Here is a 144,179-nt window from a genome sequence, read left to right as displayed (position 1 = left end):
TGTTGCTGTGTGGTATCCCCTTGTATAAATATGCCACAGGGTTCTTAGCCATTCTCCTGTAGGTAGACATTGTGATCACTTCTAGTTTGAAGCTAACAGAGTAGTAGTGCTATGAGGATTCTAGTACATGTCGACACCTTTGTGTTGCCTATATGCCTAGGAGTGGAATTGCTGGGCCTCAGGGTATAGGGCTTATATGTGTTTAGCTTTAGTAGGTGTTCCCAGTTTTCCAAAGTGGCTGTACTACTTTATACTCCTACCAGAGTATAAAGAGGAGGAGTATAAAGTATGGTCATTCCAGTGGCTCCGCATGCTCACCGACTCTTGATATTATATACCTTTCTCATTTTAGCCATTCTCCCCCTGAACATTTTAAGAAGAGAAAAAATAAGGGATCTTATGAATGATGACATTGCGGAGGGCTAAGCCTGTCCTCACCCGGGGCCAGGTCGGTCAGTGTGCAGTAGAAGTGAGAAAGGAACTAGCATGGCATAATGGCCACCACAGGCCCCACGCATTCCCGGCTGAGCTCCTCCGGCAATGGGAAGAAGAGAAGATTATGGGAAGGGCCCTAGTTCTCACTGAGGATGCTCCCTTGGTGTCATGCACTCTAATCCCTGGAACAGTTCACAAATATTTGCTTAGCGGCTCCCATGTTGGAGCCTTGTCAGGAACCCAGGACCTGCCCTCACACAGTTTACAGTAAGCAACCTTGATGCCTTGGAAGGGCGTCTTTGGCAGCCGGCCGTGCTGGGCACAGCCAACTGGATCAGGGAGGAAGTGAAACAGGGCGGTGCTACGTGTCTAGGCGTAGAGGCGCAGGTGCTAGAAACAGTGAGGCGAACTTTCCAATGGTTTCACCTACTCACTTTCCACCTCCTTAAAAGTGAGTTTCCTTTCTTTGAAAATTCAGACTCTCACTTAAAGTGAGTTTACTTTTTGGCTTTGTATTTTGAATGCTAAATACTAAGTTTCTGCTGAAGACTTCCTTGGGGGTCTTGGGCCAGCCCTACATTGCTGGGCCTATCTGTTGCCTTCATGGCTTTCTCTACATTTCTAGGGTACTGCTCCTCAGTAACTCTGAATGCTTACAGACTTTTGCCACAAGAACTCATTAAACACAAATCTACATTCCTGACACTCCTGGCCATCCTTACCTGGTATAACACCTATGAGAACACGGGTTTTAGAGTTCAACAGACTAAATTTTTGAAACTTCTATCTGCAAAATCACAGCTCCCTGAGCTTTAGTGTCATCAATTGGTTCTCTAAGGATTAAATTAGATAACTTGTGTAAAATATTTAGTACTGCGCCTGGCAAACATTGGACATACATACAATAAGTGATAGATAAATATCATTAGCTATTATTTAACATCTCACCTGTTGTATTAATCTGGGTTATCCAAAAAATAGAACCAATAGGATATATACAGAGAGAGAGACAGAGACAGAGGTGGAAAGATGGCGGGGTGGGGGGAGGAGCATGGAGATTCGTCATAACTAATTGGCTCACACAATTATGAAGGTTGAAAAGTCCCAAGACCCGCAGTCTGCAAGCAGGGTGCCCAGGAGAGCCAATGGTGTAGTTCCAGTCTGATTCCAAATCTGAAGGCAGGAAAAGACCAATGTCCCAGCTCAAGGACAGCCAGTCAATGTCTGTCATACATTCTTTCTTCCCCTGCCTTTTTGTTCTATTCAGGCCTTCAGTGGATTGGATGAGGCCCACTCACACTGGGGAAGGCCATTTTCTTTACTCAGTCTACAGATTCAAATGCTAATCTAGAAACACCCTCATAGACACACGCAAACTAATGTTTAACCAAATATCTGGGCACCCCATGGCCCAGTCAAGTTGATACATAAAATTAACCATCATACTTATCAAATCATAAGGCAGTTTGAATTAGATGCCTCATTTCTGATGAGGTTGCACTGATACCATGGATGAGGCCACATCAGGGAAATACTCCTTTATGGCCAGAGAAAGTCAGGCAGACAGCCGTGGGCTGGGGGCAGGGAGTTCAAGGAGTGGTCTGGCTGTATTTTTAGCTCTGAAAATTCTGTCTTCCAGAACCTCAGGTGTTTTGACTTAATCTCAGTGTTCCAGAAATTTTCATCCATGGGTTGTTAATTTCTCCACTTGTCCTGAAGCAAGACTGAATGAATAGTGAAGCCCAAGCCGCAGCAACCTTTCTGGTTGGTTTGTCATTTTCCAAATTTAGATCACTTTTTCTCAAGCTTGACCTTGGTCTTTGGCATCATTCCTTTCCCCACTTTTTCTTTGTGTAGTTTTATACCTCCAGCTGTGTTCTCAAATATTTTTCTTAAGTGGTTATTGGATAATCGTACGTAGTCAAACCCAAAGGTAAGCTTGGGAAATGTGGGCAAAGAAACTTCAGCTCCGGGCCTAAGGAGGTTATGGCTATACAACTCTGACACTTGAATGATTTGCTGAGATTATCTAAGAAATATTTATTAAACATCCACTTGGGTCAAGAAATCATGAAGGCCCCAAAGACTAATGAAAGACTATTCTTGAGAGGCTCACAATCTTGAGGAGAAAATAAATAAAGAGAGCACAAGGGGAAAGAGTATAAACCAGGGTAACCAATACTCATCTCCCTGCTCCCCTGCTTACAAGTTCTGTGACCTTGGACAAGTTTCTTATCTTCTCTGAGCCCTACTTACCTCATCTGTAAAGTGGAAATAGTAAAATTGTTCTTGACTGTTGATTGGGAGGAGTAAATGAAACCACATCTGAAAAGTACTTAGCATGTTAGCTGTCATAGTAGACTTTCAATAAAGGTTGGTTCTTATGCTCCATCCCTACTTCCAGTTATTCAGCAACACTCAGACACACCTTTAAAAATATCTCAAGATACATATTTTTAATTAAACAGAAATATTTTAATTAAATTTTTATATATAACATTGCTATTATCAATTAAATGTACACATTCAATGACCCCTCATCCTCAGATTACGTTGGGCAAGTCTGACAAAAGAAAATACAAGTTTTGATACATAATCTTTAAATTTTAGAAGATATCGGGGCTCCTGGGTGGCTCAGTCGTTAAGCGTCTGCCTTCGGCTCAGGTCATGATCACAGGGCCCTGGGATGGAGCCCAGCATCGGGCTCCCCGCTTGGAGGAGAGCCTGCTTCTCCCTCTCCCAATCCCCCTGCTTGTGTTCCCTCTCTCGCTGTCTCTCTCTCTGTCAAATAAATAAAAAAATCTTTAAAAATAAATAAATAAATTTTAGAAGATATTTATCATAAAAAAATCTAAGGCAATGTTAAGTTGAAGATACAGATGATAAAATATTCTAAGTAAACAATATTGTACAAACTGATTAAACGAAGTTTATGTTTTTTCAAAAGCGCTGCTCATATGAGTATCACCAGGCCTTGTTTAACCACAGCGATAAGCACCCTTGGAAACTCACTGTTTAACTCATGGAACTTTGGACTTTGTGGAAGTGAACAAACTTCAAAATCTACTTATTGCTAATGTTGTTGGTGACTCTGCTTAGAAAACATTTTCCAAATTTGCTTGGCAACTAAAAACTGTCTGCAACTGGTAATAATATTAAAATACTTTAGCTTATTAGTTGATAGATTTGGCTAATTACCACTATAGATAGCCCTTTGAAAAAATGTGTGTTTCTACAAATTGGCTAGAAGAGTGAATTTCTAAATATAAAGACTCTATTTTCTAATTGGTTTTATGTATTTTTTAATTTTTAATTTTTTAAAGATTTGTTTATTTATTTGAAAGGGGTAGGGAAGGGGAAGAGCAAGAGGGAGCGAGAATCTTAAGCAGACTCCCGCTGAGCACAGAGCCCGATGTAGGGCTCAATCTTACAACCCACGAGATCAGGACCTGAGTCAAAACCAAGGATCAGATGCTTAACTGACTGAGATACCCAGGTGCCCCTTATATTTTGTTAAATAAAGAAGTTCCTTTGGAAAATATTCTAGCACAAATAAATAATAAAGCCACACATGTGCACGCATTAAATTTTAAAACTGTTCACATCGAGATGAGAAATAATCATTTTAATTCTGTGGCTCAGTCGGTTAAGCATCTGACTCTTGATTCCAGCTCAGGTTAGGGGCTCCTCACTCCATGCTTAGCGCCGAGTCCAGTTGAGATTCTCTCTGCCCCTCGCCTGGCTCTCTAAATAAATAAACAAATAAATAAATAAATAAAATCTTTTAAAATAAATAAATAAATAAAATAGTTATTGTACCATAAAATGTGAATGTGAAACATAAGGTTTTAAAAAACTTTCTATTAGGGGCGCCTGGGTGGCTCAGTCGTTAAGCGTCTGCCTTCGGCTCAGGTCATGATCCCAGGGTCCTGGAATCGAGCCCCGCATCGGGCTCCCTGTTATGCAGGAAGCCTGCTTCTCCCTCTTCCACTCCCCCTGTTTGTGTTCCCTCTCTCGCTGTCACTTTCTCTGTGTCAAACAAATAAAATCTTTAAAAATAAATAAATAAAAAATAAAAAACTTTCTATTATTTGTAAACAATGCAATAAAAATTTCAAGCATACATAAAAATATGTATATGGTGATTCTTTCTGTGCCCATTGCTCAGCCTCCGCAACCACCAACCCCATGGCCAGCCCTGCCCCATTCACACTGTCATCCACTTTCTCCCACCTATAATATTTTGAAGCAATTCCAGACATTATATAATCTCACCTATAAACATTTCAGTACTTATCTCTAAAGTATAGTCTACTCTCTTTCCAAATAAACACAACACTATTCTCACATCTAAAACAATTAATAATCAGCCCTTAAAGTCATCAAATATCTAGTCAATGATCAAATTTCCAAAGTCTCATACATGTCATAATTTAATATTTTAAAAAATCAAGATCCAAATAAAGCCCATGCTTTGCAATTGACTGACAGATCTTCTAAGTCTCTTTTAAATTATCGGTCCTCCTCCATCTCTCTTGCCCCCCTACCCTTGCAACTTATTTTTCAAAAAATTGGGTCGTTTGTCCTAAAGTTTCCTCTCTCAGGATTTTGCTGATGGTATCCTCGGGTGGCATTTAGCATCTTTTTTTGTACTCTGTTTTCTGTAATTGGCAGTTGGGAGCTTGATCCATAAGTATAATTTTTTAAGTGTTTTCTTTGGCTTTCATCCCCTTTTATTCATTCAAGTGTTACTGAATACCTACTATGTGTCTGCCATTGGGGGCTGCTATGGAAACAAAGATGCCTCAGGAATTCAGATAAGAGTGAAGGAAATGCATGCAAACAGAATTTTAATCAATGTGTTCAGCGTTTTTAAAAAGTGTAAAATAGCTGCTAAAGAAGCCCCGAAGAGGTAGCAACTAGCTTACCCAGGGAGGCTTCTCTGAGGAGGTGACTTTTGAACTAGGTTTTGAAAGATGAGTAGGAGTTTTCCAGATAAGAACATAGGAACAGAGGAAGCAGAGGCAATTTCTAATCTAAGAGATCAGCACAGGTGAAGGCAGAAGATTGTATAAGAAAATAAGTACAGCTCAAAAATCTACCCTCCAAGGTAGGAACACTGATGGCAGTGTTCCAGAACTACATAAAATATCTTTAACTCACTCTCCCCTATTTCTACTTCAGGAAAACCAGCTGCTAGTTCCTTCCTTCTCAGTGTCTAGAGAAGTTTGTGGCTTTTACAGAGTTGATGGTCTTTCCCCAGGGGAGAAGGAGCAGTGTATGGAGAAAGTTCCAAGAGCAGCAGAGAAGGAGTAAGAGGAGATAAGAGGTCAGGAGATCTGAGCACTTGTGACAAACTCTGGGCAGTGCCCAGCTAGCCTGGCCTGTGGCTGGGGCCTTTGGCTGGTTCAGTGATGGGCATAATATTTTACACAAGTATTCTAAGGCAGCCTTTGGGAAGAGGGTCACGAGAGTGAAGTTTATTCTTGTCATTTCCTCAGCCCCCTTAGCACTCTTCTCATCTCCTCTCATCTCTCTCATCTCCCCCTGCTCCCTCCTTCACCCCTGCCCCCATTAACATAAGGGCAGAGTCTGATTCTGCCAATTTGAGAAGATGCCTGGGAGAGAAAGAACTGGAGGCAAATGTAGGGGGTAGGGGTGAGAGAAGCAGAAGCTCCCAGGGCAGCCTTCCTGGCACAATGTTCCTGATGATCCCAGGGTGCCCTCTCTGACATGGTGTCAATCCCCACCCCCATTCCTGTGCTAACCACATAGGCTCCCCCATCCTCAACCCTTGCTGGACCACCTGACACTTATTTATTTTTTTCTCATCATTTTATTTATTTTCATTTTTTAAATTATTTTTTTCTTCTAAGATTTTATTTAAATTCAAGTTAGTTAACATATAGTGTAGTATTAGTTTCAGGAGTAGAATTTAGTAATTCATCACTTACGTATAACACCCAGTGCTCATCACAAGTGCCCTCCTTAATGCCCATCCCCCATTTAGCACATCCCCCCCCACCCCCCGCCTTCCTCCCCTCTAGCAACCCTCAATTTGTTCTCTATAGTTAAGAGTCTCTTATGGTTTGCCTCCTTCTCTGTTTTTATTTTATTTTGACACATTGTGACCATTTCCACCTTTGGTCATGCTGATCCCTCTCATATGATGCTCTCATCTCTCCCCTCTCTGACTGGCCAACTCCTACTTATCCTTTAAGGCCAGCTCAGGGGCCACTGCCCCTCGTCCTTATGGAGGCTTCCACTGTGTCCAGGCTGGAAGAACTGCTCCCATCTCAGTGCTCACGCAGCACATGCATAGATCCTGTTCCTCTGTATTTTGAGCATCTGCTTAGAACCTCCATTTCTGTTCCATTTGCCTCTTTCTGTATAGGGACCGTGTTCCATTCACCTGTTAGTCACCATGCCTAGTCTAGGCACACAAAGATATTCAGTAAACATTTGCTATGTGACTAATTGAAAGTATTAACTAGAAAGGTGTGGCCTGCATCCTTTGCCTCACTCTATCTTTTTTTCTCCCAGTTATCAGAGGGTATTACAGACAGTGATCTAGAAATAATGTCCTGACTTTACTATTGTGGCATAAGGTTTAAAAGTAAGGCCCAATCTTATTTATGTCTTGACATCTAGGGAAAACTGGGAAATTGTGAATGGCCTAAATGCAAGTTCCCTTCCCTACTCTGCTCCAGAGGATAAGGTCCTTTGGCCAAACAACCCTCCCTATCAAACAGATCAGGTGCCACTCCTGTTTATCCCTGAGTAGTGGGTTTCAGTTCCCTCCCAGCCCTCGAAATTCAGACAAGCCAAAAACCTCCTCCCATGGGAACCAGGGGCACCCCACCCTCTTGATACTACAAATAACTTTGCCCTCAGCAGCTCCTGGTTGTTCATTCTGTTCCCCAGTGCAGACTGGCCCTGTATGTGGTGCCCTTCTCCCCCCCGGCTGTCAGTATAGATCATGAATAAATTGCTTTCAATCTCATCTCTCCAATGTCAGATGTGTGTTTGGCGTTCCCCAAAACTCTAGGGTGGTAATCCCTCCCTCACCAATGGTATGAATAGGAGGCAATTAAAACAACCATCAATTCCAGAAGGACAGCAGTGGTGGTGGGAAGTGAGAGTCAGGTTGGCAGGGATGTAGACCTAAAAGTCCTGGTTCATCCTTCTCGTGAGTTTAATGTCATGTTGGGTTTCTGAGTTCCTGAGGTAGTACCGGAAGTCTGTTCGGGCTTCCCAATGCTACTGATAAAAACTTAAGAAAATGGGTGCCACATATCTGAGTAAAGGCTACAAAGGTTATGAATAATAAATACTACATGTTGTGTAGTCCAGATATTTCAAAACATGGCAGCCATGGAATGGAAATGTAACTTTTTTTTTAAAGATTTTATTTATTTATTTGAGAAAGAGACAGAGAGAGCACAAGCAGGGGAGAGGGGCAGAGAGAGAGGGAGAAGCAGGTTCCCTGCAGCAGGGAGCCCAATGCGGGCCTGGATCACAGGACACCGGGATCATGACCTGAGCCAAAGGCAGACGTTTAACCGACTAAGCCACCCTGGCGCCCCTGGAAATGTAACTTTTAAAAAGGTTTTTGGTTAAGAATATCTGGCCAAGGTAAGTTTCATAGGATTGCTGAAGGTTAAACTCTAAGAGACCCTGGGCTAATTTCCTTATATCCCATTGCTTTGCCCTCTTTAACCCAACTTAATCCAAGGGGAATCAATTCAGAACCGAAGCACTGCCCAGCTGAGGTAATCCAAACAAGAGTAGATTTCTTTGGTTTGAATTGTTTGCATAAATGCCTCACTTTCCACCTGGCATTAGTGTTGGGCCAGGAGAGTTATTCTGAAACTGCATTTCAAGTTTGCAAAAGAACAGGCTCCTTCCAATCAGCAGCTTTGAGACAGAAACCGCAATTTCAAGACACAAAGCAGTGTCCCTTTATTTAATAAAATGCTTACCATATAGTAATTTTTAAGACATAGGTATTAGAAAACATTGATGAAAGAAATTGAAGAAGACACAAAGAAATGGAAAGGCATTCCATGCTCATGGAATATGTGTGTGTGTGTGTGTGTGTGTGTGTGTGTGTGTGTGTGTATGATGGAATATTATTCAGTCACAAAAAAAGAATGAAATCTTGCCATTTGCAACAACATGGATGGAGCTAGAGATGGATGGAGCTAGAGAATATAATGCTAAGCAAAATACACCAGTCAGAGAAAGACAAATACCATATGATTTCACTCATATGTGGAATTTAAGAAACAAAACAGAGAACAAAGGTGGGAAAAAAGGGAGACAAACCAAAAAACAGATTCTTAACTATAAAGAACAAACAGATGGTTAACCAGAGGGGAGGTGGGTGGGGGGATGGGTGAAATAGGTGAAGGGGATTAAGAGTAAACTTATCTTGATGAGCACTGGGTGATGTATGATGATGAATCACTATATTGTACACTTGAAACTAATATAACACTGTATGCAAACTACACTGGAATTAAAATAAAATAAAAAAATAAAACACCTAAAAAAAGATACAGGTATTAGAAAATTGGGGAAATAACAACCATCCAAAACTAAAATGAAGAAAAACCCAAGCTTCAGAAATCTATCAGAGTGATGTTTTGAAAAAAAAACTTTTGTTGTTGAATCATTCATTTTTTTAGTATTTTGGTAACTAATTTCAAAAGTGACTTTATGTTAGCAAAAAGTCCAGACCCCATCCATAGTTGAAGTCCATAGTTCTCTGCGTAATTGCCCGAAATCAGCAGGTTATTACTTAATAATATAGGGCATTATCAGATGAACACATCTGATAAATGTCTGGGACACTTTGGACAAGGTTCAAATTCATTTTTTTCTGGGTAAAGACAGTATACTAAAGATAGAGAATGGACTATATTCACTTTTCAAATTTTCTAAATATATTTTGATGTTTGCATATTACTATAGGTTGCAATACTATGTATTATTATTTCAACTCTATCTTCCTCTATGGAGCACTTTATGAAAGCTAGCAATAATTATTACTTCAGCCTGAAAGGTGAGCTTGTTAATTTAGAAAAACCTAAGTAAATAATAATGTTTCAATAGTTCCATAGCTCTCCTTGTCCTTTCCCACCAATATCCTCTTAGATAACCCAAAGATAGCACCGCAGACAACAGGTGCTGTGACATAGTCTCCCCCCCTACCCCACAGTGTTCAGTTCTATTTATAAATGTTGCTCCATCCACCTTTATTTTAGCCAGTGACTTAAGGAATAGCTACAGGAACTAGTCTCTCAGAACTAGAAACAGAGCCCAGAACCCTTGCTCTGGACTTTTCACGCTGACTACTGGACCCTAGAAACTTCTAGAGCACTAAGGGATACTGACAGCTCTCGTGGTCCAGCCCTCATTTCCAGATATACCCACATGTAAGTGAATCTCAGGAAAACACAGGCCCAGGGCATCCTTTTCCCCAACCTTCTAAGAGGCTGTGGGGGAAGTGACAGAAAGCCTGTGGTCAGAGTCTGGGTTCCAATCCTGGTTTTGTCACTAACCAGCGGAGTATCCTTCGGCAAGTTCCTCTTTCTGGGCCTCACTTTCCTTTATCTGTAAAATGAAGACACTGGACCAGATGATCTTCAAAGGTTCTTTCAGATCTAAGTTTTTATGTACAGTAGATTATTTCTGAGGATAATCACAACAGTCCCTTCTACTTCCTATTTTCTGCCCTTTAAAAAATAATTTACCTAATAATTATAATAAAATGCACACATTTTGACAACTGTATACACCTATGTGTACACCACCACAATCAAGTTACGGAACATATCTATCACCCCAACAGGTTCCCTCATGCCCTTTTGCTGTCAATCTCCACCCTCCAGCCCCAGGCAACCAGTGATGTGCTGTTTTATGTCACTCCAAATTACTTTACCTTTTCTAGAATTTCATATAAAAAGAATCACACAGGATGTACTCTTTTGTGTCAGCCTTCTTTAACTCAGCATAACCACATCTATTTTGCGATATGCCTGTACCATTCTCCCATCAAGAATGGGATCTCTTTCTCAATCTCTTGAATTCATGCTGGTCCTCTGACTTGCTTTGACTAACAGAATATAGGGAGAGTAATGTTTGTATGATCCCTTTCAGCCCCTTGGAAGACAGCCACCATGTGAAAATGCTTGAGTTAGGCTACTGAATTATGTGAGACCACAAGGAGGGGGAGAGAGAGAAAGAGAAAGAGGCATGTGGAGGGGAACCAGACATGCGATTGAGGCCACTTTGGATCTCCAGCACCAGTTGAGGTACCCCAGTCAAGAATGGAGCAGAGAAGAGCCATCCTCATTGAGCCCGGACTGAATTCCCAACCCAAAGAATTGTGAGCAAATAAAATGGTCATTGTTTAAGCCACTAAATTTGGGGGTGGCTTGTAACTTCAGTAACTTAGTTAACTGAAACAATGAGTCTTCTGCCCTATCTTCTTTAAAGGTCCATCAGATTTCTTTCAGACCCCAGGACTATTTCCTAACTATACAAATGTTTTACCTTAAATTGCTTCTATTTCTCCTACTCCCTTTTCTTCTTATTTTAAATTGAGGTATAACTGATATACATTACATTAGTTGCAGGTGTAGAACATAATGATTCAATATTGATATACTGTAAAATAAAATGACCGCCATAATAAGTCTAGTTAACATCCATCACCACACACAGTCACAGATTTGTGTGTGTGATGAAAACTTCTAAGATTTACTCTCTTAGCAAGTTTCAAATATGCAATATAGTATGATTAACTATAGTTGTCATGCTGTATATTACATCCCCAGGACTTATTTATTTTATAGCTGGAAGTTTATACTCTCTGACCCCCTTCATCTATTTTGGCCCCTAACCCCAACCTCTGGCAACTACCACTTTGTTCTCTATTTATGAGCTTGGTTATTTGTTTCTCTTTTTGTTTTTAGATTCCATATGTAGGTGAGATCTCACAATATTTGTCTTTCTCTGCATGAACTATTTCACTAAGCATAATGCCCTTGAGGTCTGTCCATGTTGTCTTGCTACCTTTTCATATTATTCTTCCCTCAAGTTTCATAAATTGCACTAAATGCTAACTACATGATAACCCTGTTACTTACACGGGCTTGAAAATTGTAAGGTGTTTTGGTTTTGTCGTTGTTGTTTTGGGTTTTTTTTAGATTTCACTTCTGCAGGGTTAAAAAAAAAAACAACAAAACTCAAATTCCTTCCCTCTTCCCTTCAGATCCACTGTCTGGCATTTGATTTACAGCATGTTCTAGAGAAAAGAATGCTGAGTTTGGGAGCCAAGAGCACTCACTTCACACCTAACGAGCTCTATGGTTCGGGGCTAGTTTGAAAGCTTCCTGCACCTGACTTTCTCCATGTACGCTATCTTATGGGCTGGTAGAGGGAAGATAAACTGCCAAAACAGATGGGAAAGTTATTTGAAAGCAAAAGTATTTTTCATTTCCATAACTCTGACAGTCCCTCTGCAATGATATTTGTATGCCCTCCATGTGTCAAGTTCTCTGTCATAGGATTAAACATGCAAGATACATTCACCTACCACCTGGAAAACAAGATAAACACTATTTCTGCCTTACAGCTTGTTGTTGGGAGAAATGAGAGATGTGCGTGTGTATGTATGGGTGTGTGTGTGTTTTACTTTACTTTTCTCTATATAATGTTTTGTTGTGGGCCATTATGACATGTGATGATCGGGCAAAATCTGGTAAAGGAAATGTTCTCATGGAAGGATGAAAGCTGAGGTTTACAAGAAGAGATGCATTGGTTTGTGGGGGACTTAACTACAAGGCTTAAGATTTTTAGAAGCTACCCCTAGCAATGAAAAAACAATGGGAGTCCCATCTCTCTCCCCAAATACAATTCTAAATAAAAAATCTTATAAATCATAAAATAAAGGTAAAGAAGCCCAAGAGTTTCTGATTTACACCATGCTAGTTAACTTTGAAGCTTTGTTTGAAATAAAAAATACAATCTTTCTGATTTTTTTTTCTCTCTTTTTTTTATGGTGCCCTTGTTTTGGGGGCTATATCATGATAGCAGCAGTAGCGTCATCTGTGAACTTGTTAGAAGTGTTAATTCTTGGGCCCTAATCTACTGAATCGGAAACTCAGGATATAGAACCTAGCAATCTATGTTTTAACAAGCCCTTTCAGGTGATTCAGAAGTACTGAAGTTTGAGAAACACTGACTTAGATATTTGAGCTGCCCACTGCACTATTTCTCAGACTGGCTTTCAATCAAGTTTCCTGAGAGCTTTATAACAATGCAAGTGTTGGGACTCTACCTCCACTGATTATAATTCATTGATCAGGGGCAGGCCCAAGAAGCCAGTATTTTTTAAAGTCTTCCAGGTGATTCTAACATGCTAACCAGGGTTGAGAAAAACGAGCATGTTGGGGAGTACAACTCTACCTCCTAGGCTTGAGCAACTGGTGGGGAGGAATATGAGGAAAGATGGGAAGGAGAGAGAGGAGGTCTGCTTCCTCGGTTTAGGCTGAAGAGAATGAGCAGGAATATAAGATAGTTCAGAAGAGGGATGCCTGGGTGGCTCAGGCGTTAGGTGTCTGCCTTCAGCTCAGGTCATGATCCCCAGGGTCCTGGGATCAAGCCCCACATCGGGCTCCCTGCTTCTCCCTCTCTCACTCCCCCTGCTTGTGTTCCCTCTCTCTCTGTGTCTCTCTCTGTCAAATAAATAAATAAAATCTTAAAAAAAAAAAAAGGCAGTTCAGAAGAACATTTAAGCAAATTTGAACTAGAACATATTTAAATGTGAAATGGGGAAGGCCATAGTTAGTAGTTAAACCATAGTTTTATGTGAGCATTTTAGACTGAATGAAAGGAAGAAAATTTAGAGAAAATTGGTGAAAAAGAGCAGAGTTAGTACAACTATGATAATATAGGCTTGAAATTCCTTCTGGTACTATGTTTGCACTAGAACCTAGTTCTTCATTTATTTTCTGAGTCTCTACAACAGCATTTAGTTTACTCCTTAAAAAAAAATTTTGAGAAAGGAACACCTCTGTTTTTAAAATTTTGCTTAATATTGCTATTCTCCAGATTACATTTTATTGCATGCTACTATAAGATTGGTATGGTCAAGTAAAGTCTAAACGAAGGAAACATTCTCATGGAAGGGTGAAAGCTGATTGGATAGTAATTATCTTCACTTATATCACAGCCAACTGAAGGAATCCAGGAAAGTCATTTTTAAACTTTTAAAAATTACAGCCATAAAAAGAAAATTTGAAAAATAGATTTTTTTTGGCCAAAAGTTAGGTTTTTAAAAGGACTTGATTTTTAAAAGATGTAGTGAAAGGATGAAAGGAAGGGTCTGGAAGTAGAACAATATAAAACAAGGGAGACATTTTCATTGGGTTTTTTGTTTTGTTTTGTTTTGTTTTGTTTTGTTTTGTTTTTCTGCTATCTCTACAGCATCTGGAATAATGCCTGACACATAATATTCAATAAATATGGTATATTTGTTGAATGAATGAATGATCTCCCAGGATACCTCCAGTTTTGCATGCCAGGATGCCATGATTCCTGGATGATTGAAGCATTAATATAAGATCTTAAACTTATATTTTATGAAGAACTTTCCAACCTGTCAGGTATACTCTGACAGGTATTCTAAACTATCCTAGCCAAGGTGAGGTTATGGTCCTTTCTTAACCAAAGTTCCAAAGAAAAGGAGGTTGAGACAGGGATAATTCCTCAAGGGAGCTGGCTATACTGATTCTCTTCACTCTCAAACACTCCATTTTCACTTCCTTCAAAACTAATCCAGGGTGCCTGGATGGCTCAGTCGGTTAAATGTGGGACTCTTGGTTTTGGCTCAGGTCATGATCTCAGGGTGGTGAGATCCAGCCTTGCACTGGCTCCCTGTCAGCACTGAGTCTGTTTGTCCCTCTCACTGTTCCCCTACCCTCCCCCCTCACGTGAGCGCATGCACGCTCTCACTCTCAATCTCTAAAATAAATAAAATCTTTTTTAAAAAAAGCTAATCCATCATTTATTAATCATCATCCTTTGGGGCCATTTTTGAAAGGGTATTCAGGTAGTAAAAAGGATTTAGCCAGCTAACTTTCCTGTGAAACACACCCCCCCCAGATGTGTACTGTACATGACATAGAGATTGCAGAACAGAAAAATATTTATGGAACATTGACAAAAGTCTTGTATTCTGAATGTCTGGAAGTGCCATGTCTTGCTCATCAGACAGACCACCTAAACTCCCAGAGGTGAACATGTGCCGAGGGTTACGTAGGAACAGTAAGAAAGGACCTCATTTTCCTCACGGATTTTTGGTAGGCTCACCTCAGAAAATCAATCCCTAGAATGAAGGGAAAGCAACCTAGAAGTGTGAGCTCATTTATTTTCTTATTCTTCTTTGGAAAATGGAATGGTGGTGTGACTATCTTTTGTCTATTCCTTGTCAATTATTGCTCCACAATGAAAAGAGCAGGTTTGAAAAGATCAGTTTTCCTTGTGTCATGTGGCTTTTGGTTTTGTGTTTCTCTCACAATGCCTTTAAATCACATGTCATGTCTGTTTGGTAATCACTGATTTCAGTAAATATTTACAAAGCCCCAAGTACTTTGCCAGGTACTGTACTAGGCTCCAGGGAACAACAGTAAACAAACAACTCCCAGCTCTCAATAGGTTTATATCAAGTGGGGAGAGATGCCAATAAATGCATAAAATACACATTATCAGGTGGTTATAAATGCTATGAAGAGAAATAAAAGAGGAGTATGGGAGATAAGCAGGAACGAGTTGTAAATCCAAACTTTACTTTGGTGCTATCAAAAAATATTCTGCTTCCCTCTTCTGTCATTGCAGGTTGTTGTGTGATCACACAATAGATGTCTTCTCAGCTGACTGCAAGCCCCTTTCTTAGCTCCAGCTGCCTCTCACCTTCTCCCACCAGGCACTTTCATTGGATATTCATAAAAGTCACACAATTATGGGATCCCCAAATAACTTTAACCTCCAACCGCCCTGTCGACCGCCCCCCCCCCGCCCCTCCCGCGTCCCCTCTGTCCTCACCCTCACCCCCAGCCCAGCTGTTTCTGTCAGGGCCTGCGTCTGAGGCACCAGGGTAGATTTAAAAACAACAACAACAAATGCAGGCTATCCCTGTGTGTGAGCATCGTCCACCTCCACAGTTTTCTAATTATTTCTGAGAGAGCAAAGGAAGTGTTAGGGGTCCAAAAAGCACTCGGTTACGTGAAAAAAATTAGAGCAGCTGAAGACTAAAATATTAAAGGAGATGAAGTAAGTCAAGGCGGATGGTAGCCCTGTACGGCGGCAGACACTAGGGCTCAAATCTGAAGGAAAACGTGGCGAAGAAAATGCAGATTTGTCCTTTCTTTAATTGATATGGAAAAAATTGCCAGGGTCCCCCGCGCGGTCCCCGCTGAAGGCGGCCCGGCGGCCATTCAGGAGAGGCCGTTTCGCAACAGCTCTTTTACTGCAGACAAAGCCTCCTTGTAAGTCCCTCTGCTGCCCCCGAATCACCACGTTCGGAGTAAGAAAAATAGCGCTGCTGCTCCCGTCAGGCAGCCAGACAATAGGGGCGGGCGGGCCCCTCACGCCACAGGGCAAAACACCATCATGTTTCCACTGCATCCCTAAAATGAAGTCTCCAGATACTGTCGTAGCGAGGAGGACGTGGAGGAGCCGAAAACGACTCCGGACCACCGTCCTCATTCGCTCCTTTCTGGGAACAGGGACGTGGCGGCCAGCCCTGGAAGTGGCGGACGCTGCGTGCCGCCCGCGAGCTTCGCCGGCTCCCCCCGGGGCGCAGGAGGCAGCGCGGCGGCGACGGTTGACGCCGCGCCCACGCCGACGACTCGGCGCCCCTCCGCCCCGCCACCTCCCGGGCCCCGTGGCCGTGGCGGGAAGTAGCGCCGTCCGCGCGCGGAGGGAAACGCCCGGGCGGCGCGGGGTGAAACGCCCAGGCACGCGGCACGATCGGACGCCCGCGCCGTGACGCGTCCGCAGAGACGCGGCGGTGCCGGCCCTCGGCTCCTGGAGTCCAGGCCTCCGTGGCTCCGGAACTCCGCGGCCGCCCCGCCTCCGCTCCTGGAAGTGGCCGCTCGGCGGGAGCAGGCAGCCGGGGAGGCCGGCGGCTGGGCCCGGGGCGGCCGAGGGGGCGGTGGCTCCGACACCGGGGAGTCTCCGCGGGGCCTACGTCCCGAGCTGTCTGGCCCGAGCCTGGGCAAGGCCAGGCCCCATCTGCCCCGTCGAACTGGACAGCAGGTGCCACAGGTCGGGCTCCGGAGCACGGTGTGCGGAGCCGCCAGGCTGCCTGACTGGCGGGAGTCGGCCTGGGGCCCCTCCCCAAACTCCACTGCTGGGCCCCCTGAGCCTTGGGTCCTTCCACTGTGAAGTAGGATGGTTGTGAGGATTGCAGGGGAGATAATGCAGGTAAAGATGCCCCACGTTCAGCATACATAGTAAGTTCTCCGAAATAGGAATAAAGAGGGACACACTCTTCATACGTGGATGGACCTGAAAAACTTCGTGCTATGGGGGAAAAGGTAAACACAAAAGGCCTTAGTCTGTATGATTCCATGTATATGATATTCTAGAAGAGGCAAAACTATGGTGACGGAAAGCAGTTGGCCTGGGATGGGATGCAAAGGAGCAGGAGAGAACTTTTTGAGGGTGATGGAACAATTCCATATCTTGATAAGAATGGTGGCTATAAGACATGTAGTTGACAAAACTTATCTCACCGTCGTCTCCACATGGGTGAATTGTAGTATATCCAGATTACACCTCAAAAAAGGGGGGGGAGAAAAGAGTTAAAGTAGTTGCTAGGGGTAGTTGAGGAATAAGGGACGTGATGGTTTACAACATCTGAGACCTGAATGTGTGCTCTGAATTGAGGGGCTCCTCCTCCCCTAAGAATCAGTGAACACCACCACTAGGAATAGCTCAAGTCCTGGAGGGATACACTCTACCAGACCCAGTTTATGTGCCTCCCCAGATTTGCTCAGTCCCACCCCCAGGCCCCCCCTTAACTTCGTGCTCAGGGCAGAGGCCTGGCCTCTGCTTCCATGGCTTCCTCTTGGGACAGCCTACCCGCCCTGTTGGGGGTCAGGCCTCAGCACTGCCTCTCATACCATGGTTCTGGGGTAGAAGCCTCTGGCTCCTTCCATCAGCCCCAGACTCGGGTGAAAAACCTTGAGGTTCAGCATGCTCTTGCTTCCCAGGCAATAGCGTGGACAGGTCATGTGGCAAACCCAGAAGAGCGGAGCATTAGAGCCCCAAGATGCAAATTTGCACCAAAAAGGACAGGAAGTAAGAAGTAGCCAGCATATAAATTCCTCTCCTTTTTCTCCATAGACAGGTCTCAAGACAAGATGGTTTTGTATGGTTTGTCTGGAAGCGTTCCTTTGGGACTGAGCAATCAGCTCTACTTTCTAGTGAAGTTGTTTTCAGCTCGGTGATGTACTGCTTTGTATTTGCTTCCTTTGCATTTCCCTTTACCCTGCCCTGGGATTTTACCTCCTAATAAAGTCTTAGCACTTAAACTTGGCCTCAGGCTCTGCTTTCTAAGGTAATCCTTTAGCAGCATTTGGACTTTAGGTCTGTGCTTTACTGAAAATTTCACAGCCACGATAACAAACAATTAAGGTTATTTTTGGCTCTGGCTTACTGTCTTGTTAACCCTAAACTACTTTAAAAGGCAACCAGTTAAGACCAATACTGAATACATAAATTTATATATACATGCCTCTGTTTAAAGCTGGTAGAGATAAAAGTTTGCTTTTCCATTTATTGGTTCCTAATGTCTCAAAGAAAATTCCTAGAGCACAGAAACTTAACATGTTTTAAACATTTGGAAGCTTAAAAAACTTGAAATGCATGTAGGTGCAAAAGAAATATATGTATATTTCAAATATATTCACAAAATGTTTTCCATCATGATCATGAAGTTACTAGTTGGGGGGTGTCTAGTTATGTTTTTGGTTTATTCATAAAGCCATGTTCTGTCTTCCCTAAAATTTTATGTAAAAGCCTTTTGAAACAACTTTTTCTGGAATGCTTTGCAAAACAATTTTTCTTTGCATTATTTTAATTATTGAAGATTTAAGTAAGTTTGTATTTTTAATGATAACAGCCACTTGCTTTGTGGCCTGTGTTTTGCAACTTTGTCAGACGTTTCTCTTCCCTCCCACCTGGCTTGCCAACCATCTGTAACTTGATCAACAGTTACTTGAGATGGGACTGGTCAGGGTCATATGTTAAAAAGGACATTTCCACTTTCTTGACCACAAAATCTTTCCTTTCCTGGCCACTTAAATACTGTTACATAGTCTACAAACACGTGGATCTGATGATCTTCTGCTACATATGTTGGCAAAGGTCACACTTGCAAATCTGCCTTTCTCTTGGCACAGTATTTATTCTTTTTATTGCTTATAATGTGGCCTATCAGAGTGTTAAAAATTATTTATTTTTTTAAGAAAGATTTTATTTATTTGACACAGAGTGAGAGAGGGAACACGAGCAGGGGGAGTGGGAGAGGGAGAAGCAGGCTGCCCGCTGAGCAGAGATCCCAATGTGGGGCTCGATCCCAGAACCCTGAGATCATGGCCTGAGCCGAAGGCAGACGTTTAGCTGACTGAGCCACCCAGGTGCCCTAAAAAATTATTTTAGAAAAAATGTTCTGCCTTCATGTACATCATCATAGTGAATTGATTTTTGCAGAGAAAACTTTGTCATCCTATCATATGAACAATTTTTAATCTTTGCCTTTGAAAAATCTGCATTTCTATTTGGGATTAATTTCAATTACAAGCAAATATGAAGCCAGGCTGTACACAGAAGGTATGTAAACACATTTTCACAAAACAAAAAATTATTTAAACATATCTTCAGTTATAGTATTCAGTATCAGAGGACATCCCATTAAGCAAATGTGAGCTACTCTTTAAGTCCTAGCACTTGATTCTTTTCAAATATGTAAAGGCAGATGATGTTCTAGCAAATGCACAGACTTTATATATACAAATAGATGTTGCCCCCTTCAGAATAGGTCATAAGCTTGCTGCAATTGTATTTCCATTACTCAAACATTTAAAAATTTCTTTAGAAATTTGCCACAAGAGACTGAGTAACATTTCTTTAAATGACATCATCCCATCAGTGATAGAAAATCTTCCTCCTCTGAGATTAGATTTAATTTTTAGAAATACCCAAAAGTCATTTGAAACCAGGCCAACCTTAGTAACATTGTTTAGCAGGAGAAAATTCAACAAGAAAGAATAAAAATAAGTGAACTGAGTAATGCTTAAATTAACTTTGAGAAAAGGAGAATTAAGGAAAGATTGAAGCAGAAATCAGTGAATTAGAAAACAAACCAAAAACACAATTATTGATCAATTCCAAAAGTAATTTTTTTTGGAAAAAATGGAAAGAAAGTAGAGAAATATCTGGCAAACCTATTTCATAAAAAAGAGAAAGTATAAATTAAAAAGGAGAAAGACATAATGGCTATGGAAAAGCTTTTGGGTTTTTTTTTTTAATTATATGAGAATACTATGTGTAGTTAACTACATGCTGTTAGATTTTTTTTTTCTGGAAAAACATAAATCACCCACATTGAATCAAGAAATAGAAAAAAATAAGTAAATCAAAACCAGAGAAGAAATCAAAAAAGGCTCAGCCCTGTAGGCAAATCTTTGCAAATTTTTAAGGACATATAATTCTCTTTCTAAATACATAAAGATATAACAATTTAACCCATTTTATGAAGCAAATAAAATTATTATAAAGCCTGTCAAAAATATTACAAAAGTACACTCAGAAAATACAAACTCATAAGAAATTCAATGTCAAAATTCCCCTTGAAAATATGACAAAATCAGGGGCATCTGACTGGCTCCATTGATGGAGCGTGTGACTCTTGATCTCGGGGTTGGGAGCTCGAGCCCCACATTGAGTGCAGAGATTACTTAAAAAAATAAAATCTTGGGGGCGCCTGGGTGGCTCAGTTGGTTTAGTGTCCAACTCTTGGTTTCAGCTCAGGTCATGATCTCAAGGTCATGGAATTGAGCCTGTGTTGGGCTCCACACTCAGCAGAGTGTCTGCTTGAAGATTCTCTCTTCCTCTCCGTCTGCCCCTCCCCACCATGCTCTCTCTGTCTCGAATCTTTAAAAATAAATAAATAAAATCTTTTTTAAAAAAAAGAAAATAGCAAATTATTTTCAATGAAGCTAAGTAATTTTTAACATGATCAGGTAGATTTTGTCCTAGAAATGCCAGGAATTTTAATAATACAATAACTGAAGTAACAAATCATACATTTAGGTCACATATGAAAACCCCTATCATGTTAATAGGTGATAAAAATCTAACATTCCTGATGAAAACAACAAAATTTTTAAAAACTTCTTGGTAAATACTAAACCAATAGCTAACATCTTATCCTTTAAGAAAGTTTTGTAAAAATAATAATGCTAAGGGTTTGGAAGAATCATTTATCCCATTTTTAGAATGCTAGGTTTTTGTTGTTTTTATGTTTTGTTTGTTTCCACGTCATTTCATGTGATGATAGTTGGATTACAAATGCTTTTTGCCCACTTTCTTTTTCAAAAGCACCCCTAGAATATTGTGCTTCCTGTCTCCTCTGAAGGAGGTTCACTTGATTTATCTCATTACAAACCCAGGAGCAGATACTTACTCTCCCCATTTTCCAGATTAGGAAGGGTTTATCTTTGTGATGTATGTTCAAATAGGCAGCAAACTAAAATATCAAGATAAACATCATTCAAAACAAAGTCACTGGAGAAGAAGCCAAGGCAAGTGGACAAGACTTAAGAAAGAGGCAGGTGTTAAAGGTACCTGCCAGTTTATACGTGTGCTCAGCCAGGATTCTTAGATCCTGCTCCAACCTTAGCTGTCACAGACCATGCCCAAGGGATAGAGCCTAGCATTCCATAGTTACTAAATGAGGACAGGTCCCCGAAGGCCCAGACCTGGGGGGAGATGAAGTTGTGGACGTGAACTGATGCCTACACTTGTGCTAACACTCACTGGGGCTTAAAACGGGGACTGTTCCAGGCATGTTCTTACCTCGTAATATGCATGAATTGTCTCATGTAACCACCACCAAACAACCCCACGATTTAGGTACTTTTATAATGTCCATTTTCCACATTAGGAAACTGGAGTCCAGAAAAGTTAAGTAGCTTGCTCAAGTTGTCACAGCTAGAAAACAGTATTTGAACCGGGCAGTCGGAGCTGGAGCCCAAGCTCTGTGGCCACATGTAACCATGTATGAAGTCCTTTCATCCACAGGAGCTCATTTGACCCTCACAATTTTGTGACGTCAGGAAAAATTCTCCCCAGTTTACACTGAGGCAGTGGGAACCCAGAAATAAATGGGTTATTGGAATTAGTGATCTTTTTTTAATGATCTGAAAGAAGCTGACAGAGCATGGATGAGCATGTGATAAGAAATGACTGCAGGGAAAACAAGCCTTCGAAGGCTTGGATCAGAGAAAGAAGTGCCCTAAACTTCAAGTAGATTAAGCATAAGCTGCATGGACGGGAAAGGAGCTGGGAACAGCTCTCCTTTTTATCAAGGGGAGGTTATCCTGAGCACAGCTAGCTCCAGACCCATCAGCTTTATAACGATATAGATATAACGATGCTAGATGATAAACAGCGAAAGAAATCCCATCCATCATGTTGAACTCGTCTACCTTCCTGAAATACTAGCTGCTACTCCATGTCACTGTTGGTCTAAGAAGCCTGTTGTTAATTTATGTCTCTGTTTATGTACCTGGCCTTTGCTAGTTCAGATAACAAGGCTAGCAGTTGTGTAAACCACCAAAACAAAGCTCCCATTGCACAATAGGATTTTCACCTAGTTTTTAAATACAATCATGATAATAAAGTTTAGACGAATACTTTTAGAATTTCTTTACCTATAACCAAAATAGTATTAGTTAACTTCTGAACTCGTTGCTTGCTTTTTGATTACATTATTTTTTATTCTGCAATGTTGCAAATACAAAGGAACTTCACAAGAAGCATACATGTTCTGAGAAACTTTTATAAAATAATCCATGTTAAATGCACTGCAACTGTATTTAAAAGTAGGAAAATAAAGAATTCTTTTGCTATATGACTCTCACCTTATCTGATTTTGTTCAAGTTTTAATTGATAGGTATCAAAAAAGATCAATATATCCTAAACTCATTTCAAAATATTCTTAAAGTCAATATGCGCCATCAATTACAAGGGAAATTTTTTACCTACTATAAATTACAGTATTAACCTCAAGTTTTATGTAATGTTATATCAGTATCATAAGATTTGTCTTAACATTATCTCTTTATATATTTTCATAAATAAATTTCCGTCTAAATCATCTCTCAAAAGTGAGTAAATTCAGGGGTGCCTGGGTGGTTCAGTCTTTTAAGCATCTGCCTTCAGCTCAGGTCATGATCCCAGAGTCTTGGGATCGAGCCCCGCATTGGGCTCCCTGCTCTGTGGGAAGTCTGCCTCTCCCTCTCCCTCTCCCTCTCCCCTTGCTTGTGTTCCCTCTCTCACTGTCTCTCTCTGTCAAAAAATAAATAAAAAATCTTTTTTAAAAAAAGTGAGTAAATTCCATATAATAAGTCCTTCCTAACTTCCCTTTCCTGCTCCAAACACACATTCTTCTATAATTTTGGGCCATCAAAATCTTTCAGTGACCTGTAGCAACCAAACAGGTTTCCAGTATTTGATCTCAAATAGTTAAAAAAAAAAAAAATGGGGGGATTGTTCAGACTAAAATATTTGGCTATGCCTCAGGGGGAAAAAATAAAAGGCACCCTTAATCCATGGTTCTAACAACATTGTTCTGATTTTTTTTCTTTTTTTTATTGCTGGTGCTGGCATGAATGAAATGTAGGATGATTCATCTCATGAGAATTTGAATGCTGGTGGAAAACTGTACAGAAAATCCAGGTGAGCTGAAGGAGAAAGAGATCAGGGATTTGTGAGAAAATTCAGTCAGAACTGAAGAGAGGCTCTGTGAATGCAGGAAAACAAACATAGCCGGCTGGAGCTCTAATATTTGAAGCCTGCTAAAGGCCAGTGACATGGGACACCAGGATGGCAGAAAAGCCGAGGGTGAAAAGTTTCTGAGCTGGCTATTAAATAGATGTAACTCACGGACGAGTGTGCCCATGTGGGATTTTAATTACTCAGACATCTGTTTAGCGAAGTGTACTACTAAATAGGGATCAAATTCAGAGATCAAATTACGTGGGGAGGAGAGTGGAGATGACATTCATGACTCAGAAAGGAGAGCTATCGGCCAGGGGAAAATCAATCCCGGCTTTACATCTCACCAACAGAGAAGCAATTATTTTAGATGTGGGGCTGGTTAGCATCCTAGGTCATGAATTTAATTAAATAACCCTCGAGTGGCAGAAAACAGAACAAACCACTGTATTTAACTGTCAGTAAGACATGCTGCAAATAAATGGTCCAAATTCCTCCTCTCTTCCGTCCCTCCTCCCACACAGATTTGGTGTAGTTTTCTCTTAAATTCACAGCTCTCTTCCCTTTCCTAATTTAGCCTGCCCTTCCAGCGGAGCCAGTAAACTCATCTAAGTAGATGGCTTGAGCCAGAGGCAGGATTTGACTTCCACATTTTCACAATGAGATGCTTGGGAAGATGGAGAGAAGGGGCAGGGATTCGGTCACTGTCCGAGTTCCCTCCTCAGGCTCAGTGAACATGGCTGATAATTCAGAGAAACAGTCCTGGAATCAAAAGAACTCTGTGGCCCTCTTGTTAGCAGTTAGCACCTTGGAAAGAAAAGGAGCTGAGGGAGGGAGACTCAAAACAAGTAGTTGGAGCAAGAACTGTTGGAGAGATTCTTAAGCAGACAGGAGAGGAAGAGAAGACATTCAGCTTTTGAGATGAATATTTAAAACCCACCCTTCCTGGGCGCTGCCCCTGGCAGGCCTCTGCTGAGCTCCAGTCAGCCGTCCACGTGCAGCCGCTTGCCTGTAGCTGAAGAAAGGTGATTCTTAGAGCCTTCACCCCAGCTCCACTCACTTTCCTTCCTGCATCCCACCTCTTCCTTCGGTGACACCATCATTCTGGACACTGGTTTCCTCTACAGTGCTTTGCTTCCATTTGCAAGTGACAGAAACCAACTGGAGAGAACCTAAATGAAAGTGCAGATTTACTGGGAGGATACTCAGGACCTTGTGGAATGCAGGGAAGAGTGGAACAGCCAAGCCTTCCTCTGGGAGACTTGGCCCAGGAAGTCCACTGGTTCCTCCAAAGCCCAGCACCAGCGACTCAGCCACCAGCCCCTGCTCAGTGTTTCTCTGTGTCAAACCCGAAAATCCCCGTAGAGTTTGATTCACACGCATGGAGTACGCATTCAAGCTCTCACAGTTTAATAAACTCAGAATTGTTCTACGTGGGGGTTCATTCCTTTGAAACTGGGCCTTTTTGCTATCATCTTAAAGTCCTAAGAAGAACTGCGTGAGGCAGCACTAACTTGACTTGAGGGGCTGTGGCTGACAGTACAGCCAGATTCCGATGCCCAGTGTAAACAGAATGGCAGCAGTCTGGACAGAGTGCAGCTTGGAAAGAGCCTCTTCTTGCTCGGGCAGGCTACTTTCCCAGTGTCCTGGCCAAGGTCCCTGCTGCCAACAACCAGCGTGGCTCAAGGAACTCTGCAGGGACTCTATTGATCTACTGAGTGCCAGGCAGCCATGCTAAGTGATATGTTGGATACAGAGATGAATGGTTCCTGACCTTGTGTTGCTGAAACCCAGACCTGTATCTCTCGTATGAGCAGCAATCTAAAGACTTCTAAGAATAATTTTCCACATGAATACTGTTTAACTCCCTCCCTACTCCCACCCCCACCCCTGCCCTTGGATGAGAAACCCAGAGATTTTGCCTGAGCTGTGAGGCAACCTCATCGTAAATGAGGTTAAGATTTCACCCTTTATATTCAGAGCCTTCGTTAGGCTAAATCAAGGAGAACCGAGATGACTTTACAATTAATCAGCCAGGTGTCACTTGCTTGTATGATGTGACTTGGGGGGTATGATGTTGCGTGGGTGTGGAATTACTTTTGGAAATACAACTGATGTTTTCTTCCCCATCTGAGTAAGTTAGAAGCTTCTGATTAGCAAGAGCTACTAAGGCCAAAAAGAGGCTAGCTAGGGTTAAATGTGCAAAGTGTCTGAAACTGTGCTTTGGGTTTAGATCTGAGAAAATGTGATGTTCTGGTTTGGTTTGGTTCCAATTTAAACTAGTTGCCTAAGTGTTCTTAAGCTTTGGGGGAGGGGTTCAACTTAAGGTGTTAATTTTAAGAGTTAGCAAATTATTAAGGCTCATTCAGGTTGTGGGTTGAGTATTTAATTCAGTTTATATTTGTGGTAAGGATAGAAAAGCTTTGCCTAGGAAAGAGCTGCAGCTGGAGAATGGATAGGTGCATTGGCCCTTGGCTTTGAAGAGGAGCGTCCATTACAGTTCATCCCTGCTCAGACCCATCTGCTGCTTCTTTCCTTGTTTTACGGAAGTGTAGTTGACACTCAGTGTTACATTAGTTTCAGGTGTACAACATAGTGATTCGACACCTCTATACATTACGCTGTGCTCGCCGCAGGTGTAGCTGCCGTCTGTCCCCATACCACACAATTTCAATACCATTGGCTATATTCCCTATGCTGTATCTTTTATTCCTGTGACTTATTCATTCCATAACTGGAAGCCTGGACCTCCCACTCCCCTTCCCCCATTTTGCCCAGCCCCTCACCCTTCTCCCTTCTGGCAACCATCTGTTTGTTCTCTGTATTTGTGGGTCTGTTTCTGCTTTTTATGTGTTTCTTTGTTCATTTGTTTTGTTTTTTAGATTCTCTGTATAAGAGAAATCATATGGTATTTGTCTTTCTCTGTCTTATTTCACTTAGCATGATACTTTCTAGATCCATCCATGTTGTCACAATTGGCAAGATTTCATTCTTTTTTATAGCTGAGTAATATTCCAGTGGGTGTATATATGTGTATGTATGTGTATATATATATGTACACACATTCCACAACTTTTTTATCCATTCATATATTGATGGACACTTGGGTTGCTTCCATATCTTGGCTGTTATAAACAATGTTGCAGTAAACATAGGGGTACATATATCTTTTCAAATTAGTGTTTTCGTTCTTTGGGTAAATACCCAGTAGTGGAATTACTGGATCATATGGTATTTCTATTTTTAATTTTTTGAAAACCTCCATACTGTTTTCCACAGTAGCTGCACCAGTTTACATTCCCACCAACAGTGCACAAGAGTTACTTTTTCTCCACATCCTCACCAACACCTGTTATTTCTTGTCCTTTTGTTTCTAGTCATTCTGACAGGTGTAAGGTGATAGCTCATTGTGGTTTTGATTTGCATTTCCCTAATGATGAGTGATGTTGAGCATCTTTTCACGTGCCACCAACTGTTTCTTATAATAAATTCATCCACCTAATAACCAGCAAGTCTAGGATTCTGGTTGGCCTTTATTGCTGGGGAAACTTACAAGAAGGTTTGTGGGAAAACTACAGTTGCTACAGATGCAGTGGATCTCAAGCCTTCAGTAACTGGTACTTTATTTCCTTCTCCACCACCCATTCTAGATTTGCCTCAGCTAGCACCCATGTTGGTTGAAGCATATTGCCTGGTAGGTGACCCAGACCCTCATCTCCAAGAGTCTTAAGACCTGGTCATCATTCCCATCTTAGATCATGGCTTCTGTTCTTATCTGTTTACTGTTAAAACTGGGCATGGGAGCATCAGGAGACTCCATTGGATCATTTGTGTGCCAAACATTGTTCCCTCTCTGCATTCTGTAACAGAGCTCTACCTTTTGATGATCAGGATCAATGATCTTTGCTAGTTTAGTCACTCCTTTCCTTCCTCCTGGTCTCTTGGCATAAGGAGACTGAAGTGACTAGAGCTGCAGCCATCATATAAAGTACAGTGGGACTTTGTGTCCACTGATGAAGCTTTACCCTCAGAGAACAAGACCTTCTGACCCACAGAGTCTAAAGTTTTGCGGACAGGAGGCACAAACTTTCCAAGTGTACCACTGGGAACTCTCCAAGTATACCACTGGGAATGCCACCTACTTTCCCCCATAGTTCCTGGACCCATATATTCTACCTGTTGGGGACACAGTACCATCTAACGGTTAAAGGTTTAGGGTGGCATCTCAACCTCAAGGCGTATCATCTCCTAGCTGGAGCCTCAACTGTGTCTTTAAGAGGCCATTCTACCCTTCTGTCATGCCAGTGATTTAAGATGCAGTATGGGATTGGACCAGTGTACTAGTGTACTCTTTGGTCCAAAGCAGTGTTGTATGGGATCTTGTGTCAGTAGATCAAACATTCCTTCTTCTCAGATGGTGATGTTGGCTGGGTCCTGTAGATAGAAAAGGAAAACTTATCCTTAGACTATATAACAACCCTAGTCAAGATGAATACAGAGGTCCACTGTAGTCAGTTTACCTCCAGATGGTTGGTTGGTTGCCTTGAGGGATGGTGCTGTAACTGGGGGGTCAGCATTCATTTCTCTGATCGACAGATTGGATATTTGGTGGCAGCAGTGGCTGGATCAGCCTTGATGAGTCGAAGCCCTATTCGTAGCCACCATCCCCATCACCATGGCTACTCCACTTAAGTACCCATTAGTGCCAGCACTACAGTAGCTGATGAGAGACTGGCTGATGTCCCTGGCTGGGTCATGAATGTTATTTAGTGCCTATCTGATGGTGGCACTTTGATATGCATGAACCTGGGACACAATATTCTTCACACTTTGTGTCCACACCTTATCCATGATATACTAATATTTCTCCTTCCAAGCCTCTGGCCAAATTGCCACTGCATTTACCACTGTCCATGAGCCTGTGTATATTCTTACCTTGAACTATTCTTGTTTCCACACAAAGCAGACAACCAGGTGCATCGCCAGAAACTTGCCCTCACCACTGTTTTCAGGGCCCCCCTAAGCAGGCCTGCAGTGCAGCAGCCCCTCTTTTTGGCTTACACTCTTGTGCTGGGCCAACCCATCTGTAAATGAAGGTTGGCCTTTCTCCTCTTCTGTCAGCTGGCCATAAGAGACTCCCCCATGTAGCCACAGTCGTGAGCTAGTTATGAACCCATAGTTGTGAATGCCAGCACAATAGTGGTAGAAGACATGGAGATCTGGGCCACCAGCTGGAACCACTGACTTGTGCCCTCTGGCCCTCCTGCCCATGCCCAATCCTGGATCTTACATTCCCATTTTATGATGGATTGCTGCTGGGCCCACCCAAATTATGACCTGATGGGTCTGATAGAACCTAGTTCATGATTATCTCTGGTTGCAGAGTTAGTTACTTGATGTCCCATGGTCAGTTGCTCTGTCTCAATCAGGGCATCAGTCTATAAGAACTTCTTCTCAAATGGTGTAAAGTTCTTTACTATAGATGGTATGACCTTGCTTCCAAATCCCAGGAGCCTATACTCTGGTTCCCCTATTGGGATTAGCAGTAACTCTGCACAGCATCCTTTCCCACCACAGATCCACAGGGCCTGCTGAGTGATCTGGCAGGGCCCCTTGTCCTGGGGCGTACCCCTGCTGCAGTGCTCTGTCACCCACTAAAAGGATGGGGGCAGTATTTTGAAGTGCATGGGAAATAGCCCCTGAATACACTGGATGAGGCATTTCAGGCTCCATCCTCATTGCAGCCAGTCTGTCCTTCAGTCAGTTGGTTCCAGATCTGAGAATTGACTCAGGTCTGGAAACTGGGCAAGTGACTGTGACGAAGCTGCCCTTAGCCTACTGACCATCCATTTTTCATTGATTTTTATTTTATAAATGGATACCCTTAATGACTACCTCTAGAAACACTGAGTTCCTTTAACTGTCTTCATGGCTGTCTACAGATTGGATTCTTGGTTGCCACTCCAGTTTTGCAACTCATTGCAATAATTGCACACACCTTGCTGCTTCTGACAGTTAAGTATTCACCTGGCCTCTATTATTTCGGGACCCCATCATCCCTACTAAGGAGCTCAGTTTTCTAACACTGTCTCCACCAGTCAACCCTGGCATAGGAAGAGCATTATTACTGAGATTCTCAATGGTTGTTACCCTCTTAACAGTTCATTTCTTACCATCTTGGTAAATGGGGTGTTCTCTGGGCTTCTCTTAGAACAGAGTCTGCCAGTGGGTTTTCCAGTCCTATCTAGGGTCTGTGCAGCAGCATGAGCAGCCCTCAAGTCACATGATACCTTCTTCCCGTCTCCCATGGCAGATGCAGCATTTCCACTTCATTTCCTATGGGAAGTCACTTCCTCCAAGCTTCCAAGAGCCATCCCAGCTCCTAGGGTCCTTGCCAAGGAGATGAATCCTGTATCCTGAGAGAGAGTTCCCATTATCAATAAACTCTCCCTTACCCAACTGTAGTCAACCTTCTTCATGATTGGACTGCTAGGTATGAAAATGAGCCAGATTTTTGCCTTTTGTGTACAAAAAGGTCCTAAAATGACCCCTTCAATGAAGGCTATCTGGCTAGAAGAGTCACCCGTCATATCCCAGCCCAGGTTCTGGGATGAAGAAAGGATAGCAGAGCCCCAGCAGAGTTGCTTTCCAGAGATCCACCATCTTGCATTAACGATGTAATATTCTGAAACTAATTTTAAAATCAAGATTAAAATGCTATATAGATTATTCCAGAACATACTTTGATTTTGCATATATATGTCCCCTATTTGGTCTTTCGGTTTTTATAAATGCCAGAATAATGGCTTAGTTCGTATCTCTGCTAACTTAAATTGCAGGTTTTACTGTAGAACATACCTTTCTGTGTGGGAAGTGGGAACCAAAAGAAGTAGTAAGCTCAAATGTTTCCAGGCTTTGTAACAAAATAGAGATAAACTATTTATAGAGATTAACTTTGACTCCTTGACTTTTTTTAATGAATTGCTTCATACAATAGCATTGTTTATCTGGAATTTTCTTCCAAACCCCATTTACAAAAGTGAAAAGAAGAGTAGCAAATATGATCTACTGAGCACATATGTGCACAGTTGTGCAGGTTGTATACTGCACAAGGGCACCTGCACAATAAGGGGATGTGGTTCACATTATAGAAATCATGGATTTGCATATTTACTAAGAGAATTTTCCAGTAGATGGCAGTAAAGTGTCTTAATCTAAAAATCAGAATATTACAACAATTTCTGCTAGATGAAAGTAAAGTGTCTTGAGGAGAGTGCATCTTTTTCTAATACGCAAAGATACCATATAGTTAGTGTTGTCACTGCATACTACATGCCAGGGCCTGTGCTCATTCACCCTGTTTAATCCTCAGGATCCTATAAAATGGGTACTATTGGTAACTTGCTGAAGGCCACTGAGTCAGGGTATAGCAGTTTTGAGATTCTAAAATGGGTCTCTAACTCTAGAGCCTGTGCTCTTCTACATTAAATGATGGTCTTTCAAGGGTGCCTGGGTGGCTCAGATGGTTAAGCGTCTGCCTTTGGCTCAGGTCATGATCCCAGGTCCTGGGATCGAGTCCCACGTCAGGTTCCCTGCTCAGCAGAGAGCCTGCTTCTCCTTCTCTCCCTCTGCCTGCCGCTCCCCCTGCTTGTGCGCGCTCTCTCTCTCTGTCAAAGAAAGAGAGAGAGAAAGAAAGAAGAAAGAAAGAGAAAAAAGAAAAAAGAAAAAAAAAAGAAAAGAAAGATCTTTCAGAAAAAGTAAGGTGTAGGGACTTGAAGAGACGTGACCACAGAGGGCTGCGCTGCCCTGATGCTCAGCCCAGCCAGCTCCTGGTGCTCCTGCATGCTTACAACAGTGCTGGGTGCCACTGGGGACAGAAAAGCACAGGGTGCTTCATCCAAGGAAAAGGTCATACTTAAGTTCGTGAAGAAAAAAAAAATGGGAGAATGATGACATTCTCTTTGGAATTTTAATTACACTTGTGTGATTTAAACTATATGTGCTACAGAAATTCAAAAAGCAGAGAAGTCAATAATAGGTTACAGTAGTTCTCAAAGGATTGGACTTCTTTATATCCAAAAATACTTTGAGTAAATACTTACCATCAGTAATGTATACATTCTATATTTTAGTATAAATTTTAGCCGGAATGTATTACCACCAATTCTGTATACATGGGAAAAATTATAAGCTTTATTTTAATATATAAATATCTACACCAACCCACCTTGCAAAATGTTATATTTTTAGTGTCATATTGATCCAGTGTTGTAAAACTGGTAAGCCATAAATAGCACTCAATTTAAAATCTCTGTAACATTTAGGGGTGCCTGGGTGGCTCAGTCGGTTAAACGTCCACCTCTTGATTTCAGCTGAGGTCATGATCTTAGGGTCGTGAGATCCAGCCTCGTGTTGAGCTCTGCGCTGGGCGTGGAGCCTGCTTAAGATTGTCTCTCTTCCTCTCCTTTTGCCCCGTCTCCCCCCCCCCCCCCCCGCCACATGCACTCTCTCTAAAAAAAAATAAAAAATAAAAATAAGAATAAAATCCTTGTAGCATTCACAAAGTCATAACTTCAGGTATGAAGAGAAAAGAAAAAGACCTTAAACTTCATGGTCTGTTTTAATAAAATCACTTATGAAATTATGAAATAAAATGTCTGCTAAAAAAACCCAAAAAATATAAAAGATAAAATCTGTATAGCAAATACTAGTCAATCATTAATAAAAGGAGCCCATTTATAAATATTTTATATTGATCCTTAATTTACCACTGAGGAGACCTTTCCCCTATTAGACCCACTGAAATAAAAAAAATGAAAAACCTCCATCTTCTGTGAAACAAGCTATTACAACTTTTGCTTTTTATTTTAAAACAGCACGGATAGCATGAATACACTTCTCTAAAAAATTTATCTGTACAAAGGCTCAGGGAGGTATCTAGGATTATGTCAGCTTGTTAATGACAATTATTTTCTGGGTTGTGAGATTTGGAGTGATGTTTTTGCTTTTTTCTTTATCCTCTCCTATATTTCCTAATTTTTTTAAAAGATTAATTACAATAAAACTTACCATTCTTTAAAGCAATATCACTGAATATTTAATTTTATGCCCTGTGAAATCCTCTTAAAAACAAAAGTGGGGCACCTGGGTGGCACATTTGGTTAAGCATCAGACTCTTTCTTTTGGCTCAGGTCGTTATCCTGGGGTGGTGAGATTGAGCCCTGTGTGGGGCTCTGCGCTCAGTGCAGAGTCAGTCTGCTTAAAAAATTCTCTCTCCCTCTTCCTCTGCCTCTCCCCTCCCACTCTTGCTCTTTCTTTCTCTCTCTCTAATGGTTCTTCTTTTAAAAACCCATAAGGGGACGCCTGGGTGGCTCTGTCGGTTAAGCGTCTACCTTCGGCTCAGGTCATGATCCCAGGGTCCTGGGATTGAGCCCCGCATCGGGCTCCCTGCTCAGCGGGGAGCCTGCTTCTCCCTCTCCCTCTGCCTGCTGCTCCCCCTGCTTGTGCTCTCTCTTGCGCATGTGCTCTCTCTCTGACAAATAAATAAAATCTTTAAAAAAACCCGTAAACCCGTAAATATTCATATTACTAGAAAAATAATTGCATAGCCAAATCATATTTTAAAAGTCCGAAGTCCCTTAATGGACTAGTAAATGTAATAGTTACAGTTATGACTGTCATTTAATCCTTTTAATCTCTGAAACAGAATAGCTACAAATCAGTATTCTCTAGATAGTAAATTTTGTGGCAAAATAAGCTACAGTATACACCAGCCTCAACATTCACTAGCTCCTAACTTAATCAAAGAGTTGGTGATTTGAAAACAGACAAATCACTCTTTCAAGGTTAGTTTCTGAACTTGACACATTGGAATGGGGATGGCCTCACCCAGGAGTTTAAGGTCAGGGTTTATGTTATGCAGGACCTCAAATCAAGATTAGAAATGAGCAAATCTAATCCTTTAAGGGGGTAGTTTGAGAGGAAAAGATTAGAAAAACAGGTCAAAAGCAACTAGAATTAAAAATTTGAAAAGAGAAAGAAAAACAGGACAACCTCCTGTAAATATGAGACTGTCATTTGCTTTTACATGAAATATGCCCGTTTTGTGTTCAGTATCTTGTGCCTATTTTATTCCCTGGGTCTGGGCAAATGTGTTTCTATTAGAAAACTCCATGAGGGTAGGCAATGTAGCTTTTTTTATCATAATCATTTGGTATCAACTCCACTTACCTAAAAGGATGTGCCCAATTGCCGGTCAAAATGTGTGATCTGTTATTGACTGTCAAGATTCCCCTTAGTTCATATGTCAGTTTGCACAGAATGGAACAGTTTACAAAACTGTTACCTGTATCATTGGAGGTTAATTCATAAGCATCTTAAGAGTAAGCTGAACGAATATTATCACTCCTTACTCTGTAACAGATATGTTTAGAACCTAGATTTTCAACATCTCTCTTCAGCACCACTGATATGCACCTGTTTTCATAACAAGTGAACTGTATGAATAAGTTTCAACCAATAAGAGTCAAGTATCCTATTCCTGAAGTTGTAAAAATAAAGTGCTGTTTATATAAGCTAAATGAGATATCCAGGGAAGATCATTGTAAGGAATGTCCTTCTAGATCAAAAGACAGACAAACACACACACACACACACACACACACACACATACACACACACCAACTAACCAAGACTTAAACCTAATCATGTAATCCCCAAGGTCAGAAGTACACCACAAGAAAAAAAGGCAAAGGAGATTCTAATGTTGTTTTTATTTAAAATTTTTTTTTGAAACTCCCTCTCACCTCCTTTCAGCTCTCTAAGTGAAAATGCATGCAAAGTCTAAGTCTAGTGGTATTCTTTTTAAATTATTTCTTAAATCTCTGAAAATGTGGCTTTTAAAACTTGGGGATGTGAAGCGAGGACAGGGTATACTGAGGACCCATTTTATTTGCCTGCTTCCTTGTTTATTCATGAGCAGGGCTAGACTCAGAAACTTTTCAATGAAATGGGAAGCGTGTCTGTAGTGGAATAATGCTTAATATTGACTTCCTTCCTCTCCAGCCCCATGAAAGGTAAGGAAGAGTTTCAGGGAGCTGAGAAAAGAGCTTAGAAAATTTGGCATGAAGAGGAGAGCTTCCTGACAGGTTATCCATAGATTCCCTGTGTTTGGAGAATGCACTGATGCAAACAGCATCGGAGTCTCTTCCGGTGCCCCATACTTCTGTCATTAGTTTCCTCTTCTGGCTGTTTCCCATCTATGTCCTGCTGAGGAATTTGCAAGGCCAGTTTTCCTTGCCTGTGTCTAGGAGGAATTGGCCAAAGTAACTAAAAGTTTTCAACACCATCTTTCATCTATATGTAGTTGGGGGTGTGAGTGTTTGGGGGCTATGGAGAGGGGTTCAAAAGAACAGTAACAAATGCCTTAAGACCTTTTAGTGTCTTCCAAAAATTTACCCTTAGAACAAATCCTATGCAAATGACCAGTAGTTCCTCATCTATTCAGACCACTAATTTTTCAAAGTATTACATAAATTTAGAAAATATTATCCAAAGGTATTTCACACTGAATAAATCTAGAATGTACTTAGTTCAAATATTTAGAAAGAGCCTTAACAACTGTCATTCATAAATACTCCATTGTGAATTAGAGTATAAAAACAGAACTCTGCTTAGTGAGTAAGCGGTTGATAGCTGTCCACTCTCTGCAGAAGTGTATCTGAATATCCAGGGGAATAATACCTGAAAAAGAAAATTTTCTGTTAGATACCTGGGACAAGGTTCAGCACAGCAGGCACAAAAGATGCAATATAAGGTATTTATCTAAATTAATTCTATCAGTGAAACCTCAAATATACTCGAAATACTTGTGCTCCAGTAATGCGTTGTGCATAGGGTTAGAGACTATCAAGGAAGAGAACACGAACTCACAAGACTGTGCTAGATAAATAGCAAAACACTGAAGGGCTATTAATGCAGTGGCACAGAAGGGGTGTTTTCAAAGCAAGATACTTGGATCCAGGGCTAGTATTTTATTACAGAGACTGTTTTTATTATGTTAAATGACTGGTGTTGCTTTAGTGATCATAGCTAATTGGTTTCTTCATAAAGTAGACATTACTAATCAATGACTGCATTCTGATTGCCTTACAGATTATTCTCATTGTATGTCTTAATCAGATCTGGTCACCAATAAAAACAAAAATTTCTGGGAGTATAATTCACATTAAAGAACTATTTAATAAATGGTTTACAAATATCCCATCATACAAACTTAGGAAATTAGTCATTTTCATTGATTTGGGGCATCTGTAGTACGAAAAATTTATATTTATAAATTGAATGTTTTATAAAATAGTATAAAAGTATTAAATATATTGATTAATGCATTATGGAATGCTTCATATCTATGGAAAGAATTTATATGCACATAAAAGTATGTCAAATAAAATTTGGCAGGCATTCTAGAATATAATAAACAGATAAAAAGTCAATGTAATTTAAAATTTTCCAAAACACTCAAAATAATTAAACTTCCTAAGGTATTCTCTCCAGATAAAATCTAATGTTTAAGATTTGCTTTGTCCTTGTTAGTTATCTTTACCTATCCTCAGATGCTTGACTTAAAAACTCACAACTTATATTATACTAATTTCTCCCACAATTTGTCAAGTGGAGGTGAACAAAACAGAACAGTATTTTCTGTTAGAGTACAGTAAATAGAGTATTTATAAATAGAGTATTTATAGGCAGTCATAGTTAAACAGAGACATACAAAATTTACCCTAAAGAATGTTTCTCATCTAAAGGCATCCTACCCTTCAAAAAACTGTCCTTCAACAGTGGGTCTCTCTGAAGTACTCTTACACTTAGGAAGTCACAACTGTTTCTCTGAGTTTGCCACAAATTTTAAAACAGGCCTCACATTCCTAGGCCTGATAAATGGGTCAGATACAAGATAGGTACCTTTTATATAAATGGTAAGAAGTAGATTTAGAAAAACCAAAACTTAAAAAATTGTGCTGTTTCATGTGGTAGCCCCTAGCTACATGTGACTATTGAGCATTAGAAATATGGCTAGTGTGACTAAAGAACTGAATTTTTTTATTTAATTGTAATAAAAATGTAAAAACTGATATTCAGTTCAGATATTTTAGGTGAAACTTTATTCAAGAGATTGAGAGCACGTGTGCAAGTAGGGGGAGGGGCAGAGGAAGAAGGAGAGAGAGAATTTTAAGCAGGTCCATGCCCACCCCATGTGGGGCTCGATCTGACGACCTTGAGATTATGACCTGAGCCAAAATCAAGAGTCGGGAGCTTAACCCACTGAGCCACCCAGGTGCCCCTAGGTGAAACTTTTAGGTGTCTTTGAAACAACTTATGAATCTATCTTTTCAACTGTAAACTTTATATACTCCAAATACAGATAAGTATTTCTAATAAAATTCAGTATCTGAATTGAGATGAACTAGAGGTGATAAAATACCTACCAGATTTCAAAAACTTAGCATAAAAAATGAAATAACTCATTAATAATTTTTATATTGATTACAATATAGTCTAGTCTAGGCAGAGATCCAGAAGACAGAGGAGTTCCAGAAATATTCCTGGCTGTGGAATGGGTCAAGATTAGAACTCAGGCCTTCTAACATCTAGGCCTAAGCCCCTTTCTGCTCAGCACACCAGCCACCTTTATTAGAGATCTTTAAAGATTACTAAAACTGCAAGGCAATATGAAATAAATGTTTAGGCTAATAACAGCTGAAAGAATGTATCCACTGATAATCTGTCTTATAAAGAATAATTAGTTCTAAAAGTCACCAAGTGATTCTTGAGAATTATATGATTACAAAAATAAAACCATTTTGAGCTTTTATTTGTCCATTTTCATAGACAATGTTTCAAAGATTTCTACAAAACACCTCTAAGTTCTATAGAACCTAATGCTTTTAAAAACATAAGAACCATGAAAAGTCAGCTAATCAGAATTCTACAAGATAATTAGCCAATTTTTAAAATGAAGTCAAACTCTCACTCTTTGCAGATGATATGATACTTTATGTGGAAAACCCAAAAGACTCCACCCCAAAACTGCTAGAACTCATACAGAAATTCAGTAAAGTGGCAGGATATAAAATCAATGCACAGAAATCAGTGGCATTCCTCTACACCAACAACAAGACAGAAGAAAGAGAAATTAAGGAGTCGATCCCATTTACAACTGCACCCAAAACCATAAGATACCTAGGAATAAATCTAACCAAAGAGGCAAAGAATCTGTACTCAGAAAACTACAAAATACTCATGAAAGAAATTGAGGAAGACACAAAGAAATGGAAAAACGTTCCATGCTCATGGATTGGAAGAACAAATATTGTGAAGATGTCAATGCTACCTAGAGCAATCTACACATTTAATGCAATCCCTATCAAAATACCATCAACTTTTTTCAAAGAAATGGAACAAATAATCCTAAAATTTGTATGGAACCAGAAAAGACCCTGAATAGTCAGAGGAATGTTGAAAAAGAAAAGCAAAGCTGGCGGCATCACAATTCCAGACTTCCAGCTCTACTACAAAGCTGTCATCATCAACACAGTATGGTACTGGCACAAAAACAGACACATAGATCAATGGAACAGAATAGAGAGCCCAGAAATGGACCCTCAACTCTATGGTCAACTCATCTTTGACAAAGCAGAAAAGAATGTCCAATGGAAAAAAGACAGTCTCTTCAACAAATGGTGTTGGGAAAAGTGGACAGCCACATGCATAAGAATGAAACTGGACCATTTCCTTACACCACACAAAAAAATAGACTCAAAATGGTTGAAAGACCTAAATGTGAGACAGGAGTCCATCAACATCCTAAAGGAGAACACAGGCAGCAACCTCTTCGACCTCAGCTGCAGCAACTTCTTCCTAGAAACATCACCAAAGGCAAGGGAAGCAAGGGCAAAAATGAACTATTGGGACTTCATCAAGATAAAAAGCTTTTGCATAGCAAAAGAAACAGTCAACAAAACCAAAAGACAACTGACAGAATGGGAGAAGATATTTGCAAACGACATATCAGATAAAGGGCTAGTATCCAAAATCTATAAAGAACTCATCAAACTCGACACCCAAAGAACAAATAATCCAATCAAGAAATGGGCAGAAGACATGAACAGACATTTTTCCAAAGAAGACATCCAAATGGCCAACAGACACATGAAAAAGTGCTCAACATCGCTCGGCATCAGGGAAATCCAAATCAAAACCTCAATGAGATACCACCTCTCACCAGTCAGAATGGCTAAAATTAACAAGTCAGGAAATGACAGATGTTGGCGGGGATGCAGAGAAAGGGGAACCCTCATATGCTGTTGGTGGGAATGCAAGCTGGTGCAGCCACTCTGGAAAACAGTATGGAGGTTCCTCAGAAAGTTGAAAATAGAGCTACCATACGACCCAGCAATTGCACTACTGGGTATTTACCCCAAAGATACAAATGTAGTGATCCGAAGGGGTATGTGCACCCCAATGTTTATAGCAGCAATGTCCATAATAGCCAAACTATGGAAAGAGCCAAGATGTCCGTCGACAGATGAATGGGTAAAGAAGAGGTGGTATATATATACAATGGAATATTATGCAGCCATCAAAAGGAATGAAATCTTGCCATTTGCAATGACGTGGTTGGAACTGGAGGATATTATGCTGAGCGAAATAAGTCAATCAGAGAAAGACATGTATCATATGATCTCACTGATATGAGGAATTCTTAATCTCAGGAAACAAACTGAGGGTTGCTGGAGTGGTGGGGGGTGGGAGGGATGGGGTGGCTGGGTGATAGACACTGGGGAGGGTATGTGCTATGGTGAGCGCTGTGAATTGTGTAAGCCTGTTGAATCACAGACCTGTACCTCTGAAATAAATAATACATTATATGTTAAAAAAAACAGAAGAAGATAGTAGGAAGGGAAAAATGAAGGGGGGGAAATCGGAGGGGGAGACGAACCATGAGAGACTATGGACTCTGAGAAACAAACTGAGGGTTCTAGAGGGGCGGGAGGTGGGGGGATGGGTTAGCCTGGTGATGGGTATTAAAGACGGCACGTATTGAATGGAGCACTGGGTGTTATACGCAAACAATGAATCATGGAAAACTACATCAAAAACTAATGATGTAATGTATGGTGACTAAAATAACATAATAAAATAAAAAAAAATGTAATCCCAGATCACAGAATGTGAGGTTAAAATTATACAACAGTATTTTGACAAAGCACCAGATTAAATTATAATATGACAGAGTTTTCATTTTCCCCTAGTACTCTGTAAAATAATTCTAGAAAGGAGTAGAAAGAAGACTTCTGTTCAAGAAAGTACATTATTGCTGGTTAATTCTAATAGGTCATTCCATTTTGAGCCCTTCAGCTTTTTTAGTTTTTTTCCTGTAATTTTGTTTATGTTAGAAAATTACATTGAAAGCTATTTTAAACTTACATAAAATAGCATTCTCCCTGAAGGGATGAATGTATGCAAATTAACTTTATTTTCTTTTCCTGATAAAAGATTTTCATATTTTTTTCATTTAGTGGTTTCACACCTATTTTACATAAGCTTTTTTGTATATTATTTTTTCTGTATATTATATATAGTAGATATACATTTATGATATACTACCCCTTAGATATATTTTTATATATTAATATTTTTAAAACTAACTTATTGGAACTCTTTTGGTCAAGCAGTACTCATGAACCTCACAAAAGTATATGAACTCTACCTCTAGAAAGAATTTGCTGGAAGAATATATATGAACAGAAAATTAGTTTTGTGCTTTTTACAATGAGTGTTACCATATACATTAAAAACCACTGATATTAAATAGGAAGAAGCATTTATATAACATATGTAAATTATAACATAAGGTTTAAACATTGTAATATATATTCTCTAACATTAACTAGGGAAAATAAGAAATGAATGTAGAATTAGACAAATACGGATAAATATGGCCTTTAATTCTGAATGTTTTACTGGTGTTTTTCAAGATTCAGTTGTTTAAATCATTCTATCTTTTCTTGGTAACTTTGCTTTTATTTATTTTGGGTTTAGTGGTATAGTTCTTCTTTAGCCTTACAAGGACTGAGGCTTAAGCTTAATGCTCTGTAAATCAACCTTATTAAAAAAATTAATCTTGAAAAGAACTTCCTACTACATTACTGAGGCACCTGCATATCACAAACATTTCTTTCAAATATAGATAGTAACTTTCTTTTTGCCACTCAACATCTCTTTTCTATTTGTAATACTCCTCTTGATATAAATGTGAGCTTAAGGCAGAAAAATAATATGCAGGGAACTATGAAAATCAGAATCTACAGGCCCCTTCTAAATCAGGGTCACATTAAAGATTGCTAATTTAACTTGCACTCTGTATTCAGGTACTCTTTGGTAAAGCGTGTGTTGGATTAGTATAGATATGTCTCAGATGACATTCCAGTTTGATTTGGAGAGGTGTGTGTCAATCAGAACATTATTAAATTTGAGGGGAAAAAGAGATCATGAGAGAAGTAAATGTGTACATTGGTCTTATGTAGTATTTCAAGACCACATTTTGACACAATGAATATAAAATCTAGATCTGAAAACAGAAAAACTACATTATAATTTTGAACTACTCAAAGTCCATTTTTCCCACCTTACTATTTCCTCTGGGTAACAGTTGTTAATACTGTTGATGTATTCTTGGAGGAGAGAGCCAGGCTCTGCTTTTATCTCTTGAACCTTTTTAAGTCCACCACTTGTTACAAAAAGTCGTCGAGCTTTGCTGTCATGCGGCAGTACCTTGAAAAGTCAAGCACATAAAAATGTCAGCTTTGCTTTTCCAAGTGGGATTATTATTAGTGAAAAGAAATAATCTATCTGAGAAACTGTAAAGGAGAATTTATGTGCAATATATCTGTAATAGAATGAGCCTAAACTTGCTAATGATTAGAAGTAAAATGTAGTGTTTGTAGATATGTATTAGCTTTTTATGTTGTGGAGATGGAGTAAAGGGCCTTGAACATGAGCAAAGGTAATGGGGATCCACTTGTATATGTAAAATAAAGCAGTGTCCCTCCTTTGCTTACACCCATTCAGGGTCTCTCCACTACCCACAAAATTAAAGGCAAGATCCTTCAGCAGGCACAGAGGGCCTTTTGTGACTCAGGTCCTAAATACCTCTCCAGCTTCCTTCCCTACCAATCTCTATCCTTAATTTCATTTCAGTAAGCTTGATAGGTGCATGTTGGGCCATTTCTTGCCTTTGCCGATGCTGTTTCCTCTTTCCAGAATGCCCTTCCACCCTCCACGCTTCTCCCCACATTTGTTCGGCTCTTACTCATCTCTTAAGATTCAGCTCAGGCATCCCCTCCTTTAAGAAACTTTCTCTGGGACATTCCTATCTACCCTCTTATCCCGGGATGAGGTAGATAACTTTTCTTCTCTTGTAGCATTCTGTTGAACAACTCTCAGTGTACTTGCCACATACTATTTTAACTATCAGCTTCTATGTCTGTCACACATAAATGTCATTGAAGACAGAAATTATATATTCATTCATTCATTTTTTCATTCATTTCTCTAGTACCTGATGCCTAACAGATGCTCAATAAATGTTTAACAAATGAATGGACATACTAAGGAGTAAGCAGAGAAAGGAAATTGAGGAGATGTTAAAAAGGCAAGACAAATCAGAAAAGTAAGGAATCAACAAATCCAAGAGAAGATTTTAAGAAGCAACCAATGAGAACTTTAAAAAGTCACTGGATTTGACAGTGGATGTTTGTGTGTTGAGGGGAAAGAGCCAGTGAAGATGAAGAAATAAATTAGGCAAGACAACAATGACTGACCAGACAAGAAAGGTCCTGGAGAGGGGGCGGGTTTGCATTACGGGAATCCCTGCTCCCTTCTTTGGTCATTGCTACTATGCTCTCTGACAGAAACACCCTTTCTTTCCCCCTCCATTCCTTCTCTTTCTTCAAAGACCAGCTTTATTCCCTTGTACTTTCTGCATTGAAGGCCTCTCTGAATACCTCAGACTGCATTCACTTATTCCTTCTTAAATTAAAAAAAAAAAAAGTTTATCATGAAATCTAGCACATTGAAGTGTTTTTGAATTGTTTTGTCTGGTCTCTCAGCTGGATTATAAAGTTCCTTGAAGAACTTTGTCTCTTTTTTTTTTTTATCTATCCCCCAATGTTTAACAGAGTATTGGGTACGTGTAGGCACTTAGCAAATACTTAAAATTACAAAAGGATCTTGCTACTAGAATGGTAATACACATCCACTGGACAATAAAAGATGACACTAGTGGGGCGCCTGGGTGGCTCAGTCAGTTAAGTGTCCCACTATTGATTTCAGCTCAGGTCATGATCTCAGGGTTGTGAGATCGAGCCCTGCGTAGGGCTCTGTTCTCAGCATGGAGCCTGGTTAAGATTCTCTCTCTCCCTCTGCCCCTCCTCGCCCCCCTAAGCTCACACACACACTTGTGTTCTCGCTCTAAAAAAAAAAAAGATGACCCTAGTATGTATTTCTAAAAAGTGAAATAAGCCTATAGCTATATCTGTTCTAAATATATAAATACATTCTTTGGCCTGGAGAGTTTTCATTACCTCCTATCTCTGACCCCAGCCACACTAAACTAATGTCTTTTTACCTTCTGCCTTGCTTTCTGGTATCCTTAGATTAAGAAAACACAAAATTCTGCCTGAAGCAAATATTCACAAAGGTACATTTGTAAGAGTATATCATATGTGGTACTGTATTTTATCTTGGCTGCCTAACGTCCACAAATCCCACTGGTTTCCTCTCGTGACTTATTTTGAACTCAGTTCAGGTTAGTGTTCATTTTCACAGTAAGTTCAATAAACTAGAATACCTCACTCAGTAGCCTAAAAGATTAGACCATAAATTAAAACTTTCAGAAATAATGTCAGCTACTCATTTTCAAGAGCTGATGACACTTAGATGAGCCACTCATCAACTTACTCCCTCCCCCTTTTAGTTGATCAAATTGACTGCTCAGTTTCTTACCTAGTACCCGAAGGGGAAAAAAAAAAAGGTTTGATTATTTTCCTAGAAGGCGAAGACAGAATCTAAGTGTTTGATACCTAGAACTATATCCTGAGGCAGCCTCAGCAATGTAAAACCTTCTGCTATCCAGTGACTATGGTGCTTGAGGGTCAGCCTATTGGAGATCATGGAAGACAGAGAACAGAAGGCTGTTAGTAGATAGTATTATCTTTCAGATGAGTACCTGAAACTAGACCTATTAGCTGCGGGGCCTCGTTTAAAAGTTGTAACAATATGTAGTTTTTGTTCATTGTTTATAGAAATATACAAATGGTAATACCTCCTTTATATAGCATTATACCTAACTATTCACATGAATTTGCCCTCCCCATTTTTATTAATTTTTAAAAATTAACCTTACCTCTTCTATGTTTTATTTCTTAAAAACAACATTTTGGGTTTTTCAGTGGGGAGAGGGGGTTTGAATGCTTAATATGTGCCTGGGATTAAGCTAAACCCTTTACATATAATATCTCATTTAATCTTTACAGTGACCTTATAAAATGGGAACTCTTATTACCCCTATTTTATGGGTAATCATACTAAGGTTTAGAGACATCAAGACTTTGCTAAAGATATTACAGCTGGTAAATAGGAGATCCAGGCATGCTAATTCCAGAGCCTGAGCTCACACTATGGGATGCTACTTCCAAAGACCCCATTTTCTTAAATCAAATCTCCTGAGCACAATGTAACCAGTTCTTTATATTTAGGGTTACCCCCCTGGCCATCAATGGCTATGGGGATACAGTTGTTCTTTCTCAGCCTTTGCTATCAATAGTGGGTCCCGCTGGCTAAGTGCACATCCAGCAGCTTGACCTTTCTACCTTACTACTTTTAATCTGCAATGATCTAAGAAATATGATGGCTATATTTGTTAAAACTGTTCATAAAATAAGTCAATAAACTCCAAATGAGTGTCTGAAAGCATCTCCAAAAGTACATGGACTCTGTCATAAATGGCTCAGAGACCTTTTTATTTTTCTTTATCAGATCTTTGCAGTGTTCCCAGGTGACTGAGACTAACAGACACCAGCATAATTACTAAATTACTTATCAATATAAATTATCTGTATTATGAGGTGTTTATATGTTGGCATACTATTTACTCCCCAAGAACACTGAAAAAGACAGTACAGAGGCTGTAAAGAAAATGTGAGGAAGAAGGAAGTGTGAATCATTTATATGTGAATTTTATTAATTTATGTTAATTTTATTAACCTATGTTACCCTTCCTGTCACTACAGGCAGTGAGAGCTAAGAAGTAAATGCCTGCACCCATCTTTCAGAAGACACCCAACAGAAAAAAGTTAACAAATCATTTAAATTTTCTTCCCCTACTTCCAGAAAAGAGAGCATTTCTTACCTTACTGAACTGTCCAACAACATGCTTCAGGATATTGGGAGGTGCATCATACAGAAATGGCTCAAGGGCTGGTAAATAGGTGCATTTTTGTAGGATATTCTTTATGGCTTTTTTACTCTATTGAAATAGAAAGCAAAATATGGACCAAAGTAGTAATCTAAGCTTGACCAAAATTCATGCCTCGTGTTCCTAGGATTTGAAAATGAAATGAATGTCCAGGTCTAACCTGCAGTTATTTCATTGTTGGAGATAGTTGTCAGAAAAACTTCCTATCTGGCATTGGTTTTATCATAGAATACCCTGCCAGTTGTCTTCATGTTAAATTTTAGAATGTACAGTGTATTACTGACGTCTTAAAATCACGCATGAGGAAAGTAAAATTAAAAAGCATAAAGCTATAGACTGTAAGTTAATATGTATTATATTTTATTAGTATAAATTTTATAAACTGTGAGATAACCAACATGTCCTACTCCTTCCAGTCAACAAATAGAAAACAGTTTATTGTACAAAGTCATTATCAAACATTCTGTGTTCTCTAAAAGGTTTTGTGGCTTATAGTATATAGTCAGGAAGATTCTACTGTGTGCATTATTCAGTGAACATTTGCAGATATGCTGCTGTAGCTCGTGGGGAGAAACTGCCCCATTCACAGGTAAAGCAAAACAGAGAGGATCTACTTGACTGTATAGGAAAGCTCCCCTCAGCAGCAGGGAGCCTATCACCCACAAGCAAAACAACAGGCCCCTTCCCCATTCTCCCCAGCACTCTGTACTTCACAGTGACACCGGGTGTGACCAAAGAAGGGTCCTGATGTGACTGTAGTGCGTCACTGCAGCCAGCTCTCAGGACACAGCTCGTTGTGACTCTGTTTCCTTGTCTTCAAGCCTGCCCTCTTCACTTTGGAAGGCTCCGCAGTTGGGTTTGTCTACAGCTGTTTTCCACTGGAATTCCACACTTGCTTGTATGTGGTTTTATGCGTCGGTGCATCCTTTCCTCTGATCTCTCAGATTCTTTGATTATCTCTCAGGCCTTAGCCAACCTGGTCTAGTGCTTTTGAAATGTCAAGGAGCATTTTGATGTTTTGTCTTGTTTTTCCCAAGGAGCATTTTGATTTTCACATCATGAATTTTACAATTGCCAAATGGATTCAGGAAAAACTTTCATCACATTTATGCTATTAGTAAAGGCTCTGTTAATTTCATGGTTTTCCAGAGGCCCAGGCTAAGCAGTCCTGTATAACCTCTCATCTCTTGACACATTTGTCCTCAAACATTGTTTCATAAACTAAATGAAACAAAATAAGGAATGTAAGAAATGCAGCCCAACTTTCTTCCACAATAGTATAACCTAAATTAGAATTAAACTCTCAAACCCCAACATACCTAGTTATATCTTTGTGAGCCATCTTAGGATCATGGTGACCTTAGCAGGTCAGCAAATTTAACTTAACTGCTATTGGTGATAAGGTCTACTAATTGTATAGCACAGATCACATCCACTGTGCCATGGTGATGTACTGTCAAGTTATTAATTAAGAACTCTAAAAAGGGTCTAATGATCCTACAAATTCACTGAGTTTTACTATCCTTTGTCAAGAAATACACCTGATTTATGACTACATGTACTTCTAGATAGGAATGTATGTCATGATTAATAATCAGCTATATTTCCCAACATGAAAGAAATATTAGTATATTAGTTAAGATTTTATTTACTTGTCAATTTCTGGGCTTAAGATTTTTTAACAACCTTATTGAGATATAATTTACATACCATAAAGTCACTCATTTTAAGTGCACAATTCAATGGATTTTTAGTAAATTTACAGAGTTATGCAACCATAACCACAACCTAATTCTAGAACATCTTCATCATTCCAACAAGGAACCTCATTCCATTTGTAGTCACTCCCCCACCAGCCCTGGGCAACTGCCAACCTATTTTCTGTCTCTATAAATTTTACTTTTCTGGACAATTCATGTAGGTGGAATCATATAATATGTGAACTTTTGAGTCTGGCTTCTTTCACTAAGTATAATGTTTTGGGGGTTCATCCATATTATAGCATGTATCAGTGCTTCATTCCTTTCATTGTCAAATAGTATTATATAGATTTATCACATATTGTTTATCCATTCACCAGTTGATAGACATTTGGGTTGTTTCCACTTTGGGTAATTATGAATAATGCTGCTATGGAGATTCATATACAAGTCTTTGTGTAGACAAATGGTTTCATTTCTTTCTTTTTTTTTTTAATTTTATTTATTTATTTTTTTTTTTTTAAAGATTTTATTTATTTATTTGAGAGAATGGGAGACAGAGAGCACATGAGAGGGAGAGGGTCAGAGGGAGAAGCAGACTCCCCGCTGAGCAGGGAGCCCGATGTGGGACTCGATCCCGGAACTCCAGGATCATGACCCGAGCCGAAGGCAGTTGCTTAACCAACTGAGCCACCCAGGCGCCCCTTTTTTTTTTTTTTTTTAAAGATTTTATTTATTTATTTGAGAGAATGGGAAACAGAGAGCACATGAGAGGGAGACGGTCAGAGGGAGAAGCAGACTCCCCGCTGAGCAGGGAGCCCGATGTGGGACTCGATCCCGGGACTCCAGGATCATGACCCGAGCCGAAGGCAGTTGCTTAACCAACTGAGCCACCCAGGCGCCCCTAATTTTATTTATTTATTTGACAGAGAGAGACACAGCGAGAGAGGGAACACAAGCAGGGGGAGTGGGAGAGGGAGAAGCAGACTCCCCGCTGAGCAGGGAGCCTGATGCGGGGCTCTATCCCAGGACCCTGGGATCATGACCTGAGCTGAAGGCAGACGCTTAACGACTGAGCCACCCAGGCGCCCCTGTTTTCATTTCTCTTGGGAAGATACCTAGGAGTGAAGCTGTTGGGTGATGATGGTAAATTTATGTTTCCTATTTTGAGAAACTGCCAAACCGTTTTTCAACATGACTGCAACATTTTACATATCGACCAGTAATGTAAGAAGGTTCATGATTCTCCATATGATAATCAACACTTGCTATTATCTGTCTTATTAATTGTAGCCATTCTTGTGGGTGTGATGTAGTAGTATCTCATTATGGTTTTGATTTGCATTTCTCTAGTGACTAATGATGTTGAACATTTTTTCATGTACTGATGGATCATTTGTTGGTGAAATGCTTATTCGAATCTTTTGCCCATTGTTTAATTGGGTTATTTGTCTTCATATTATTGAGTTGTAGGAGCTCTTTATATATTTTGAATATAAGCCTTTCTTGAATATATTATTTGCAAATAATTTTTTCAAATCTGTGGCTTGTCTTTTGGTTTTCTTAATGGTATCTTTTAAAGCATACCAGGTTTTAAATTTGATGAAATCCAACTTATGAATGTTTTCATTTATCACTTGAGCTTTAGGTGTCATTTCTAAGAAATTAATGCCTAATCCAAAGTTTCAAAGACCTCTCTATTTTCTTCTAGGAGTTTTATAGTCTTAACCCTTATATTTAGATCTATGATCCACTTTTAGCTACTTCTGGTATATTGTATAAGACAAGGGTCCAAATTAATATTTTTGGGGGCGCCTGGGTGGCTCAGTCGGTTAAGCGACTGCCTTCGGCTCAGGTCATGATCTCGGGATCCTGGGATCGAGCCCCACATCGGGAAGCCTGCTTCTCCCTCTCCCACTCCCCCTGCTTGTGTTCCCTCTCTCGCTTTCTCTCTCTCTGTCAAATAAATAAATAAAATCCTTTAAAAAAAAAATTAATATTTTTGTTTGAGAATATAGTAACTGTCTCAGTGCCATTTGCTGAAAAGACTATCCTTTTCACATTAAGTTGCCTTGGAACCTTTGTGAAAAATCAGAAAAGGGTCTATTTCAGATTTTCAAAATTCAATTACATTGATATATATGTCTTTATGTAAGCAAGTACCACACTATCTTGATAGCTGTAGCTTTGTAGTAAGTTTTAAAATTGGGCAGCATAAGTCCTTTTACAAGATTGTTTTGGCTAGTCTGGGTCCTTGGCATTTCTATATGAATTTTAGGATCAGATTCTCAAGTTTGGGGTGGGAGAGGGAAGCCAGTTGGGATTATGATAGAGATTGTATTGAATATATAGATCAATTTGGGAAGAAGCATTGCCATCTTAATAATATTGAATCTTCCAGTCCATGAACATGGAGTGTCCCTCCGTTTATTCAGACCTTCTTTAACATTTTTCAGGAATGTTTTGTAGTTTTCAGTGTACAAATCTATACTTCTCTTATTAAATTTATTCCTAAGTATTCTTTTTGATGCTATTGTGAATGAAACTCTTGTCTTAATTTCATATTTGTTTTTTTAAAGTTTACTTATTTATGGGGCACCTGGGTGGCTCAGTCATTAAGCGTCTGCCTTCAGCTCAGGTCATGATCCCAGGGTCCTGGGATCGAGCCCCACATTGGGCTCCCTGCTCAGCAGGAAGCCTGCTTCTCCCTCTCCCACTCCCCCTGCTTGTGTTCCCTCTCTCACTGTCTCTCTCTCTGTCAAATAAATAAAATCTTTAAAATAAATAAATAAATAAATAAAGTTTACTTATTTATAACCTTTACACCCAACATGGGGCTGGAACTCACAACCCTGAGATCAAGAGTCGCATGCTCCACCAACTAAGCCAGCCAGGTGCCCCACATGTTTGAATTGTTCATTACCAGCCTATGAAAATATGATAGATTTTTATATATTGGTCATATATCTAGTGATCTTGAACTCTTAGTAGTTCTAGTATTTTTGTATGTGTGTGTGTCTGTGTTCCTTAGGATTTTCACAAACAAGATCATGTCGTATGTTGGGTTTAAAATTTATTAGCCTTTAGAAAATGTGCCTTGTGTTTGGTTATTTATGGCACTGAGCAAAATAAAATCGTTCTTACAACTTCATACTGTGAATTATACAGAATTTATATGGAGTAAACACACCCTCTTATTCTCCCATTTCAGTAAATCAAGTAATATTTTCCTTCAAAATAATAACAGATTATGAATTTTTCTAATTGTCACAGCATTTAGTAGTTTGTGTTCATCCTTAGACATGTATAATAGATGATGATGTTGGAGAAGGAGTCATGAGCTATTGAGGGCAACTTGGGTTTGAACCTGGTTTTCCTATAAAGAAGCATAGCATGTACAGTTCTACATTCATTCATTTTTCTGTCATTTCTAAAAACTGACTCTGTCCACAATGATAAAATCTATTGTAAAAACCACAGTAACTAGCAACACTATTTTTTAATCTCTTAACAACACACATAAGAATAGTAATTAACAAACTAAAATTGTCAATACTATGCAAATATTTGATACCATTTCAATTGTTTTTCACAGAAAATGAAAGAAATAACAAAAATTATTCATTGTTGCTTTCCTTAATGGATGATCTTTAATGAAAATTGCCTAAAATAGATAGTGTTTCTTATTCAAAAGTTAATTTTGTTCTGAAAGCATTCTGGCCCAAAGAGTTATACTTATTAAAAGGAAGGGGGGCAGCGCCTGGGTAGCTCAATCGGTTAAGTGTCTGACTATTGATTTTGGCTCAAGTCATGATCTCAGGGTTGTGAGATTGAGCCCTGCCTGGGGCTCTGTGATGGGCATGGAGCCTGCTTAAGATTATCTCTCTCTTTCTCTCCCTCTGCCCCTCCCCCCCAAAAAATTAAAATAAAAAATAAATAAAAGGAAGGGGGAACATAAGAATAAATCTTCATGACCTTGGGTTAGGCAAAGTCTTTTTAGATAAGGCTCCAAAAGTATAAGCAACAAAAGAAAAAATAAATAAATTGAACCTTTAAAATTTTAAAGACTTTTGCTGCAAATAATACCATTAATAAAGTGATGATAACCCATAGAATGGAAGAAAATACTTGTAAATCATACATCTGATGAGGATTTGTATTCAAAATATATAAAGAACACTTACAACTCAATAATAAAACTATAATAGCCCAAATTAAAAATGGGCAAAGGGTCTGATTAGACATTTCTCCAAAGAAGATACACAAATGGCCAATAAGCACATGAAAAGATTTTTCAACATCATTAACCATCAGGGAAATGCAAATCAAAACCACATTGAGATGCCAATTCACACCTACTAGAATGGCTACAATAAAAAAAAAATAAAGGTAGTAACAAGTGTCGACAAGTATGTGGAAAAATTGGAACCCTCATATATTGCTAATGGGAATATAAAATGGTACAGCCACACTGGAAAACAGTTTGGTGGTTCCTCAAAATATTAAAAAGAGTTATTGTTTGATCTAGCAATTCTCCTAGTTTGTACCCAAGAGAAATGAAAACATACATCCACACAAAAACCTGTACAAATATGTTCATAGCAGCATTATTTATCATAATAAAAAGAGTAGAAAGAGCCCAAATGTCCATCAACTGGTGAATGAGTAAACAAAATGTAGTATAGTGATGCAATGGAATATTATTTGGCAATAAAAAGGAACAAAATATTGATACATGCTACAACATGGATGAACCTTGAAACTTACGCTAAATGAAAAGAAGTCAGGCACAAAAGACCACTTATAATGTATGATTCCATTTAAATGAAATGTCCAGAGGAGGCAAATCTCCAAAGACAGAAAGTAAATTAATGGCTGCCTGGGGCTAGGCAGGGAGGGTATGGAGTGACTGCTCACAGGGGAATGAAAAGGTTCTAAAATTAGATTGTGGTGATGGTTGCATCTGTGAATATACTAAAACCATTGAATTATACACTTTAAATGGGCGAGCCGTATGGCATATGAACTATATTTCAATAAAGCTGTTAAAAAATGAAGGGAAACAACCATGATGACAAGAACACAATAATTAAATCAAATAACCTCAGAAATACTTTCATAACTAAGGTAATAGAATGAACTAACTCAAATGCCAAACTAAGATGGACCATTTCAATATGATGCCTCTAAATCAAAACATATGAAAATGCAATTGTGTGAATATTTTCAAAATATATGTAGGTGAGCTTATTAGATAAAAGATGGATTTTTTTTTCCATTTTTAATAAGGTGCAGCAGATATAAAGCTATGTGAAAACATGTGAACAATTCCAAGGGACTGCTCATTGGTTCTCCTGGATCAGAACCAATTAGGGAGTGCTTACAGAAGCTGACATGCCTTTGGGACAAAATGAACTTCAACATGGCCTTTAATTTGAAAGCTGCCACAGAGTAACAAATGAGAAATACCATTAGACAGTTCCTAAAGCTCTTGGATACATTTTTCCCTACTGAGATAATGTCAAATCAAACAGACTTGGACTTTCATTCTAAAGCCTTTAAAACAACCAATGTTAGAATCCAAGAAAGCTTGTGGAAGCAAAAATAATAAGTCCCTACAATATGAAAATATTTGGATGGACTTAAAGCCTTGGAAGGATTGCTGACAGGATAATGATTAATAAAGATCCCACTTTTTAATTTAATACCCATTGTATTTCCTGAAAGTAAATATTCTATCAAATACAGGCAGAAGGAACCTTAACTTCTATTAGTAAACCTGAATGTTTTAATAAAACTACTTTTGTTAAACTTACACACAATAAAAATGATCTTACTTCAAAAGGTGAAGTTTTCAAACTTATTTTACTCTAATGATATTTATACGACAAAATGGCATAATAATTCATTAAAAACCAAGTTACGTAAACTTAGTAGTATATAAAAAGTATTTAGTGCTACCTAAGACACTATTTGCAAGGGTTTCTCAAACTCTAATTACTATTGACTCCACTATTAATTATTCATGCTGTAGCTGATATATTCCTTTATTTCCAAAACTTAAAGGAAAATAAAAGTGGTTACACGCAGGAATCTGAAAGTAATAAAGACTATTAATAATTTACCTCATGATAATCTAGAAGTTGAACATGATTACTATTATATTTTGGGCACAGCTTATACCTGCAGAGACCCTGCAGAGGAGACCATAGTCATTGGACCACTAGAGAGAGGAGGGAGGAGGAGTGAGGAGGAGGAGGTCTGGGGTGGGAATGAGAGGGAAGAGGGAGGACAAAAAGGCAAGCATGATAATGGGTTAAAGAAATATGAGGCAAAAAGTGAACTGCATGTATAAGCTAAAATTATACACATGTAAATCAGCTGTACTTGGACAACTCAAAACCGGAAATGTAATTGTGGTTTCTCACCAGAAAGCCAAAGAATCACAGAATTGTTAAACAGGGAAAGGCCTTAGCATATTGTCAATCGTACTCTCTACCAAGCATTGCAAAGGAATATACTCAACACTGTGGAGAAATGTAAGGAAGCCCCAAATCTACTAAGTCATTTCTTTGATCTAGAAAGTCTTATAAAAATTGAAAAAATGTTAATGTTAGAAATTCCCTCAATGAATGTGTAGAAAAATAACACATAAACATAACCAAATAAACATAAATTCACCTTTATAAGATTTATAAATCCAATAAATGACTCACTATATACTTTCAGAGTCCCTCAGCTATATAGTTCGAGTAAACTTCTTGCCTTACTATACCATCTAAAGTTGCTTCAGGAAATGTGCTTTCCTATTTGTTAATTTATTGTTTTAACTAAATTTAAATGTCATTTAACTTACTCTTGTTAATTTTATTTTGAATTATTATTATCATCTTTTCTGTGTACTTTCCTCAGTCTAAGTCAATTCTGAAAACTGCTTTCAAAAAAGGTACATGTTTTCTTAAGGGAGTTATGCTAGGAAACATTTTTTTCTTTCTTTTAAATTTTAAAATTATTAAACAACCCATCCTAATTAAATGTATGTTTTGTGAATCATTCTAGTAGTTAATATTTTTTTAAGAAACCTTGCTTTTTAAAAAACACATGATTTAAAAATGTTTAACTTAGTGAATTTATGGACATTTTTCTTTTAAGGAACAAACACAAAACATATAATTAAAAGATCAAGCAGAGTTAGGAGAGGTAAATCATAGCTTCAGGAATACCCTCTGACCAGTTGCATCATGTCTTTTGAAAGCACCTTAAATTCTTTTGGACTCAATTTTTTAATATTAACTGGACCAAAGTTCTAATTCCACCTTCAAAATCCTATTATTCAATTCCTATTCCATAAGAAAAGTCAACATGAATGTAGAATGCGAAAACCAGACATTCATTTTACAACCCACTTTGCACCTATAGAGAACTTCCTTTAAACTATAGCACTGTTAGAGATAAGGGTAACCTATTTGCAAAGAAAAGCCACCTCAGTTCTTCTGATAAATTTCTATTTCTCAAATAATAAAATCAATATTATCCATAATGATAATTAAAACATTTAAAATTACATATTTTTAAGAATGAGTCAAATCTAACAAATCTTCATACAACTGTTAAAGAGTAAGCACTTACTTTTACTTGAAGATCCTCGGAACTTTCTGTTGACATGTACAATGAAAGCAGAACCGGCAAGGTGTTTGTGACTGCAACAGCCCGGGCGTGCTCTGGAGTGTGTCTCCCAATCTGTCCTAAGGCCCAAGCAGCGGCAGCCTTAATATGATCTTCTGGTTCTTCTGACAAGCAGACTGACAACTGGGGCACACCCTGCAGCGTTGATCAAAAGTGCAAGTGTTATGAATCTAGAGCAGGATTAAAGAGTCTTCCATGTCTCTCAAACATTAGAAGAAATCATTTTGGCCTTGATCCTTTTTTTCCTAAACGGTTCAATAAATGAGCACATCACAGGGGCTGTCATTTTTCAAGTCAATAAAATGACTAGAACTAATTTACCTTAATTATCTGTAACAATCCAACTAAACTAAGAATATCTCTGCTAGCATTTACTCCCCAAATAGAGAGGCATTTAACCAAACAACAGATGCCCCAGACTAGTATATTATAGGCAAAACCAGATTCCACTGTGACAAAATAAAAGTGTTCAGGATTTTAAAACCTTTTATTGTCCTTTATTTAAAAAGTTAGAATCCTTTAAAAAAAAATGCCTTTCACCAAGTATAATAGATCTGAGAACAAAATAACCACTATAGATCCAAAATCAAATGAATGAGCAAGAATCCTATTTAAGTAACTTTTAGATGAAATAGATTCACTAAAAACTTTCCTGAAATAGTAAATAATTTTCATTTATTTTGGCCAAGTTTTAAATGATAGTTTTGCCCATTTTAACATGATTAAATGTCAAAATAGAATGATTACTTTTGTTACATAGATATCATGTACTTATATTTTACACAGGCTTCAATTTTATCTCAGTAATCAAAACAGAATTAACTAAAGGGTTATATTCCCAAGGAAGACTCAAATAACCAAATCAAATTATAATTCCAGATTCTATATAGGCATAATTTTCTAATGAATTTGAGACTATAATAATTATCACCTTAAATTTAGTATCACAAAAGCCATTACCACAAGGTCAGGCTACCATAGCAAAGGCCAAATGATCATGTATATTTTCTTTTTGTCCACCTTAAAATTCAGTTATTAGTAAGACTGATTTCCTGAAGAAACCTGCCATATCTCTTCATTGGCTTCTTTCTTACAACTAAAAATGTGTGTCTGCCAATACAAAAAAGGTCAGATCTGTCTTCAGAAAGAGGCAACTTCCAGAAACCCCACACTTCTGGGATATATCACGAATGAAACAGAGGAAGAGAAGACACCTTTATCCCCATCCCCCAAATTCTGACTTATGGGCCTCCAATGTTATGACTATCAAATGATATAAGGAACATGAATGTGCTTTGAGAATTATAAAGTGTGATGTAAATGGGAGTTGTTGTTACTGGTCCTTACAGTGCCCCATAGGACAAGGAAAGAGTCATGCAGCCCATTCGCGTGCCTCGAACTGCTCCCGCCACCACCCCAATCTTCACTAACTGAAAGGCAAACTAGGTGGGAGAGGCCAGCGGCAACCCTAGACCAAAGGAGGGGAGCGCCTCCTGGTTAGTGGGGGGAAGAAATACAGGAAGCTAAAGTAATTGCTTCTTTCATCCTTCTTCCTATGTGTAAGCTTTCTGACTATGCACAAAAGAACTGCAAATCAAAAATCCCAGTAATATCCCCATGGCGACCCTTCAGAAAGCCCTACTGCTCTGGTCACTGTCATAGTCTTTGGTAATAGAAGAACAAAAGGAAAAGCTCAGGATAAATGGGAGTGAAGCAAAGAATTATCAAGGAATTGGTAGAAAATAAAGATCTGAGGTTCCTCTTTATTCTGCGGATTAGCAAGAGATAAAAAAAAGAAAAAAACAACCCCCCCCCCCAGCCCCGCACTTCTGTTTAGCACACAGCAGCAGGTTTTCCATGCTGATAAGAAACTCACACCCTAGAGGGTTGCCAGAGACACTGTAAGCATACGGCCTTTCAAGTATTCTTTGGGAGATCAATATTTATTCATTCAACAAATATTTTTTGAGCACCTACTATGTGCCAAGGCTACACTCCATGCTGGGTTAATACCTACTTGAGATAAGGCCAAATCCCTAGAGCAAGGAAACAAAAACATTACTATCTGATGTGTGCTCTGAATTGCCTCCATCTAAGAAGAGAAATCAGTTCATGAAAGCTGACAGAGAGAAGGTAGATAAAGAAGGGATGTCCTAGCCTTGTCATCTCTTACCCAAATGACAGGAAAGGGGGTAATGTATAGACCTCAGAGAATAATGAAAATGAATATCAGGCATGTCATTTATAACAGCTGTATTTTTTTAAAATATTTATTTATTTATTTTAGAGAGAGCATGCGCAAGCAGGGGTTGGGGGGTGGGTAGTGGCAGAGGGCGAGGGAGAGCATCCCCAAGCAGACTGACTACCCACTGAGCATAGAGCCCGACGTGGGGCTCGATCCCAGGACCCCAAGATCATGACCTAAGCCAAAACCAAGAGACAGACGCTCAATGAACTAAGCCACCCAGGCGCCCCTAAAACAGTTGTTTTTAATCAAAGTTTGCTTTATATGTCTGTAAATATGTAGTCAATCCTTTGAGATAGATACTTAATATTTAAGTACAGATAATACTAAAACTCGGAAGTGTTGATAGTTGGTTGATACTGAACACTAGCTAAAACTTTAAACTTCTGCAAAGTAAACCTTACTGCAAGCATTGCTTTGGGAAACTTACTAATAAGCCTTGAAAAAAAGCTGAAGATTTTCTGAGGTAATTCTTTCACCCCGGTCAGTTCTATTTTATACTCTGTGGGAGGGCATTCACGTGTGGCTCTGTGTTAGCACATCTCACTGCAATAACTAGAGGAAACAAAACAAGCACAGACCTTGGAAATGATCACTGCCATTGCCAGGTTCTCAGAATGAGCCGCTACATAACCAAGCATCATGATGCCAGGCAGTCTTATGTTTCCTTTGCAGGACCCAATACAATCAATCACGGCAGCCACTCCTCCGGCGTTAACGATCAACTGTGAAAGCTAGGAGGAGAGGAGAGTCAGAGCATCCTGAGCATGAAGCATGAGATTATCTTTAAATCTTAACTTTAGCCTTGCCCAATTTTTTTATTTAGGACCTAAAAACCACCTGGTGAAATCTGAAATACCATTTAGTGAGATTGTTGTATTCATTAAGGAATATATAAGTAGAATAATCCTGCTATTTCAAATGTGCAGACATATTCATTGTGAGGAGCCACTCTGTGGTTCAGTTTTTCATGCATCAATAGCACAACTTTTATCCTTATTGCAATAGATGTCAAAATTCCTCACCTAGACACTAAGCCTAGGGCTAGTTCATAACTAGCTAACTACTGAAACCCCCAATCACAATGTGTGAGTATGAAGCACATTAATCACTGAATGCTAAAAGACAGTGTCAGACTTGAACTATTCTAGCCTAATTATCCCCCCTTTGCTAGCAATGACTACTAGCTGATTGCACTTCACTCTTGAAAAATCTCAACCAAATGAAGATGTTAGATGACATAAAGAATGAGGACTTTAAAGTTTTGTGAAATGAAATTGATTAGTCAAAATATACACAGAAAAAGATACAACTTCAGAATCCACCCAGATTTGCTTCATCTCTACTCCTTCAGCATCTGAGAACTCAAGTAGTACAGAGATTATACTAGGCTGTGGGCCTGGTGGTCTCCTCAGACCTGGAGGCATGCTGTCTCTCACTACTCCCAGCTGACCTAGAATGACAAGAATGACGAAAGTCCACGCCCCCCACCATCTAGAAATGGAAAGCAGGAAATTATTAAAAACTGAGATTTTAGACTCAAATTCCATTGATATAACCCAGTGGTTCTCAACTAGGGGCACTTGTACCCCCTGGGAAACCTCTGGCCATATATGGAGACATTTTTATCAGGATGGGGTTGGGGTGCTACTGGGATCTAGTGGGCAGAGGCCAGGGATGCTGCTGAACATCCACCCTACCATGTACAGGACAGCCCCCCACGACAAACAATTACCTATTCCAAAATGTCCGTAGTGCTGAGGATGAGAAGCCCTGACCTAATCAGATCATGTGGCACAGCATTTGCGCCCTGTAAACAAGTTGATGTTTTGTTTAAATCCTAAAACTAGCGATATATTACTGTATTTTAAAACCTTAATTTTTTTTTTTTACCTCAGGCGTATGTTTTGCAATCTCTCTAATTAAAGTAGAAGCATTTTTCTTCACGTATTCGTCTTTGTCCTTCAAGCAGGTAAGTACGACTGGAAAAATCTCTGCTTCCACCACCATTTCTGCCAGATCCACAGAATGTTTTGCAATCTGACTAAGAGCTGAAAGAACCTGATGCTGTTAAGCAAAAACCAAAATAAAACCAAACATGACATAGAGCTTGCTGCAGAGTTCTGATTTAAACAGCTTTATACACACTCAAATTCCTTTATAAAAAGGAAAAAACAATTACTTTTCTAACAGAACCTTAGATTTAGGACTCTTGAGACTGTCAATTCCTAGTCTTATACCTAGACACTCAATTTCTTAAATTCCCTAATTCCCAAATTAAATGCCTTCATTCTTCTGTGGACTCTTTAAATCTCTCATCTATGCAGATGATCGAAGAATATGACCTTTGGATGAATAGTATTTCTTAATTAATACTTACATTGTTAATTTATAATACATGTAGTACAAAAATGATCAAGCAGAAGTAACATCTTATTTTTGGCATCATGCTGATAACATTTCAAAGAACTTTCCATTCTTAGTTAACATTAACAATTTTAGAATCTTATAAAATGTAACTACTAGAATGGGAAAGTATAATTAACTATTAACTGAAAATCAAATTTTAGAAAGCTATAAAAAGACTAAGATAAATATGGCAATTTTCATAAGAAACTTACATAAAATAGTGGTGGGCTAGAAGACGTTTAGATCCTTTCCAACCCTGAGATTCAGTATTATGTAATTCCTTATTTTGATGAGTAATGTTAATACCGATGCTACTCCTAGTTTTCAGCATTGGACATATTTTAACCAGATAGGTCCATCCACTGTCTGATCTTTATAGCATAAGATTCACATATGAAAAGACCAAATACACAACATACCCTATCTGTTTTCAATGATAAATTTTCTAATTATTTTTAAATGTGTAATGTTAATCTACCCACATTTCTATTTTCTTAGGTAATCAGAAGCCTGATTTGTTTGTTTTTTTAACTTTATTTTTAAATACCTTTAATTTAGAATCAGGGTTCAGGATCATCTGGGCTAAGTGAGCAATAGCTCCTGCGTCCACTACAGTCTGTGCTAACTCCGGAGAATGCTTTGAAATATCACTGAGGGCCGAAGCAGCAATCCTTTTCAAAGCAATTTCTGGCTCCTGGATACAGAGTACTAAAAGAGGAACAGCTCCCGCATCCACCACAGCTTGTGACAGTTCTGTGGGTCCAAGAAAAGTAATTAAGTGAGTATGGGTGACTGACCCTTGTGCAAGCCATTTTTCACCCTGACAGATACAGCAAAGAAAAAAGGGGAGGGTGTACTTCACTGTCTCGACATCTGCATTTCAAATCAGCCTTTCTGGTTTCATAAACCATGTGGACCAATCCTGAGCTGAAAAGAATACAGGTCAATAGATGGACCTCCATTTACATGAACACATTTGAGGTAGATTAGGCTGAAATGGCTTGTTATTCTTTTTTTTTTTTTTAAGAGAGTAAGCAGATGTCAGCTGTTTAAGCTCTGACAATTCTGCACTTCTCAATAGGCAAGCATTTTATGCATGGTTTACAATAACAGAGAAAATTAAAGTACCAAAAATTTACCAACCACACTAATTAGGCAGTATTTTGTGCTATTTACATGAGTAAACATTAACATGAATCTTGTGCCAATAATGTCAATTTTTAAATTCCTTTCATCTTATAGTACTTTTAAAAGATTTTTTTTAACTTATTCAGAAATTAAAAGGTGCATTTTCATTGTACGTATAAAATGAGATCTACAACAGAACAACATATTTTATATGTAAATGTTAATGTTTAGATAAAGGAATAAATTTATCATAACCATTTCACATCAGAAATAAAATATTTTGAATATACATGTTGATTTGCTTGTGTGTCCAAGACAAACAGCTATAAAAATAACACATTTTAAATTATAGAGAATGGGAAACGAGCAGGCAGACCCATAAAAATATATGTAAAAAATGTCTTTTGAGAAGCATAAAACACCATACATAGTTATGGATTCTCCCCTCATTGTATTCATGGCCTCTCTTACTAAATCACATATACCCATTTCTAGAACCTCTTCCTTTCAAATTATGTTCTCATTTTCCCAGATTTGTAGTGCCTTGGCAATTTATGTCTTAATAGTCAAGCTAAGATATCTATTTAGCATATCACTTAAAGTCTTTAATTAAAAAAAATACAGTGTTAATTTTTCAAAAGATTGGTGATATCACATTTTCTAGAAGGAAATAATGTTAGAAAATACAGGTTATAGTGTCCAATATTTGTTTTCCTTCAATTATTATAATTATCTTAGAAGTTCTAGTATTATATAAATGGTTCCCTCATCCTTTCATTAAACATGTATCAATCAAAGGTTATTATGTGCCAGACTCACTCAACTCTGGTACAGATGAAACACTTCTACAAATTAACACTACGTTGATTAGCAAATATATTGCAATTAAAAAAATCTAACGTGAAATACTAACTACAATGGGAAGTTAACATGTAATCTCAAGAACAAGAGGCAGGTAAGAGGACGAGCTCCTGCGTCTTTTTTTTTTAACCTTTTTTTTAAAAAAAAAAAGACAACAGCCATAGACTGGAATATCAACCTCACAATATAACAGATTCCTCAGACGCTTCTCTGGGATTCTGCTGCAATTGCCTTAAGACCAATAAGCCAGCAGGTGAAACAGGTGATTACTGTATCTCTCCTACCACCCCCACCCAAGGGAAATGGAAAGAAAGCATAAAGTGTGATATTATATGTAATTTATAGATATAATTTTCATATTTTATGTTAATTAACATAATATAGTAACATAATATAATAGTAACTTAATTCAGTTCAGTCCAAATTATACAGGTGTTGTATGGTAATATCAACTTTATGTGTACATATTTAAGAGCACCTGGTATACATACATAGACAGTCCCCAACTTAGGATGGTTTGGCTTAAGATTTTTCAACTTTATGATCGTGCAAAAGCAATATACATTCAGCAGAAACTGCAATTTGAATTTTGAATTTGGATCCTTTCCCAGGCTAGTGATACATACACAGTACAATACTCTTGTGATGCTGGGCAGTGGTGAGCCTCAGCTCTGCCAGCCACAGGATCAGAAGGCTAAACAACCAATACGCTTACAACCATGCTGCACCCACACAGCCATTCCATTTTTCACTTTCAGTGCAGTATTCAATAAATTCCATGACACATTCAGCACTTTATTATAAAATGGGCTCTGTGTTAGATGGCTTTGCCCAACTGTAGGCTAATGTGTTTTGAGCATGTTTCAGGTAGGCTAGGCTATGCTATGATGTGCGGTAGGTTAGGTGTAGCAAATGCCTTTTCAACTTGGGACATTTTCAGTTTACAAAGGATTTACCAGGATATAACCCTATTGTAAGTTGAGTGAGATCTGAAACAGGCTGCATTTATTTTGGGAGAGTATAAAGAGTAGTTTATTTATGTTTGCTCACTTTTATTTCTATTTACTAGGAGTAAGAATGTGCAGTAAACTACAACTGTTTAAAAGTACTATTAATAGGGGAGCCTGGGTGGTTCAGGTCATGATCCTAGGGTCCTGGGATTGAGCCCAGCATCAGGCTCCCTGCTCAACAGGGAGCCTACTTCTCCATCTCCCTCTGCTGCTCCCCTTGCTTGTGCTCTCTTTCTCTGTCATATAAAATATTTTTAAAAAATAAAAAATAAAAGTACTATTAATAAAAACTAAGGTTCTTTAAAAAAAATCAACTATCTTTGTAATTCCCATGCATTTTATCCTTTCCTTGAATAACTGTTAGAGTGCCATATCCTCCTTTTCCTGAAATCTATAATGTTAAGAAGAAAGCAAACTCTGTTCTGACTTGTTACCCAGTCCCATCCTCAGCTGTTTTCTATTCTCTCCAGAGTAGTGATGGTAAATGTGGGGAAGGCTGGGGATGGCACAGGAGAAATATTTACTGTGAAGGTAATGAAGCTTCCAAGAACATGGGTTGGGCCTACCAATTCTGTACTTGAGATTTCGTATACATCACATCTCCAGATTTATATGGTCCTATAAAAACTGGGATCAGAAACACACTGCTATTTATAAATGATAGTATTCTATTACCTTCATACACATATAAGGCATAAAGCAGTGTATATACAGGTAAAAATACAGTAGGCCTAAAGAATGCACTCCATACTATATTACACCTACTACAGACTTTCATCCTGCCTCCGTTGCTACTCTTTTTCCTATGGTATATCTTTCTCCTCTTCCCTATGGTTGCTTCCTCTGGCATTTCTGTGCCAGTCACTGTTGGTGTCTACCCAGTAGCCCTTGTCAGTCAAGGCATGAGTAGAAGTCAACTAGAAGCATCTGTGAAAGGGTTTTTTCTCTGTCATCAATAGATACACACAGAAGGAAACTCTGACTCTTTGCTGGACATGGTCAAGTGTATGAATGACATCTACAACTCCTACATCCATCTTGCAATGATAACGGAAGAAATCACCAATATTCTGAGGATGATTGAGTATAAAAATGAAAAACTGGGTCCTCCATGACACTGTTCAGCTGCATAACCAACCTTGGAACTGCCCTGACTCTGAACTTGTGTGTCATGTAAAATAAAAAATGTCCTTATTTTTAAGCCATTTGTACTTGATATTCTGTAACTTACAGCCCAAAACATCCCGGTGTAATCCTGTCCTCTCTCATGCTCGGTATGTTTACATATTTTCCTCTCTTCCTCTGGTCATTGGGTGTTCATTAAGGGCTTACTACGTGCTAGAAACCCGGCTAGATCTTGGGGAAGCAGAATAGAGTAAAACGTTCTGTTCTAGCAGAGTTGGCTCAGGGTGAAGGTACAAAGAGACCACACCAAGTAAGAGCAAGGAGTCAAGTCTGTGAAGCGGGCGGGGAAACCGCATATGTAGGGGTGTCACAGGCAGTGCTTCCCATATTACCTCCTTCTCCCCTTTCCTGTGTCCTACGCTTCTCTATGCAGAGAAAAGCAATGGTAACCAAAGCACATGCCAATCCTGGTACATCTAAAAATTACTTCCCATAACAGAAATCTCATGGAGTTCATTTCTAGCTCTAATTTGAAAATGAGTTTTGGTTGTTAATTACTTATCATACTTACAAAATCAAAGATCGATACAGACTCAGAGGCTGATTACAGGTTTGACCAAAGCAAAGCAGTGAATCAAGAAATTTATCTTAGGGCCTGAAAATAGCTTCATTTTCAATTTTAAATAAATCTTCAAAAATTAGTTTTTAAAAAATAAATCTCTTATGCAATAATATTCAACATAATCATTACTGTTAGATAACAAGCAAGATTAGTAGTAGTTATACAAAGAAAAATGCAGAGAAAGAAGGTTATATATTATACCAACATACTAAGAAGTTATAGTGGATTGATGGTACCATTGCTGATATATTTTTCTTCTCAATTTGCCAAATTTTCTTTTATGTGATTATAAATTTTTTAAAAATAAAAGAAATGTGAACATGTCTTTTGTCCATACATACAGCTACTGCTGTGCTAACTATACTAGTATTACTATTATAAAGGAAAAATAAATATAAACATTTTAGCTTATTTCTCAAGATGGCAGGAATTCTCTTATTTTAAAAAATGGTGGGAATCTATTCCTTTAAGCATTCTGAAAATTAAAAATCTTTTGGAAAATTTTTAATACATAGTAGAAATATTATCCGTTTACTTTTTCACACTTGCCCTCTTGCCTTAATTTACGCCCTTATTACATTTAAGTTAAAATTACATTCTTAAAATGTGAAGCATTATTCATTTGTAACAATTTTTTATTTTTTTAATTTTTTTTTAATTTTTTTTTAAAGATTTTATTTATTTATTCATGAGAGACAGAGAGAGAGAGGCAGAGGGAGAAGCAGGCTCCCAAGGAGCAGAGAGCCCGATGCGGGACTCGATCCCAGGACCCTGGGATCATGACCTGAGCCGAAGGCAGACGCTTAACCATCTGAGCCACCCAGGCGCCCTTGTAACAATTTTTTAGACTTTAAATTGTCAGAGGGAATAAAACTATCCAATAGCACTTCCTTTTTCATAAATAGTAATGAAGGCCATTTGTTGCAGACATGTAGACAACTGAATATACAGTCCTCAGACTTGATGGTCAGCTGTTTTCAGTAAAGGAACAACTGGTTCTATTGGGCCTCATGAACAGCTCACTGTTGAGTGAAGGAAGGAAGGCAGCCTCCTCTAGGGGACTGTGACATGGGTGGTCATCCGTCACACTTCTCTCTGCCGCTCTCAATTTTTCCATGATCCTTTCTACTAGCATTTGTAAAGGCTTATGTGCATACAATTCTTTGAATATCCTTAATATGAAATTTTTGGGTGAGAACTCCTTGCTTCTCACACAGTTGCTTTTTCTTAAGAATTTACTTCTGTGCTGTTCTTGGGACCTGGGTTTGTGTTTTTGTTTTTGTTTTCCTAACAAAATAAAGGCTGAACTTGTAGTACTCTCTCACTAAGAGGTGTGAAGGATTACAACTTCAATGGATCAAAGTCTTTAATACAGAAAAATAAAAAATGCTCAGGACACTTTAATTTTAAAACAAAAAGACACAGCATAAAGGGAGGACTTTTAAGAACAACAACACTCATAAAATTAGTACTATCAAGAGCTGGATGAATGGAATATTAGAAATGACTTCATGTTGACTAGAAGAGGACAGGAATGCCCAGCAGTGTATAACAGCCATGGCTATAACAGGAAAAACAAGGATTTTGCTTTAATGGTGCTCACAGTGGCTTCGACCCCTCCTCTTAATTGCTGTGGCTGGTTGTTTGTTTAGATCTGGAGGGGTGAACTCAAATGTCCACAGGGCCCAGGCAAGGAACTCAAATAAGTGAAGTCAGAGGGTATAAGAAAAATACTGAGAGGGGGAGCAGTTGAAACCTGGAAAAGTACACACACCAGCTACAAGCAGCAGAATTACTTAGCTTGAGCCGGGTGTTGCCACGTAGGAACATAGGCCTACTGTCGTCAGATCCTATGATGTTTCAAGAGAAGCCAGAAATCTGGTTTTTAATGTGAAATCACCTGGTTTTTTAAGTGTGGGCAACTTTTTTTTTTTTTAAGAACACTCTGTGAGACAATATAGTGCAGGCCAAATAAAATACATCCATCTGTGGGCCAGCTACAGCCTGCAACCATCATTTCACAACCCTGGGCTTAAACTTTATACCTTCTAAAATGACCTGTGGGAGGCTCTGGACGTGGAAAGGTAATGTGCTTTCTACCTTTGATTCTTTAAGTCATGTTTTGGAGTCATAAAAGAATCACTATAAATAAAATAAAAATAAAAATTTCAGCATCAAATTTCAAGAAACTGATGAAAACCTAAAAGTTGGCCTGCAAAAAAAAATTAACCTAAATATATATTATGATACTTAACTAATTTTTCTGCTCATAGTGGAGATGTAGGAGAGAAGACTATGCAAAATTAAGTGATCTAGCAGGAGAATTCATAAAAAGGACTCAAAATGAAGAGACTCTCCAATAAGAAAAAAAGGAAGAAAAAAATATTATTATTTCGCACACTAATTCAGAAATAATTAGGCAAATCGAACACCTCAGGAACTCTAATTTCTTTTAACTTTATTGCTTTTTAGATTATTTTTTCAAACACCATTTTTAATCACTGTCTCTAAGCCCTGCAAGTTATATTAAAAACTAAAAGAAAGTCATGAATCATCATTTCTCTGTTTATCCATTTAAAGATAGGATGGTTTTTTAGGGGTGCCTGGGTGGCTCAGTCGTTAAGCATCTGCCTTCAGCTCAGGTCATGATCCCAGGGTCCTGGGATCGAGCCCCACATCGGGCTCCCTGCTCAGCGGGAAGCCTGCATCTCCCTCTCCCACTCCCCCTGCTTATGTTCCCTCTCTCGCTGTCTCTTTCTCTGTCAAATAAATAAATAAAATCTTTAAAAATAAAAAAAAATAAAGATAGGATGGTTTTTGCATCTGGCTATAAAAGATATCACTATCATTTCAGAAATAAAGCAGGTAAAAGATACATTTAAAATTTGGCTACACACTTATGATGTTAATCTTATGTTATAAAAGTCACCCCATTCAACCAAACTTTTCATGATTTGGTAAAATTATAGTAAAAGCCAAATATGGTGTTGCAATTGCCAAAGCTGGTTATATACTGACCATACTCCAGTGTGAGTATAGGAATGTCACTTCCAAAGTGGAAGAAATTTGTCCTATTTTTGGTCTAACCCAGCGAATCTACTGCTTAGTTATCTACTGCTATGTAACAAATCACACCAGCTTAGCTGCTTCAAACAGGAAATACTATGTCGTGGTTTCTGTAGGTCAGGAATGTGGGAGCGGCTTAGCTGGGTGGTTCAGGCTGGGGCCTTTTACTAGGCTGCCGTCAGGATGTCCACTAGGGCTGCATTATCCGGGGCTCCACTGGGTCTAGTGGATCTGCTTCTAAGCACACTCACAGGAATGTTGGAAGAAGCCTTCATCAGGTCCTCCCCATTTCTGGGGCCTTTCCATAGGCTCCTTATGATGAGGCCTCTCCCAGAGTGAGTGATCCAAAAGAGAGAACCCAAGACAATGCCTGCAGTCTTTCATAATCTAACCTCAGAAGTCACATAACATCACTTCTGCTATATTTCACTGGTTAAATGTGGGAGGAGGCTACACGAGGATGTGACTAGGAAGAGGTGGGCATCATTGGGGGTTGGGAGGCCATCACAGAGGCTGGCTTTATTCTTCACCAACACATCTGCAAGAGGCAACATCCCTCTGTAGGTAACAAGTCTTCTATAATTCTGAGCTGAGACACAGACCTCTCCAGTTGCAGGGTGAGAAAAGGGTGGAGAGAGAATTTGCATATTATTGTGAAAAAATCTAATATATGATTTTTATTTATTTCCCCCACCCCTCAGATGTCATTTTTCCTACTCTCATTATTTCCACACCACGTCTCTCCAGTCCTCAGAGCCATTGGTCTAACTCGTACACATGGGTTGAGTGTTTGAGAGATTAAGGGTTAACATACCCACATATGCTTTGAAGGTTAAATAATTCTGGCTCCTTTAAAAAGTCAAGTGAGTCAAGTAAGCCATTGATCTGGAGTTAATGGTGCCGTAGTAAGAAATTACAATCAGCTGGGATGGACGGTGCACTTACAGGGCTCAAATATAAAAAGCAGTTTCAAAATATGCTAAGGAAAAGAAGTGGAGACAAGAGAAAGAGAATGTGGGAAATGAGAAAGACTTGGGCATGGCCTGGAAGTTAATAGGTAACATAAGATTTAGAGCAATTTTTAAAACCCCCAAATTTTGGCAATTTTTTTGTTTTTGACTTATAATGACTTCACAGCTAAGACTAAGCTGAAGAGAAGGAGGCAAAAGCTAATTGTGGTGCTCTATCCATGAAGAAACTGATGATAAATTACCGGGAATCAGATCTTTTACAAAATACAGTTTTTGTATCTAGAAATGTTTTCATTTTGTTTTCCAATTGCTAGATGAGTAGATAATATTGCAGCCATGGCTGTAGCTTTCCTCTGCCTGCAATTTTGCATGCTGCTTCAAACAAAGCAAACTGAAGTGGAAAGGGTGCATTTTATGATTACGACATCCCTGGCACACTTTCTTTGCTCCAGCCCAGTTTTAAGTCCCTGCCTTCAAGTTGCTCAGGCAAGGGCGGCTGGAGGAGGCTGGACAGTCAAGGGCGGCTGGGGCTCTGCTGGACTCTCTACAAGAGCACACAAAGAGAGGAGACAGAAAAGGGAAACAAATGAAACACTGGATGATTAGAAAGTTTGCCAGGTGCTTTTATAAAAATGGCCCCTGGTCCAAGGTTCTTGGTGTGACTCCCTCTGAGTGGTTCCTAGGAGCTGCCCATGGGCTTCCACTGCCCACATTTATTCCTGAGGATGGATTCAGCTCAACATTTTAATAATTGCATAATATCCCACTGAGTAAGTATATGCCATAATTTACTTAACTGTCCCCCCGCTTTAGAACATTTAATTGTTTTGTTTGATTGTGGTTTGGGTTTGGGCCATTATAAAGTACAGTGTAGTGAACCTCTTTGTGCATTAAGATTATGTATTAGTTATCTATTGCTGGGTAAGAAACGACCCAAACTCAGGAGCTTCAAACATCATCATCTATTATCTCACATTTTCTGTGGGTCAGGAATCCTGAAGCAGCCTCGCTGGGTGGTTGTGGCTCTGAGTTATTCATGAAGTTGCTATCACACAAATGGTTGTAGTCATTCGAGGGCACAACTTGGGGAGGATCCGTTTCCAAGCTCACTCAGCTGAGTGTAGTTGTTGGGAAGCTTCAGTTTCTTGCTGGTTGTTGAAGACCTCAGCTCCTCACCATGTGGGCCTTTCCCTAGGTTGTCTGACTGTCCTTGTGTCAAAGCAGCCCACTTTCCCCAGAACAAGTAATGAGAGACAAGTAAAGGGAGACAAGTAAAGGGAGAACAACGCCAGGACAGAAGCCTCAGTCTTTTGTAACTGGTCACCTCTGCTCAGAAGTAACCTGCCATCCCCGCTGCCATATTCTAGTGGCCACACAGACCAGTCCCGGTATGACGGGGGAGGGGCCTATACAAGCGTGTGAATACCAGGACATGGGAGCTCTGTGGGGTATCATGGAGGCTGGTTTCCACTGGTCATACATACATACATCTAGAACTCCACAGGTTACACAAACACACGTGCATGTGTGTATTTACTTATGATTAGCAGCTCAGAGCTACAATTACTAAGGGGGACAGTGTTGACACTTTTTGAGGTTCTTGATATTTTTAGATTAAATCACATGAAACTGCTATTTTTGTTAAATCAAAACCAATTGAATATAGGTAATTTCATGTAGGTCAACCTAATATACATCAACCTAATACGGACTGCAGAATTGTTTATTTTATATGTCTCCACCATCATGTGTCACCATGTGTGAGTTTGGCAGTCTAGGCACTTCACATATAAAGTACATTTTAGTCCTTACATTGAGTAAGAGATTGCTCAAAGTTGAATCATCATTTACTTCTACCCAAATGGTATTTTCAGTTCCAAATTCCTTAACTTACTGCATACTGCAGTTTAGTTACACTGATTAATAAACATGAATATTTTGTATGACTTAAGACCATAGCATTACCACTATATTGCCTTTTAACAAATAAACACAAAACACAGGCACGCTAATTCTAAGTCAGTACTGTCCAATAAGAATGTGAGCCATACCTATAATTTAAAATTTTCTAGTAGCTACATTTAAAAAGCAAAAAGAAATAGGTGAAATTAATTTTAATAAAATACATTATTTAACACAATACACCCAAATTATAATTTCAACATGTAATCAATACTCAAAAAATTTTAATGAGATATTTCACATTCTGTTTATCGTATTAAGTGTTGGAAATCTGGTGCGTATTTTGCACTTACAGTACATCTCAGTTTGGCTGCTAAATTTTCATTGGAAATAATCTGTATTTAGATTTCAAAAAGTTTACAGCTGAAAAAGTAGATTCACATACCCATGTTGTTTCGATCATACCTAAAAAATCTCCAGTAACTGAACTGGTTTATCAATTTTTAAAATTTATATTAGAAGTAGATAACAATTTAGTTCCTCAGATGCTCTAGCCACCATTCAAGTATGTGACAGTAACATGTGACTAGTGCATGACCATATTGGTAAAGCTGTAGTTTAAAATCAAAGGAGATACAGAGAAATGGCTAGTAATAGAATTATCACTCAAATAGTTACATAACTGCAGTCAATACCTTTTCAAGGCCAGAGGTCCTATCTTGAGCAAAATGCTTTGATGCAATTAACTTAACACTACATTTTTATAGCAAGCTGGTTCATTCATCTACAGCCACAGATGAGAGCAAAGTAGGCCAAAAAGTTAACTGCAAAATCAGCCAGATAACATGGTAATTATACAATAACTATTTTCCCTGTAGACAATGGATTTTAATATTTATGGTAAGATAAGGATGAACATGACTTATTTCAAAATACAATCCTTTTTCTTTTTTTTTTTTTAGGTGGAGGGGAGAGGCAGAGAGAGAGTCTCAAGCCGACTCCCTGCTGAGCACAGAGCCTGAGGTGGGGCTCCATCTCACCACCCCTCACAACCTGAGCGGAAACCAAGAAACCAAGAGTTGGAGGCTCAACCGACTGGCCACCCAGGCACCCTCAAAGCACAATTCTTATGCTAACAAAGTCCTAAGCTTTTAAGAAGTAAATTCTCTTGTAGATGTTTGTGAATGAAGTACTTTCAAATTTCAGTCAAATACACTATGACTAATGTACTTCTAGAAATTCAAACGTAAATAAAAAGAGTTTTCGTCCCTCAATATCTAAAAGGTGTGGGAAGGTTTTATACACTAGTGATTGGAAAATAAACCAAGTCTGAAAAACACTTTTGTTCAAACCCCAAAAATATGTTATGATGCACTGTTCAAACTTGATTTATTTCTAGACTAGTAGGGTACGAATACCCTTCTCTTTATCTACTCAGTACACAATTTCGTGACATTTCTTGTGCAGATATTTGCACCCAACAGAAAACAAAGCCTCAGACTAAAAGAATATTAGGTGGCATCAGGTAGAGGAAGTATTTTGGTGAGTAGAGGGCTTTCCTTTCTCCTATAACTGTACGATCAATGTCACTTCTTTTTATTTCTATGCCCAAAGTCTGTCCAGCGGTTATCTGGAGGTAACAGGTTCTTAAGAATAATATAAAGATTGCCCTTTCTGCTAGGGTACAAAAAGCATAACTCTTAATTCATTTTTCACTTGATCCAATTTAGAATCACCCAGTGTATTATATATGTACTCTTAAGACAGTATAGTACATTTCTGTCTAATGTGCCCAGCTGTCTAGATGACTTTTATGCTCATCTCTATCAATTTTTCTATCTTAGATTGTAAAGTCCTAGAGAGAAGATATTAGCCAACTTATTTTACTTTGAAGACATGGTAACATACACATAAGACACATAGTGCCTCAGATACTTTTTGATGATTACAATGATGACAATGGCGATAAAGAAATTGTTAGCTGGCCTCATATATAAAGTTAAAGGTCTCAGTGACTTAGGAATCTGAGATTACAGAATGATATGGTATTGTTCTATATTCTGAATCATAAAAAAATGCACAAAAAATATCTCAGATTTTATCAACCAAGAGTTTATAACTTTAAAAATCACAATAAATAAAAATACAGAAGAATTCACAACATATCTTTTCTTCTACTAGCATGCAAACTGCCCTAAAAATGACTAACAAACGAGGTTAACTACTGAGTAGTTATAATTAAAGAGTTACTTTGTTTAACACATTTGGTCTCCATGCCAAAAGAACATAGACGAGACATTTATTTTCACTTCATCTTTTTTTTCACCAACACTTAAATAAGTAGAAAACTTATTTGTGGAAATCAGTGTTAGGATAAAAATAGGTGTAACATGTAATACATATAATCCCATATGCATCATTTGCCTCTATGCTTATGTGTTCCTCAACCCCTCCAAGATAAAAGAAGTTGTAAAAACAAAAAGGTAGTACAGAAATCAACATTATTATCTACAAGCATCAGTAAAGACAGTTATCTGTAGGGCTTTTAAACTAATTTTTAATTACCAGGCTGTAGTCCCCTTCACCCCTTCATCCCCACCACACAAAGTCCCTTGTTATCCTGAGATAACACGAATTGTCATGAATATGTGGATTTTTCAAAAGTTAATTACTGCTTCCTAAGCCTGTTCTACATGATTTGGCCTATTGGTATTTATAGATGGGTGACATGAGAAGAATATTTGCAAAAATTCTGGATTTTAAAATTCTCTTTTCTTTATATCACATCATCATTCTATACAAGATAGAAAAGAATCAGGCTGGCCAGCTTGGTCTGGATTCCTCGTTTATATTATCTGTTTAGCAAATAGAATATAATCTACTAAGTGTTTCTATAGTGTCCAAACTGGCCAATTCCTGTCAGCACTGCTCATCTTGGCCATCTCTTCTCCTAACTGCCACTGAGCTGGGATGGAAATCTCTCATTTGATTTAGTCCTGTAGACATCAATCAAGTCTATAGGAGAAAGGATAGTCACACATGTGGAAACCAGCCATCAGGGATTAAAAACAGAGGTATCTGGCAAGACTTTCAGATACAACAAGGAGCTTAAAATGAAGAATGATGAGCTCTCATACACTTTACTTTCTCACACTATAAAAAAGAAAATCTCTGAAAGATTTTGAGTAATTGCCAAGCAGTTCCACCATAAATTGCTGTCTGGTCAGAATAAATCCTTCCCCTCTCTACGTCAGTTTCCTCATCTATATAATATGACAATTATATTAATGATTAAAATGTTTTAGAACACCTAACCAAATGTACTATATTCCTCTTTGCCAGATTTGAGAACAAAGTTTACTCTGAGACAGCAAAAGTTTATAAGAGACGGCATATTTAGCTAAAGCGCCCAAAAGAAACACTTAAAACTTATTTTTCAGCCCTAATGTGGAAAATCATTCCTACAAAACCCTTGTATGGCTCCTCCTTCCTCACCCCTCCAGCCAGGCTATTGCTCTCACCTTAGTCCCAAGTGCCGCCCTCACTGCGGCCACACCCTTGCTACAAGGTCACTGGAAGCTCCCCTCCGTGAAGCTGCTGTGCTCCACACAGTAAGGAAGCCAGAGAGAGGCTGCCAGTGGGGAGCAGGGAAGCAGGGCCTGGAGAGGGCAAAGCGCTCCTCTGGGCCCCTCCGGGTGGAAGCCCTGCACCTGCAGAGTTCCTTCAGGTTCCTTCAGGTTCCTTTCTCACCCCTCACACTTCCGGTCCACACAGGCCCCTCGCCTCATCCCTTGTATCTCCAAAAGCAAGACTAATCCTCGGAAACAATGAGAGGGTGACACTGATGAGGTAAATATGTTAATAGAATAATGTCACTAGAATAATGCTGCAGAGTGGGAGAATCCAGCAAGAAGGAGGAAGAACCAGCCTGAGAAGACTTTACCTCAGCTTTTATTTTAAACACCAGAGAAAATATAAAGAAATAGCTTATTCATCTTCAAATTAAGAGGTACATACATCAAGAATATTCAATAACTGGTGATTCAACCACAGAAATTTAAGGACACGATTTATACAGAGTTAAAAAGAAAAGAAACCCCACACCATTTTGGGCTGTTAGTCCCCAGTTCCCTTTGATTATCTAAAATACTTTAAAATCTACACATAGAAGTAACTTTCAGAAATTGTATTTTTCAAATAAGAACAAGTCAGATGGGGCCTATTGGTTTTTCTCTTCTACCAATTGCACACTTAACTTAATTTTTGTTTCCTAGACACAAAATGTTTTCCTTCCTTAGTCCGTAAAGGTACACTATTTCTTTTGCATCTCCATTTAAGGCTTCTATTTCTTGAAGTGTCTAATAAAACATTCTTCTAATACTAAGAAGAAAACACTAAATGAATGTCCTCCCATTAATCTAACATACTCTATTTTTAGGAAATCATTGAAAAAGAAATCAGGTTATTTAGAGGTAAACCCTCTATTTTCACTGATTCAGGATGTGAATGATGACTTCTTTTATTGCCTACTGGGTAACAATTCCCTTTCCTTCTGAGAAATCTATGCAGTAATCTCTTCAGGGAGCTTCTGGGTCCCAGACCCCTAACTACTGTGAAATATTGAAATTACAGTGGGAATTCCATGTGGGAGCCAGATTATAGCAAGAAATTGGAATGGAATCCCTAAGACAGATCCTATTTATGAACTATAATCATTTAGCCTCAGACTCAACAAAAGGGAGATATAGAAAGGTTATCTATAGGCACCTGCCTGAGAGTATATCTGTACGGCAGTCCCTCAAAGCTCCTTTGCTGCACCTTTTGAAATACTCGTGTTACAATCTGTTTGCCATAAAGTTCTCTCACCAAAAGCAACAATAACAACAACCACAAAAACCCAAAACTAAATATGTTAACGAGCTTCCCATGATAACCAGCTTCTGATTTAAAACACTGCCTTAGGGGCGCCTGGGTGGATCAGTTGGTTAAGCATCCAACTCTTGATTTGGGCTCAAGTCACAATCTCGGGGTCGTGGGAGCAAGCCCCCTGTCAGCTCCGTGCTCATCGGGGAGTCTGCTCGAGATTCTCTCTCTCCCTCTGTCCCTTCCCCCCACCCACTCTCTCTTTCAAACAAATAAATAAATCTTAAAAATAAAAAAACTGCCTTAGTTTCTTCTATCAACATATATTAAACAATAGTCCTAAGGTGACCCTATTTGGAAAACCAAAATCCAGATATTAAGGAAATCATTTTAATATACTAACTCAGAATCATTCTAAGCATGACAATAGTTTTCCTTCTCCATTTATTTTTCTATCATTTTCTTTCCTTTTTGTCTCTAATAGTGTCGCCATTTTAAGAACCAAATTAAACATAACCATGGGAGACCCTCTTCCTATTTCCATTTTGAATTTCTTCTTCAATGCTCTTTTAAGAAATATTTAGTGACGCTGTTATGGTCAGTGGTGAACATGGGCTTTGGAGTCAGATTTAGACTCAAATTCTGGTTCCACCATTAACATAACTTTGGGTATCCTCTCTAAGTTACATTTTCTTCCTCTGTTTAACAGGGAAAGTAATACCTACCCTATGGGTAGCTGTAATCAAAATGAGATAATGTATCTGAAGCATACTGCACCGAGCCAGGCACACAGTAAGTACTCAGTAAGTGGTAGCTATTGTTTTATACATACACACATTGAAAAATCTGGAAAGCAAAGAAAATATATCCTTAATTCTATCACCCTAGTAACACAAACATGTATTTCTTTGTAATTTATGTCCACATAAAAACTTATTTTATATTATTATAATTGCAATATATAATTTTATCTCTTTTTACATTACAATCATGTTTCCATATTACCATGTAAGAGTCATAATTACCTTTTTAATTTGCCAAGTGAAATTCCATTAAGTAAAAACTACCATAATTTAACCACTACATTCCTGCCAAATATTTGAGGGTTTTTGATATTACTAATACTACTACAATAACATTTGCATGAATATAACTTTTTCATTCTGTGGAATTCTTCCCTTAGGATGAATTCCCAAAGCAGGTTTTTTAGAGTAACCATGAATTCTTTCATGACTTAGATTAGTTTTGCCAAACTGCTTACCACAAGTTTAAACAATTTGTAGTGCCTCCACCAATGGCCATAAACATCATGTCCTCTCCAACCTTCAGTATTAATACTAATATCTTGTATTTATTGAATATTTACCATATGCCAAGTACTTGTCTAAGTGCTTTGCATATATTATCTCATTGTGCTCACAATAAATCTCTGAAACACCTACTTTTAGGTACCATCTTTTGCAGATGAGGAAGTTAAGGTTCAGGAAGTTTAAAAGCCATGTCCAAGGTTATACAGAAACTAAATGGTAGAACTTGGACTCAAACTCAGATCCTGTCTAATGCCACAGTGCTCTTAACCATTTGGCTATATTTCCTCTTTACTCTTTTTTCCCCCTAAATAATAATAAGTGGGGAAAGACATTTTCACTGATGTTTTAACATGCAGTTCTTTGATTACTAGCAAAGTTGATCATTTTTACATAGCTTGTTTTAAAACTGTATTTTCTTGTTGTATTATTTGTTCGGATTATTTAGCAACTTCTGTAAAGTGGTGGGGGCAATTTTGTTCCCTCTATATTCTTTACCAATCAGGTGTGTCAGCACAAACTTCACACAAGAGGTCCATGTCCTTCTTGATGAATTCACTGAGCTGTCAGTTTATAAGAGGAGGTACTACTCTTTCCCCTCCCTCTTGCCCAATATGGGCTCAATACAAATATATTCTAGAAAGTTATCATGTCCATATCTCTTCAACATTATTCATTCATGCGATATGTCTCCTGCTTGGTTTAGAATACCCCTATCATGAGAGAAAGTAAAGACCCAATATCCCCTGAAGCATGAAAAACTAAAATTTTTTCACTGAACCAATTTACCAACATCTTTGAGAACCCATCAGTATCTCACTTTCCTCATTCCCCACTACCATCTCTTTCTATCTTCAAATTTCTCTTCTACTAACTAGAAAAAGGACTGAAATGTGCAGGGTTTTTTTTTTTCTTTTCAAATTTTTATTTAAATTTTAGTTAACATATAGTGTAATACTGGTTTCAGGAGTAGAATTTAGTGATTCATCATTTACATGTAACACCCAGTGCTAATCACAAAGAGTACCCTCCTTAATACCCATCATCCATTTAGTCCATCCCCTGCCCACCTCCCCTCCAGCAACCCTCTGTTCTCTATAGTTAAGAGTCTCTTATGGTTTGCTTCCTTCCCTCTTTTTTTTTCCCTTCCTCTATATTTATGTTTTGTTCCTTAAATTCTACATATAAGTGAAATCATATGGTATTTGTTTTTCTCTGACTGACTTATTTTGCTTAGCATAATACTCTCTAGCTCCATCCACATCATTACAAATGGCAAAATTTCTTCATTCTTTTTGATGGCTGAGTAATATTCCATTATATATGTATATATTATATGTGTATATAATATATATTAATAGATTTGTATTTTATTTTATTTATTTATAGATTTTATTTAAATTCAAGTTAGTTAACATATAGTGTATTATTAGTTTCAGGGGTAAAATTTAGTGATTCATCAGTTGTATATAATACCTAGTGCTCATTACATTAAGTGCCCTCCTTAATGCCCATTGCCCAGTTACCCCTTCCCCCCACCCACCTCTGCTCCAGCAATATACCAAATCTTCTTTATCCATTCATCAGTTGATGGATATTTGGGCTCTTTCCATAATTTGGCTATTGTTAATAATGCTGCTATAAACACCGGGGTACATGTGCCCCTTCAAATCAGTATTTTTGTATCCTTTGGGTAAATACTTAGTAGTGCAATTGCTGGGTTATAGGGTAGCTCTATTTTTAACTTCTTGAGGACCCTCCATACTGTTTTCCACAGTGGCTGCACCAGCTTGCATTCCCACCAACACTGTAAGAGGGTTCCCTTTTCTCCACATCCTCGCCAACATCTGTTGTTTCCTGTGTTGTTAATTTTAGCCATTCTGACAGGTGTAAGGTGGTATCTCATCGTGGTTTTGATTTGTATTTCCCTGATGATGAGTGATGTTGAGTATCTTTTCATGTGTCTGTTAGCCATCTGGATGTCTTCTTTGGAAAAATGTCTATTCATGTCTTCTGCCCATTTCTTAACTGGATTGTTTTTTGGGGTGGTAAGTTTGATAAGTTCTTTATAGATTTGGGATACTAACCCTTTATCAGATATGTCATTTGCAAATATCTTCTCCCAAGACGAAATGTGTAAGTTTTTGTGAATTTGTGATCCAAATAACTTGGCCATCATTCAAAACTTATCTCCCATAATGTATGGAAACATCATTAAAACTGCATCTATAGTTCACTAAGCAAAACCAGATTTACCTAATAAATCTAAATTTTAATAATCCTGTTTTCAGATATGCTCCATTACCTGCATTATGTCTTGCAATATATCCAAGTGCCCAAGCTGCAGCCTCCTTGACTCCGGGGTCAAAATCTTCCAAGCATATCACCAGCGTATCCAGTGCTCCACAGTCAACTATTGCCTGAGCTAGTTGAGGAGAATGTTTACCAACTGCTCGTAACACAAAGGCAGCTGCTTTCTTGTAAAAACGCTACAATGATAAAATAGATAAAACTCAAAGTGAATTAAGCACTTATAAAACCAAAAGTTAAAACAGACCAAAACCAACATAAAAATGACATTAATATAAAGCTCAACAGCTTTCAAATCCAAAGATGAAAAACATCCTGCAAAATCATTTTTTGATGTTCCCCATTGCTTCTGTTCAATAACCAAACTGAAATAATGTAAGTCTTAAATTACATTTCAAATGTTTTATTCTGAAATATTCATTTGGAAACTCTATAAAATAAAATATAAACATTGTATTTCCTACCAATTCATAAAATAATGAGATTTTCTGTATCTGCATCACACTGAAAAGTATTTGTTTCACCCATGGGAACTCTTAGATTGTTAGCATGTGCAACAACACTGTCCACTGACAAATTCATTTCCTTTACTTGCCCTCAGTCTCTAAGCATGGTAGGCTTTTCATGACCTCAACTAATCTTTTGGTGTCCCAAGTTACCTGAAATAACAACCATGTTTCAAGATGCACTACCAATTGCTGGATAAGCATAAAGGCGAAACACTCATGATACATTTTAAAACCTTTCCTGGTAAATAAACTAACCAAACAAGGAGATGTGTTATTTATCCCCTCTTAGAAATGCTTTTTTAAAACAATAAATACAAATGACTTACTGTTAGGTGAATTTTAAGTAATGCTTCATATTTATAAAAATCTCTATATAAAATTTTATCAGATTGAGAAATAATAAAACTGAAACACAAGACTAACATGTTTTTCTTCATATAACTAAAAAAAATTAAATGTATAGGAAGTATTTGGCTATAACATTCACTGTTGTTTCAAGGTTAGTATAATGACACCAGTAATGGTCTCTGTCTTTTATTAATAGAATCCAATTAACCCCGTATTGTAGATTCCAAGTTTTTATTTCTTTACACTGATGACTAAAAGTGACTAGGTGACTACAGCACCTGTTTTGAAAGCATGTTATTTACTTTGGCCAAAAGATTAAGATACAACAAAAATTATAGGAGAGGGGAAAAATACATCAAGTATATTTTAACATATTTTATCTCAAAAATTGGTATATGTTGATGATATAAGAAATATGCTGTGTTAATAATGATGTTTTGATTTGATATATTTCTTTAGTTTCTTAAATGTTAACATATATAGATATTAAAATATTTGTTATAAAGGTTAATTTTATGTCAGTAACCAAATATCTACTAACTTACTATAAAACTTAGAGTTTTAAAGTAGCTTTCCATTATTTTCTTATAATCATGGAAAAATAATGGTGATACATTTCCTGTCATCACCTTAAGCTAAAGTAACTTTTTATATGGCAGAATTTTCAAATTCACAATTTACTGGCCATTGATAGTCACTGCTAACTACAGTGCCTATAATTCACACCTTCTGATCTCATTTCCCTTTTCTCCTAATTTCCGCTTTTCCAAATTCCTCTCTCTTCTCTCCCATTCCTCACCAAAAGAATCGCCTTAAAAAAAAAAAAAAGCTCCATGCCAGGGACTTTGTACCTCATAAAGAAGACATTAAATCCTGTCAGAAATGAGTTAAAGGACTGGTAGGTGAAGGACACAGAAGCCTGGGAATCCTGCCTCACATTCTCACTTTCTCCTCACTTCTGCCCTAGCACTTTTTTGTCTCTTTACAACTAATGGACACTCATTCACATTTAGATCTATTGAGAACCTTCTTTGTGGGATACCAGAACACAGACCCTGCCCTTGAAAGAAGGAGTTAAGAGTCCAGGAAGAACAAAGTCTAACAGTATTTGACTATAGAAGGAACACCTGCAAGAAAAACAAAATTTCTGAGATTCCTCGTAGAGATAAGACAGTCAGTAAATGACTCTCCAGTCTATAAAAATAAAGCAAAATTTTAAACAATTAGGATTTTTTTTTTATTCTGGTAAAATACACATATTTACTATTTTACCCATTTTAAAGTATACAACTCAGTGGCATTTAGCACATTCATGGTGTTGTACAAACATCACCATCCAGTTCCAGAATATTCTCAGCAGCCCAACAAGAAACCTCATACATGTTAAGGAATCACTCTTCATTCCCCTCTCCCCCCAGCCCCTGGCAACCACTAATCTGCTTCTGTCTCTATGGATTTGCATATTCTGGACATTTCCTGTAAGTGGAATCATACAACATGTTGCCTTTTGTATCTGGCTTCTTTTTTTAGCATAACGTTTTCAAGGTTTATCCATGTTGTAGCATGTGTCAGCACTTCATCCCTTTTTATGACTGATAATATTCCATTATATGGATGTCCAACATTTTGTTTATCCAGTCATTCTTTTGTTATAGTGAATAATGCTGCTATAAACGTTTGTGTACAAGTTTTGTTTGAACACCTGTTTTCAATTTTTTTTGGAAATCTAACTAGGAGTAGAATTGCTGGGTCATGTGGTAATTATATTTAACTTGACTGCCAGACTGTTTTCTATAGCAGCTGCACCATTTTACACTCCTATCAGCAATGTATGAGGGCTCCAATTTCTCCAAATCTTCACTAACACTTGTTATTTTTTTCTTTTCCTTTCTTTTTTTTTATCATGGCATCCTAGTAGGTTAAGTGATATCTTGCTGTGGTTCTGATTTGCATTTCCTAATGGCTTATGCTGTTGAACATCTTTTCATCTTCATTGGCCATGTGTATATCTTCTTAGTATGTGTATAGATGTCTATTCAAGTCTTTTGCTCATTTTTAAATTGGATCGTTTGTCATTTGGTTACACAAGTAGGAATTTAATCTTAAAAATATGTCAAGAAACATATATCCTTAGGTTATGATAAACTAACAGAACGGAATAAACAGACCAAGACCCTATCTACAGGGAGGTCCTTAACTATTGTTAGGTGATACTGTACAGAAACAGAGAGTAGAACCAGACAGGAGGGGGAAAAAACTGGGGCACTCTTAGATGACCCTTAAAAGGACTGACATGTTTACATACTTGGTATAAAATGCTTTATCAGACCTTCTATTACATGTATTCTCCTTCCTTTTGTATGCTTCTCTCCCCCTTGCTTCCAAGCTGTCTCTTACAGTTTCCACTAACCAGATTTCACCTGCATATAAGGATTGCTGAAAACAACTTTTTATTTGCCTAAGGCTCCATACAGGTCTCAAAGACTGATCCCACAGGTTTAAGACTCTCATATACAGAAATACTGCTTTATATATAATCCCATTAAAAATTGTGTAATCTTTTTTCTTATATTAACAGTAATGGAAAAAAGCTGCCTATCACTCCCAAAGTAAAATACCCTAAAGGTATTATTATGTGCAGTTTAAAGAATTAAAGGTTGTATTAACATCCTAAAATTCTAAAGCCTATAAGCTTACAACTGTACCCAAACTAAGCAGATTTTTAAAAATCTAAAACAAGACAAAAAAAACATAACTAATTTTTTAAAAATCTTACATTCTGTTCTGCCAATGAATAAACAAGCTGTGGAAGAATGTCACCCTTCACCACTGCTTCTGCTAGTTCATCATTATAATTAGCCAGTCTCCCAAGAGCCAACGCAGCAGTCTGTTGAATTGTTGGGACCACATCCAGAAGAAGAGGCCTCAGCAAAGACATTACACCTGAGTTTAGTTATGAAAGAACAGAAGTCAGCAAAATTTAAATGAAAAAGCAAATATACAATTCAGCATATATGTAGATAAGAAAATTGTAGGAAAAAAGCGGTAAAAACAACAAAAAAAAATATCCACTAAAAACTAGTGGTATATTTAGAAGCATCTAACTGGCCAAGACAAAGAATGATACAACCTGTAATTATCAAAGCAGGAGCAAAGCATGACAAGAAAGGCTTTGGACTTAGGTTAAGAGTTTAAATCCCTGATTTGGCAAATAGTAGTTATGTGACCTGATAGGGCTGTCATGAGGAATGCAGAGAAAGATTTGGAGCATGTAGTTTAATGCCTACCTAGCACATGGTAAGGGGTAGAGGGGGGCTGTGGGGGATAGGTTTCCCCCAGCCTTTGCAACTTCTATCTTTCAGGGCTCAGTTCAGGTCCTTTCATCTCTATGGATCTTCCATTTGTTTTGTTTGGGTTTTTTTTTTTTTTTTCCTCTGATTCCAACAGTTGGATCTTTACTGTGATTTCAACTGGCTAGGGCCTCACATTCATGAAGGGATCAAATTCAGATTTCTGATAGTATTCCAAAGAAACAAACTCTTTGAGATAAGTATCTTGTATTACTAGCTCTCATAATATTCACTCTAGGGTTGAATACATAGTAGGTATATCATCATCACAGCAACAATAGTAAAAGTTAGCTTATATTTATCCAGCACTTATTATATGCACATGTTTTTTTAAGGACTTGTTTTCCATATTAATTCACTGAGCTGTCATAACAAACCTACGAAGTTGGCCCTATTATTATGTATATTTTACAGATGAGGAAATGGAGGCTGAGAAAGGTTAAGAAATCATCACAAAATTAATAAATGATGGAGCATGGTTAGAAATTCAGACTTTCCTCATTAAAACTGCTAAATAAATAATACATATTGAAAGTTGAGGAGGTGGGGAAAGGGAGATAAAAAATAATTACATTTTAGTCATTTGGCTATTCCAACTCTTTATAGTACCTTTGCCTTATTATAAAATACCCAAAATAGTCAACTGCTATTTGGGCTTTAATGATGCTGTTTTAGTCTAAGGTTACAAGAAAGGTAATGACAGAGTTCAAACTGGAACAAAACGCCCCTTGACTTTCTAAACTTTACTTAATTTGCAGCAGGCTATTCAACTAGATGTTATTACATCTCTTCTTTAAAATCATACCACAGTGATCTAGAAAAGCAAATATTATCAATATTCTTTTATAATGTTATATCCAGAAACATTTGATATAGAATAAAAGGAAAATATTTATAATAACACTTAGGATTAGAACAAATTAAGATAAACAGTACTACCAATAACATAAGCAGAGAATAATGATGCTTATCACAGATACATGTAATGATGTGACCCGTGGCTTTTCACAGTTTCCAGTTTTATTTAGTGATCATTTTTATGGCTAGGGTGATTTGATGAGATCATCTTACATAAGACCACAGTTGCAAGTTTGAATCCCACTCAGGCTGGTTACCTTTGCAGGCACACGGCACTTCTACTCACACCTAGGTCATAGCTCACATTCAGCAAATCAACATCTCTATACTCATAAGTGTTGCTAATATTACTATCTATACTTTTTATAGTGATAATTTCTGAAATACCTCACAACAAAAAGTTTAAAGTGCAGAATAAGGTATTAGAATGACTACCAAATGTTAACATGGGTTCTTCCTAGAAAGTTGGATTTAGAACAATTTGTTGATCTCTTCTTTGTAGTTGCTTTATTACCTGATTTCTTTTTTTAGTTTTTTAATTGTGGTAAAATACATGTAACATAAAAATTACCATTTTAACCATTTTTTAGTGTACAATTTAGTGTAATTATCACCACTATCTAGGAATTGCGGAATTGTTTTCCACAGAAGCTGCGCCATTTTACATTCCTACCAGCAAAGTATAAGGATTCAAATTTCTCCACATCCTAACCAACACTTGTTATTTTTTGTTTTTTGTTTTTTAATTTTAATAATGGCCACCCTAATAGGTGTGAAGTAGTATCTCATTGTGGTTTTGATTTTCATTTCCCTAGCGCTCATGTCAGTGAATGTCTTTTTATATGCTTATATTGGCCATTTGTACATGTTCTTTGTTGAAATGTCTATTCAAGTCCTCTGCCTACTTTTAAATTGGGTTGGTTTTGGTTATTGTTGAATATAACTTGATTTTTTATAACAAATATGCATGATTTTAAGTAAAATAAGTCAATACTCTAAAAAACAAGAGCTAAATTTGTTAACATATATTTGAAGTTTCATAATAAATACATTAACAAGGTCAAAAAATATAAAGTATAATAAGTATGCTTCAAATAGTTTTAAAAGAATTACAATTATGTTTCATGTTACTTTTTCCTGATGGTTCTGGTATTTCCTTTTTTCCCCCTCATTTGATATATTTATATATGTGTGTGTGAAGGCAGTGGCTTATTGTCTTTTGAAATATAATTGGAAAATCAATCTATACTGGGCTATTCATCCTGGTATTTTGAATCAATCTCAAAAACTTTGAACTTCTGTGTTAAGAAGTTGAAGAATGAATTCATCTATCTGGGTCTGTAATGTTTAATTTAGTTATAAGTGTTTATTATTAGTTACAGTATTTAGCTAATATACCATAAGTCTCCCAATTTTGGAAAATTTCAATTTGCAGTTTTAGCAGTAAAATATTTTACCCCCCTACAGGTATTTGACCTGTCCATATATTCAAAGGAATTTTTTGCTTTATATATTTTCTCCTCCATTTTTCTACACATCTGGCCTAGGAAAAATAAGATCAATAAGATGACACACCATTCCTTTCCTTCTATCCCTGTATTTAATACCAAAGTTAGGCCTCTATGCAGATGCCTCTGCTCTATCATTCTTTTCCTACATTCCTTAGTTCAGACAGTAGCACAATAAGACTTTTGAAAAATTTAACACCTCTGAACCTATAAAAGTAAAAGCTAAAGTTTCAGTTCAAAATATCTTTGGGGGCACCTGGGTGGCTCACTCAGTTAAGCCTCTGACTCTCGATGTGTCAGGCTCCATGCTCAGCAGGGAGTCGGCTTCTTCCCCCACCCCTCTGACCCTCCCCCTGCTCAAGCTCTCTCTCTCTCTCAAATAAATAAATCTTTTAAAAAATATATCTTTGTTTGAATAAGTTCATCTTTATTAGAGAAAATATTGCCCAAATGTCTAGTCCTTGAATTGCCTCTAAGTGCTTCATAATTATCAGTCCCCAGGGACATGTTTTTTTATCTCTTACACAGATTAAGCATGGAGACCTTGTTATTCTAATTACAAGTCTGTCCTAAAAATACAGATAACGATACAAGAGGAATGAAGGAAGGAAGGAAGGAAGATAACACGCGAAGGAGCAAGGGTGGGAGAAAGGAGAAAAGAAGCATATATAACATAAAAAGAAATTTTTCCTTACCTGCCTGTCCATTAGGTATCCATGGTGTCTGATCCTTGGTGAATGAATGCATGAAAATTTAGAGTCCATAAATTACAGCACTTTGAATAGTGGCTACTACAATAGCGGATAAGCAAGGTCTCTAGTGACAGCTAATGACCTCAGTAAGGTCTCTACTGAAGGAGCCCACAGGTACTAATATTTAAAATAATAATTCACATATTATACTCTAATATCTATAAAACAATTGTTTCCTCTATAAAAACTGATCAAATGGTGTGAAAGTCTTTCTGAAACTTCTAGATAAATCTTTACAATCTCTCCCCTCCCAACTTTATAGCTCTGAGTTTCTTTTCTGTTTTTCTTGTTCCAGTGCCATACTGGAGACATTGTTTGTAATATCTACATTTCAATCCAGTTATGAAAAAAACAACAACAAAAACAACTTTGCTGATCCTGCCTCCAGGCATTCATTCAAAAAATAGATCAGAGTTTATCAACTGGCAAGCAATAGGATTACATACCTGAGCAAAGGCAGTTCCTTCCCTCAAGAAATTAATAATCTAGTGGAGATTATAAAATAGCCTCAAAATAATCACAACTCTTTAATTTCTTTTAACACAACATAGGCCTAATTACTTTGATTGTACACACCAATTACAGATATAAATCAGGAAGGAAATATCAAACATTTCCAAGACCCAAAAAATCCCCTTCTCGTATTACATGTATATAGTTTATATACATATTACCTCAATCTGCTGTGCTTTATTAAGATAGTTAACATCTCAACTTCGTTTCTTTAAAAACAAGTACCTGCAAACTGGGTCTTTGGGTCCACATAAGTCCTAGTAAAGATTTCTGTTTACCCTGGTTACCTCTCACCTTCTTTGTTTTTTAATCTTTAAAAATTTTATTTTTTTATTGTGGTAAAATATACATAAGAAAATTGAACATTTTAACCATTTTTAGATGTACAATTAGGTATGCATTAAGTACAATTGTGCAACCATCACCACTATCATTTCCAGAACTTTTCATCGTCCCCTAACAAACACTCTATAATTCCCCCTTTCCTCCTTTTCTACCATATATTTTAGAATTACTATGGAATGAATAATTATTCACCATTCAAGAAATATCTATTAAGAATATACAAGGTATTGAAAACCCAATCATCCTTGACATCAAGGAACTTATAAAGGGGTCAAGAGAAATAAACAAATGCAACACATTATGATATATGCAACTAAAAGAGAAGCAGAGGGTGCTTTGCAAATATACAGTGGAGCATCCAACCTAGGCCTTGAGGGACACAAGGAAGACAACCCCAGGAAAGGGACATCTAAGTGGAGATTTGAAGGCTTTCAGGCAGATCACAGATCGTCTGAATAATTGGAGGGAATGGAGAAGGGAAGGACTGGACAGTTTTCCAACCAGGAGGAACTGTATAAATGAAGCTCAGAACCAAGAGTTTGATATGTTGACAAAACTGAGAATGCAGTATGACCATAGTACAAGAGGGGAGCAAAGAGTTGGGAAAGAAGGCTAAGAGATTAACAGAGACAAAAGTACTGAAGAGCCCAATAAATTATCTTAAGTATTTTGAATTTAATCTGAACATTAACATCAGTGTTTCTGTACTTTGTAAAGAAGGATCACTGATTACACTGGGGAGAAAGGATGAAAAGAGACAACATGGGAGGCAGGAAGACCACTTAGGAAGCTACTGTATGAATATAGGCCAGATGTGAAGATAGCCTGGAGAATACTAATGGCAAAGGGAAAGAGAAAAGTGAAAGGTCTAGATATTTACAAGACAAACTGATTATTGTGAAGAAGAGGGAGGAATTAGTGATACTTCCAAGTTTCTGGCTTAGACAAAAGATGCATGATTGTTGCAGCCTGTTGAAGAAGCCATGATAAATTCATACTGGCCTGAAATGTGAAGTGGAAGGGAGCCTGATGCAGGGCTTGATCCCAGGACTCTGGGATCATGACCTGAGCCGAAGGCAGACGCTTAACCGACTGAGACACCCAGGCGCCTCCCACTGTAGGTATTTCTTGGCTGATCTAACATACACTTACATAGCATTTATCATGTGCCAGGGACTCCCTTAAGAAATTTACAAATATTAACCCATCAATCCTCATTACAATCCTATGAGGTAGAAAGAATTTTATAACTAGCATCTATGCTCTCCTGTTTCTCCCTCCCCAATATCAATCATAGCCCATTTGCCAATGAAAACTAGCCTATATGTGCCAGGTTTCAAATGCATAATAAAGGGTATAATCTGTTGAATTCACTTAATTCTACCATTAACATTACTGTAGCTCTCTTCCATGATTACTGCATTAAACTGAAATTTCATTCATTCTTTCAGTGCAACTGTCTGACTCTTGGCTTAGGTCATAGCCACCACCGTCTATATGTGAGATTTGAATTAAGTACACAGGTCACAAAAGTTATGGCAAGTTCAATTTACATGATATTTTAGATAAAATGATTGGAACTTACATGTTTATAATTACATGAAGAAATATAAGATGGGCCTTTAATACAGTTTTCAAATGAACATGTTAATTCCACACATCCAAACCTCTCTTTCCAAGCCAATATCACTCTCGTGAGCTCCAGAGCCCTACGTATCCAAACTGTTCACTTTAGTCACTGGCACATAGATATCCCAGACGCTTCAACTTCAACACTATTAGTGAATGAAGTCACCATTTTCCTCTGCTGGCAACCAGAAGACTGTGAGTCACCCTGAACTCCCCTCTCTCCTCACCTGCCCCTCCCCTTCTACTAAGTCACAAATCCTACAGATCTGTTATGCAGCATGACAGCTATAACAAAAATGGGCACATGGTCTTCCTGATCCTGTTTTAGTTCCCTCCAATCAATTCTCCACACTGCTGTGAAAATCATCTCTCAAAAACACAAAATGGATCCCTTCATTTCTCTGATGAAAGCTTTTCAGTGGCTTTCCATCAATTCCAGGATAAATCCAAACTTCAGATGAGGTCCTTCAGAGGTAGGCCTGTTTTCCTCTCCAGCCACTGCCTTGCCTCTCTGTAGCCCTATTACCTCAAGAGGCTCCTGCCATATCTAAACATTCGCCTTTTCTATCAAGCACTACCTTTCCTCTTGCTTCTGTGCCTTTGCACATAATATTCACATTATTACAGTTTTCCTCTCCCCCTTCTTCATTTGGCTAACTCCTAAGAAATTCAGCCAGATAATACCTCCTTCTAGAAGTCTCCCATGAAAGTACCCCTCCAAAGCTTGAGTTAGGTACCCTTCATGTGTGCTCCATATGTCTATGTAATGGACACATATCAAACAATATTCATATATCTCTCCTTTAGCAAATAAGCTCCTTAAGGGCATCGTCTACGCCTTCTATTTTTGCATGATCAGCATCTAAGCATGCATCTGGCCCTTGGACACTCAATAAATTTTGAATGATGAATGAACAAACTGTGAAATTTAATGTGCAATTTTCTCTTTTTAGGCAAATTTTAGTTAAAAAAAAACAAAATGAGCTTCTGTTTGGGGTGACTTTTAAAAAGTTTTGGAAATAGTGGTGATGGTTGCATAACATTAGGAATGTCATTAATACCACTGAATTACACACTTACAAATGGCTAAAATGGCAAATTTTGTTATATTTTACCACAATTTTATGAAATTAACAATGTATTGGGGTGCCTGGCTGGCTCAATCAAAAGAGCCTGTGACTCTTAATCTCAGGGTCATGAGTTCAAGCCCCATATGGTGGGTGTAGAAATTACTTAAATCAAAAAATTTTCAATGTACCAAAAACCACTGAATTTTACACTTAAATGAGTGAAAGATATGGTATGTGAGTTATATCTCAATAAAGTGATTTTTAGAAACTTTTTAAAAATAAAAAATAACAAAATGGATATGTTCATAGTTCTTTTTTTAGGTATATGAGTCATTTAAACTGACCCCTTGCCCCACAGCACCCCAAACAGATATAATTGTATCTTAATTTGGAAGTTTTCTTGAGAGCTGCAAATACTGAATTAGTCCCATCTTCTTTTGTCAATGTGTTTTCTCTTTTACGGTTTGTACCTATAATACTCACCTTCCTGCAGAAAATTGGAATGTTCATGAATGGGGTAAGTAGAGAATAAATAGGACAATTATAAAAGGATTGTCTGCTCCAAGAGGTTTCATGGGTAATATTTGAAGAGGTCACTTTTGGAAGGTAATCAGTTCAAATTCTTTCTTCAAGTAAAATGTTTTATTTTATTCATACTCTACTTACTCTAAAATTTTTGAGAAAGTTTTCTCTAAAAGATATATATACAAAGATAACCATGTAGTAGGAGTGCCTGGGTGGGTCAGTCTGTTAAGTGTCTGCCTTTGGCTTGGGTCAGGTCATGATCCCAGGGTCCTGGGATTGAGCCCCGCATCAGGCTCCCTGCTCACAGGGGAGCCTGCTTCTCCCTCTCCCACTCCCCCTGCTTGTGTTCCTGCTCTCGCTATCTGCTATCTCTCTCTCTCTGTCAAATAAATAAATAAAATCTTAAAAAAAAAAAAAAGAGCCATGTAGTAGAGAGATGAGAACTGATAATTTTATAAAAATATAGGTTAAGAATAGCTGCTACAACTCTGAACTCTAAACATATCACTGAGTGTCCTGGAAGCAAAAGTAAAAAGGGAACCACTTTGTGAAATAAAGTAGGAACAAATTTTTTTCCTGAAATTTCATATGTAGGCCTAGCTTGACACATAATAATAAAAATTGGTTGAATAAAAGAGTGTATCTTTACATAAAAAATATTTAACATCAAAATGGACAATCTCTTCAATGATAGATTTAAAGAAACTATGGGGAAATTTATTTTTTAATAAGCCCTCAAAAAAAGGCATATTATTAGACTAATTCTACAAAGATATTTCAATGGAAAACTAATGTAAGCTAGTCTATGTATATAACTTAATCGTGATTCTAATGACACAGAAATAGAATATACAGAAAAAGTGGATAGAAATCATTTCCTCTGAAGACACATGCACACATACATACAGCACAAATATCACTTGTTTTCACCTGGATTTATAATAGAACTTGAATAAAAAATAAATTTAAAATTGAGCCACCCTATGACAGAAAGCATGGGGCATATGGCAAAACCAATATGTCACTTTGAAATTAGGAAAGTCTGACATGTTCAGAGGGGCCATCCCACCCACTACAAGGCAAGACCAAATTTTTTTTCTCAAGGGTGGCCCTGGATTTCCCCTAGGGCCAGTACATCTACTCAGTAGAAATCCCAAAGTTCTGACCCCAATGAACGTGGAGTAAAAATCCTTCACACAAAGCATGATTAAGTAAAAAACAAAGGGAAGTATTAAATATAATCAACCAACAAATATCAAGTGCCTGCCTCTTCATTGTGCTCTACCCCCCATGTTCTCAAAAAGAGAGCGGACAGTCACAGGGTAGCTGACCACCTTGGGCTCTGACGAAGTCTCCGAAATCTCCGTTGCACTCTCCCTGATCCCAGCAGGGACTCAGTCCAACAACTCTCTGAAGTATTATCTCGGTTTGCAACTTCCAGTGGATTACACACTTTTCCCGGGGTGCTTTTAAAGAGTTCCTGGCTTGATAAGGCTTTCCTTAGAAGTCAGAGGAAGCTGAAGGTCCTCTAGAGTTCTAAGTCCAGTGTAAGCCCTAAATACAACTCCCACTCCCTCAAACCTCTAGATACTTATCAATTAAAGTTAGTTCTCTGCATCTGGCCTCCACTCAAGCTCCCATAACGGTCCTCAAGGAGATCTCAAAAGCTAATTACACACAATTACTGGATAGCCTTTGGTACCCAAAGGCCTAAACAGATGACTTGTTTTAATAGTTAACATTAAGGTTTATTAGGAACTCCTAGAACCATCTAGAAATAGCTTACTAATACCTACAAGGTAACACAGAAAGAGTGCAATGTCAGGCAGCAATTAAACATCTTCTAGTCCCAGTTTGTCCGGGACTAACTCTGTGATGAGGGCATTTATCCAACCTTTTTGGGGCGTAATTAAGAAGATACCTATTCTACCTATCTGAGCTGTTATAATAACCTAATTTTTTAAGAGATGATGTGAAAACACTTAGAAAAACAATTACTCCTGGGGCACCTGGCTGGCTCATTCAGTTGAGCATGCGACTTTTGATCTCAGGGTTGTGAGTTTGAGCCCCATGTTGGGGACAGAGATTACTTTTAAAAATTAAATCTTAAAAATAATAATAATAATTACTCCTTTCATTCTATTTAAATACGTTGAACATCTGCTCTATACTAAGCATTATGCTAGGCATGGAATTTACAGTTTGTGGAGAAAACAGAAACTAAATCATTGCAATTGTAATGAGTATCATGAAAGAGAAATATCAGGAGCAAGGAAAGCATAAATCAAGAGACTTAACTTACTGACACGGTTCAAGGAAGGTTTCCCTGAGGAATCAACATCTAAACAGAGCCATAAAGAATGAGTAGAAATTAATTAGACAAAGAAGTACAAGAAAAGGTTCTAGTCAGAGGAGCAAAAGCCATGAGAAAACATTGAAATGTGAAGAGGAGTTATGAAATACTTAAATAACTTTTCAAAAACATTAAATTGTCACATTTTCTCCCCCTCTCACTCCCCTTGCTTGTGTTCCTTCTCTTGCTGTGTCTCTTTCTGTCAAATAAATAAATAAAATCTTAAAAAAAAAAATAACCCACGCAAACTTGCCATTTCTAAGCCCCACTCTTACAGGGTCATCCATAGCTTAGATTTTTCTTTTTTAATCATCCAGTTTTTCCTAAGAAAACAAGGACATCCTAGCCCTGGCCATATTATTTTCTACTTATGTACCAATGCTTAGGTAACAAAACAGATAAATGTCCATGTAGGAACAAGGGTTTGGAACACAGAATAAAATTTTGAATGATCTTGTTTTTAGGACATATTATTAGGTGCATACAAGTTCAGAATTTTTATAGTTCCCTCAAATGTTTTCCACTTAAGCATATGTAAAACAAGCAAACCACAAAAACCACTATCCCTATCTTTTAAGAAAAGATCAGTGCTTTAATTATCAGGCATTCAAAAGTCCAAGACTCCTTTTATATTCATGAAATTTAAATAGCATGATTGGTTAAGTTTTTTTGAAGTTGCTCTACTAATTATCTTTTCAGTTTCAATATCCTTTGGAACAGTGGGTTTTGTAAGAAAATCATGGTACTTGTACCTACCAGGCTATGTTTTAAACATAAATGCTTACCACAGACTTTTCCTTCTCAGCAAACTGAGGTGCTAAATCATTAATCTGAACACTTTCACCCTGCCCCAAATATGTGTAACTTAAGATCATTATTATTTTCTTGAAATGTAAACTCATTAAATTGCCTAAATTTGCAAATTAGCTTCACAGAGATGCATATTTAAAGTGTTAGCAATTTTCTCTATTCCTACTCTTCTGAAAATGTGTATAACTAGTGATTAGCCATGTTTATTGTTCTGCTATAGGTTATATGTTAAATATTACAAAGTATTAATTTAAACTTTATCCCAATTTTTCTCACATAAATAGCTGTTTCAGAAAGTTCATTTTATGAAACTGAGCAATTTAAAAATAAGTTTTTATATTAGCTTAGTATAAAAGACTTTCTAAACAACCCAAGTAAGAGAGCCTGATAGTCCAATATGCCACAAAACATATTACTTACATTTTATAACTAAACAATCACCACCATTTGCTGAAATTCTACAACTGGTAGAAGTAATAATGTATTATCTCTACTATTTACAATGTGTCACATGTGTTACTGATTATTCAAAGAGGGGAAGTATCAAAATTCATTTTTAAATAGCTGCAAGATGTAATGGTTCAAACGTACAGGGTTGGAAGGTGCATAAAGAGATTTTATAACAAACATCAAACTTTTTAATGTTTTCCTGTATGTATTTGATTTAGAAGGAATAAAATCTCAGTAAGAAAAAAACAACTCTAGGTTATAGACACATTGTACACCGTTCTTTCTAGTAACAGTTTTGGCTAGAAATCAAACTTATTTTTGTCCAAATACTCTGTGAAGAAGATATCTTGCAACACTTTGTTTGCTTTAGTAATTACTTTGGGCATATGTAACAAAGCAAATATTCTTATTAGCACATCAAAAATACAATGAAAAAGATCAGAGATATAAAATGAAATAAAACTCCATTGATAATTTTCACCTTTAAGGTTCCTTTCACAGTGAATGACTTAAAAAATTCTTAACAAGTGAATTACTGATTTATCATGATGCATATATAGAAAATGTCTTTACCTTATCTTGGATCCATGATACATATTTATTTAAGCAGTTCATTAGGGGAGAAAAGTGAGAAAACAAAACAAAACCTTCCCAGGTATGCAGAGAGTATGTCAAAGTCAGGAATAAAATGCAGTGGTATTTTATGCTACCAAAATGAAGTCACCTGGCTGAAAAAAAAACTTGATCATAATACATAAGTGATGCATACGTATTGTGGCTCATTCAAAAGTATTTTTAAATCCATGTTGTTGTTTTTTTTAAAGAACAAACCATTTCAGTAGTTTATAGGCTATTAAGGTTTCATAACAAAGCTTACAGATTATTTTAATTAAAAGAATAAATATACTGGAATATTCATTAGCTGTATCTATTTAAAATTATTAAAGGAGTGCTTAAATTGAATCTAGATAACATGAATTATGTTAAAATAAGTTCCTCAAGAAAAGAAAAATTTAGCATTCCATCAACATTGGTCAAGTGCAGACAACTTCCAAACATTGTTATATTCCTTTTGTGTTCCATTCCTTCATAAGCCAGACCATAAGTGGAAATAGGTAGCTATTTAAGATGTCATATGTAGGTCCCTTATATTTTGGTGATCACTTAGCCTAATGGTTTGGATTGATTAAATTCCATAGTACATTCTATATTGTACACTTATAGGAAGAGATAAACTGCCACTACTATATTAAAATGTGATATTCTGTATCTTGTTACTAATATCCCCATATTACAGTATCAAATTTTTTAAATAATTTCATTTTCCCTTTTAAAAAAATGTTTGTTTAGCTGTTTACCTATAGTTCAGAAATTAGATATTTGTAAATAGTAAGTGTCCATTCACAAAAGCCATTGACAAGTAGGACTGAGAGTGGGGAAGAACTAAAAATTAAGTGCATTTTAAAAATGTACTATGCTCTAATAAATTTATATTTGTCAGTATATATGAAACACTGTGTCCAACACTGTTCTGGGTACTTTGGGGAGTATACATCCATGCACATAAGCACACACACACATGCAGAAGAAAGAAAATTAATCCATATGAAACAACTACAGAACAAAAGATGATCAACTTGAGATTTCCAAAAGGAGAATATATTAGTTGTTGTCCAGGGCTAGGGCCAAGAGGAAGGTAGGTGTAGTTATAAAAGGACAATAAAAGTGATCCCTTCAGTAATGAAAGTGTTGTGTATCTTGACTATAGTGATGATGGATACACACAGGATAAAACTGTATAGAACTAAACACACACACACACACACACACGAGTAAGTACAAGCAAAACTGGGAAATCATGAATAAAATGGATGGATTTTTATCAGTTTCAATATCCTGGTTGTGATATCATGCCACAGTTTTGAGGTACAGGGGATCTCTGTATTATTTCTTACAACTCATGTAAATCTACAATTATCTCAAAATAAAAAGTTTTAAAACATGATTATCAAATACACTTTCTATAAATACACCCCCTCCAAAGAAATATACAAGGAATAAACACCAAAATCTCTCTCAGTGACAGAAAAAAATTGTCATTTAGATGCAATAGTAATTCTCCTCAAAGAAACCAGAGTAAACATTATTTCTAAACATTCTTGCCCTGTCAATATGTCCTTAAATTTCTTTTAATTCTGTGTTAATTTGAATGAGTTTTAAAGATTACAAACTATAAATTGAACATTTCTTATGACACAGTAGTGATAAAATGCTACGTTACTTTGAGTTCAGATGGCAGTGGAATCATCCTTAATCCACCATTATCTTCTCCATCTGTTTATGTTAATGGATAAGCAAATCACACACTCTCTCTTCCTCTTTCTAGAGTATGCATGATTTCGGACTGAGGAGGGGGTGGAATGACAGCGCCGTAAGGACTTCTCAAAGCTAGCACTTTACCTACTTTGAATGTCTTAGAAATTATTCAAGCAAATCTTTGCCCTTTCACTAATGCAAGGCAAGAAATAATGTGTCAACCGCTCTGGAATTCCTTTGGTGTGAGGAAGTCGAAGGTGATCAAAGGCAGGGTGACAAGCAACGGCACCCGGATAAAATGGGTCTGATTAAGGTAGATTCCCATTCACGTAAAATGACTTCCAGGCAATTCTTCTGGCCTTGACTTTCAACTTAAACACTTGGCCTGGTTGCGATAAAGATGGAAATAGGGACGTAGGGCCCCTCTCACACCAATCTGGAAGCTTCACGCTCTTGGCCTCACACCCAAAAAGACCAGCTAAAGAGAACGAATGCTTCTACTGTCTCCGCGGTGGACTGGAAGAATTTAGGGACGCCGTCCTGTCTCCACCCTGCCCTTCTCCTAAAGCTCAGCTGGCAGGGGAGCGGGGAGACAGGGAGCCGGGGTAAGGCCGAGGCTGAGGCAGGGGACCGGGGACGCGGGACTAGGCAAGGCCAGGGACCCTGGCCGACGAGGGGCCAGGGATCACGGGGTGAGGGGGAAGGAGGTAAGGGGCGACAGAGGGCTGAGCACCGGGGTGACTAGAAACTCGAGGTGCAAGACGAGGCAGGGGCCCCAAGTGACACAGGGCCGGGGGTGCGGAGCGACCCGCCAAGCGGGGCGAGGGGCGCTGAGCGACGCGGGGTCTGTGCGGGCTCACCCGCGTTCTGCAGCGTCTCGATGTTTTGGGGTCTGGTCGCCAGCTCCGCCACCATCTGCACGAACTGGGTCCGGGCTTTCTGGTACTGCTCGAACACTGCGGAGGAGAAACACGGTGCAGCAGGCAGCCCCGGTGCCCCCGCGGCTCCCGTCGCCAGCCCGTCGGGGCGCCGCCGGCCCCGGGCCTTACCTTGCAACACCTGCCTCTGACTCATGGCACCGGCAGCTCTCGGCCCGCGACCAGCTCGGCGCCTACGCGGCCCGGCTGCTCCCGGCCTGCGAGAACGCCGAGGGGGCGACCGCGGCGACGACTCGGCCACCGACGGGAGCCGTTTCTCTGTGTGTACCCGCGTCTCCCGGGCAACCGACCGGAACCGGAACGCGACCGTCTCGCGGCAACGGCCAGTCCCGGGCGTGACGTCACGGCCGCGGCACCGGGCGCGGGGCGAAGGCAGCCAGCCCCGGGGGAGCTCCGCCTGCAGGGGCTCCCGAGACGTGCCACACTCGCCAAGCCGCCGCGGGAATCGTGCGCCGTCGATGTCACGATCCTGCCGCGCGTGCAGGGCGTCCGCCCAGGAGCCTAGGGTTCTTTGCAAGCCGAACCGCACCCGCGAAGTTTCCTGACTCCGCCGCGGACTCGGTCCCGACGAGGGGGAGCCAGTTAAAGCGCGGCGAGGCTAGTAAACTACGTCAGTGGCGTCGTCTTTGGCTTAGACGGTCAAGAGACATCTCACATATGACATTGTGTAATCTGATACATACGGTATCAATGCAACCTTAACGCCGAATGGTTTTCCCCTTTAATCCAGCTTTCATGTGCCTGACATTTCTGGTTTCAGGATTCCTGGAGGGTCAAGACAACGATGTTCATAACTTAAGCATACTGCTTTAAAAGTATTTAATAAACACTCCTAGAGATTCAATGAGAAAAGTAGACGGGGAACAATATGATAAATGTCCTGTCTTCCGTGACTTTCTCCTACCTAACTACCAACTTTGCTGTTTCCTCACTTTTGTGATTTTTAAACAGTTGTCTTTGTCCTTTAAACTTAAGCTTCATTTTGTTGCTAAATGACATTTCCAAAAGGAAGGGAGAGAGAATCTTTACCTGGAAAGTTTTGATTCACATTATCTTAACCAGACTTCCCTAGCTTGTATAAGTTTAAATTTTTACCCAGAGTCTTTTAACAGAAATTAAGTACTTAGTCTATCACTGGTTTCTAGCTTGCCTGAAAACTGTATACGAAATGTTTCAATGACAGGTGTCAACTTTAAATGTTTCTCCATCAGAAACTACAATTTCACCAGGTGTCAAGTGAATAGATAGCCACAGCCGCTGCTGAGTAGTGCCAAGACAGGAAAGAAACCTCTTGATAGCTCTTCAATAGAAGGGAGTATGTAAACTTAGCTGGTTCTCATATTTGGGGTGAGTCCTATATAATAATCTTTTAGCTCTCCCTCTGACTTGAGCCCTCTGATGAAGTCCTGATATTTTGTGGAGCCCCAGATAGTTGGGGAATGGACCAGCAATAAAAGAGAGGAGTAAGTGTGTTCAGTCAGGTTCCCTGTTACCCCCGGAACAGGTGCATGTCTTTTGCTCCGCAGTTCAGAAGCCAGTAATACTCACAATTCCTTTACCTAACTCCAAAGTCATAAGTTTCACAATGATCTCCACATTTCTCTAAGGAAACAGGTCTTTTAAAATTGAAGTTTTTTATGTTCCCATTTAGAGACGCCGGGGAAAACAGATTGGGCAAATAATTAAAGTGGCAAATAAAACCTTCATTGTAATTTTGTTTTCAGTTCCTTGTTGCATTATGAAAAAAAAATCCCCTTAAAACTAAGAGGTTCCATATTTGGTTTCAGTCCTTAAACAATTCAAACTCCTAAGCTACCACAGCTGTCATTTTTAGTAATTGCTTTACTATGATTTTCTACTTTAAAAGTTGAGATAGGAGCTTGATAGTGAAAAAGATGTCTAAACCTATAAACATACTACTTATACAAGTCTACTTATGGAATGCTACAAAGTTTAAAAACTTAAGTTCAAATGGCATAGAAACTATTTTAAACTATAGACTCTGAATATGTATCATTAACAAGGTCTGAGGGTTAAATTGTATTTGTTCCTTATAAAACATAATATAGGAGTCCTACTTTATATCTGAAATTGGACACATTAAAGAAACTAGATCTTTGCTCTTTATTCTAGCTTTTTTGGGGGAAAAAGTCTTTAAAATCAAATAGAGAAATGCAACAGAATGATTATAATATACATATAAGTGAATTATCTTATCAGCAATTCAAATATAAAATATGGCAGATTACTTTTACTGACAAGAAAGCCAATCTATATTTTCTGACCCACTTTTCAACTTACTAACTTCAAAATAAAATACCATTCTGTTTTACAAAGCTAATTGAATGCCCCATGATCACATACACAACTGTAACAGTTAAGTAGTGAGAAAGAAAACTGTTCAAAGGGATATTTCAGGGTTTTTTTTAAAGTGCTACTTAAGATTACTGTTCTTAAAGTACCAGCTAACTTTAAATACAGATATACAATGTACTTGACCTATTAAACTATACATTTGATTGAGGATGAAACATATTATCTGAACAAATTGCAAACGTGTTTCTATGAAAGATTTGTTTGGAAGGCTTTGGCTCCTTTTGTAAAAAGGTAATCATGTGTAACTTCAAAATCACTTTTGCATTTGATTTTTTTACTTATGAAAATTAGACTTTTAAAAGACACCATTATAAAGCCAGTTTAAATATCCTGTTCTACTTCTCTAAAAATCTGGTTTGGGAATTCAGAAAAATCTCATTATCATGGGAATATATTTTACATATGCCTAAAAGAAATTTTGCTAATTTTACCACACATGTATTTTTTTCTTCAGCTCCTAGCTGAATTTTAAAAGTTAAGGCTTTATATGTGCTGATTAGATATTAACATCCACATTTTAAAAATTGTTGAGGTGAATCAAGTGTATATATATTCCTCTATCAAGCCAAACACATATTAAGTATCAAAGTATGCCAGACACTTTGCTAATAACAGAATGTGCCTGTCTTCTAGCACATGAAATCTAGTGGGAGAAAGACATGTAAACAAAGTACTAATTCATTCAACAAGTATATACTGCAGCCTGCCCGTGTTTTAAGAGCTATCATTGCTCTAAGCCATATAAGTGCTTTGGAAGCAAAGACAAGGGACTTAGGGTAACCAAGGTGAAGAAAATGAGAATATCTACATCACTTAAATAATAAAAGGCTTCTTGTTTTTGAGAGAAATTAGCTGGGTTTTATCTAGATATGAAATCTTCCTTCCTCCCCCAAAGAATTAAAACATAGTATTAGCATTTAAATAGGCATTCATTTGGCAATTGCATGTAATTATTATTTAAGTTATAGAATACAATAATCACTTTGCCAAAAACAAATCTAAAATTATTGAAACAACTCCATATTTGCATGCTTGAATTAAAAAAAAAACACTACACACTCCATAACCAAATTAGTGGACTCAAAATATTATCTATAATGATGAAAGCAAACATATGACTCTTAAATGTTGCTTTGGCACTCTTTTGGGGAGAAGCATCAGGATTTTGCATTTAGGTCTCAGCAGACCATCCATTTGTCCCACCAGGTTTGTCAGCTGCAGAAGAGACTCGGACACTCCTATCCAGGAGAGGAAGATTAACATTTCTATGCTTGGGTTGTATTTGTCTTATGTCCTATTCTTTGCTTTTCAAGCCTTTTAAAGTCAATTCTTTACATTTTAAACTTTAAAGTGTTTACGTTTTAGTGTTAAGGTCAGTAAAATGTTAAGATGACAGTGATTGAACTGGCCCAAAGTTCTAAGGATACACCTGTACATGTCTTTCTTTTCCAGTAATTCAATGGATGCAGAGATTGAACTCATCTTTTCCACTCTCAAAGTAAACCATGATTAGGAGGATTCCATACACGAATAATTTCGCTTCCAAAAGCACCGTATAGCACAAAGTGATTGATACTAAAAATGGATGCTTTTAACGTAGAAGTCTGAAATAGGCACTGGGACATGCATAAAAAACCAAATTATTGCTGCTTGATGTGTGTGTGTGTGTGTGTGTGCGCGCGCGCGCGTGTGTGTGATGTGAATATCTTTTTAAGGAAGTGAGTTTTCCTTAAAAATTGTACCCAAACCCCGCATCACCAGATAGAAAACTCCAAGCGCCCTGACATAGATGTCTGTCAGCCTCTCCCTCTCAACACTACCCATTCCCCCCACCTCTTTAAAATCTTGGTGTTGCTGGACTTGTCTCAGGGAAGGCAGATACTGTCCTATCCCCACCTTTTTATTAGTGCAGGATACAGGAGACAAAAATGGAAAGTGTCACATAGGAAACGAACCCTGGAGCCCACCCCGCCTGCATCCGGTCCAAGACCTGGGAGGACTCGGCCCCTGCACCCCTCAGGTGCGGGTCCAGCCACGGCTACGCCGCGGCTCCGACAGTCAGGAGCTGAAGGTTCTTGGCCCGCAACGCAAAACTGGACACAGGCGGGTCTCCGCGCGGTGTGGACGCGGGGTTCCCCACTCGACGGCGCTGGCCCCGAAAGGCAACTGTGTTCAGTGTTGATGGGGGTGTTGGGGCCCCAGGGGAAGAGAAGAATGCAGTACTCCGGGACGTTCTCAGCTTTTCCTTTAGTCTAAAATTTCTCTAACTCCAAAGAGCACCTCTGCTCAGTTTCTAACGAGGGAGGGGGCGCCGGGAATCGGTTGGGGCTGGGGTAGGCTGTGGTTTGGATCAGAAGCCCTCGAGTGCCCCGCCGTCAATCGCTGAGCTAGGCAGAAAAGGGGGCGCAGGGAAATCAGGGTCGGGGGTGCAAGCAGGAGGAAGAGGCGGGGGCGCCCCGCCCGAGGGCGCGAGTGCGGAAGCGCGGCGCAGGCTCGGCCCGGCTGCTTCCCTCCCGCGGGGCCTCCCGGGACCGGCTATGCGCTCTGCCGCTGCGATGCCCAAGGGTGCGAGCGAGATGGGGGGGGGGGCGGTCCCACTCTGCGTGCATCCTCACAGCTCCGCGGGCCACGGGCCTGGGTATCTTGAGGGAAGGGGCCGCGGGTCCCGCAGAGCCGGCGTCTGCTCGGGGGCGGGTTGCAGGAAAAAGAAGGCCTCTATCCTTTCGTTTTGCTTCCCCGGGCCAGGCTTCCAGCAAAAACCGCACCGCCACGCGGGCTCTCACGGAGAGGGCCCGGCCGACCTCCCGGCGGCGCGGCTGACCCGTGGGCCCAGGAATGGTGTGGCCAACTCTCAGGGGCCAGCCCGGAGCGGGCGGAGACCCGAACCCCGGGGCCGAGGCCCCGCAGCGCTGGCGCAGCCGGAGAAACTCGCCGCGGCCGCTCCAGTCGGCCCTGCTTCTCCCTGACTTTCTCCTACCAGGAGTTCTAAAGAGAGCCCCCCCCGCTTCGCCCTCGTTGGTGGGGGGAGCGAGGAGGTTCCGACTCTTTTTGCCAGGGGTGGGGTGTGGGAAACCTGCACCACCTTACTTCAGCCAGCTCCCTAGACCCGGTGGCGCAGGCCAGATCCCAGAGGCGGGTTGAAGAGCCAAAAGCTTATTTGAAAAAAAAAAAAAAAGCCATACCTCACTGCGCATGTGCGAGCCTCAATTTTTTTTTTTTTTAAATTTTTGACGTCATGTTGTTATATCAAATCCTACACCAAAACTTCTTGCTCATTGATTACTCTGAAGAATAACTGACTGTATGCTCTGACCTCTCGAAAATACTGCAAAAGTAATGAGAGAAAAATTTCAAGGTTTCTGCTTTTACAAAAAACGGCATAGGCTGTTTATCCACTCTGCATGTCGGTTTCCCCCATAGAGATTATCAAGGCTCCGCTAAAACGTAGACTAGGTTGTAAAACGCGGTGGCACAGCATCTCATTCTTTAAGAGGAGATACCTACACTACAATTTGCATTCTCGTTAGCCCGAATAAGCCATAAAACACAACTGCTGTCATCTTATTTTTTGATATTCCAGAGGAGACATCTGAATATTGCTAAACCTGGGTTATTTTAATTTGCCTCCTACTCCAACGTTACCCCATATTTATTTTTTTAAGTGAAGAATAAAGATTTTCATATGGATAACATAAAAGATTAATGACTACCTATATGAAGAAAATACTAATACCTTTCCCATTAGCAAGACAGGAGATGAATTATAAAGAAATGCTTTTTATTCTAGGAGTGAATAGACCCTCTGGTGAAAGAATATGCAATTGATTAACATTTTAATTATAAGTCAAGAGTAAAGTTCTTGAAAGTTTACAAATAAACTTAGAAGTATACAAATAATGCCAGAATGTTTACAGCCAAATCCCAAATAGAAACAAACTTACTAACAAACTCTTGGCTTAAAGAGTGCCTTGCAATACTATGGACACCAAATGGGGACAGTGAAGATAGAGACTTCTTATAGCACAATTAGATTTAAAAAACATTGATTTTTTAAAAAATGTGATGCTTATGCATAATGCTTTAAATGTATGGCAAGAATTTAAGAGTGATACCAAGAAACTGGTATCAGTTATCTTTGTGGGAAAGGATATTCCCAGAACCCATTGCAGACCATGGTAATATAATAGACTTGCATTGCACTAGAGTTTCTTTTTCAGTTTAGAGAGCCTATATGAATTGAGTATATTAAAGTTCATGAAATGCATTTTCTTAAGTCTATTTTAAAGAATGCTTATATTATTCTGTTGTAAACTTACTTTATTGTAATGAATTTCCTTAGGGGTATTCTCCAAAGTGATAAGAATTTTAATAGGTGAATAATTTGAGTAGAATGAGCATTTGGTAAAAGTGAGTGGAGTCCTTTGCATCTTATAACCTTTTTCTCCTTAGAAAATGATGGGATAGTCTGAAAAGAACCCAAGTGAAAATATTTTAAGAAAATTGTCACGAGGCATATTTAGAAAGAAACAGCTGGTAAACACATTTTCCCAAGCTTACTCTGACCAAGTTCTACAGTTACATTAGAAAACAAACTGTAATGAATCATTTTCAAAGCAAAAACACTGTCCTGAGTTAATTACTGATAACATTAATTTTCTGATTCATGAACAACTAAATGCTTTCTAAACATCATTTTATCTTCCCAGTACAATTTACACTTAAGTATTTTGGTAGTGTGTTTATTAAACTTAGGGTTTTGTTTTTTTTTTCCCAGAAGGTTTGAAGGGAGTCAAAATTGCGTGGTAAGATTCTATAGAAATGTAACTGATTCCAATAAATAGTCCTCTGTACGGAAGTACATTATGGAAATGACGTGGTTGTCAGACCTAATTGCTTGGCTTTTGAGTCCTCATAGAAGAAATTCTACAGCCTTAGGGGTGTAGACTCAAAAGCAGCATTTCTGGTTTCAGTTTAAATAAAACAATGAAATCCATCATTATTCAAGTCAATAGCGATAATTCACACGAATATGAATGCACTTTGATCTTATCCTTCAATTCATTGAAAGACACAGTCGTAATGAAAAAGGGAGATAATCTCTTTAACTTGGTCCAAAGCAAGTTGTTGGAGCTTTTCTTTCTTGAAAGACCGTAGAAGGGAACTTTTCACTAAAGCCTTGCTTTCCTATTTTTAAGGTGGTGGTGGGGTGTTTGGGCAAGCTACAGGTCATTATGTTGCCTCCAGGAACCAAGTAGTGCTAACTTTCTTCTTTGAAGTAAACTGTCTTATTTAATGAACTTGACATTTTGTGAAGCCTAAAAGTGAACCCCTTTTAAAACATCATACCTAAGAGTCATTTTAGGATGCATGTTGATTTAAGTTTACCATCAGGTATGATTAAGACATATTAACTACTTTCAGTATGTTTTAAAGCTGATTTAAATTAAAAAGGATATTTCAAGATGCATTGCCTTGGTAGATGTGCAACATCCAATACTAGCCTCTTAAGTGTTCCTGTTGAACTGTGAAGAAAGTTAATGTCATGCTTGTGCCATATGAAAGTATGAAAGTCACTTTAAAATTTCATCTTACATATGGCTATTTAACCAATTTTCAGACCCTTTAGTGGGAAAATAGCAAAGTTACTAGTTCTTATATACAATTTATCATTGTCCTTAGAATTCTGGAAACATTTGTCAGATAATTTTAGTACAATCTACCACATTTGAAATATAGGCAAAAATGTGCATGAATGAGAATATCTGATTAATGGCACTAGCTTGGAAAATGTTTAGCTTTTCACCGAGTTCATTAAAGGTACCCAAGCTTTATAGTATTTATTAGTAAATTGTTTTTTAAAATAAGGTTTGTTGAACTTCTGGAATCCTCTAGAAATTCAAATATGTGTTGAGTTATGTTAAAAGGACTCTGGAGCACACAAAGATTTATAAGACAGGTGCTTGTCCTCTAGGCGCTTTAAACTTAGAAATTTCAGCACATCTGTGATTTACATGAAATTTTAATCCTTGAAGAACACTCAGCTAAGTTAATGGCTATTTAAAGAAGGGCCAATTGTCAAGAGGGAAGAAATTTGGCAATGCACATATTTCCCAAGTTATCCTACTAGCTAAATAAAATACTGTGCTGGATACCTGGATACTTTGAAGATTTTTCTTCAATAAAAACCTGTTTAAAACACTAACAAGTTTCTGTTAAAAAAATTAAATCAGTGTCCTAGAACCACAGATATTAGGAAAGGCAGAAAGATTCCTGAGGGTTAAGGTCAATCATTTTTTTTAATGCATCACACCACTCAGTCTACACTGCCAAGAGCTGATGTGGTTCATCAGAGGAAATGAAGGGGGGGAAATGCTCCATCCACTTATGCATAACAAGAGCAAGTATCTGGACGTGATGTTGCAGCGAACGCAAAGTACTCGCGATAGACAAAATAGAAGATTGTAGCGTTTTCCTGTGGTTCTAACCCAGAGGAAAGCCACTGTTACCAAGAGCAGATACAACCATAAGCTCTTCTTTGTGTCCATGTTAGTAGAAAGGGAGTGGGCGTCTTGTCTCGACTTCTTTCTTTACCACCATCCTTATTTCTGATGTCAAGAAAAGCTTTCTACTGGACTGGCCATTGACGAAGCATTTCAGCTCAAGTTGGAGACCAGGGCACCTGGGGCTGGGACTAAGCAAAGAGCCCCTATCTCGGGGGCTCAGGTGCCTGTTCAGCGAGGCGCGCGCTGCAGCGTGCTCTCCAAGCCGCCCCTATTGTCTGCGGTGGGGGCAGGGCCAAGCCAGGGGAGCTGGCTTTTGAGCCGAGCCGAAGGTACCGAAGGATGAGGACCCGGGGCGGGGGCGAGAGATGTCAACGAAGGCAACCCCCAGAGTTTCAAATGCTCGACCCCGAGGTGTACGAGGATGCAGCGGTACCAGCGGCTGCGGCGGCGGCCCTGGCTGCAAATCGCCGTCGTGTGGTTGCTACTGGCAACCGAGCCTCTGCCTAGCGCGCAGCCCCGCAGCCCCTGGAAGGAAGGTGGCGAGGGGAAGCCGCCGCGGCGCCGCCGCCACGCCGGCTCGGCAGCCCACAAGGCTCTCGCTCCCGCCCGCGCCCTGCGGGCCCTTCGGGCTTTGACCGCCGCTGTGAGGCACGAAGGGCTGAAGGGCTCATCGGTTGGGGGTGTCGCTGCCTCGGAAGCGTCAAATTACTGGCGCCCTCTGTGAATGCAACATGGCAGCTCAGGCTCGAAGAATGGGTTCATTCAGTTCGCCGGGGGTGGCGGGGGGGAGCGCCCACCCGCTCCTTTCCAGGCCCGGAGTCAGTCCTGCCCGCGCCCCCGACTCCGAGCCTGGCCGAGCAAAGGGCTGCGGCGCGCGAGGACTCGCCTCGCGTTCACCCCCTCGGCCCTTTGTTCTCCTCTCGGTAGGCACCTCACGCTTCGGGGGCTTTTAATGGAAACCCTCGAAGACCCGGCAACCCTGGGTGGGATACCAGGCCTCCTGGCACTCTACGGATTTGTCTAGCTTTCCCGGCCCCCGAAGGGCTCCGGGCAGAGCTGGAAGCGCGAGTGCGGGATCCTAACCCGACATTCCCAGAGGAGCCGCCTCTCGACGGGTGGGTTCCTTCCCGCTAGGCCGGGGCTCGTCACGCCCGAGAGGTGTGAGGCGGGAGACCAGGGCAGGGATACCGGCCAGCGAGAAGACAATGCCCGTCACGACCTCAGGAAAAGGAGATTCTCCGCACTGGGGAGAGGAAAGCTGCGGGCTCGCAATCGCCCCCGTCTCTGAAAAACGGGGAGGAAAACACCCCTTTAGGTGTGCGCTGGGCTCCGTCACGCTTCACTCCAGCCTTTGGGCACGGGTGGAGGCCGCCGTCGCCCCTAGGAAACGTCCCCCGCCCCGGGTCGAGGGGCGAGCGGAGCGGTCCAGCGGGAGTGGGGGAGGGGGTTCAATGCCCCCGAGGGGGAAGGTTAGGGGAAATTTTGAATTTTTAAAAACCGCGGTTTAAAAATGACCCTGCCACGTATACAAGCCAGTTGTGACGTTCAGCACAACGTGCTACTGAAATACCAAAATCCGCCACCAAATGGCGGCTCCTGCAGTCTGCTGCACTGATAAAGAGGACTCGCCCGGCGTCGCCCATTTTAGGCCGCTTTCACTTCTCTGCCGTTAGCCCGACTCCCCTTCGCAAGTCGTTCCTTTCCCTCCCGGCTTTCGGGTGCCAGTGGGAGGCCCAGGTCAGATAAGCGTTTATACCCTGGGGATCCGGCAGGCGCACGCTCTGTAGGAAACCGGCTGCGTCCCCGCGTCTTTCGGAGGCAACATCCCAGCCTCGGACCGCCAGCCGCTCTGCCCGGCCAGGGGCGCGAGGGTGCCAAACCTCCCAGGGTCGCCTGGCCCCGAGACCTATTTAGGCATCGCCTTTGGGTCTTCAAGGTGTGGTCCTTTGCCCAGATCTTGAGATTCCTGCCGAGAAGCCACCCCCTCCTTGACACTGTCACCCGGCTAAGTCCCAGGGGATTGGAGCCATCGGCCCTTCCAGTCACCGCCTTCGAAGCGCGGCCTTCGGGAACCTTCAAGATGGCAGCTTTATGTTTTGTTAATAGTCTGCAGTCTATCCAATAAAAACTCAAACTGCAAGGACACCTCGTTTTTGAAGGAGAAAGGGCATAGGATTTGAAGCGGGAGGAGGTGGAGGGGCAAAGCAAGGATGCGCGTCTGTGCGCTTTACGAGCGAAGCCTCGGCCTCCCCGGACGTGGGTCCGTTGCCTACCCGCGCTGAGCTCGAGGCCCAGGGGAGCCGGTCGCCGAGCCTCGGCGGCCCGGCCGACCTGCCGATGTCTCGCCCAGTGGACGAGCCTTCGGCAGGAAGGTGGCCACCTTCTGAGGCCACGCGTACCCCCGCTGTCGCCGCCCCTTGCCACAGTTTCCGACTTTGGAGAAAGGACTTATTTTCGCCGCTTCCCAAGCCGATAGGGCCTGAGAATCTTGCTTTCAAATTTGGCGGGATCCGAATCCTCTGAACCCAGGGCGGCGCGAGGCGAGCGGCGCACGCGCAAAATGGCCTCCCGGCGCCCCGCCGCCTCGGTTCGCGCGTAGGGCCTGGCGGAGCCCCCGCGGCGCCGTGGTAACCGAGGTCTGAGCTGTAGCTCTTTACACTCCTCCGAGAGCGGCTAGTTAAAAAATAAGGACAGGGAGAATGGCGGTTTCCTCCTTAACGTGTCCTTTTGGTGAAGGCTCCCTGACCGAGAAGACAGCGCGGCCGGGAAAGGGAGGTCATTTTCTCCAGGCGGTCGTCCTGTGCCCTTTCCACGCGGCACCAGAATATAAGAAGACTTCCCTTTCTTTCTTTTTTAAGCCGTTGCTCTTTCCACCCCAATCACCCCCGCCCCCCGGTTTTTCTTCCAAGCCGCGCAGTGCGCTCCTGTCTTCGGCTTTGTGTGTGTATCTTCCACTCTTGGGGGCATTTAGACCAAACACTGTAGTTTCTGGACAGATTTCTCGGTCTCCAGTAACATCTTTATCCATCTCGGTAACGTTCTCCTTCCTTCCATCTCAATTTTCCACGCGTTTCCCGAGTACCCTGGTCCGCAGTCTTCCAAAGTCTCTTCTCTCAGTTTGAGTTCTAGCTAACTTAGGGGGACAGAATTGTGAGCACCAAATCGGCACCGAACTTGAAATCATGTTCTCTGTGAAGTTTGGATTTTATGATGACCCAGCAATCAGAGCAAGAAGTAATATTTTTATTGAAATGTAGGTGACTCTGAGGGAACGACACCTGCTATTTTTGAAAGTTCTTTCTGATTAGTCTCTGGAAGGTGTATTTTAAGAGTCTGAAGAATGGGAGTAATTTAACTCATTGGAAATTTTATTGACTGCTTACTGTTTATTTGGAGGGTTAAATGAAATTTCGGGATGAGTTTTCCACATGAGGTTGAACTTCAGAAAACTCACAAGGATCCTAGAATAGGTTTGCAGTGATAAATGACTTTTGATGTCGTCGACTTGATGAAGAAAAGGTTGACAGTGAAGTCTTCATGTGAGAACTCTAGAAATTGCACACTAAGAAAAAGAAACTGGTGCAAATAAAGGAAATCCGTTTCAAGAACCAAAAGAAGAAAAAAACGTTAAAAAAATTAACTGCGGAAACAGGAAACACTCGACTGTGTAAACATTTTCGGAGACTTTCATAATCAAAACTGGGCGATCTTGAGATTTGCAAGGAGATCCACAGGCTCAAGGTATTCGCGGGGGTATTTCCCAAATCTGACTTACTAGGAGGTTCTAATATGTGTTACTTTCTCTTTCTTGTAAAGGACCTATCTGAACTCTGTGGTCCCAGTTTAATACAAGGTTTTATTTGGGAGGAGTCAATTTTTTTAGAGCGATCTTAGAAATAACCACCTGCTGTGCTATTCATTTTATACTTGAAGAAACATCCTCAAGTGAAATGGTGCTATCTAACCCAAAAACCTTATGCAGGAGCTGCCTTCTGTGCTCTTTGCACATCAGATGTCTTTAAAATACATACTGTTGTTAAATAGGATCATCTTAAATGTAATTTCATCAAGACCTTAGCTTTGGCTAAAATGCGAGGAAGATTGCATGAGGGAAACAAGCACCGTATTTCAGAATATGATGTAACCTCCATTTCATAGAAGCACTAGACTAAATCAGAATTCCCAACTTTCATTCCAGGGGCAATGAGAACAAAAAAGATGTATTTACCAAACCTTTAAAATATAAAAGAAATGGGGGGAACCCCACTTTCATCATCCCAAGATTCTAAGACTGGGTCCCATGTGCAGATTGTTTCTAAAATTAAAATTCCATCCCCTGAAAAGATGACCATAAGCTATTTTTAAAAAACCAAACATCTACATTTCTTGTTGGCCAGTGGAAAGCAGTATTTCACATGGGTTCCTATTGAGATTTCACAATAAAACTTGATCTTGATAGGCCTATGCCATGTGTCTACTGAAACTCCAAATATTGGGAAAAGAATGAGGAAAGGATGTAGGAAAGCCCCTGCGAGCTTACTCTGCAAGTCGCATTGTACCTCCAGAAATCCTAACATTTGCACGTTATGAATATGGAAACAAAGCAATATGGTTGGTAAGTTAAGTCAACTGACGGGGCAGCTTCTTTTTTTCCCCTCAGTGCAATTAACGGCCGGCAATTTTAAAAGCAAAAAGTACTTGTAAAGTGGTATGCATGTGTAAAGTAAGATAGATCGCTATTTACACAGCAGTAACCAGCCTCATTCTCTTTTTGCATTTAAGCTAAAATCTGCAAAATCAATTTAGGCATTTTCTGTGGAATATTTTGTTAGCACTAACTTTATGATACAGAATCCTAAAATACTTTACAGAAGCAAAAGCCGAACTTAAAGCCTACTTTTCATGTACTCTGCTTTTACTGCTAAGAATTACAAAGTTAACAGCTTTGATATGGGTTATTATAAGATTGAAACTTTTTAAAGTGGTAGCTTAGCAAAAGTTTTAAATCTTAATTGTCAGAACTGAAAGCTGGTTATGGGAGAATGCAAAACATTATAATCTTTCTTCTGTTTTATTAAAAGACAAAGACATTTTAGATGAAATATCCTTTAACGCTTAAGAAATTTTCAAATGGAGTAGCGGAAAAAATCCTTTCGAACAAAATAAATGCATGTTTTCAAGTATGGTAAAACAGTGTTAAGTGAGCCATAAATGCAAGATCTGATTTTTAATAAGCAATTTCAAAAATAAGTCCATCATAAAAAGGTTGAGATGTTAAGTCTTTTAGTTCCATGTTGATCTCACAACTTGATTTTGTGCAAGTCAAGTGACAGGTCCACTAGCATTTGAAGTTTTTAGTCTTTGAAAAATATTTTTTCATTCTTTATATACATACATGATCATCCAAAGTAAAACTCTCATTTGAAACTTCCATCAACTAACTTTTCTTTCTTAGATAACATCATGAAAAACTTGAGAAGCCTAGAAAAATGAGTTAAATTCACCAAAATTGGCAAACATGGGTAACTTTTACTTCAAAGATTGTAGAGTAAATAAACAGATACATCTTTCAGTTGGGCTTTCAAGCAATTATACAACAAAGCACGGACTTCTTAGCAACATCACTATTTAAGACAGCAATGGATTCTCTTTAGTTTTACCTGTTGTAATCCACAGTAGGGTTTCCAAAACTTCTGCACATTGTGCTTTTCATATCAAATTTTTATTAAAGTCTTAGCTATTTTCTAAATGAATATCCTTTTTATTGGATTTTCCCAATTACAAATGAGATTTAATTTTACATCTATAATTAGAAACACTTACAATGGTACTGTACAAATTTAGGTCAAAATAAAAATATATGTATTTTGTGGTTTCATAAAACTTCATTTACTGTATCTTTAAAGAAAGCAGAAATAACAGCAATATATGTAAAAGTAATGATTTAATGACTATAAGCAAGACAAAGCAATAGAATTGTGCTTCTTTTGCAGACTGGGGACAATGAAATGTTTAGCTACAATTTTCCCATACAAACATGAAACGATATTCATATAGAATAAACACCCTCACAAATAACTGATGGGTGATGAACACACACCAAGTTCGACCAAAGCAAAACACAAACTGAAAACGGTTGTGGTTATTCATATTTTAAATTCAACATGTTCACTCTATTTAAAAATTAATATCTGGAGAAGCTAAAAATAAACTGCTTCTATTTCAAGATTTTAGAGAGAGGGCATATGTCATTGTTTATAACTGTAAAAGCAACTCCTTAAATTTGAAGTAACTGCTAAACCACGTTAAAATAATTTTAGATAAAATGCCTTCTTCCAGCAATTTGCTGGTTTACTTAAAAATTTGTTTTAGAATTATAGTGATCAATATGCACTTTAAAAACACATTCATTCCATCAAAAGCAATAGGAAATGAAGACACTGTTTCCAAAGTCTTTAAAGTTTTTCTTTACTGCCACAATTAATTTTCAAAGTAAACATGAATTACTAGAGAAAATCAGTATTATGATTTGCCAATTGCTTCCAATGGAATAGAATTTAGAATTAGAGATCCACATTAAAAATGTTCTATGCTGATAAGGCTCAAACATAGGGTATCTGCAAAGGTCGAACCAGTTGGGAGAATTTTAACAACCATTTCTGAATGCATGAAACACAATATTTTCTTTATAGTATTTATAAATATATCATACAATACTGTTTCCTGTTATGTCATATACCAATATGGCATTGTACAACAAGCATAATGCCATCTGATTCTTACAAAAGCGAATCATTTAAACAAGTCAGTAAAATAAACGGTAGTACCCGCTTTTAGGCATACAGATTGTAAAACTGAAGTTTACTATCCTTTGATCGGTTTTGTGTAGCAACAGAGAAGTAAAAATCAAACAGGAATCAAAATGGCTAAATATGCAATAAGTCGTTATTCACAGTGACATGGCTACATAGAATGCATTATTCTATGCATATTCTTTCTGTTTGTTGAATTTCAAGATAAAAAGCACTTGTTTTCTACAGGTTCACAAAACAGCATAATAACAAGAACAATCAAGGAGAATGTAATGTAGGCGTTAGTTGAGATTAACAAACTATGGCCCAATGTTTATATCCACTGCAGAATTTTTCAAATCTGAACAATGGTTACAGAAACCATTTCACATCTTGCCTAACACACAGAAAAACATCTTGCCTGCTTTCTCAGAAACCAATTCTTTAGAGGAACAATCTTTTCCATTAACGTCCATATGAATATCACATCTAGTCCATCTTTTATAGCCAAATTTAATGTCACTACAAAAGAAAGCAAATTGGACGACAGTCACATGTATTAGCATCTCTAAAGCTGTAATGGCATGAAGATATCTATATAAATCGGGGATTTAAAATTTTTTTTCCTTAAGAGTCTCAGGTATCAACCAGATGAAGTTGCTGACGACCCATTTACTGACGATTTTCGAGGTCTATTGGCAAAGGAAGGTTGGTGGTTACCGCTGGGGCTGCTGCTGGTTCCATTCATAGTGCTGGAGATGTGAGGGAACTGAGGATGAGGAGACTGAACGGGAGTGCTGGGGCTAGGCAGACAGGAAGAGGTGGAGGGAGCACCTCCTGCGGGGCTGTTGGCCTTGTCACTCCCAGAGTCACTTTCCAGTTCTCCAGCATTTGTCAGTCCATCTCTCTGGTGACTCATCTTCATTCTTTTACAAGTAGGTCGAACTCTGTATTTCAAAGGAAGTGGACCATTCTACAAAGTGAAAAGGAAAAAAAAAATCAGTCCTCTTTAAATACAGTTTACCACAATACTCTCAAAGTGTTAGTTAGGCTACTTACCCTTCTCCAGGTATAAATGTAGGCAATATCCATTAGTGTGTAGTAATCCTTTAAAGGTTCCTCTTCATACATGACATCAATCTATTGGAAAATAATATTTCACTTACTAAGTACCATGAAGAACAAAGATAAATCGAGATTTTTTTTTGTCATCTAAATGAAATCCAAAAAAGCTTTAACAAACATTCTCTTCAAACATCTAGACAAGGAAAGACTCCCTCTTGACACTTCAAATGAGGAAAAATATTCCCTGAAATTACTAAGGAATTTGTTTTCATAGCATAAAACAAAATTCATACTAAACATTTTAAGAGTTCCAACTAGTTCTAAATTTAAAAAAATCTGTTGCTTTTTTGGGGTTCAGAATCCAAAAAGAAAGAGTCATTGAATTAAAAAAAAAAATCCACATTAAATGCACAAAAACCATAAAGTAGATACCTGGAAAGTATTAGGTATGTCCATTTTACTTCTGAGAAACTTTCTTAGGTGCATCACAGTCATTGCTGCTGGGCAACGTAAATATCTTTTATCATTCACCTAAGAATACATTTAGAAAAGTTATTTTTTAAAATTCCTAACTTTTGGGTAAGAAAAAAATTTCCATTAGATTGCCTCAATATGATAAAAAGTATGAATACCAAAACTGAGATTGACTAAATTCTCAACTATACTTTGAGTTTACTATTATAAATACGAAATAAGGCGATTGCTAATATAATAAGAAAACTTTAAATACATCAAAGCATTAAACATTAATTATTTAAAGCATTTTGTAAGAATAATAATCATATATAAAGTAAATTCTATCTACTTACTATCGCATATAAATCACTCTTAAACATCAAATATGATCATTTTCTCCCATTTGACAGCATCATCTGGCCTTAGAATATTCTAAAGGGCAAAATACACCTTCATAAAATCTAGAATCCAAACAATGTTTCTTCTGTATGTTTTTGCGACATGGAACATACCTCCTCCTTAGGTTTCTCCTTGTCTTTGTTTACTTTCCGATCCAATCTAAGAAACATAACTTTATTAGTGGAACAATGCATCTATGAACAGATTAGCATAAAACACATTTCCAACAGAATTTACCTGTTCTGGTCAAAGAATTCAATGGATAAGCTTATTATCTCATCATCAGTTATAATTCTCTTATCTTCATCTGCAACTTCTCCTCTATCTTCATTAGAGCCATTGGCAGCTATAAAGACATTTTGGAATTCGATTTTAAAATTAAATATTTAATTTAAATATTACAGATGTAGGAAAATGGAAATGGTACTTTAAGTTAAATTCAATTTTAATATATTATTGAATAATAAATTCTCCCTCCAAATAAAATGTCTTTTCCCTCTCTAAAGAGTTTACCATCAGCTGAAGGATGAGCTGCATAAAAATCCCTTCTTCTCTTCATTTCATCTAAAGGGGGGGGGAAAAAAAGACTTAAACATTTGTTATAGCAGGTAAAGCTGATGAAATACTTTGTAAAAATTCATTTGTAAGCAAGTTACTCACTTTTGAAAAGCCCTGGAACTAATTTGTATACAATATCTTGGAGAGTTTTATCTGACCTGAAAAAGAATTAGAAAAGTAAATCATTAATTATAATGGCAAAATTTTAAATGCTCATAAATTATTATAGATTCTTTGTTTTTTTGTAGTATTTTACTTGATTGTGAGAGTCTACATCAGTAAGATAACAATTATGAGAATAAAAATTCTTTAGCAGTATCTTTTAAATCAGTGGAAAAATACTTTTAGATTCATTAAAAAATTCTTCACATTTCACTGAATCAAGAGAAGTATGCCTTTTAAGTTACTAAATTAGCTAATATGAAAGAGAATAGAGAGAAGAAAATGGAAGCACTTTAAAACACACTCATTCCTACCTGTCATAAACTCAGTAAAGCAATGCAGAAATGGAGAACTAATTCAAGTTTTAAAAAAAAAGTTTTTTAAAAACCTTTAAAATCCACTTAAATAATACCGAACTTTGCTTAAAATTAGTCATCATTAAAATGTCGAGAAATGAAGAGCAACCTTCACAAAACACACACATTAGGTGGAGATTCAACGGTAAATTTTGTGTGAAGAAATAAAACAGGGTAACCTTCACTAAATTATGCAATTCCAATAACGATTAGAGACAATAATTTTAAACCTTTTCTTACCTTATATTCAGTAGTGGTCTGGTTTTGTGAACTTGGACATCACAGATAGGACAATATTTGCTGGTCTCCAAGTAACGCACAATACATGTTTTACAGACTAGAAGTAGAAAAACAAAGTTTTTAAATTTAGAAATTAGATGCTAAGCAGTGAAATTAGGGTCAAAAATGGAGAACTAGTGGTAGCAAAATGCTAAATGTCAAAAGGTATTTCCAATGAACTCAATTAACATTCTTAGAACACTTATACATTCCATAGTTACACCTTTAAACTATGCATTAACAAATGCAAGAGTAGAAAATGACTCCATCACTTTGTACAAACATTCTCAAGGATTGCTGGAATTGTTAGTTTTCAAACGTCAGAAAGAAATGTGAAATATACATGACACACACAAAAGGTCTAAAACTTTGTACTTACAGGAATGTAGACATTCTATTATGGTTGTGGCATCAATGAAGTACCCTCCACAAAGCACACACATTAGGTGGGGATTTAGCTCAGTGATCTTGATTCTAGTTGTTCGATGCATTTCTGCTTGATAAAGTATCCTGCAAGACACAGAAATATTGGCCATAATCCACAGAAACAGAAACGAGATTATCTCCCAACTTCTAGTAACCGAACGCTCTGAAATGCTGAGTTCATAAAACTCGTTTTAACACTGTACAGCTGGACTGTCCCAACGTTTTCTACAGAAGGAATTTACTAATCAGACCTGAATCAATTATAGTGAAATGATGAAAAAGGATTCAACTAAAGTAACTTCTGGTCCCTCAGATCATTCCAGGAGGGAGAAGAAAAGGTCTGGGGTGGGGGCTGGGAGCTGAGAATATTCGGGTCTCTTTCTTCCATTCCTCCTCTAGCCTAGCAGCCCCCCGGCTGCTGCACACGCCACGCAGTCCCAGCAGATATTTACCAACCGCCAGAGCTTGTTCCAGATCTCCTAATTTATTGTAAAACTTCCTTATGGATCTTCAATCGAAAATCCGGGAGCATGCCCTGGCTTCCCAGGGGTTCTTGTTGTTTTAGGCGGTTCCAGCAACCAGAACCTGGCACGTTTTCACGCGATACAAAGGGAAAACAAATTCTGCCCTATCTGCATCCCTGGCATTTCCGGAGCTGGGTGCTGGGGCCGCAGGAGCACCTCCAGTCGGCCTCGAGCTGGGGCCTGAGCGCGCGGACGCCCGGGGGCCGGGATGCGAGGGGCGGATCCGGCGGCGCCCGGGGCTCCGTCTCGCTCCGGATTCGGAACTCGCCTCTGTCGGGGTTTCCATAGCAACTTACACTTACACTTGGCATCCGGCCACCGCTGCAACTCCGCGCGAAGCCGGGCCGAGCCCGGAGCTCCGGCGGGCGTGCGGGGCGGCGGGGCGGAGGCGGCAGCGGGCGCGGGGGAGGGGCCGGCGCGGCGCGGGGGCGGGGCTGGCGCGGGGGCGGGGTGGGGTGCGGGCGGCGCTGCGCGGCTCGGGGGTGGGGCAGCCCCACGAGGCCCGCGGCACTGGGGAGCAGGATCCCGGCCCGCGGCAACCGGGCGGGCAGCCTGGGGGGCCCGGAGCGTGCGAGTGGTAAAGGAGAATGCAAACCGCACTCGGCCATTTCGGACACTCTTGGGGGCCTCTTTCCAAGTCGACTCGGTGCGAAGAGCTTCTTTCAGATCTTGACTGGTCTCTCCTGTTAGCAATCACTAGGTCAAAAATTTCACGAAGGGACCTTTTGAGAATTGCCAACTGTGCACTTAGCCCGAAACCGTCAAGGCTCAGATTGCAGAGATGTTTATTGAACTGAACCTCTTTAAAGCTTTCTTCTCTAGTATGAAGTTCTCTTGCAGATTAGATGAGCGATACAAAGTTTTACTAAGGCTAAAAAGTGAAATCTGTTTTACAAGAAGACAAGGAGGGGGCAAAGCCTTGTGTTTTATTTGAACTATGCTGGAGGCAAGACAAACTACTTTAATCGGTACGGTAGTGACAATATGTAAAGAACCATGTGACCAGTCCATTCCCAACGCTAAATCAACACCTTGTCAACCCAGAGCAACATAGGAGAGAAAAACAAATGTCATTTTCTCAACCTAACCTCCATACAAATCCCCACACGATGGAATAATATTCCCAATAGATACCATATATTATAGAAAAGTCACGGTGGGGAACTGTCAGCAACAATACACCAGCGGACAATCAGGGAAGTCAATTATTTCGTGTAGTACTCTTGAAAAATATATTTCTTACCCCCACTTCAATCATTTCAGACCTAAAATAGGACCAAGCTTCCAGACCTGTCTGAAGTACATTCTCAAAACCGCTTTCAATAGAAATCTAGGAACCTTTGAAACTTGGAAGATGCAACTGAGGTTTTAATTCTTAGGGAATTTTAATGAAGGAAATACCAATCAACATACCTCAATGGCTGAAACTAACAGCTTCAGAGTAATAAAAAACGGTAAAAACAAAACAAAGTCTCTTTTATGAAAGTGATCATAGTGGCAACTGGCAACTTCAACCAGAAAACTTCATGTGTGATTCCTCAGTTATCTTTGGATTACTTGTTTACAAAACTATTGTCAACATATTGTTAAAATAAATCTAAGTGGAGTTGCAGAGGAGTTGTGGGTGGAGCACTGTCCCTAAAGAGTAGCAATATTTAAATCCATGTGGTTGACTAAAGACAAACTTTAATTTTTAAAGAAAACTCTCCATGTGAAACCACAGGACCTTTCCTAGAAAGGTAGCAAGGTGATACTTATGTCTCCTTGTGAAAGCATACCACACTAATGCCACCGAACATCAAGTTTAGGAAGGGACTTCAATAAAAATAGCTGTCTTTTTCTCCACTGCACAGAAAACACCAAACACAAATACTAATACACAGGACAGTCAAACCTCAGTGGAGAGTAATCTACTGGTTAGCTCTTAACATTTAAGTCACAGGTACTTGACTAAAACCTTTCCAAATTCATCTTAAGTCTTAATTCACACAACTCTTCTCAGTTCTGAAGAATTTGGCCACAGTCCTATTACCATCTATAATGCTAGTAAATATCACTTTGTTACTTACATAAAAATAAGTTCTTTATCTTTTTATACAACTTGAAAGTCCTGGCAACCTAAGGATGACTTCCAAAACGTTTGACATGCTTGACAGATTTAAGAAACAATCTCTTGCACCTTAGAAATGAAAGCCTTTCAGGTTCCAACACAGAAAACTGCCAGGCAGGCAAGTAAAAATGCACCAAACGTACCACAGTAAAAATAGTCAATAGTTAAAACTTGCCATTATAACATACTCGGTAAGGGCTGTCAGTTTAGTTGGGAGGCCTAACACCAGTAATGTCAAAATGAAGCAAAACAGAAGCAAGTTCTCATGTTAACAATCAGCTTGACTATTGCAATCTAAGAAATGCAAATGAACTCCATAACCCCAGTTGGGGTTCACAGCCCAGTAGAAGTATGGGTAAAGTTTGGGTTAACTTGACTCCTAGGGAGAATTTTGCCTAGTTGGGCACTTAATGCACATCCCAGAACTTGGTGGTATAGTATTAATGAATTTATCAAGTACAATTAAATGCTCATTTTTTTTTTTTTTACAAAAGCATATGTGTGTACACACATGCATACGTAGTGACTTTTATATGGCTTTAAAGATACTGTTACTAGGCATATAATTTGCACAGGTAGGTTATTTCAAACACCTTTGCACTCTGGGGCAAATGTATGGGAATGAACTCAAATATTAAAAAGTTTGTAAATTTGTTCATAAAATCAATCTCTAAGGGATAATGATTGGTCTACTTAAAATAAAATTCAAATATTAACATAGTCACGTAAGTTAGTATATACTGTCAACAATTTGCATTCTTAACTTTCAAGTCTTTATTATAGCTTACAATGTGTTTTCAGAACTTGAGGGTTAAGGTTCCTATAAAATATATGTTGAATACTCGTAACATTCTAGGTACCACCAACCTACCCTTGGATTTGGATAAACATGCCCAGAATTTTGCCTACTTTAAGAGAAGGGGTTAAAATACATACTTCTCTTTCAAATATTGGACCGTGACCACTAAGCCCACTAAATCCTTTTATTGCAATTGGGAATGATCAAAGTCTCTCTACTTGTTTACTTCCAATCATTAACTGTAAATTTCTGGGGAAAAGATCATGCTGTATCGCTGTCAAACCCAAAAGACTATGTAAACATATGTAGTCAACTTTTTGGTGCTCCTTTTCCAAAGCATCTCTTTACCACATGACCTATGCTAACATTTAGCAAAACCTATAAAACGTAGTGGACTCAAGTCATGGTTCTAAGTGCATCCCATAGTAGAGGCTGAGAGAAAAACTGCAGTCACCGAGGAGGAAAAACAGAAAAAGAGAAAAAGAATGGGGGGGGGATGGAAACCTCTTGCAAGACTAACGTCCAGTCACCATCATCACTCCAAAAAAAGCTCCAAATTTGAAATGCCCACTTCCCAGTGCGCACGTCCCAAGTACTGTTTAGAGAACTTATCTAAGACTCCCAACAAATAACACCTTGAAAACTTTACCATTTTAAACACAAATGCAGGAGACCTTGGAAACAACTGGGAACCGCCATCTTACAAGCCATCCAATTTCACACAAGTGTCCCTCCAACTTAAGTTAATAACATTTTTGTTTGAGCTCTTTCCAGTTTAACATCCACCTTGGCGGGATCGCTGCCCCCCACGTAACCCGTCCCTATAAAATGAGGGCATTCTCTGGATGTTTAAACCCCTCAAAAGCCCTTTCTTCGGGAGAAGAGGGAAGCCACTTGACCCGAGCAGCTCCCGATTTCAGGAACCCGTCCCCGTTTCATCAAAATCTACCTCTCAACAAAGGGCGCCGTGGCGGGGAGAGCCGCAGAGACTGGAAATAGAAGTGTTCTTCTCGGGGGCCATGTGCGTCGCGAGGGTGTAGAGGGGCGCTCGGGGGAGAAAGGAACTAAAACGTGGGGCCGTGCGCGGCGCGTCCGGGGCTGGAGCGGGCGGCGGCTGGAGCGGCGCCGAGCCCGGCTGGCGGCGGCGGCGGCGGCGGCGCGGCGCGGGCTGCGGGTCGGTCCCGGCGCCGCGGGAGTCGGCGGGCGGCGGCGGGCGCGCGCTCGCGGGCGCGGACGGCGCGCGGGGCCGGGCGGCGCGCGGGACCGGCGGGCGGCGGCGGGCGGCGGCGCGGGGCTCGGCGCCCACGCTGTCAGCGCCCTCCCGGCCGGCGCGGGAGAGGCGCGGGGGGGGCCGCTCCCCATCCACCCGCGGCCGGCCCGAGCCCCGCGCGGCCCCCGCCGCCCCCCGGTCCAGTCCCGGAGGCGCCTCGCCTTCTACGTACCCGGAAAAAGCAGCCGGCGAGAGGCGATCGAAGCGGGCGGAAAAGACAATGAAAGTTAAAAGTCGTTCAGCAGAAAATGAATGTGAGCCAAGCGGCCATCTTGAAGCGAGCTGCAGACGCCGCTGTCAATGGGCAACGAGCGCAGCCGAGAGGAGCCGCGGCCGCCGCGCTCGGCTCATGCTGCCTCCCGAGCCCGGCCTCCTCCTCCTCCTCCGCCTCGGCCTCCTCCTCCTCCGCGGCCTCCTCCTCCTCCTCCTCCTCCTCCTCGGCCTCCAATGCCTCCTCCTCCTGGGCCTCCTCCTCCTCCTCCTCCTCCTCCTCGGCCGCCGCCGCCTCCTCCCGCTCCGCACTCGGGGGAGGGAGCGCGCGGAGGGGGCGCGATCAGTATTATTCTGCGGGGCTGGGAGGTGTTTCTAATCCGGATCGGGGCTCCCTCGCCAACATCCCCATTGTCTCGCCCCGATCTCTGCCTTTAATACTACGATTATTATTTCATAGTTGCTGTGGGGGGAGGAGGGCGAGTGGGGGGCGCCGTGTGTGTGCGTGCGGAGAGGCGGGGGGAGGGGAGGAAGGATGAGGAGGGGGGAGGGGAGGGTGGAAAAAAAAAATGCACCGCTGAAGGCAGAGTGGAAACTGACACCGGCTCCAAAATGGCTCAGAGTCCGCCCGCCCTCTCCCCCCGCCGCCCCCCCACCGGGTCACGTGCTCCCCTCATTCCTTAAGGGCGGCCTGGGAATTAGTGTCGGTGTAGTCGGGCCCGCGGCCGCCCCCTCCCCTCCGAGCAGCGCGACCCGGCCCCCCTCCCCCTCGCTCTGCACGGCGGCGGCGGCGGCGCTGGCGCGGCTGCGGAGACATTTCTCCACAGCGCCACACGCGCCACCCTGCTCTCGGAGCGGGCATCGCTTCGGCCCCGCACACAGCTCAGCCCACCCCACCCCCCGTTATTTCTTTCTTTCCGCCGCCCGCCTCCGCCCGCGGCGCACACGTCCACTGGCTCCCGCCGAGGAGAGCGCCCGGCCACCGCCCCCGCCTCGGCCCCGCCAGCCCAACGGGCTGAGGCCCAGACTCCGGCGCTGCGGCGCGGAACCTGCGCCCGAGTTGGGCTCGCGGAAACAACAGCGCCCGCCCCTGTCTTCCCGCGGCCGCGCCGGCCCCCTTCCCCGCCCGCCAGCGGCCGAGGCGGGGCGCGCGCGGGCAGTGGCTCGCTCCGGGCAGGGGCTCCGCGCGGGGGCTGGCCGGGCCGGGCCTCGGGAGTCCCGCAGGCGAGGGTCCGGCTGCGGGCGAGCCCCCCCCCCGCCCCCGGCGCAGGTAACGGGACCGGCCGGCTCCCGACGCGGGGCAACCACGTCCGCTCCCCAAGTCCCGAAGCTGGGGTCTTCAACAAACCCCGGAGATCGCATCTTTTCTCACTGTGTTTAACTTTAATCCAAAGAAAAGGCGATCGTTAAATGTTAACGTTAATCGTATGTATGTCTTCAAAGTAATAATTAACACACAAACTCAGATCCAAACAAACTCTCACCACTCTTTTTGTGGGAACAACTTATTTATTCAGAGTGTAATACTGTCTACTTCCTTTTGTAAGACTTGAGAAAGATCAAAATGGGATCAATGTACAGTTTATACTAAAGATGTCTGAAATACTTAGGCAGAATTTCCCTCAACTCTTTTACAAGTGTAAAAAAATAAAGTGTCAAAATTGATGAGCGGCATAAATCCAAAAGGAAAAAAAAAAATTCTACTTAAGAGGAGGACATCCAGCTCGCACAAACGGTGGTTCGGCCGACGACAAGGCGTTCCTGGTCTTCCTCTAGACCCGGGCGGATCGTTAACTTCCCCAAGTTACAACTGAGTTGCTCTTTCCAGACTTTTCGAAGCATCTTTAAGTTTCCCCACTAAGTCCTAAAAGACGTTTATAATACCACGTTTTTAGGATAAAACACAAGACAGAAGTATCCAAGTTTGAGAAAGATGCAAGAAAAAAGTCGGGGCACTTTCTAAACGAGTTTAAAATTCACGAGGATTTTAACCTTTGACAAACCACTACCGATCAAAAGAAGGTTTTCCTCTAAAATATCTCATCTTCAAGTGGGCTACTTTCCCTCACATTGGAAATATAATTTCCAATCGAATCCTCGTAACAGGCAAGGTATCTCAAAACTAAATTTCTCAAGTTACCTAAAAAAACTATACTGTATTCATACTTTCTGAAAGTTTGAAGTTTGGTTAATGGTTACATTAAAACAATTCCACAGGAGATGCCTTTTGAAAAATTCAAAATTCATCAAAATTTCAAGTAATGCTCTTCATTTTTTTAAGTGGTAAGAAATAAATTCGTTATCATGTCCATTAACCAACGTAGTTTTGAATTTTTCCAGTCTTATATTGGCAATATAAAGAGTTTTACAATTTTATGTATACTTCCTCCTTTATAAAAAGTCATTTAAAAATTATTGAAAATCCTGTCTGAAAGTTTAATTCAATTTCTGAAAGCAAAGAAGACATTTTCAAAGACATGTTCTTAATTTTGCTTTGTCCTATTGGCGCAAACTAATCACAAATAGAAGGAATACTACAATACTACAATACTCAATACTACAATTCAGAAATTTATCTTAATCAGAGGGAAAAGCAAATATAAAACCAATTCTTTATGAGTAACATCTTAATTTCAAAAGTGAAGCCTACTTTAAAATATTGCTTTTGAAGCCATTTCCTATTAAATTCTTAACCAACCTTCATTATCTGCTGACAGATGGTTAGATAATTTTTCTTTTGAACTTTCTGTAAGCATAATTCTCAATTAAACATCTATAAACAGAGAAGTATATTCACAGATCCTAATACTGTACCTGTAATTGTTCCATGCTGCAACTAAAACTAATCTCTGGGTGGGATCGGGAATCAGTGTTCTAGGGAAGAAAAAAAATGCTCTTTATGTAAATCAAGGACATTTAAATTTTCATTTCACATTTAAATTTTAGATAAGGCTTATATGTAAATACCTCTACATTTAAGGTCACCAAATATGCAGGTCTGTACATCTTATGAAGTTGATTGGTCTAAAACAACACAATACATAATTTCAGTCTTTAACTCTATTTTTTTTAAAGTTCCCTAAATCCCCCTAGAGAACAGTTTATTAAACTTTACCTTTATCTGATATTCCAAACGCCAAGAAACATCAGTTATATGAGGGAGAGATCTGCCTATACTAAAAAATACAATGATAATTTTGTACATAATATCTACATAAAAACTTTCAGTATTTATTTTTACCAAGAATGGTGTCTACTTCCCCCCCCACACACATACACATTTTCAATTTACTCTGAATTTAAAACATTGTTAAACTTTATTTTCAAGTTCTGAAGAGTAAAAGAGCATTTTAAAAATTATCTCAATAAACTTTATCTTTAAAAACATTAGCTTAACTTCAATTGTTTCACTTGCCCTTTGGCCCCTTTTCTTTTGGTCAAGATCCCTGTCTTTTTTCCTTGTTTTGTTTCACACCAGCACTCTCCATTCATACCTGCAAGTGAAAAGTGGCTCAGCTTGACACCTTATACAGTACCTACCTTCCCAGTAGGCTTTCTAGGGAATTCTTATTATTCTGGAGGGAGGAAAGAAAGAAAGAAAACACATCTTTGCAAAGAGAAGAAAAATAGTAATTGTTAATTTAAAAAACTTTAAGTAAGTAACCTGATATTCCGTGCAAAACAGTTCTATTCGCTCTCTATCAAATTTACAGTCTTCTAGATAAGTGCTAAAGGGGGGAAAAAGCCAAAGTTTAGTGTCCATTTTAAAAAACTGAAATTGGAATCTTAAAGGTACTATTTGAAAACAAATGGATATTTAAATAAATCCTGTACCTTAGAGTTGATTTGTCAGCTCTTTGCTTTCCTGCCTCCAGTATGTAAGTTGCAGCTGCTGTGTGACAATGTTTTAAAACCACAGGATCGATATGTTTCAAGTCTGGGTGATCTAAAATAAATTAATTGCTAGTGATGCCTGTGATAATAAATTCTTTATAGTCATGTTTCTAAAATGGATATTTTCATTTGGGCAAAAATCCCCTTTAACAAGAACACAAAAAGAATTCAACTATAAGGACTGGTAATTATAAGTAAATGAGATGAGCAACAAGGTCAATGGAAAACAAAAAAGAACACACATCAATAATTCTGCTGTTACCAGTCTCAATTACCTTCTTTTATTTTGCCTTAATTTCTTACTGTTTTTAAAAAAACACTGTAGCCCCAAAGAAAAAAAATAACTACACAGTGGTCATTACAATGCTGGTTGCAGTATATTCAGAGGAAAATAAGATAAATATTTTACATGGTGTAAATTTAAGAATGAATAAACTTTCCCTCTAAAGAATGGTTACTTTTAGGATAACTGGCTCCAAGGACATTAACGTATCAGAGGCGGGGAACGAGTTCAGAATATAAAACACAATTTTCAAAATATTTTCAGATTTTGACAGCTATCCTTTTTTTGAGATTAACCCAGGTGGTGGTTACTATTTTCGTTTAAAGAACTTCCACTTTCATACTTTTTGTACAAGTGTTTAGATCATGAAACTACAGAAAAAAACAAAATTTGAATTGTTGGGATATTTATATTTAAGAAAATGATCTAAAAGTGATCTGTCTTAAAATATGCCTTCAATCCATACTGACACGGCACTCGGCAATCACTGACCGGACCACTTAAAAGAGACTCCTCTCCTGGTAACTGGTGCGGAACAAAACATTCTGCACCATATTTTAAGGTTCCAGGCGTGGAACCTGTGCAAAACATACTTAACTAGTGTGTTGGAGTGATCATAGGAACTTGAGGTATTCTCTAAGTTGGAAAATGTCAAGACTACGTGACCTAGTAATTACTTTGGAAACAGACTCTTTAAAACCTTTGCCAGCCTAGCACTGAACGCTTGAATTGCAGGGAGCTACCCTGATGAAGTCCAAGTGTCAACCAGCCTTTGCCTCAGACCAGGCTGAACACCTTACATGTTTAGGCCACAAACAAGACTTGAACACGGGCTTTACAAAGGAACAAAGAGACTGGGAGGAGAAATCAGACCAGAAACGTGTAGCAGGCTATGTGCAGGTGCCAACTGGGAACAGAACAATGGTCAGGGTCCGCTCCGGGTTAACATCCCCACACTCCGTCCGGAGCGAAGGGCAAAGCCGGGAGACTTCCTCTTCCCGGGGTTTTCCCCTCTCGCTCGGTCTCGCTCCTCTTCTCCGAGCGCCCCTCCACCCAGGCCGATCTAGCTCAGAGCCGAGCGGCTTACCTAACACGGCCTCGTCCGCCTGGGCGTCCAGCAGGCTCTGGAAAGCCGCCCGGAGGAGAAGCGTGAAGGCGTTGGAGTCGAAGGAGCCAGGATCTGCCAGCATCTGGAAGCCTTTCTGCACATACTCCGAGAGCTCCATTGTGAGCGCGCCGTGACCTTCGACACGCGCACCACGTGACACGCGCCGCGCGCTCAGCTGATGCGGCCGCGCGCGCACGCGGCTCGGGGCGGCGGCGCGGGCTGCGGGCCTCCCAGCCCGGGGCCTCCCCGCCTGCCTCCTGGCTCGCGCCTCGGCCCGCGCGCCCAGCCGCCCACCGTCCGTCACCCGCCACCCCTGTAGTCCCTGGCGCCGCGGCTTCCGTCCAGCCCTTCCTTCTGCGCCAGCCGCGAGAGCTGCGGCGCCTCGGCGAGAGGGGCGGCCCGGGCGCTTTGTGGACGCGCTCGGTGCTTTCTCTTCCACTCGCTCCTCATCTAGGTCTGTCACCAGCTCCTGCGGGGCTCTGCGGGAGCATTCCTTGAAAGACCCCCTTGGCGGGGTGGGGGGCGTGGGGGGGCGTTGGCGGAAGGTGTCGGGATCCCGGCCCGAGGGATCCCGAAAACTTCGTCTTCCTTGTTCCTCAGCGCGAAAGCCTGCGGGAAGCTCCCATTTGAGGCAACTGGTTGTGTTGTGTTTTGTTTTGTTTTTGGTTTGGTTTTTTGTTTTGTTTTGTTTTACTCAACCCCTTAACCTCCCAGCATTACCCTTTTGTGAGTGAGACTGTGGGCAACTAATGATAGAATTCTTGTTTATTTTTCCTTTTTCATTGTCATTTCTGGGATATGGCAGTTGATGCCTTCCTGCATGGATATATATGTGTGTACACATATATGCATACATATAGTGCGCGTGTGTTCTTACTGTACCTAAACAATTGAGGGATTAATAAATTATCCACAAACATATTTGACAGAATTATTAAAATCTTATGTGCCGCTGCAAATAAATATCATCCAAAAGCAAACTGACACAAATTTTGTGCTACTGTACTCATTACATCTCTATGGTTTTAATTAAAAAATCTTCCATATATTTATATCAGGCAGTTAGGAATGGCAAGTTAGGAATGGCAAGGTCTTTACTAGAAGTGATTACTGTCGGATATCCATAACTTTAAAGACTCAAATACTGTATAAAGTTTTTAACTTCCCCTTTATATTTCTACAAAGTTGGAGAACAAGAGTGATTCTTTGGGGGAAAAAAAACGAGAAGCAAAGTAGATTATGCATTTTTGATCAAAAGAATTTAAAAAGAAAAGTTAAAAAGCAAGTTCTTTACGGTGGAGGGGAGGGATAAAGAACAAGAAAGGTGTTTAGTCTTCAGGTGCGATTATTTGAAACAGACTCCAACGTGAAACATTTCTGTGGGAATAATTTAGGTGCTTATTTGGGGAAAAAATGTATCTAATGAATACAGTCAACATTTAACCTTGCAGCATTATATAGAGAGCACCTGGTTTCACAACAGGATACAAATGGAATAATTTAGCATCAGTAACAGATTGAGTAACTACTGAATTTTCCTTTCAAGGCTTTGAAAGGCATGTGAACTAACTCTTCACTTTGGTGAGCTTATAGGAGCAGTGAAGGATTTAAGGGTCTCCCTAGAGTCTTTATGAAACAAACACCTATTAATCATGTTCATCTTTTGTTCCATCTCTCATCTTCTTTCTAAACTCCTTGTTTCTCATCAGTAGTAAAATGTCAGTTGAAAAATTTCCAGATATCTGATTTACGTAGGGAATATTTTACAGGGCAGAGTTGTGTAAATGTTAATTTTAACACACAAGGTCATTATATTTATTTCACATATATTTTATGACTTTGCATAACATTGATTGTTAATACTCTAATAGAATTTGAGTTGATAATTGTAATCATACTCAATGTCGTGTCAAAAAAGAAAGCATTAATGCTTGAGCATAGATTTTAAAATGTTCTTTTAAAAGAGGAAAATACATACCATAAATGGTTGTAACTTTGAGGTCATAAAAAGTTAAGAAATTGACAGGGATTGTTTCCAAAATAGCTGTCATGTTACTCTCTTATACATATGTAATTACCTTCTCCTACAGGGCATTTATTTGTTCTCTTTTGCCTAAATATGTGTTAGGCCCAAGTGATGACACAGCTCACACAAAAATTTTAATTATGTGTTTTTTGATACTAGAAAAGCTGAATTTTTCTACCATAGGTACATTTATTTCAACCTCCTTTGAAGGAAACACAGTTTAAATGTAGATAGAATATGTATACTCTCGACAAATAAGTCACTGAAATATATTGAAGTATGATCATTAAAAAGCATGGTTGCACAGATGTAGACTACTGTTTGCAGCAATAAAATCAATGCATTTTATATTGTTAGAAATGTATGAATACATTCTGAAAGTGTAAAAAAACTTTAAAATTTTTGCTTTGATTACTGCAAAGACCATTGGAGCTTTCACTAGACTTTAAAAAATTCTGTAGGCTCAAAGCCAACAGACTAAATTTGGCCTCTTTAAATAACAGAACCTTTTTAAATAACACTTAAGTGCAGCTGAAAATAAATACTCAAATATCTTTATTTTATAATACTTTTTCCGTTCTAAATTGCAAATGTTAAGATAGACAATGCTGATAAATTTGTTTTTCTTTTTGAGAATCTAGAAATTACTCAAATAATTAGAAAGTATTTAAAACAATGTTTTAGAGTGTTTTAAAATCCATTGTATCCTTTGAGCTGTTAATTTTTTTTTCTTTTTAAGAAACCAATTTAATATTGGCCTCTGCATTGTGAGTACAATTAAAATGTGCTGGGGTATTTACAAGATCTATGTGGTCAACTTTTCCCAAAGGCCTCATTGATACATTTGTTAGTTTTATGAAATAAAGTATTTTCTAGGATTCTTTTTTTTGTTTTGTTTTTTTTAGATTGTGTAAGGACTGTTGCTTTTGTGCAAAGAAAGTTGAGAGGAAGTATTCCTTTAGAATGAAGAGTTTATTGAACATCCATGGGGAGGAGGGAGGGAAGCCAATATGCCTAAGTGCTCATGAGACATCTAGAAGTGTTAACTGGCATACATACTATGTGTTCTAGTGGGGTTCTATTTTATCCTTGCCCATGGAATATCTGCTCATTTTCTAGAGAAAAGAAAGTTAAGAACACTTAAAAATTACCTATACACAAGAAACCATCTTCTCTCTGCCCCCAATACTCATTCTGTGATGGTTAGTGATCTGATCATAAAGCCTTGAGATATATATTAATGAAAATAGAATTTATTTTAAAGCTATTTTAACCAAAAATGGAGAGTTGACAGGAATATTTAACTGTTATACATGGCATCTGCATATAGGTCAAAATTATTTCAGTGAAGTTTGTAAAATCTATATGCATTCTCATATTAAATATCTTAACTTGGTAAGGTATAGATTAGGACTTGGAATTTGAATGGTCAAGTTTTTGTACATTCATGATCACAGAGTTCAGTGGTTTCAAATTAAGTCTTATGTCACATACATTGTCAAAAAACCACATTGAGAACTCAGAGGGGACAACAAAACTTTTATTTTCAAATAAAAAAAGCATTTAATCCAATCCCTACTAATTTATAAATTTTCATTGCTACAATAATTAATACAGACAAATATAACCTTTTTTCCTCCTTTACATCAGATAGCCTATTTTATATATGTGGACTTTTAGATAAACTCAAATTAATTTCAATGGAATTAGTGCCTTAATATGTGAGGGAAAGTGAAATGCCAATTACATTAAAGAAACTGGAACCACAGGAATGAAAATCAATCATACAGTGTTAATGCTTATGGTTTTGCGTGAATGTATTGGACTTTCCCCCTAAAACTTTTATTCAAAACATTTAGACTAAATAGTATAATTTTTATTTAAGCAATATTTTCATCAGTACCATTTTTAAAATACTTATTTTGTAGATAGTTGTATCAGGGAAATATCAAATATAAAACTTCAAAATGTGACATAAGAATAAGCAAACTTAAATATTTTAAAACTAAGTTTTAACAAAATTGTTACACTAGTAAGAAATTATGTTTCTTAAAAAGATAAATCTCAAAGTATTTCTTGAAGTTAGGAAACTATAATTTTGTTAAGCTTCGCAAATAGGAAATTCTACAGTCAAGATATTGTCAAAAAAGGAGAATTTTCTTGAATTTCTGAAGTAAAATTTGGAAATTATCATCAAGATTGCCATGCCATGATTTTGTTAGCTACTTCAGTCAGAATGAGATAATTCTATAACATTAAAGGAATGTACGTAAGAAATGATAATTTTTTAGTATCAAATCGTTGTATCTAACCAGCCTATAATTTTGAAAAAAATTTATGCTTACTAGAAAAGCCATGTCTTCTCTTTAGGGCTTGTTTAGGAAGTTTGAACCCTTATTCTGAAACAAAGCAACTAATGTGGCACATGGAAATATCTGAGTTGAACTGACTAAAATTGTGGTGTTCAGCTAGGAAGAAATGAGGAATTGATTTTTTAAAAGAAAATAAAAATAAATGCAGTTTGGGAAGGGATGAAAGCAAATTTTAATTTAAAGTTAAATCAGAAAGAAACAAAGCAATCATACTCAATATTACATTTAAAGAGCAGATTGAATTGTCAGAATTCTCTGCATAGAAGAAAACAAAGTTTCCCTTTAAATTCAGTAAATGATTTAAAAGATTACAATTTGCTTATCTTTTGTATGGATTAAGGAAAACAAGTTTGTTCCTTAAGACACACAATTTATATCTATTTCACCAGTGAAGTGTTATGAAAATTAGGAGCTGGCCAATCATCCAATAAATTCTGTCAAATAGACAACTTAGATAATAAACGTATTTGCCGATAAACAGCAGGTTGGTTTTTTTTCTCTACTTAAATTATAAAGATCACCACTTCAATTTCCTACTTCATTGATTGCTTTCAGCCAGAATGACCCATGGCCTAGCTATAAGAGAATAAAAGTGAAAGATGGACACGTTGAAATAAGTTTACTTTGATGAATATATCTACTTATTCCATATGTATATAAACTGTTCTTTAAATTGTTAGTATATTTTTAGAGAGAGATTGAATATTTTCGAAAAGGAAGGAAAGAAAAAGGAAGGAAGGAAGGAGGGAGGGAGGAAGGGAGGAAAGAGGGAGGGAGGGAAGAGGAAACGGAAGGAAAGAGAAAGAGGAAGGAAGGAAGGGAGGGAGGAAGAGAGAGAGGAAAGGAGAGATGGAGGGAGTGAGGAAAAGAGGGGAGATAACTTTTGCCTTCGTAAGGAGAAGTATCATGAAAAGCTTATTTACTGTTTATTTTCTCTGACACAGTCCATTACAGTGAGATTGTCTTAGCTACAGTGAATTCAACTGAGCCTCACAATAATGCTCAGAAGGGACTGGAGGGTCATCTGTCATGTCTAGAACTTAATCAGTTTCAAGATCTCCTACGTTTAGACTACAACAACAGAGAGTATCTAACAGATTCCCCTTCTTTTTTATTCTGGTTTTGGGATCTATTCTAACAGTATTTTCTCATACCTCAGAAATTGATGTTTGAGCCAGTTCCATGAATTCAGGCAAAAAAAAAAAAAAAAAGGAACAAATGGGCCTACTCTATGGAATATTACTATTTAAAGCCAATAGTTCTTAAAAGTTGGTATTTTGAGAGCATGCTTTTTACATATTAAATTTTGAAATTTAAGTAATGTACAAATATTCATATTTATTTTGTGTAAAGGAGCATAATTTTAAAAAGAAAAATGACCATCACTAGACCATCACTTATCAAACAGATCATTTCAGAACCAAAGTTATATATATAAGAATGCACAATCTGAATTAAATACATTACAAACACTAAAAAAAATACACAATGTGCTTTTAATTCATTTAAATTAAACATTTAAACCAGAATTAATATTTTAAAAGAGCTTACCTGGCAAAGAGAGGCCTAAGTAAAAGTGGGTTTTTTGTTGTTGTTGTTTTTAAGTGGGGCTTGAACTCACAATGATGAGGTCAAGACCTGAGCTGAGATCAAGAATCGGATGTTCAACTGACTGAGCCACCCAGGTGCCCCAAAAATGTTTTAATATTTTGAAATATATATGATATTTTAAATAATACTGGTTAAGAATTTAACATTTTAATTACAGTTGTGTTGAATATGTTATTTTCAAGAGAGTACGTATTTTATCTTCCTTGCCAAAATAAAACATAGACTTGAAAATATTTTACACAAAATACAGTCTAGAAATATTTTATTTATTTATTTATTTATTTTTTTTAAAGATTTTATTTATTTGACAGAAAGAGAGACAAGGAGAGAGGGAACACAAGCAGGAGGAGTGGGAGAGGGAGAAGCAGGCTTCCCGCTGAGCGGGGAGCTCGATGTGGGGCTCGATCCCAGGACCGTGGGATCATGACCTAAGCCGAAGGTAGACGCTTAACGACTGAGCCACCCAGGCACCCAGTCTAGAAATATTTTAAAGAAAACCTTAGTAGTATAATTGTGTTCAACACTCTCACTTTTATTATTTGTATCGATAGAAGTATTCAGAAAATACTTTAAATAGTTTATGCATAACTGATTTTTACACCATGGTAAATGCTCAGAAAGTGATTTTATAGATGACTATGAAAACAAGCACCTATAAAATAGATGAAACTTTTCCGTCCCTCCCCCCATAGTTTTCTCTACTTAAGCTTTTAATTGATTTATTAAGGTTAAAACATAAATATAGCTGTTCTAACTCTTTCAAGTATTATTTTCAAAATCACATTTCTTTATATAAGCATTTTATCTGTATTTTATGAAAAGGGATTGGAGGGGAGCCTGGGTGGTTCAGTCATTGAGCGTCTGCCTTCGCCTCAGGTCATGATCCCAGGCTCCTGGGATCCAGCCCCGCATTGGGCTCCCCGCTCTGTGGGAAGCCTGCTTCTCCCTCTCCCACTCACCCTGCTTGTGTTCCCTCTCTCGCTGTGTCTCTTTCTGTCAAATAAATAAAATCTTTTTTTTTTTTAAAGAAAAGGGATTGGAGAGTAAGACTTATAAAATCATTTTAATGTCGTAAAATACCAAGAAAATAATGACTAACAACAGAGTGAAGGGGAGAATTGTATTAATATAGTCAATTTAGTCCATGTAATTAGAAACTTGAACCTGGGTTACTAGTATCCGGGTAATTACTCAATTTTCTTTTTATTTTGTGCTAAAGGAAAGAGGCCTGGATCATTTGGAGCAATAGTATTCTAAATCAAGATCAGATAATTGGCAATGTTTATGTGACTTGCAGTGCTCTGTAAATTATAGACCAAGAAATGAGGAGAAATTTGGCAAAGAATAATAATGTAGATGGAAATACATGGGCACATGAGGCCTATGAAAACTTTAAATTTTCATATGCTTTTCTTAAAATTTGAAGGTGATGGAAAATTTTAAATGAGATCCACTACAATATATAGGTGAGTAGTTGACAGAGGTTTAAGATAACTTTTGTTTTTGTTAAAATAGTAATTTAGGGGCACCTGGGTGGCTCAGTCGGTTAAGTGGCTGCCTTCAGCTCAGGTCATGATCCCAGGGTCCTGGGATCGAGCCCCGCATCGGGCTCCCTGCTCAGCAGAGAGCTTGCTTCTCCCTTTCCCTCTGCCTGCCACTCTGCCTACTTGTGCTCTCTCTCTCTCTGTCAAATAAATAAATAAATAATATCTTTTAAAAAAAAGTAGTAATTTAATTAAAATTTTTGTGAGTTGAATGAAGAATTTTATAAGACCAATGGTATCAATTAAAGAGATGTATTTTGTTTTGGAAATTTTTAAAAAAGATTTTATGTATTTGAGAGAGAGAATGAGTATGAGAGAGAGAGAGAGCGAGCAGAGGAAGGGAGAGGGAGAAGCAAACTCCCCACTGAGCAGAGACCCTGAGGCAGGCTCCATCCAGGGCTTGATCCCAGGACCCTGGGATCATGACCTGAGCTGAAGGCAGACGCTTAACCAACTGAGCCACCCAGGCGCCCCAGTTTTAGAAATTTTTATAGACAATATGTATTCTTTACAAAAATCTGCCAACAGCATATACTGGACACAGTGATTTTACATTTGCAAATTATAATAGAAAGAAAATAATATTCCATATATATTGTAGTTTTGAAGTTTGCCTTAGATTATTTTTGCAACAAAGTGGACATAAATGAAAATCTAAATTTCAGATGTTTGTGAGATATTTTAACCAATGATTATATGTTTTTAGAAACCTAAAAGCATTTTAAAAGTAATACTTCTAGGTTAATTTTAATTTTATTTTGCTTTTATTCTGTTTCTAAAAGTTGCTATGATCAATATTTGTCTATTTGTAGAAACTATGACATTTCATGATGACTAATGTTCGAGTCATAATCATAGTCTGTTATATTAAAATCAAGAGCTACTATAGGAAAGTAGTCATTTTGTAAGCAAACATCCTGTCCAGTAATGGCGGGTGGTAGGGGGAGAATATGTCATAAAGTAAAAAACTTAAATCTTTAGCTCAGCCTTTACTCTCCTTCCATTGACACAAATGGCTTGAAGACACTCATTGTATTTATCTTAAGCTTTTTCTTTTAGCTTACCTTTATTTTATTTAAGATTTTAAGAATAGTATAAAGACATGGTTAGATTTGAACATATTTAACATGATTCCTGAGATGGTTTTTTTAAAAAAAGACCCTTTACATTGAAAAGTTATCAGAATCTTCAGCATAGTTTTATATTATGCAAAATTTTAAGTGATCATTCCAGCTAAATATAATAACAGAAGAATAGATAATGCTACACTGTGTATTGGAATAATATTGCACCATTCTTTGAATGAAAATAGTTGTTACTCTCTCTTTTTCTTTAATATACCTGAATAATTATATGAATAATTATTTTGGAAATACAAGAGTTTAACTGGCAAATTTAAGGATTAGAGTTTATCTCTAGTTTCAAGTGGAATATCAGTTTTTTGAATAACATACTTGATTAAGGTAACAAGATTCTGTGAAAAGGAATATAAAAAATCTTTTGGGGGATATTTACCCAGAGATGTATTCAATTTTTTAATAGATTTTCATAACTTTGTTTAACATTTTCTTTTTATCTTAAAATAAGATAGAATCACTAGCAAAGTTCTATAAATAAGTTACAGTGCCTTCTTTTTTTTTTTTTTAAGATTTTATTTATTTGACAGAGAGATAGAGAGAGAGCACAAGTAGGCAGAGTGGCAGGCAGAGGGAGAGGGAGAAGCAGGCTCTCCGCTGAGTAGGGAGCTGGACGTGGGGCTCTATCCCAGGGCCCCAGGATCATGACCTGAGCCGAAGGCAGCCGCTTAACCGACTGAGCCACCCAGGCGCCCCCAGTGCCTTCTTAAAGTATACTGAAGAACATGGGATTTGAACCTTTATGGTTGTTACTTCTTTACTTGTTTTCACTTTTTATTAGACAAGTACCTGGTACATGGTGGATAGTCAAAAATATTTGTTGAATGAATAAAAGTAGTATGGAGCATAGTGTCATAGAAAATTTAGCTCAAACCTTTATACCCCCTGCTTCTAGTTCTATAACCTTGGACTTATTTTCTCTAAGTCTCATTTTTCTCAAATGCACAATGGAAGTGATAATGGCATCTCTTACATATGGCTCTTTTTTTTTTTTTTTTAAGATTTTATTTATTTATTTGACAGAGACAGAGACAGCGAGAGCAGGAACACAAGCAGGGGGAGTGGGAGAGGGAGAAGCAGGCTTCCCGCTGAGCAGGGAGCCCGATGTGGGGCTCGATCCCAGGACTCTGGGATCATGACCTGAACCAAAGACAGCCGCTTAAGGACTGAGCCACCCAGGCGCCCTCTTACATATGGCTCTTGAAGAGCATTCAGGGCCTGGCCTTAGCATGTGCTTCATGCATGCAATTATAACCAAATAATGTAATTCTGTAATTGTTTTGTTTTTACTGGCATAGGTTTTTGTGTTTTTTTTTTCATTCAAATATACAGCTGTTGTGCACATGATATAACCATTCGAGGACCCCAAGCACATAAGCCCCTACTTAGAAAATTAAATAAAAACCTTCTGGGCTGCCTAGCACTTCTTTGCTTTCAGGGACTCTAAAGTGAATCTGAAAGAGCTCTTCTAATAGCAGCAGTCATAAGATACCCTCAAAGACCTCCATGACAATAGTTATCTTACTGTCATCTTTTGACCCCCCCTGAAATATCAGAATCCAGGCCAGTATTCATTATGGTCAGCCTACCTGTAAACACCTCCCTCTTAAGAAAACCTAGGGGGCCATTCCCTCTCTTCCCACTGGTTCTTACTCTAGTTTTTCTTGAATCATATTCATGGTTAGCAGCTCTTTACAAAGTCTCTGGAAGCAAAATCAAGATGGCTTCACATTTTCCTCTGGAACATTTCTTGTCTTGTTTCAAGGAGTTGCTGTCTCATACTCTAGAGTGATCCATAACTTGTGGTCCTTTGGCTCTGCTTGGAACAACTTCTACAAATGCCACATGCTTCATAAGGTATTGAGAAGATTAAGCACATTTAAAACAATAAGAAAAAAGAACCCTTACCTACCATGGAATGGAGGACATACAATTTGAAATGTGGAGGTTTAAACTCTACAACTCCAAAGTACTGAACAATTCAATGAGTTTTGGCAAATGTATGCAGTCAGGTAACCACACCACACTGAAGATATAAAGACTGCCATAATCCCAACAATTTTCCCTCTTCCCTTTTGTGGTCATTATACTTGCCCCACCCATGATCCCAAGGCCATTGATTTACTTTGTCTCGCTATAGTTTTGTTTCTTCTGGAATGTCATACAAATGGAATCATTGAGTTTGTAGTTTTTTTGTTTAGCTTCTCCTGCCAAGTAAAATGTTTTTGAGATTCACCTATGTTGATGCATGTATCAGTTGTTCTTTCCTTCTTACTGAGAATAATATTTAATTGTATGAATATATGGTATTTTATTTACTCATTCACCAGTTGATGGACATTTAGATTGGTTCCAGTTTTTGGAGATTATGAATAAAGCCTCTATAAAGATTTACATGCTGATTTTGTGTAGACATATGCTTTTATTTCTCTTAAATAACTATCAAAGTGTGGAACTGCCAGGTTATATGATATGTGTATGTTTAACTTTACAAGAAGCTGTCCAACTGTCTTCCATCATAGGTATATACTATTGCATTCCCACCAGCATTGTATGGCAGTCTCAGTTGCCTCACATCCTTTTTACATGTGGTGTTATGAGTTATTTTATTTTTAATATATTTTTTAAATATTTTATTATTTTAAAGTAATCTCTATACCCAATGTGAGCTCCAACTTACAACCTCAAGGTCAAGAGTCGCATGCTCTGCTGACTAAGCCAGCCAGGCGCCCCAGTGTTATGAGTTATTTTAGACATTTTAACAGGTGTGTAGTGGTATGTGATTGTGGTTTTAATTTGCATTTACTTAATGACTAATGATGTTGAGCATCTTTTCATGTGCCTATCTGCCATCTATATATCTTTATTAGTGAAGTGTAAATTCAAATTGTTTCCCCATCTTTTATAGGGGTGTTTTGTTTTCTTCTTATTGATTTTGAGAGTTCTTTATCTAATAAGATATGTTTTTGCAAATATTTCCATGAACATTATTTTGTGGATAGTCTTTTCACAAAGAGTGTCTTTCAGAGAGCAGAAGTTTTAAATTTTAAGTCCAATTTTTCTTTTATGGATTTGTGCTTATGGTATTGTGTCTAAGAATTTATTCAACTCTCACAAAGATTTTCATCTATGTTTCCTTCAATAGTTTTACAGTTTTAGATTTTACATTTAGGTTTGTGATCCATTTTGTGTCAATTTTTATATATTATCTGAGATATTAATTAAGTTGTGGGGTTTTTTGCATATAGATATTCAATTATTTTGCCCTATTTGTTGCCAAACTGTCTCCATTGAGTTCTTTCCACTCTTGCCAAAATTCAATTGATATATATGTGGGTCTATTTCTGGATCTTCTATGACACATTGATCTATTTGTCTAACCTTTTCCCAATACCAACACAGTCTTGGTTACTGCAGCTTTATAAAAGTTAAGTCTTAAAATCAAGTGGTATGAGTCTTCCAACTTTGTTCTTGTTTTTCAAACTCATTTTGACAATTCCATTTTATTTGCTTTTTCCACAGAAATTTTAGAATCTGCTTATTGATTTCTACAAAAAAGCCTGCTGGATTTTGATTGGAATCATATTGACTCTATGATCAATTCCAAGAGAAATGACAATACTGAGTTTTCCAGTCCATGAGTGTGACATATCTCTACTTTTATTTATGTCTTCTTCGATTTCTTTCATCACTGTTTTATAGTTAAGCATGAAGATTTTGTACATATTTTATTAGATTTATATCTAAATAGTTTATGCTTTTTGGTGCTATTTTAAACAGTACTTTTAAAAGGTCTACTTTCTAACTGTTCATCGTGAGTATGTAAAAATACAATTGATTTTGCCTATTGACCTTATATCCTATTACCTTGCTAAACTCACTAATTAGTTGTAGGAGATCTTTTATAGATTATATTTGGAATTTTTCTGCGTAGACAATCATATCTTCTGTAAATAGAGTTAATTTTTATTTTTTCCTTCCTAATCTGTACGCCTTTATTTTCATGCCTTATTGCACTTGTTAGGACCTCCAGTATGATGTTGGATAGAAGTGGTGAAATTAGACATCCTTATCTTGTTTCTCATCTTCGGGGAAAGCATTTGATCTTTCACCAGTAACTATGATGTTAATTGTAGGTTTTCCATAGATATCTTTTCCTAGGTTGAGGAACATGAGGAACATCCCTTATATTCCTAGCATGCTGAGAGCTTTTTAAAAATTATGAATAGTTGTTGAATTTTTCAAAGCCTTTTTCTGTATCTATTGAGATGACCATAGAGTTTTTCTTCTCTAGTCTGTTGATATGTTGAATTATATTGATTGATTTTTAAATTCTGAAAAAACTTGCATTTGTGAGGTAAAGCCCCCTTGGTCTTGATGTATTATCTGCTTTACATATCACTGGGTATAAATTTGCTAATATTTTGTTAAGGATTTTGTGTATATGTTCATGAGGCACATTGATCTATAGTTTTCTTTTTCTCTAATGTCTTTGTCTCTTTTTGGTATCAGGGTAATGCTGATCTCTCTCCTTTTTTTATTTTCTGTAAGAGTTTGTGTAGAGTTAGTATTATTTTTTTCCATAAATATTTAGTAGAATTCACTGGGGAAGCCATCTGAGACTGCAGTTTTCTTTATTTTAAGGTCTTGAGCCATGAATTTATTTTTAAAATGGATGTAATTGTATTCAGATTATCTATTTTTTTCTTGAAAGAAATGTCACTTGTCTTTTCTTTTTCTTAACATTGTCCTTCAAAGAACAAAAGATTTTATACTACTTATATTACTTAATATAATAGACAATAACAAGCAGTTATAAGTTCTTGAGCAGTGTGGAACAGTGAAACAATAGTGTTTTAGGGAGATGAGTAGGATTCAAACAGGATCAAAGAAGACTGCAGTTAAAGAGACTATCTAGCAGATGGGGGTCAAGGCAGAGGTTGTAGCAATGAAAATGAAGAGGAAAGTGACACTTGGATGTCACTTTAAAGAAGGAATTGACAGAACTTAGTAATGTCTGGAAGTAGGTAAAAATGGAGAAGGGCACTAAAAAATGAACCCAAGATTCTATCTGAAGAGACATGAAGAATGTCAATAATGCTGACTGAGGTGACTTGATGGAAAGGGTAACCATTTTAGAGGTCAAGGTCATGTTTTATCTTGGGATATATTAAGTGTGAAATGAACTGCTATGGAAATTGTTGGCAAAAATAGTATGAGAAAGTATGACTGTAGAAGAGATTCCTTAATTCATGAGACTAGAGTGCCTTCGCAGGAATGAAGAGTCAGAATGGTTGCCATAAAAAAAACAGGATGCTCAGTTAAATTAAAATTTCTGATGAATAATGAATAATTGTGGGGGGGTATAAGCTTGTCCCAAATACTGCATTGGACATACTTATATTAAAAAAACTATCCATTGTTTATCTTAAATTCAAATTTTATTGGGCATCCTATATTTTTATTGCTAAGTGTGGCAATCCTAGGATCTGAACTTTGACTTCATTGTGGACATTGACCCCATGGGCCTCAAAGTAGAAAGAGTATGAAAATAGAGGATCATAAGGTGCCTGGCTGGCTTAGTGGGTAAAGCATCCTATACCTGATATCAGGGTTGTGAGTTTGAGCCCCATGTTAGGTATAGAGATTACTTAAAAAAAAAAAAGTAAAAAAATGAAAATAGAGGATCACAGAACTTTTAGAGGAATCTAAAGATTCTAAACAGTATAGGTTGAGGACCAGGCTGTTGGTGATTACAGAGAATTCATATTATCCAAATCATATGCCTATTTTCAAATTTTAGACTGTAAATATAAATGTTAACTGCACATAAATTTTGCTTTCAGTAATACTAAAAATCATTTATAGCCAAGGGAATGGACACACTAAACACAATGTTAAACTATATTTCAAAAAAATTAAATGTAGTTTCTTTTAAAAATAGCAAATCATACTGATAATCTTATCAAAAAAGATAATTTGAAAAAAGAAGAAAATACCATAAAATTGGCCTAAGGCTTTAAAAGAATTTGTTTTGGGGCACCTGGGTGGCCCAGTCGGTTAAGTGTCCAACTCTGGATTTCACCTCAGGTCACAATCTCAAGGTTGTGAGATAGAGCCCCGCCCTGGGCATGGAACCTGCTTAAGATTCTCTCTCTCTCTCTCTCCTTCTGCCCCTCCCCCCACCCCGCACACGCATGCATGCACTCTCTCTCTCTCTCAAAAATAAATAAATAAATAAAGGAATTGGTTTCATGGGATAAATAATATTATAGCCTACAACTACAGCTACAATAACTCTCCCAGGTAAGTGCTATTATTCCCTTTTCCAATGAGGAAACTGAGGCTAAGTTTTAGTCTCTTACTTGAGGTAACATAGTATGGTGGCTTTATGCTGTGTCAGTTTAGCCAAGCTGGAATTTCCCAAACTTCCTGACTTGTATGGTTCCCAGTCAGCTCTACTGATCTGCAGTGACGTCAGGCTCACCACAGAGCCTTTACAGACCCATTCATGCTCCCAGGGTAGCGACTTTCTCTGATCCTTCAACTATCTCCTCCTTTCCAGATCTTTACACCACATTTTCTCCCATAATTGTGTAAGTTCCAATCTCTATAATGAATTCCTTATTCCACATTACACCTACTGGTTCTGCTTCCCTGATTGAACTATTAACTGATAACATATAGTAAGAAAATTGCTGGGTATCTTCTCAAGTCCATCTCTCTGGCTCCTAGATGCCTATTAGTCTTCTCATTTTGGAAAAAAAAACAAACAAACAATTAAGACTTTTATTTGAATGACACTCATTATCAAGCGTGGCTTGTTATAGATGGTATGATTGCTTAGTTGTTATCTTACTGAAATTGGTAGATTTCATAGCAATTTGAACCTCTTTCATGTTTCCCAACACATTCTATTTTGAATTACAGTCATTGTGTATATGTCCTCTCCAGTACTGAATGCTAAAGTTCTTTAAGGTCCAGAAAGCCCTATTTATTCTCCAATAGCTCTGCCACAGTATTTTGCAGACAGTAGGTACTCAATAAATGTTTGCTACTTTTACTATGTCTGGCTTACTTCCTCAAAAATATGCAAAACAGTCCCACATCAGAATATAAATCTATACTTGGGGACAGTAGGTATATGTTTTAATCTGTAGAAGAGATATTGCAGTTAAATGGGAATGCATAGAAAGATGAATTATTTTATTTTATTTTCTCTTTAAAGACTGTATTTTTAAGTAATCTCTACACCTGATGTGGGGCTTGAACTCATTACCCTGAGATCAAGAGTTGCACGTTCCACCAACTGAACCAGCCAGGCACCCCTAGAAAGAGGAACAATTTTAAGTAGGAATTGGGCTGTTGTTCAAAAGGTTGGAATATTCTTGTTACAAGTTGAGGCTAAGCTTCAGAATGAAAGGCAGAATCTTGCCTTCCCTTGAACATTGTAGGCTCATGATAGAGATTTTTGTTACATGCTACTGAAAAGATACTGTCTCATGGCAGATAGCGTAGTGCATCCACCAGTTTTCTTAGTCCTTAGAAATGTATGCTACCTGATTTATTCAGTAAAAGATTTTTGAAAAGGATAATAAGTTGCTCTCAGATCTCTGGGAAGATCAGAGATTGAGGTTTTTGAACAGTGAAACCAGTTCTCTGGGAAAAAATTGTTTCTTAATTTCTGTGCTATTTACAAGTAATGATTATAGACATAATACACTTTTAAATTTAATCTGTATTATTAACCTTTTTCCATAACTTAAACTAGACAGTCAACAAAACAATAAATCAAGCCCTACTTTGTGGTGTTTGCCAATTTCCGTGGTGTCAATATTCCCATCATGGCTGATTTCAAGCTCCTCATGTGATGTCACTGAACACAGAATTGGGAAGAGATGTATCATATAGATATAATAGATGTAAATAACCTTAAGTCCATAGATAACAGTAAAATGTAGAAAAATAATTAGGAAGTAATGAGTTTTGAGGACTTACCTTTGTTTTATATACAATTTATTTAGCTATGTATAAGTTTACATAATTTAATATTTAGTATTACATTTAATAGTTGATGACTGGCTCACAAAATTCTGGCAACTTAGCAGTCACATTTTACAAGCTGGTACGACGGGCTCTAGCACACCATTGCTTTGGGGCCACCCAGCCAGGAAACAGCACACCAAATCACCCACAGCACCGCTCCATGGAACATAGCACTGCACATGGAATAGCTGATAGCAGGCAGAATCGCTGGGCACAGGACCTGTCACTAGCTGGGCCAGGAGGGTTCTGCTGGAACTATTCCCCTTGATGTTTCAGCAAATGGCTGCAGTTGACGTCTGTCACCATGACACTTGTGTCTTTGTGTTGCTCACTCCCGAGACTTTGAATTGGTAGAGGCATCTGATTGATAGCTCTCACATAGGTTCAAGGAATCTGAAAAAAGAACTACAATATTTCACATTTTCAGCTTAGTTGACGGCAGGCTCCACCTCATAAAATGAGGGTTTCTACAAATACAGAAAAAGAGTTCAGATATTGGGTGCAAAAAGAATAACAAGCTTCTGCTCAACTCTACATTTGACCCCTTTGACTGCCTAATAACAGCATACAATCTACTTCGCATACTCAAAACTTCCCAAAGTGGAAAGAAGCAAGGGAGAAAAAGGAGGGAGAGACAGGAGAAGAATCTTAGAAGAAAAGAAATGATTCCAATTAACGTGATGAGCAAGCCCCAGGATAATGGAAAATGTGTTCACCTCCTTTGCCAGAATGCTCAACCCAGTCTCATTAGTAACTGCATCCAGTTCCAAGTCAGAATCCCAGGATGATGTGCGTTCCTTTTCTAGTTTCATCACCATCCCATCTCAATATTCTGTAATCCATGGACTAAGTTGTAAAGTCAATCACTAGATTAATTTAAAGTCAATATAAAATAATGGGGAAAAGAGACCTGCAGAGAAAATGGAACTTAGTTAAAATGTATAGATACATACCTGACTTAGGAAAGAAGAAACTAATCCTTGTTCATATCACGAATCACCAGGCAAGGGTTGATGTTATGATTTTCCTCCTCCTATATGTTCCACATTCCCTTTGCCTTCAGCTGGTTAAGGTTCTTAACCCAAAGGGATTCAAACCAATGGTCCTGAAAGATCTGAGCCCCTAATGGTCCGGCATATTTGGGTTTTTATAATTTTCACCACTGTTAAAGTAGTATTAGGAGGTGATCTACTGTATCCTCAAGAATCAGTGTATACTCTTCCCTTACTCTTTATTTCGTGGAAACCTTATTTTACTTAAATAGGAGTAAGTAGTCAGGAGTATTCACCCCGTAAGACAATGTAATACTTTGTTTTTGAACTGTTATCCAGTGGCATGAG

General features: G+C 38.8%; 3 protein-coding genes and 1 long non-coding RNA gene across 10 annotated transcripts; 1 reads left to right on the top strand and 3 right to left on the bottom strand.

The window, feature by feature from the left end:
* Nucleotides 1-16,627: 16,627 nt before the first annotated feature.
* On the top strand, nucleotides 16,628-18,044 carry LOC118535947 (uncharacterized). The gene is made up of 2 exons (XR_013448511.1): nucleotides 16,628-16,932; nucleotides 17,857-18,044. It is a non-coding gene; the product is annotated as an uncharacterized LOC118535947 (long non-coding RNA).
* Nucleotides 18,045-34,325: 16,281 nt separating this feature from the next.
* Nucleotides 34,326-96,761, bottom strand: SPAG6 (sperm associated antigen 6). Of its 4 annotated transcripts, XM_078074082.1 has the most exons (12): nucleotides 96,647-96,680; nucleotides 96,458-96,553; nucleotides 85,530-85,563; nucleotides 81,895-82,061; nucleotides 78,257-78,440; nucleotides 59,644-59,849; nucleotides 58,581-58,754; nucleotides 57,269-57,421; nucleotides 54,386-54,577; nucleotides 44,991-45,107; nucleotides 41,208-41,353; nucleotides 34,326-35,257 (listed from the first exon to the last, which is right to left on the bottom strand). In XM_078074082.1, exons 4-12 carry the CDS (start codon nucleotides 82,054-82,056, stop codon nucleotides 35,188-35,190), a joined length of 1,404 nt encoding a protein of 467 aa, XP_077930208.1. In that variant the 5' UTR covers nucleotides 82,057-82,061; nucleotides 85,530-85,563; nucleotides 96,458-96,553; nucleotides 96,647-96,680; the 3' UTR covers nucleotides 34,326-35,187. The 4 variants fall into 4 exon arrangements, with proteins under 4 accessions (XP_077930208.1, XP_035948514.1, XP_035948518.1 ...); XM_036092621.2 differs by lacking the exon at nucleotides 85,530-85,563 and having other exon boundaries at nucleotides 96,647-96,761; XM_036092625.2 differs by lacking the exons at nucleotides 41,208-41,353; nucleotides 85,530-85,563 and having other exon boundaries at nucleotides 96,647-96,761.
* Nucleotides 96,762-110,923: 14,162 nt separating this feature from the next.
* BMI1 (BMI1 proto-oncogene, polycomb ring finger) lies at nucleotides 110,924-121,038 on the bottom strand. 4 transcript variants are annotated; one of them, XM_036092633.2, is made up of 10 exons: nucleotides 120,782-121,038; nucleotides 115,860-115,990; nucleotides 115,442-115,538; nucleotides 114,786-114,841; nucleotides 114,639-114,689; nucleotides 114,363-114,471; nucleotides 114,239-114,284; nucleotides 113,703-113,801; nucleotides 113,265-113,345; nucleotides 110,924-113,178 (listed from the first exon to the last, which is right to left on the bottom strand). In XM_036092633.2, the coding sequence occupies exons 2-10, from the start codon at nucleotides 115,969-115,971 to the stop codon at nucleotides 112,849-112,851; spliced, it is 981 nt and encodes a 326-aa protein (XP_035948526.1). In that variant the 5' UTR covers nucleotides 115,972-115,990; nucleotides 120,782-121,038; the 3' UTR covers nucleotides 110,924-112,848. The 4 variants fall into 4 exon arrangements, with proteins under 4 accessions (XP_035948526.1, XP_035948527.1, XP_035948530.1 ...); XM_036092634.2 differs by lacking the exon at nucleotides 120,782-121,038 and adding an exon at nucleotides 120,289-120,454; XM_036092637.2 differs by lacking the exon at nucleotides 120,782-121,038 and adding an exon at nucleotides 116,727-116,807.
* Nucleotides 121,039-122,308: 1,270 nt separating this feature from the next.
* On the bottom strand, nucleotides 122,309-126,276 carry COMMD3 (COMM domain containing 3). Its single transcript, XM_036092640.2, has 8 exons — nucleotides 126,084-126,276; nucleotides 124,654-124,765; nucleotides 124,484-124,547; nucleotides 124,360-124,394; nucleotides 123,935-123,995; nucleotides 123,787-123,843; nucleotides 123,634-123,693; nucleotides 122,309-122,683 (listed from the first exon to the last, which is right to left on the bottom strand). The coding sequence occupies exons 1-8, from the start codon at nucleotides 126,220-126,222 to the stop codon at nucleotides 122,624-122,626; spliced, it is 588 nt and encodes a 195-aa protein (XP_035948533.1). The 5' UTR covers nucleotides 126,223-126,276; the 3' UTR covers nucleotides 122,309-122,623.
* Between the last annotated feature and the right edge of the window lie 17,903 nt (nucleotides 126,277-144,179).

This window comes from Halichoerus grypus, chromosome 6 (genome assembly GCF_964656455.1).
Source record: "Halichoerus grypus chromosome 6, mHalGry1.hap1.1, whole genome shotgun sequence".
Taxonomy (NCBI): domain Eukaryota; kingdom Metazoa; phylum Chordata; class Mammalia; order Carnivora; family Phocidae; genus Halichoerus; species Halichoerus grypus.
The sequence above is the reverse complement of the archived record's forward strand: the minus strand, read 5'-3'. Positions and strand labels throughout refer to the sequence as shown.

Coding starts and splice junctions, on each gene's coding strand:
- SPAG6 (XM_036092621.2), bottom strand. CDS start 96,671: ATGAGTCAGAGGCAGGTGTTGCAAG. Junction 58,755..59,643: donor ACCCTGATTCTAAATTAAAG/GTATTTAAAAAT, acceptor TTTGCTTAACAG/CATCAGGTTCTTTCAGCTCT. Junction 57,422..58,580: donor TTGCAAAACATACGCCTGAG/GTAAAAAAAAAA, acceptor CTCTCCTCCTAG/CTTTCACAGTTGATCGTTAA.
- BMI1 (XM_036092633.2), bottom strand. CDS start 115,971: ATGCATCGAACAACTAGAATCAAGATCACTGAGCTAAATCCCCACCTA. Junction 114,842..115,441: donor AGACCACTACTGAATATAAG/GTAAGAAAAGGT, acceptor ATTCTTTTTCAG/GTCAGATAAAACTCTCCAAG. Junction 113,802..114,238: donor AGGAGAAACCTAAGGAGGAG/GTATGTTCCATG, acceptor ATGTATTCTTAG/GTGAATGATAAAAGATATTT.
- COMMD3 (XM_036092640.2), bottom strand. CDS start 126,222: ATGGAGCTCTCGGAGTATGTGCAGAAAGGCTTCCAGATGCTGGCAGAT. Junction 124,766..126,083: donor GGCGGACGAGGCCGTGTTAG/GTAAGCCGCTCG, acceptor AATTTATTTTAG/ATCACCCAGACTTGAAACAT. Junction 123,996..124,359: donor CTAGAAAGCCTACTGGGAAG/GTAGGTACTGTA, acceptor TGTATTTTTTAG/TATAGGCAGATCTCTCCCTC.